The sequence below is a fragment of the Danio aesculapii genome, chromosome 17 (genome assembly GCF_903798145.1).
Source record: "Danio aesculapii chromosome 17, fDanAes4.1, whole genome shotgun sequence".
NCBI lineage: Eukaryota > Metazoa > Chordata > Actinopteri > Cypriniformes > Danionidae > Danio > Danio aesculapii.
In genome coordinates this window covers 40,945,773-41,073,272 of record NC_079451.1, presented here as the reverse complement: position 1 = coordinate 41,073,272, position 127,500 = coordinate 40,945,773, and the positions used below count along the sequence as shown (strand labels likewise).

At 35.5% G+C, this 127,500-nt stretch overlaps 3 protein-coding genes across 4 annotated transcripts in view; 2 read left to right on the top strand and 1 right to left on the bottom strand.

Annotated features, from left to right (window-relative positions):
* Window positions 1-35,997: 35,997 nt before the first annotated feature.
* On the top strand, window positions 35,998-96,167 carry emilin1b (elastin microfibril interfacer 1b). The gene is made up of 8 exons (XM_056476698.1): window positions 35,998-36,525; window positions 84,710-84,832; window positions 90,335-90,489; window positions 91,096-93,246; window positions 93,524-93,640; window positions 93,847-93,864; window positions 94,188-94,322; window positions 94,402-96,167. Exons 1-8 carry the CDS (start codon window positions 36,377-36,379, stop codon window positions 94,728-94,730), a joined length of 3,177 nt encoding a protein of 1,058 aa, XP_056332673.1. The 5' UTR covers window positions 35,998-36,376; the 3' UTR covers window positions 94,731-96,167.
* Window positions 96,168-102,943: 6,776 nt separating this feature from the next.
* Window positions 102,944-117,358, bottom strand: khk (ketohexokinase). Of its 2 annotated transcripts, none has more exons than XM_056477530.1 (8): window positions 117,166-117,358; window positions 116,885-117,001; window positions 115,166-115,300; window positions 112,632-112,704; window positions 112,351-112,497; window positions 111,228-111,316; window positions 110,364-110,521; window positions 102,944-103,265 (listed from the first exon to the last, which is right to left on the bottom strand). In XM_056477530.1, the coding sequence occupies exons 1-8, from the start codon at window positions 117,255-117,257 to the stop codon at window positions 103,177-103,179; spliced, it is 900 nt and encodes a 299-aa protein (XP_056333505.1). In that variant the 5' UTR covers window positions 117,258-117,358; the 3' UTR covers window positions 102,944-103,176. The 2 variants fall into 2 exon arrangements, with proteins under 2 accessions (XP_056333505.1, XP_056333504.1); XM_056477529.1 differs by lacking the exon at window positions 115,166-115,300 and adding an exon at window positions 114,763-114,897 and having other exon boundaries at window positions 117,166-117,355.
* Window positions 117,359-120,686: 3,328 nt separating this feature from the next.
* Window positions 120,687-127,500, top strand: part of ankef1b (ankyrin repeat and EF-hand domain containing 1b) — a 10,094-nt gene continuing 3,280 nt past the window's right edge. Inside the window, exons 1-5 of the mRNA XM_056477473.1 lie at window positions 120,687-121,055; window positions 122,953-123,152; window positions 123,306-123,455; window positions 123,536-123,659; window positions 125,553-126,387. Of these exons, the coding sequence (XP_056333448.1) occupies window positions 120,698-121,055; window positions 122,953-123,152; window positions 123,306-123,455; window positions 123,536-123,659; window positions 125,553-126,387 (1,667 nt within the window). The 5' untranslated portion in view covers window positions 120,687-120,697. The remainder of the gene's footprint in view (window positions 121,056-122,952; window positions 123,153-123,305; window positions 123,456-123,535; window positions 123,660-125,552; window positions 126,388-127,500) is intronic.

Genomic DNA, 127,500 nt, shown 5'->3' with positions numbered 1-127,500 from the left:
TCTATCCATTCATTCCTAATTTACATATTCATCCTTCCATCCATAATTTATATATCTATCCATCAATCTATCCATCCATCCATAGATAATTTATATATCCATCCATCCATCCATCTATATATTGTCCATCCATTTATCCATCTATCCATAATTTATATTTATATATCCATCCATCCTTCCCTCTATCCATCCATCCTACCTTCCCTCCATGCATCCTTCCATGCATCCTTCCTTCCTTCTCTGTTGATAGATTTTATATATGTATTGTTAAAAAAATTAAATGTCAGTATGCTATTATTCTGCTGGATATTTTATTTTATTTAATTTCTATTTTATTTTACAATATAAGCATTTATGTTGTAAAAAGGATTTATGCATAAGGATTACTGTTGTAAATTTGATAGTACACGTCAACACAATGTGTTTTTACACAGAATTATGCTATTGATTTTAGGGTAATTAGTTACAGCATTTTTTCATTTATTTCACCAAAAATGTATATTTTCATATACTTATGTATATCAGCATTTGTATTGTTTTTACATGTTAAGTTAGTAAAAATTCAAGTTTTGTACAGTTTTTTTAATTATAGTAATTTAATAGAGTGAAATACTATTTTTTAAATAACCTTTTTCTGTTGCTGCTTTACAGTTGCTTTACTGTAGTTTTCAGAACATTTTTCACAGTGTAGTAATAAAAAAATCTTAAATGCCATGAGAAATTATTCATTGATTTATTTATTCATGCAGTAATTTATTTATTTATTTATTTGTCACTTTTTCTTTATTTATATATGTGTTTGTGTGCTCCATACAGTACTTATTTTGCAATTTCTTTTCTATTCTTTTCTTTTCCTTAGTTATTTCTTATTTTACCTTTATTTGTATATGTGTTTATGTTCCTACCCTTTACTCGTTCTTATTTTCTATTTTCCCATCTTTTCTTTTCCTTTCTTTACATTTGTTATTTCTTATTTTTGCGAGAAATAAAATCTTGTACACACAATGGCAGCTTGAGTTTGCAACACCCTGAAATCCATAATCTTTACCTTGTCCCCTGTAAAATAAAACATCTCGGGCCGCTCTATATGTTCCAGTTTTGAATGTTATTAATCCCTGTTTTCATTTCTTCTTCCTCATACTGCGCCTCCACAAACTCAGATCGGTATAAGGGCCACCTACTGCACGCAACCGTCTTGAAGTGTGTCACAAAAACAAGCCACGCAGCAAAAAATCCTCCTGGTGAATTAGAGCAGTGTGGTCATGTTGAAGCAGAGCTGCTGAGTTGAAACATGCTTGCGATGTCCAATAAAGCAGCGCTGCCTCCAGAACACCAGCTGTGGTCCTCTGTAATGGCCATATAAAGAAAACCTTTATTAAAACATTCAGAGTATGTGCCGTCAGTCACTCATGTGCTCTTTTATATTCTTCCTAAACTGGGTCACACGATCGTGATGTTATCCGAATAGTGGATATTAGAAGAGCCTGTTTATGGAAATTAAACATTAAATCCCATTGATGAGGTGGATAATATCTGATAGTGTTTGTTTAATTCACCTTTGTTGGGACATCAGCTGATGTAATACGTTCATTATTATAACTCTACATAAGTATTGATATTGTATAGTCTTGGTTTTAGTCACAGACCACCCACAGTCCATACACTACCCATCTGATGCATATTGTTTTTTATTGTGAGTTGAAGTAGTACAGTGGCTGAGAGGGCTCAAATGGGCTGCAAGAAAATGCATGCTAATAGAAAAACACTAATACATTGAGAAAACATCCTCATCAGTTTAACAACACATGCGTAAATAAGTATTTGCCCCCTTACTGATTTCCTCTGTTTTTGCATTTCGTCACACTGTAATGTTTCAGATCATCAAACTATTTTAAATATCAGTCAAAGATAACAAGAAAACATATCTTGTCCAAAAAAAAACATATCATATCAAAACAAAATACAAACTACAGCAGCAACAACTCATTTAAGAGGTCACAAAAGACCCCACAGCAACATCCAAAGAACTGCAGGCCTCACTTGCCTCAAGTGAGTGTTCATGACTCCCCCATAAGAAAGAGACTAGGCATAAATGGTTTACATGGCAGAGTTCTAAGACGAAAAGCCCTGCTAAATTTACAAACATTAAGACTAATCTCAGTTTCAATCTTTAAGACTTTTGGAAAAATAATCTGTGAACTGACAAGACAAAAGTTGAACTTATTGGAAGGTGTATGTTCCATTATGTGTGGCGTAAAAGTAACCGCATTTTATAAAAAGAACATCATACCAATGGTAAAATGTGGTGGTAATAGTAGTGTGATGGTCTGGGACTGTTTAGCTGTATCAGTATCTGGAAGACTGGAAGGCTGTGATAAATGGAGCCATGAGTTCTGCTGTGTACCAAATTCACCTGAAAGAGAATGTCCGGCCATCTTTAGTGACCTTAAGCTGAGGCGAGAACAATGATCCAAAACACACCAGAAAGTCCACTTCTGAATGGCTGAAGAAAAACAAAATGAATACTTTGGAGTGGCCTAGTCAAAGTCCTGACCTGAATCCAATTGAGATGCTGTGACATGACCTCAAATTCTTTTTATGTTTGAAAACCCTCCAATGTGACTGAATTCTGCTGAATTCGGACAACAATTCTGCAAAGATGAGTGGACCAAATTTCCTCCACAGCTCCGTAATAGACTCATTGCAAGTTATCAAAAACACCTGATTACAGTTGTTGCTGCTAAGGGTGGACAACACAGTTATTTGGTTTAGGGGGCAAACACTTTTTCACACAGGGATATGTAGTTTTATATTTTGTTTTAAAAACCTTCATTTCAAAACTGCATGAAGTGTTTACTTGTGTTATCTTTGACTAATATTTCAAAAGTTCACACTTAGCTGATGAGTGATTATAAAGCGTGTTTGGCATGCTGTCCTGGGAAAAAGCCCTGAGCTCAAAAGATCCTCGAGCCCAGGGCTCCCACCCGTTGCAGGGTGAGAGGGGAGTTTGAGCTCAGATAGGTCTCGAAACTCCCCTGGTGTTGTAGCTAATGAACAGATAGGGATTGCTATAAAGAGATAAATACTTACTAGGAGTACGTCTATGGTGCCAATTTGGATTAGTCAGTTAACTCACTCCAACCCACGAGAGCATGGGGAGAACATGTAAACTCCGTACAGAAACGTCAGCTGGCTTGGTAAGGACTAGAACCAGTGACATTCTTGCTGTGAGGCAACAGTGCTAAACACTGGGCCACTGTGCCACCCATCTAGGAAAGGAGGAGGAGTAGAGGTGGAAGGGGGGATTCTTCAAACGAAGATGGCTGTGGTATAGAACTTAGGGTATTTATAGTGGCTTAGCAATCGTCTGATTGGTGAATCGTGAATTGACTAATGCAGGACCAGCTGTGTTTAATAATAAGCACATGATCATCTTGAAATTAGTTTATATGTAAACTTCACTTAAATTAGTTTGATCAAAAAAAGTGTGACAAACAAATAAGAAATCAGTAAAGGGGCAAACACTTTTTTACATCACTGCATGTGTATATATAAATTAATATATGAATAATTTTATTGTATATTAATAATATGTTAAACTGCTATGGTAAATATCTTTTTCGAATGGCTACAGAACCAACCACTTTTGTCTAATGATTTGCCTAACTAACATAATTGCCTAATTACCTACAGTAACGTGTCTAATTATCATAATTAGCCAAGTGAAACCTTTAAATCACCTTTAAGCTCAATACTAGTGTCTTGCAAGTTAAATTATGCACTAGTAAAATATTATGTACTGTCATCATGACAATTGGAAAATCTAATTAGTTATTAAAATTTGTAATTAAATTATATGAGCAATTAAAACTAAGTTAAAATAAATTACATAATAACAGGAATAAAACAACAATTGAGAAAGACATTCAAACTCCTGTCATTGTGTTCCTCATGGTGTTTAATAAATATAGTAATTTTTTATACAGAATAAAAATCATAAGATTGATGCTCCTACGGAAGCAGCTGTTCTCTCTACTGACTCTAAGCCTGTATAAACACACAGGAAATGATGGAGTTTTACTTAGTAGTGAGCAAAATGTTGGATATGTGCCTCCTCAGACAATACAACTCAAATGTGCACCTGAGACGTTGTGTTTTATCCTCTTATACTGTACTCCATAGTGAGTTTCTCCAGAGATCCACTGCTGTACGCCACACGGGGAAGGTCAGCCAACGTTACAAAGTGTATTACCTTCGACTTTAGCATGTGAGCATAAAAAGAGACTCATTCCTCATCCTTCAGAAGCCACTGAATCTGCAGGGCAGAGCGTCGTAGACTGGAAAATAAACATCCAGAGAGCTCAAACTTACAGATATCCTTTCCAGGATTTTTGCCACATTTCTCTTTATTTCTTTGATGTACTGGGGTTTTCACAGCTGAATTTGTGTCGTTTAAGTTCTAAATTATCATACACGTTGTTCGCATAGTAAATAGCATAGTAAACTCAATATTCAGATTTGTATTTGTATATAATTTGGCCCAGTCAACTGAGAAATTAGAGATAAATCACTGAAGTATTTATTCAATTCAATTCACCTTTATTTGTATAGCGCTTATACAATGTAGATTGTGTCAAAGCAGCTTCACATAAAAGGTCACAGTAAATAGGAACAGTGTAGTTCAGTTTGTAGTGTTTAAGTTAAGTTCAGTTTAGCTCAGTTTATTGTGGTTTAATAATCACTACTGAGAGTCCAAATATTGAAGAGCAAATCCAACGATGCGCAGCTCTACAGATCCTGAACCATGCAAGCCAGTGGCGACAGCGGAGAGGGAAAAAAAACTTCACTAAAGGCGGAAGTGAAGAAAAAAAACCTTGAGAGAAACCAGGCTCAGTTGGGCACGACCATTTTAATTTCTCCGCTGGCCAAACGTCTTGTGCAGAGCTGCAGTCTCAGTGGCGGAGGCTGGAAGCTGGCCTCAGCGAAGACTCGTCTGTCTCTGGAGCGTCATAGGAAACAGTCTCATGTTCTCCACTCCTCCATGACCATCGCAGTAGTTGTTCAGGATTCGGCCAGGTCCAGGATATGGAAACCTTGGGATCATCTCGTCGTTGGTCTTGGATTGAATCAGTGACTCTGCATAGTCTGAGGGCCTCGGGAAGAGTATCCCCAGGTGGAAATGGAGAATAAAGAAAATAATTAGCGTAGCTGATGTTCACAGTGTATATCAGCAAGATGCATAACCTGTGTGGAAGCCCCCTAAGTGGTGCACTAAGTGTATGCTTTACTGAACAGATAGGTCTTTAATCTAGTTTTGAATTGGGAGAGTGTGTCTGAGCCTCGGACATTATCAGGAAGGCTGTTCCAGAGTTTAGGAGCTATAAATGAGAAGGCTCGACCTCCTTTACTCGACTTTGCTATTCTAGGTACTACCAGAAGTCCTGAGTTTTGAGATCTTAAAGAGCGAGTTGGATTGTAGCGAGACAGAAGATTGGTTAGATAAGCAGGAGCTAGATTATTTAGAGCTTTATATGTAAGAAGCAATATTTTAAATTCAATACGAAACTTAACAGGCAGCCAGTGTAAGGAGGATAAAATTGGGGTGATGTGATCAAATTTTCTAGACCTGGTTAGAACTCTGGCAGCTGCATTTTGTACTAATTGAAGTTTGTTAATAGAGGATGCTGGGCAGCCAGCAAACAGTGCATTACAGTAGTCCAGCCTAGAAGTCATAAAAGCATGGACTAGCTTTTCTGCATCTGAGATGGATAGCATACTTCGTAACTTAGCGATATTTCTCAGATGAAAGAAAGCAGTTTTTGTGACATGGGAAATATGATTTTTAAAAGTTAAATTGCTGTCTAATATGACACCCAGATCTTTTATAGTAGAACTAACGCTAACTTTGTATCCCTCTAATTGTAGATCGAGTTGTGAGATCTGCTGTGTACAGGATTTAGGCCCAATAAGTAATAATTCTGTTTTGTCTGAGTTTAAGAGAAGATAATTGTTGGTCATCCAGTCTTTAACATCTTTAATACACTCAGTTAGCTTGGACAGATTAGACGTCTCGTCAGGTTTAGTTGAAATATATAATTGAGTATCATCTGCATAGCAGTGAAAGCTGATCCCATGTCTTCTAATAATGTCTCCCAGGGGTAGCATGTATATTGTAAACAGTAAAGGGCCTAAAACTGATCCTTGAGGCACCCCGTATTTTACTGGGCTGATTTGTGAAGGCTGTCCATTTATATTTACAAACTGGTAACGGTCAGATAAGTATGACTTAAACCATATTTAGTACATTAACAGTCAAAAATGTTTTAAAGGTGCTCTAATGCTGAGTTCACACCAGATATGGCACGTGTAAATAAATCACGCTATTCGCGCATAAATAGACACGTGAACATTTTGCGTTTACTCACTTTGCGTGTCAAAATCACTTCACAATAGATGTAGATTCGTGTCATGGCGGGGCTTCTGTCTGTCCGGTGACTCTAGCTTCATTGGTAAATGGCTAACATGGATTTTGACACCAACAACAGGCACTATGTCATAATTACATTGTAAAACCCAAGAAGTTAAGGTAACTTAAACCATTTGAGGAAACCGATTGCAACACATCCTGAGTACTGTGAACTTAATCCATTTGAGTAAATGAAGCAATTTGAGCACAGTAAAACCCAATAAATGAAGAGAACTCAAACCAACTGAGTACTGAAAAACTCAAGTTAAGGCAACTCAAATCATTTGAGGAAACCGATTGCACAAACCATTTGAGTTAAAAAAAACAAATCTACATGAGTACTGTAAACTTGCTCCATTTAAGTTGAAGTAATGAGGTATTTAATTAACTCATTACCTTCAACACTGAGATCAAACCTCTTTTCAAATGAGTAGAATTAAGTTTCAGTCAATTTTGAGTTAACTACATCATTACATTTGATAAAGTTAACTGATAGGTTTTACAGTGTATGCCCCAACAAGCTCCTGATTGGTTAAAGCAGCGCAAATGTTTGCTGTAGTTCAGATTTTCCAATTCGAGCGATTCTGTGATTTGCACGTTAAGCAGGTCAAACGCGCAAATCGGTCAACTCGCGCTGCTTCATTTGCGCGAATCACGTCATTCATGCTGCTGGATGTCTATTCATGTATTTGCATTGACTTAACTTAAATCACTCATCCGCGCCTGGTGTGAATGCACCATTATCCCCACCAAGGCCGCATTTATTTATTTGATAATTCAATTTATTATAGGCTTTTATTTATTTATTTATTTATTTATTTATTTATTATTATTATTATTATTATTATTATTATTATTATTATTATTAACTATATTAGATTTTTAAATTATTTAAAATTTTTTATTATTAAAATGTATTAATGTGATCGCGAAGCAGATTTTTCTAATAAGATGATTGGTAATGGTTATAATATTTTTGTCCTTGATGTCATTTTCCTAATTTTTTGATTTAGGATTTTTGTAATATTTAATTTTTGTAATATTTAAAAAAAGTTTGTGTGTATTTTTTTTTTTTTTTTTGTGGATTTTTTGCTGAACAGAATATTCTAAAGAACAACGTTTATTTGAAATAAAAAGCTTTTGTGAAAATATAAATTATTTGTTGTTATATTTACTTAAGTTTAAGTTAAGTTACATTTTAACCCAAACACTTCCCTAAAAATGTCAAGTAGTTTTCAAATTAATAGTCGTAAATATTCTTCTAAGCATTAAATCGGCATATTGGAATGATGTAGTATGTTGTGTGACACCAGTGACTTTAATAAGGATTCAAAAATCTAATAAATAAATTTGTTTTCCTTCGGCTTAGTCCCTTTACTCATTAGGGGTCACCACAATGGAATGAACCGCCAACTTGTCCAGTTTGTTAAATTTACCTATAGTGCTTGTTTTGGACTGTTAGGGAAACCGGAGCACCCAGAGGAAACCCACGCAAACACGGGGAGAACAATGAAACTCCACACAGAAATGCTTACTGGCTCAGCTGGGACTCAAACCAGAGACCTTCTTACTTTGAGGTGACAATGCTAACCACTGAGCCACTGTGTCACCCCAAAAATTACTATATATAATAAAAAAGTTTACATTTCAACTGATTAAAATATAATAATAATATAATAATATATAATAATAATAATAATAATAATAATATATAATATTTAATAATGATTTAATCATTTTGCTTTATTTTTTATCAAATATATGCAGTCTTGATGAGCATAGGAGCCTTTGTTTTACACCAAACTTGTAACTGAAATAAACTGACTGTAAAGGGAAAATGAAGACCTCCTCCTCCATTTAACGGCTCATTTTAGCCTTTAAGTCCATTGGGAGTAACTTGTTGAAGAATGTGATGAATTTCCATTGCCTCTGCATTGTTAACCTGCCTTCTTCTCCCTTCAGGCCTGTGACTGGCCGCAGGTAAAAGACCTATAAATCAGCTCCATAAATCCTCCTTTTCCACTGATAACTTCTTGCTACATGCCACTGAATGCGACACGCACATATAAGTGCAATCATTTAAGTCCAGTGAAATTCATCTGTGCTGTCAGCAGGCCTAAAACAACAGCAGGTTAACCCTAATATGGGACGGACTTCAAGAAATGTTGAATAATAAGACAGGGTTATATTTTGCATCGGGTCTAGCTTGTCACATTGGATTGATTAACTATATTTGCTTTAGGATTTTGGAACGTGCAGCTGAGGGTCCATTACTCTTCGGTTACACGCTTGACAAAGCAGAAGCAGCAACGTCACTGCAAATTCACAAAAACGAAGCCCGAAAATGGAGACTGCAGCACCAATATCACTATATTTTACATTATTTTTTTAAGGTGACTAGATTTAATTGTTACTTTTGTAGATTTTGGTTTGTTTAGTTTGTTGTGTCTGTCACTGGGGTTGGGAATCTTTAGAAACTTCACGATCTGATTCTGATTCTGGGAGTCCCCAAACGATTTTTGATAATATTTTTTCTTCTGCTTTACAAATACATCTTTCCAACTTTACATTTTGACCAGAATTGCTTTTTTTGTGATTGGAATCTATGTATAACAATACTGTCATCTTAAAAGTTATTTATTTTATTAACGAAGGTACACTCATGGCCACTTTATTAGGTACACCTGTCAACTGCTCATTAACACAAATTTCTAATCAGCCAATCACATGGCAGCAACTCAATGCATTTAGGCATATAGACATGGTCAAGACGATCTTCTGCTGTTCAAACTGAGAATCAGAATGGGGCCGAAAGGTGATTCAAGTGACTTTGAACGTGGCATGGTAGTTGGTGCCAGATGGGCTGGTCTGAGGATTTCAGAAACTGCTGGTATTTTCATGCATAACCATCTCTAGGGTTTACAGAGAATGGTCAGATAAAGAGAAAATATCCAGTGAGCGGCAGTTCTGTGGGTGCAAATGCCTTGTTGACACCAGAGGTCAGAGGAGAATGGCCAGACTGGTTCAAGCTGAGAGAAAGGCAACAGTAACTCAAATAACCACTCGTTACAACCGAGGTATGCAGAAGAGCATCTCTGAATGCTCAACACGTTAAACCTTGAGGCAGATGGGCTACAGCAGCAGAAGACCACACCGGGTGCCACTCCTGTCAGCTAAGAACAGGAAACTGAGGCTACAATTCGCACAGGCTCACCAAGATTGGACAATAGAAGATTGGACAAACGTTGCCTGGTCTGATGAGTCTCATTTTATTTGTAAGGTAGGGCCAAAATTTGGCATCAACAACATGAAAGGATGAATCCATTCTGCCTTCTATCAACGGTTGAGGCTGGTGGTGGTGGTGTAATGGTGTGGGGGATATTTTCTTGGAACACTTTGGGCCCATTAGTACCAATTGAGCATTATGTCAACGCCACAGCCAACCTGAGTATTGTTGCTGACCATGTCCATCCCTTTATGACCACAGTCTACCCATCTTCTGATGGTTACTTTCAGCAGGATAAAGCGACATGACAAAAAAACGTGAATCATCTCAGACTGGTTTCTTGAACATGAAAATGAGTTCATTGTACTAAAATGACCTCCACAGTCACCAGAACTCAACCCAATAGAGCACCTTTGGGATGTGGTGGAATGGGAGATTCCCATCATGGATGTGCAGCCGACAAATCTGCAGCAACTGTGTGATGCTATCATGTCAATATGAACCAAAATTTGTAAGGAATAATTCCAGTACCAGGTTGAATCTTTGCCATGAAGGATTAAGGCAGTTCTGAAGTCAAAATGGGGTCCAACCCTGGTACTAGTATGGTGTACCTAATAAAGTGGGCGGTGAGTGTATACTTAACATGAATAAGCTCTGAATGTAACATTAAAAGGCCAGATTACAAAGAACAATTATATAAATAAAAAAACTGTTCTTATTCCAAAAAGAGGGCAATCAATCAATCAATCAATCAATATATATATATATATATATATATATATATATATATATATATATATATAATTTTTTTTATAAATGTTTTCAAAGCAAAAAAAAAGTTTATATTAAAATTATACTTATTATTAAAAATTATATTAGAATTGATTTTAGTTCAGAGTCACAGAGAACTAGCTTTAAAACATACAGTAGTAGTACACAATACTTCATCACAACACTTTAATCCATGTTTGCAGAACACAAGCTGTGAGTGACATACAATTCCACTGTAGTCAGTGTCCATGCATCACAGTAATGCCACCTTATCTGCAGTGATTCTAAAGCTGGGCGCAAAGTGCGCGAGAAGTGCGGCTTGAATCTTTGTGGTACAGCAGGAATTTAAACAGAAGTTTGTCCATCTTTGTCCAGATTAAATGAGTTCAGCAGCATACACGCGTGCCTGCACTGTTGCGATCTTATTAAATACAGTATCGATTCTTAACTAACTTTTGAGAATTGCTAGAGAATCGTGATGCATTGATGAATAGATTTTTTTTTACTTTCCACCTGCCAGTTCATACAAGCTGAAAAGAAAAAAAATCCATAAACTCTGTATTTATGTTCCATAGTTGACCTGTTTAAATGTCATTACATAACTAGCTGCTACTTCACACTCACCCACATCCAAGCGAACTATGGACTCTTCCAACCTCATTTTTTTAAACGGATAGAAAAGCGGCTAATGATGTTGCCTTTCGTTTCACTGCGTTTTTGTTCATGGCATGCTTTCTGCTGTGTGTTCAGATGTAGCTTCATAGGCTCTCAGGTGTCCTTACACAGAATCCCATAATCGGAAGAGGCTGGATTAATGGATTAGTTTTTTAAATGTCCAAGAAAAAGTGAGCAAAAACTTGCTTATGTGTGGCTATATAATATATATCATGTTAGGGTGGCATGGTGGCTCAGTGGTTAGCACTGTCGCCTCACAGCAAGAAGGCCGCTGATTCGAGTCTCAGCTGGGCCAGTTGGCATTTCTGTGTGGAGTTTGCATGGTCTCCCCATGTTGATGTGGGTTTCCTGCGGGTGCTCCAGTTACCCCACAGTCCAAAGAAATGCGGTATTGTTGAATTGAATAAACTAAATTGGCCGTAGTGTATGAGTGTGTGTGTGTGAATGCGAGAGTGTGTAAATGTCTTCCAGTACTGGGTTGTGGCTGGAAGAGCATCCGCTGTGTAAAACATATGCAGGAATAGTTGGCGATTCATTCCGCTGTGGTGACCCCTGACAAATAAGGGACTAAGCCGAAGGAAATGAATGAATGAATGAATAATGTGAAAACAGCTTCAAATAATCAGCTCATTTGCATTTAAAGAGGTATGGACCGAGCCGTTTTTGACAGGGAAAAAAAGAGTGTTTAATTACCACTATAGACTAATCACTGGGACCCCTAAAGAATCATGTTTATTTGATAGCGCAGCTGTCATATTTGACACACTATAGATTGTGTCAATGCAGCTTAACATGAATTAAGTTTAGTAAATTGAAACTGCTTCAGTCCAATTTTCACAGTTGAATTATTATGTAAATGCCATTGCTGAAAGCCAAAACACTGAACACTGATGATGTGCATATCAACTTGTGTAAAAGGGACATCCGATAAATACTAATTGTACAGTTAGCACGTGGTTTCATTATTATTTCATTATTAATTATTAAATAAGCATGTCTTTGAAAACCCCAGTAGCTTTGTTCTCTTGCACAAAAAAAAGACATGGGTGAGACAAACAATAAAGTTCCATCTGTTAACAAGATTACTGCACAGCACATAGACCTCACCAAGTCTGGCTCTGACATTGAATGAAGTAGAGGATTTAGACTAATTGTTTGCAGTTTAGTAGTAGGTGCTCATGAGGAACACTGAGCACTTCACCCGGTGACTGAGGTCAAGCTGTCCAGGCCTCTGCGGGTCTGATCCCAGAGCCTCAGGCTAAAGACACTTCCCTGTAATTGGAGTAAGGAAGTCTTTGGGGAAATCGCAGGCTGCAGTATAGTGTGTGGCATTAACCTGTATTTGGAAGTCGTAAAATTCTTGGCAACTCAAACTGATGTTGTTAGATTTCATCACAGCCCAAATTGTGTTAGAAACAAAAATAAAAGCATCTGGCATGCTAAAAAGGCACAATTAGACAAAGTTTGAACATGTTAATTTTGTATTTTGCTATATATGCATTTCATTGTTAATATGCTTAAGAAAACTATATTAAATGTTATACGATATAGTATCTATACTATATCTATACTATATCTATATTATATGTTATACAATAGAGTATATTTATATATATATATATGAATTTACAGAAATATATAGTTGCTGTAAATACTGGCTACTTGATGAAACAATTAAACAAAGCATTATAATTACTTCACTAATCATTAAAAACTTGTTAATATGCTTTATTATCATTGTAAATTTAAGTGCAATGAGGATTCATTTTGGAAATTAAAACTAAAGAAATGAAAGACAACTAAAATAAAAGCACAAACATACATACAGTTGTAGTGAGAATTATTAGCCCCCTTTTGAATTTTCTTTTTTCAAACATTTCCTAAATTATGTTTAACAGAGCAAGGAAATTTTCACAGTATGTCTGATAATATTTTCTTTCTTGTTTTATTTCAGCCAAAATGAAAGCAGTTTTTAATTTTTTAAAAAACATTTTAAAGTCAAAATTATTATCCCCTTTAAGCTATATATATTTTCGATTATCTACAGAACAAACCATCATTATACAATAACTTGCCTAATTACCCTAACCTGCCTAGTTACCCTAATTACCTAGTTAAGCCTTTAAATGTCACTTTAAGCTGTATAGAAGTGTCTTGAATAATATCTAGTCAAATATTATTTACTGTCGTCTGTGAAAAAATAAACAGGGGGGCTAATAATTCAGGGGGTTTAATAATTCTGACTTCAACTGTACATGCATAAATAAAGCAGTGTGTTAGCTTAATCATAGAGAGATGTACAGTGTTTGTTATTTTAAAGTGATAGGACAGCCAATAAATAAGCCTTTTAAATTACGTTTTCATTAACATTTTCTTTGTTGATTTATATTTTACTTACTTTACTTTCGTTGGATGCCTTAATTATTGCACATACATAATAAATAAATAAATCATTATTATGCCTAAATAATAATTTTTTTAAAGCATACCTGTCAACATTGAGATGTGTAAATAAGGAATAACCCCCCAATTTTTTTTTCCCCCGAATGACTAAATGTGGTCATCTGGATCGGTTTCATTTGAAACAGTCAGTAATATGTTTTATTATTATTTACAAAGGATAAAATAAATACATTAGAAAAAGCTGCAAATAAATTAGCAAACAGTCTAGCCTATTCAAATGAATAGCTATTATAAATAAGCTTAAACAAATGATCAAATCGCATTAACCTTTTCTTCACTGTGTCACTGATTAAAGAGCAGTGAATGAATCTCTCATTTAGATTTTTCGCTTGATTACATTAAATCACAGAGGTGTCACTTTAAAAATGCACAAATCTATAGTGAAAGCATTCGCTTGCTTTTTTTTTTTAACCTTTTATACTAATTTAAGACTAAATCAGTTGTGTTTAAAAGAAAACTCACCAAGTGAAACACGAAGAAACAGTCTGGCACATGGTCTAAAGGGTCTTAAGTTGAATGCTATTTTATCAGTAGCATAAAAATAAATTGACCTACCTCAAGCAGATCACTAAAATTATAATAAAAATAATTGTGCCGCAGGACACAAATTAACTTCTGCAAGTTTATTTTTAGCTGTAGCTGAAGGCGGATTCACCCTGCATGACTGAACTCTTAAAATTTCTAGTTTATATGATCCTAATGATCTGAGTGATCTGTTAGGTTTATATTCAGTGAGCATATCTGTAATGTATTGAGGTTCTAGGCCATTTAGTGATTTATAGACCAGTAATAATACTTTAAAATCTATTCTGAGTGTAACTGGCAGCCAGTGTAGAGACCTGAGGACAGGTGTGATGTGCTCTGATTTCCTGGTTCTGGTCAGACTCCTGGCCACAGCGTTCTGGATGAGCTGCAACTGTCTGACTGTCTTTTTGGGAAGACCCATGAGGAGGTCGTTACAGTAATCCACCCTGCTGCTGATAAAAGCATGAACAAGTTTCTCTAAGTCTTCACTGGAAACATTCATTCATTCATTTTCTTTTTGGCTTAGTCCCTTTATTAATCCGGAGTCGCCACAACGGAATGAACCGCCAACTTATCCAGCACGTTTTTATGCAGAGGATGCCCTTCCAGCCGCAACCCATCTCTGGGAAATAACCATACACTCACTCACACTCATACACTACAGACAATTTAGCCTTCCCAATTCACCTGTACCGCATGTCTTTGGACTGTGGGGGAAACCGGAGCACCCGGAGGAAACCCACGCAAACGCAGAGAGAACATGCAAACTCCAAACAGAAACGCTAACTGACCAAGTCGAGGCTCGAACCAGTGACCTTCTTGCTGTGAGGCAACAGCACTACCTACTGCGCCACTGCATCGCCCTAACTGGAAACAAAGCATCTAATAAATTAATAAAGCATCTGATAAAAATTAATTTAGTTTAGTCGAAAAACGGTCGCTATAGTTATGAAATGACGTGCTTCTGTTCAGCACGAGCTGCAGTTGAAGGCTGCGCAGAGCATGAGTCACCTGACATTAAGTGAGTGGCGTGTGCAGCCAAAAACATTTGGATACTTAAGCTTAAAGGCTTCTCAACGTTGTGTTTCTGTCGCACGGAACAAAACTGCTGCAACTAAACAAAGTTATGCCACCTGTGCACTAGTTTAAAGTTTCGAGCTTGAACACCAAGGCTAATACCCACACTATAGCAGCGGGCGGTTCACATATCGCGTATTTTCCGTGCGCAAGTTCGTTATTTCCAATTTAAGAATAAATGCCAATATGCGCACGCAAGCTGAGCGATCCAGATGCACCGAGTAGAAAACAGCTCATGCCGTAACGGTGATAGTTGTGCGTGGCTTTCAGTGCAATGTAAACAAAAGATACGTTAGACAAATTATAACAAATTATTAAAATGATTATGTATGAACGCTGATGATAACAGTTCATTTAAATACTTACCTAATATAAAGCTTAAATTAACAATAGACGTGATATCCGTGAAACCATGATTATTCTTCAAACTATATAATACAACCAAAATCTATAATTGTTGCATCCATAATTATGCAGTTCAAAACATAACAAATGAATGTGTCTGAATGTAGAAGCTTAACTATGCAATACACTGCTTTTGTTGTGCTTTGAAATACAACATTTGATTATGTTTGTAAATAAAAGCCACATTGTACAATGCACTGATACAATGTAGTTTCAAAATACAACATACGTTTTAAGGAGCAAAAATACAACATATGGGCTCTTATACTCTATGCTGTTGTGTCATCACTAGGGCCAGACGGAATCTGTGGATGTTTTTAGTTATTTCTGCTGAGAATTTTGGTAAAATCATAACTAAAACCTTAATACGTGAAATAAAAAATTATATCTTTTTAACTTTTATTTAATGTTTAAAATGCAAATCCAATTAGATTCACTTTATTTGGTAAATAAAGCAAGTCTTTCATATAATATATCTACTAAAAGACAGAAAATATAACTGTACAAACTTTATTGTACATAAATCAGATGAACATTTTCATATTATTCAATAATATTACTGTAATTAATAAAAAAAACCTTAATAAATATAGATTTACACACATTAACTCAAGTAAATAAACAGAATTAAAGATGGGCTAAAAATCTGCGGAACTTTTCTCGCAGACTCCGTGTGGGCCTAGTCATCACTCATATTACAAGTCATATCTCTTCGGCCCCTCACTTTGGGATGCTTTTCATGAACTGGCCCCCATGACAAACTAATTGAATAGCCCTGTACTACAGTATATCTAAATGAATTTACGTAAATGTAATACAGTGAGTGCTACCATGATATCTAGTTCACAAAAGTGTACGTTTTATTTAATTTCTTATTAAACTGTCTCATTTAAATGTGACTTGAAGACTTTTCTAATTTTGATATTTTTTCAGACAGCAAAGAAATTAAATATATCAAATAGTACAAGTTTATTTAGCCTATTTGTTCTCTCTTATGTGAATAAACCAGCAATCTCACAAACAAAACTCAAACCAGTTTTATATGGACATATTATGTGGACTGTGTCATCCACCCTAATTTTGTATCACTATAATCTCGCCATACTGTACATCAACAATAACCTCTTTCATATCTATATTTATGTCTCCATTTTAGGAGCTACATCTGAGACAACATTGATGCATGAATGAAACCCATTTTCCTCCGTGATCCACAGTATGTCTTGGCCGCTGCACGTCTGCCTATTGTCTGTAATTTGTGCTCTATAATCAGTTTCCAAGCATTCAGGCTTTTATTTACCTGGGCAGAGCCTGTGTGGAAGTGACACACGCTGGTAAATGTGTGGCCTGATCCTAGAGGCACAGCTATAAAACAATGGTTAGCTTTAATTGCAATGCATGGGTGGGCCTTCATTATACTTTCACAAAGCTGAATTACAGAGGGATCCAGATGCAATGAAAGCAAACGAGAGCATGACTTGCTGTTTGCTAATCTTGTACTATCCGAAAACTAAAAACACAGCCTAAATCGGAACCTTCTGGAGCATTCCCAGCTGCTCTGGAACGTATTTTTGTGTGACGCCGAACTATGTCAGTGGGACTTGTTGACGCTGCTGTTTTGGGATCTTGCATCGTGTTTTGCTCTTGCAGGAATTTAGAAGGAAGAATTGGATCAAAGTGTTGGGATGCAGAAATGTGTAGCTTGTTAATGGAAACTGAATGAACATGTTATCTTTTTTTTTTTAAGTTTATTGAAGTTATATAATGCTGCTTTGTTCGGTTATTTTGAGCATCAATGTTCAAAAAGGCCATTAAAAGCACACTATTTGTTTTTACATTACTTTTTTTTGTATTTGTTTATCATTTTTGTAATATATATTTTACATGATACTGGTGTTATTTCTTGATATTTGTTTGAAGCACTTCGAGTTGCATGTATGCAGGAAAAGTGCTATACAAACAAAAATTTATTATTATTAATATCATCATCATTTATTACTATTACTAAGATTATTATATATATTTTCATCGTCTATTATAATTATTATTATTATTATTAGTAGTAGTAGTAGTAATAAACAATTTTGTGTTTCCCAAATCCATCATTCCAACAAACATTTGTAAACTCTGTCGGCGCCAGTGGTGTAGTGGTTAGGGCATCGACACATGCACTCCGGTGCTCACGGCGACCCGAGTTCGATTCTGCCTCTCGGTCCTATGCTGATCCTTCCCCTTTCTCTGCTCCCCATGCTTTCCTGTCAATACTCTCTACTGTCCTGTTTAATATAGGTGAAAACCCCAAAAAATTATTATTAAAAAAACAAAAAAACATTCGCAAACTCCGTCGCTAACTTGTATGTTTGCAACTACACCTCTAGAGCTGTAATTAGAAACATAGTTTAGGCTGTGTTCTATTCCTTTGCGTGTTTCTACTAAAACTAATATTGTATTTTTTAAATGCGTGTGCGTGTAAAACAATTTGCGCAAAAAAGTTATAGGGATTTTCTCAGAAGAAGTTGCTTCTCCAACCTGTTGTGTCATTATGGACGTTGTACATTCTAACTATTAAAAGTTGGAATTATTATTAACTAATATGGTTAAAAGGATGGACCTGTGACAGAGAAACTATGGTTTTGGGAACTACTCGTTACTACATTGTTCATTTCCTAAACTATGCATCGTACAATCAGGGGCTGACTTGGTGATTTGGGGGCCCTAAGTAATTCCGCGTATGAGGTCCTAGCACTGAAACTCAAAACATTCTCTTTCTTTATTGATATTTTTTTTCTCTGTATATTGTTCTTATTGTAAATAAACTGCATGTTAAAAAATATTTAAATAAATATACATTTAAAAAGTATATGAAAATATTTAACAGAACCTTTTATCTTCTTAATGTAGAATTAATGCTGTACATTCACAAATAAAAAAAGTTCTAACTAACTAATTTGCAACCATTTAAACTAAACTAGCAATTTTTTGTGAATACATTTTGATATAAATATTTAAAAAAAACATTTAAACAAATTTTATTCACGATCATTCACACTAAATGAATTGAATAATTGCTGTTTGTGGATCGGCAGCAGTTAATTTTCACTGGGCAATGGTATGTTATTTGAATAGACCCTAGTACTCTTAACGGTTATAGACAGATTTTACAATATATGATAATAAATTTTTAAAAGAGCTATACAATTAATATATGCTTTTTGGCATTGGTCAGGGCCCCCTATTTCCCAAGGGCCCTAAACGGCTGCTTACCTCGCTTATTGGTTAAGTTTGCCCCTGCGTACTATAGTAGTTCAACCACGACTTACGTCAATGTGTAAAACCATCGTTAGCCCACAGGTTCTATCATTACAAACATAGTTTGTTGATTTGGCATTTCCCAAATCCATCATTCCAACAAACATTCTCAAACTATGTTGCAAACTTGAACAAAATGTTTGAACTACACCTCTAGAGCTGTAATTAGAAGCATAGCTCCTGGTTGTGTTATATTCTCAGTAATCTCCCTTATGCCCTATTCCTTTTGAACGTTCCAACATTTAAACTTGGAATGATTAAAAATAACCTTAAAGTCATCTCTCTTACGTCTTATTTGCTTTAAAAGTATTTTTTCCAGTTCAGTTTTAGAGATCTTTGTATTGACGCTTGCTTTCCATTCGTGGTGCATTTTGAAAACATTTATGCCATTTTGAACGCAGCTGTGGCTTCTGACGAAAGCTATAGGTGACATAATTAAAAGTGAAATCTGTATGTTATTTCTCTAAAGATGTGAAAATAAATTATATAGGATATGTTAATGGTTTTTACTTATAGTAGGCTATTTATTAAGAAATGTATCTTTGCTGTATATGACATGGGCCTATAGGCTAGAAGTGGTTTGAATGTGTCAAAGTTGTAAAAGTAAACTTTTTGTAGTCAGCAAATGAAATTAGAATACATGTTAGCTTTTTGTAAGTTGTTATGTTTTAGAATAGTATATAAAATATTCGGTCACACTTTACATTAAGGTTATTAATGCATTTACTAACATGAACAAACAATGAACAATACATTTACGACAATATTTGTTCATGTTAGTTAACGTTAGTTAATGAAAATACAGTTGTTCATTGTTAGTTCATGTTAACTCACGACGCATTAACTAATGTTAACAAGCATAGACTTGGATGTTAATAAAGCATCAGTAAATGTTCAATTATGATTAATAAATGCTGTACAAGTGTTGTTCATGATTAGTTAATGTTAGAAAATGCATTAACTAATGAACCTTATTGTGAAGTGTTACCGAATATTCTCAATAATAGTTGTAAAGGAAACATAAGCCCTATATGTGCTGTTTACATATGTTTTAAATAATATGAAAAAACGAAGGCACGTTTTTATCAAAACTAATATTGGATTTTTACAAAAAATGCATGTGCGTGTAAAACAAAATTATTTACACAAAAATCTATGGGGATTTTCTCTAAAGAAGTTGTTACTCCACCCTGTTTCATTTCAGCCAAAGAGCATATATTCTCTCTGATGTACTGACTGTGTTTGTGGACTAAACTGAGAAAAAGCAGGAACCCAGAAAGGAGAATCTGCATCATTTTGAACTGTGAGCTTATCTGTTTTCTAAGAAGCTTCAAGGAAGTACGGTCATTTGGTTTCACTTGTCCAAGGGCTTAAAAGCTGGATTGGCATGATTTTGCGCTGATGATCTGTTTTGTATTTTCAGTGTTTTTCTTTTACAGTCCTCTTTTGTGGGTTGTTGCTGTGGTGATTTTGTGGTGTGGCAACCCCACATACACAGGATACAGTTTCCATACACACTTCTGCATATTACACACAGTGATTTCCAAGAATTTTAATATTATTCGCAGGGTGATGGATGATTCAGAAAGGAGAAAAACAACACAGTGTTCATGATATGCTGCAGTTGATGATTATTTTACACACTTGGGAGATGTTGATACATTAATATGGTTGGCTGCTTTCTGGATAGGTTAAATTCATTTTGAGGTCTCTCACTTGAGCCTATATAATATATATTCATCAGCACCTTTGTTATGCAAATATATAATCAGCCAATACATTTAGCTAAGATAATCTATGAGGTCCAAACAGAGCATCAGAATGGAAAGTTGAAAACATATTAACACTTGTGGTGTTCCCAGTGAAAAATGACAGACCTTTTAAAATTCCTACTTGTTATGCCATATTATCATCACATGTTGGATTTAAACTTTTTGCCAAAATTTTATCATAGAATTTTTGACCAATATATGCAGCATTGGCCGCAAAAGCATATATCAAATAAGTCCTCTTTTTGCGACCAATACAGCGTGAATTTGCCTGGCTCACTCCTCAAAAACACCCCAACATGGCTCAATAATGGTTATGTCTGGTGACTGTGCAGGCCCTGGGAGATGTTCAACTTCACTTTCATGTTCAATGTTGGGGTATTACAAAGTAACGCATTACAATATTGAGTTACTCCCCAAATAAGTAACTAATTGCATTACTTAGTTAATTTTTATGGAAAGTAATGCATTACATTACTTTTGAGTTACTTTTGCGTTACTTCTTCTAACCTGCCTGGGGTTTGATCTCTTTCAGAACTTGTTTTTTGACCTTTTTTATAGAGAAGCTGTGTATTTAACAGCCACATACTGTACATAATCTACACCTTCATTTTCCATAAAAAATTAGGAAAATTAAATTTTGAGAACTTTCTGAGCCCATAACTATACATGATGTATATTGGGATTAATGAACGCATGTAATGCGTTTGAGAGGGGTCTGGCTGCAGACTCGGTGCAGTGCAATCTGAGCTGCATCCAGTGGTTTTTAATGGGCTCACCTAACCCCACCCCTAACCCTACCCATCACAGTGACGTCACTCGCTCCATTTGAGTACATTGTGTCTGACATTGCATCGCTGAGTAATGCAATCTCAGCTTGCATCATAAAGACTGCATCCAGATACTATTCATGCGTTTGCTACTTTTTTGTGTCATTAGTTAAGTAAATTCACTGTCCATTGAGTTGACGATTGTAATAAAGCCTGAGTGCTAACATAAAATAATTTATATTAAGGCAAAAACTTAAACCTTTTTTAAACCTTTAAAATGTTTAATAACAAAATGAACAGTAAGATGATGCTAAATCCCCAAATCAAAATAAATCTTTATACAGCTTTATACATTGAATAAATAATTGCTTCACGTGGCCTTAACAAATGTGTAAATCTTTTCCCAAAAGAGAAAAAAATCGTAGTCTCTTCTACATCAGACACTAGCTATTTTTCCATCCACCTGTTTTATGTGCATTTTGGATATGCGCATAAAAAATCGGTTGATGGATACACCAAGATGCGCATACATTTTCAAAATGTATGCGCATCTTGGCGTTTCCATCAACCGATAACTGAGTAGGATAAACTTTTTATTCGATAAGAAAAGATGTGCATAAACTATGATGGAAACACTTTTATTGAACAAATTCCAGTATGCGCATTAAAAAAAAAATTGTGATTTTGTTGTAAGTTTGTTCTGAAATGTTATTTTATTCATTCTGTAACGCCTTAACCATTGCAGTATTAGAGTTATTACCTCCAGGACTGTCAAGAGCGTTTCACACCTTCAAACGCCACCACACGTTCACTGCGTGTCGGCATCGTCTTCTGATGCGCAAGTTGTTTATTAAATAAAGAAAAGATTGCTGCAGCTTCTCCTACCCCAGCAAATTCAGTTTTTACAGTTGATATTTGGTGCCAGTTAATCAGGAAATTAAACAATTTTGTTCTCTTTGACTCGTTGGATGGAAACAGTGCTTTATTTGCACTTAACGACAATCCACTTCTTTTTTTCGATGAGTTAAAATGAACAAGAATCTATTGCAAAAATGTAAGTCTCCGGCATGCCATTGTTTCTGTTTCTGACTGTCTGTAGTGATGATGGGCGATTTCCGAATTAATCGTTTGTTTTAACTGGTTTGCGTCTTCAGTAAGTACTTAATTACTTACTTTTTAACATACTGGATACCCCCTCTGACTTTAAATAAACCAATATTATGAATTATTCAGTTACTTGAACAGTACACTGACTTAACTGCTGTGAAAAAACAGACCTGTTCAATGTTTGAACCACTTGGTAAACATGGTCCTCCTGAATGGTTCGGTAGTCCTTGGCAGTGACGTGCCTGTCTAGCACAAGTATTGGGCCTAGGGAATGCGATGAGATAGCAGCTCAAACAATCACTGATCCACAGCCATACTTTACTCTAGGCATATAAGAGTCTGGGTGGTACACTTCTTTGGGGCTTCTCCACACCTTAACTCTCCCGGATGTGGAAAAAAATCATTTTAAGCAAACTGTGCTATTATGGCCGGTTTCCACTGAGTGGTATGGTACGGGTCGATACAGTTCACCTTTATCAAGCTTGAGTTTCCACTGCCAAAAGGGTACCAATGGTGGGTACCACAGAAAGTTTCAGTCTATGTCATTCTCGCTCAAGGAAATCTCGCTTAAAGTAAAGCTGTACGGGTCGTTCATATATCATATGAGAAGCTCTTATCACAAAACAGATGCTTTATACATATAAATACTTGTGTATAAATGTCCATTACTAACTTTTATATGAACATGATTTGATTATAACTGCAGGTCAATGAGTGCAAAATAGCCTACTGTAACATCTGCAATTATATAAAATAAATAAATAAATGCAACACACATCAACACATACAGCCCCTTAGAGTCTCTGATATGCTACAAATTACAGAAAAACTACACACAGCATATATTTAGTCTTTATTTGGGTTCAAAAACAACATGCAACATATAGTCCAGTCAGTGCAAAACTCTCATCTGTATCTTTAATCTTCACTAGCACATGTAACCTCTGTTAGAGAGTAATTCTGTCATTCCGAGTTCATAATAGTCCAAAAGGTGATGTTAATAGTTAAACATGGCAATTTGTTCATTTTTTAGGTTGCAGAAAGAATCATTTGCTCCTTTGTTTTTTCGGGCTTCTCCATTTGTTTTTTCAGGAGTCACTCTCACGTTTGTCCATTTCTGAAAGAATCGGATGTCAGAAGCACTTTAATAATCAGTTATTATCATCAGCTCAAGAAGTTTGTTATTTCAAATATAGTAGCTCTGCAAGCACACCCGAGCTTTCTGGAGAAAGTGAAACCACTTGCGCTTTTAGACGGTCTCCTAAAACAACAAAAGGACACAGCAAATTTTGTTCTTGGCTTTGTGGCTGTTCATCGAGACAACGACAAAGTTTGTTTGAGCTTGGGTCGACCATTGCTCATTATTATATGTATACATTATTGTAGTGTAATGTCTCGGCTGTCTATTTAAAAATGGCATTTCCTTTGTTTTCATTTTCCTGGCTTGTGAATGCACTAGTGACGTTTTCTGTAAACCAATAGTTTTCGGCTGCGCGTCTAGCTCCGCCTTTTGGTACCCTTTTGTCATGCTAGGTACCTTTTGGAAAGGGTACCCAAAAAGTGGTACTATACGGTTCGCTTTTAGGTACCTTTTGACAGTAGAAATGGCCATAAAAGCGTACTGACCCGTACCGTACCACTCCGAAACAGGCTATTACTCCGCTAATTAAAACATTACACTCTGCTCTTACTGGTAGAATGTGCAATCAATAAAGATTGACCACCAGGCTGGTCAAATTTATCCATGTCCAACCCCTGTATATACAGGTATACTGTATGTCATTTGGCTCAATGAGGCATGCAAGGTCTGCAGTATGAATTGCAAAATCTAGCCTACTGGAAAAACCACCCCCTAACTTCTTTTAAATTATAATTTGCACACTAGCTTTATTGACCCCGACAAAACCCCAAAACCTTGTAATAAGAGCTAGAAGTCTCTCTTGCATTGCTCAATGGTGTGTATTGAGCATTTGATGGTGCCTTGTCTGAATAAAACTCTCAGTTCAGCCTCCCAGTACTGCACCGAGGCCAATGCTCCAACAGTAGCCAGTTATTTTCCTCAAAACTGTGAGGTCTGATTTAAATAGCAGGCCTGAGAATCATATGTGATAGCGATTACTGTACAGCGGGCCCTTCGTCCCCATCTGGGGTTTAGTGTATCAGCCGATGCGGTGGAGAGGAGCAGAGGAACAGCCCACAGCGGTTTAGCGTTGGGGAACCAGAGGCAGTGGTGTAGGGTGCAGGGGACGATGGGAAGGGAGACCCCTAATTACACTGTAAACACAGCTGTTGATGTGAATGTAAGTGTAGGGCAGCGATTGCTTTCCACATGTGCCTGCCCGACTAGCGCAGCTGGTAGTGCTCAGGAATGTTTTGGTCAAGTGTTTTGGTGTGACGCAGTTTGATCGTCACGCCGCTGCACATGCAGTTGGATTAATTCCGGCCAGTTATGGGCATACTTGAGGTTTCTGGGGGTTTTAAGTTAGTGTGGTTGGGAAGTGCGAGCAGCTAGCAGGTTGTTTATAACTTTCATGTAGATTTAAGTAAGAGTTGAGGCCTTGTTGCCAAATGCAATGATACATTTCTGCAATGAACGTTTCCAACTTTCATGTGTTTAATGCTTTTGTGCACTACAAGCTTTTGTTTGTTTGTATAGTCAGGGGTGCCCAAACTTTTCTCTCACGAAGGGTCAAAATCTAAACTTGATGAGGGTGGTGAGCCGAAGATAAATATTCCAAACTGTAAAGTAATTTCCTAATTTATTATTATAATTCATTATGTAATTTATTGTATAATTTAATTAATCAATTCATTCATTTTCTTTTCGGCTTAGCCCCTTTATTAATCAATGGTTACCACAGCGGAATGAACCACCGACTTATCCAGCATATGTTTTACGCAGCGGATGCCTTACAGCTGCAACCCATCACTGGAGAACACCCATACATTCTTATTCACCCAGATACAACACGGACAATTTAGCTTACCCAATTCACCTGTACTGCATGTCTTTGGACTTGTGGGGTAAACTGGAGCACCCAAAGGAAACCCACATGAGCGCGTGGAGAACATGCAAACTCCACACAGAAATGCATATAAAAAAAAAAAAAAAAAAAATATATATATATATATATATATATATATATATATATATATATATATATATATATATATATATATACACATATGTGTGTGTGTCAGCCTGGAAGACAAAACTTTTTATTTTACATCTATATTTTTGACAACAACCAAACATAAACTGTATGGGTCAAAATTATAGATTGATTTTAAAGTAGAATATTGAGTAAGGATCATGTTTCATGAAAATATTTTGTACATTTTTCATAATTTTCTGTAATGTATATTAAAACTCCATTTTTGGTTTGTAAAGTGCAATATAACGAGTTTAATTTGCACATTTTAAAGGAGATTTTTCTCAATATTTACTTTTTTTTTTTAACCCTCAGATTCCAGATTTTCAAAAAGCTTCATCTCAGCTTCAGATTTTTCATATACAAATTAAAATTATATTATAATATTTTATTAAAATAAAAAAATTAGTTATTTTTAATTGTTATAATTTTTAATTATTATACAGTTGAAGTCAATAAGTTATTAGCCCCCCTTTTTTTCTTTCTTTTTTTAAATATTTACCAAATGATGTTTAACAGAGGAAGGGAATTTTCACAGTATGTCTGATAATATTTTTTCTTCTGGAGAAAGTCTTATTTGTTTTATTTCAGCTAGAATAAAAGCAGTTTTAATTTTGAATGAACCATTTTAAGGTCAATATTATTAGCCCCTTTAAGCAATTTTTTTTTCGATCGTCTACAGAACAAACCATCGTTATACAATAACTTCCCTAATTACCCTAACCTGCCTAGTTGACCTAATTAACCAAGTTAAGCCTTTAAATGTCACTTTAAGCTGTATAAAAGTGTCTTGAAAAATATGTAGTCAATTATTATTTACTGTCATCATGGCAAAGATAAAATAAATCAGTTATTAGAAATGAGTTATTAAAACTATGTTTAGAAATGGGTTGAAAAACAGAAATTGGGAGAAAATAAACTGGGGGGCGGGGGGGGGGTAATAATTCAGGGGGTTTAATAATTCTTACTTCAACTGTATATTTAAAAATATTTCTATTTTATAATTATAATATATAATCTTTCATTTGTATTTATTTTATTATTTTAAAAATGGTACACTTAATAATTTATACACAATTTTATCTTATTTTAAAGGCAATATTCTAATAGCATCATAAACATATAAACTTCCATGCAACTCTATAATTTTATTGGGAAAATAAAAAAGCTCAGCAAGTATTATCTCCCCCCTTAAGAAACACGTGTTTCTGGTTAATGATTAGAGTCTTCAACTGCAAGCAGCCGCCACACAGCAGATCTCATTGACCGAGGTTAAGCGTCTGTCTCTTCAGCTGAACCCGTCCTCAATGACACCTCAAAGACCCTCAGCCACAACAGGGCCTTTTTACTACTGAGAGGCCTGGCGAATTACTCTGACAGACCAGCACAAAAGACTGACTGTGGGTCCATGCTGAAACGGATGTTATGCTCGCACACTCAAGACGTCCCAAATGTATTTTGAGCTTCGTTTATTTGTCTAATAAGACTAGATCAATTAGCTTTGCATATCTACTACGGTTTATACCAAACCCAAGCTCATAAAAACATGTGCAAAAGTGATATTGCATTACTTCATGGATGCTAACAGCAGATAAGCATGACGGTGTCAATTTTAAAGGAAGACTCACATGTGATCGAAATCAGTTTTTCTTAGTCAAGCATTATTTTATTAATATATAAAATGTATAATTAGACAAAGCACATAAAGCAGGTTTAACAATAAACATGAGAAAACCAACTGTAATTATGTGTGGTGTGTGATATGTGTGTGTGTGATTGTCAAATGTACATCTCTAAATTGTGCATGTTTAGCAGGGATGGATTGAGGAGAGGAAAGAAGAAATACTTTAATTCCACTCATCTTTATTTCTATAGAGCTTTGTGTCAAAGCAGCTTAACATAGAAGTTCTAGTAAATTAAAATTGTATCAGTTCAGTTTTCAGAGTTGAAGTTCAGTTTAGTTTAGTTCAGTGTGGTTTAATTTCATTGCTGAAGTCCAAACACTGAAGTGTCTTTAATCTAGTTTTAATCTGACAGAGTGTGTCTGCTTCCCGAACTGTGCTAGGAAGGCTGTTCCAGAGTTTAGGTGCCAGATATGAGAAAGATCTACCAACTACAGCTGATTTTGATATTCTGGGAATAATAAATTGTCCAGAATTAATTGAGCATAGTGGACGTGAGGGGCTATAATACACCAGGAGCTCGCTCAAATACTGGGGAGCTAAGCCGTTCAGGGCTTTGTAGGTAGTCAATAAAATGTAAAAATTTATACGATATTTAATAGGGAGCCAATGCAATGATGAAAGAACTGGAGTAATATGATCATATTTCTTTGTTCTAGAAAGCAGTCTAGCACTGCATTTTGAACAAACTGAAGTTTGTTAATTAGGCCAACAGGGCAACCGCCTTACAATAGTCTAACCAAGAGGTCATGAAGGCAAGAATAAGCTTTTCCGCATCAGACATTGATAGGACATGTTAAAGTTTGGCAACATTTTTAAGATGAAAAAATGCAGTTTTACAGATGCTTGAAATCTGGCCTACAAATGACAGGTTGCTATCAAAAATCACCCCCAAATTTTTGACTGAAGATGAGAATTGAACTGAAAATCCATCAAGAGTTAGAAAGCGTTCTAGGTTTTTGTGTGCACGGTTTTTGGGTCCAATAAGCAAGACCTCAGTTTTATCTGAACTTAGTAATAAGAAGTTTTTAGTCATCCAATTTTTAATATCAGCAATACAATCTGTTAATTTTGTAAATTCATACAAATTATCAGGTTAAGAGGAGATAAAAAGTTGTGTATCAACTCCGTGTTTTTAATGATATCGCCTAGCGGTAGCATATATAGTGTGAAAAGTAAGGAACCAAGAACTGAGCCTTGTGATACCCTACAGTGCACTTTTGATCTGTATTATGCCTCTTCATTAACTAAAAAAAATTTATTCACATGTACATATTATAAATACAAACTTATCTTAATAAAAACCATCTTAGATGTGACTAAATATTTGATAGCACTAATAAAAAAAACATGTTTTCTCATAACTTTTTGATCATATAATTATTTCCCTTTTTTACCTTGACCTTCTAATACTGATACTTTTTATTACCACAGTATCTAAAAGAAATTGCTCTGGCAACTCAATATACACTCACTGGCCAATTTATTAGTAGGATTGGGTATCGTTTGGGGGATATTTCGATACCGGTGCTAAATGGATACTTTTAAAACGGTACCGGTGCCTGAACTGATACTTTTAATTCACAAAATTATTGTTTGTGACTCTAGAAAAATCTTTTATTTGACTAAATCTTAAAAAAAACAATTGTTATAGAACAATACAATTTAACTTTAAAGTAAAGATCAATTCATATTTTATATATTTGAATTACATTAATATATTTCCTTTGATCATTTGTTGGTTAGCATGAATTTAAGATTTGCATTATGAAATAATATTAGCTTACTACTAACCTGTGGAAAGGCTGTCTGCAAAATACTGAACTCCTTTTTTCTAGAGTTGGGGCTTGTGTCTATGTTTACGTGGTTATCAGTGATCTAATGATTTGCCTTAATCTGAATAAAACAATAATATGATCAAGGTGTTTTACATGAGTTTACATGAGTTTTGAATGTTCCTTTCATGATCACACTTTAACATATATTACAATATACTTAAAAATATATTCAAAGTCATTTTTTCATCTTTATAACAAGATAATTTAATAACTTAATAAAATAACAAAATAATCATCCTTGTTCATTTATTTGACAAGTAACTTTGTACTTGTGTAGGACAACACATTTATAACATTCGAGTACATGAAGGCACATTGTTGCACCTGTAAACTTTAACAGATAGGCCTACAGTTGAAGTAAATTAATTTTGCCCTCCCATTCATTTAAAATAATGTTTCTGAACATTTTCAATGTTTCCTAAAAAAAATTATTATTCTGGAGTCATAATAAGTCGTATCTCTTGTTGTTTATTTCTTAAATAAAAGCAGTTTTTAATTAAAAAACAATTAAGGTCAGTATTAATAGCGTCCTTAAGAAATATTTACTGTATATTTTTTGAAATTCACAACAAATCAGTTACAAAATAATTTGACTAATTATTTCAACTTTCGTAGTTAACTGATTAAGTCTTTAAATTACACTTTAATCTGAATAAAAGACTATAAAACACTTAAAGAGACTTTGTCTGAATACAACAGTCTTGCAAAATAACTAGTAAAATATTATGCACTGACTGACACCATGAATCTATGCTTTCATGTTGTTGATTCCTAATTCTGACCCTACCATCCGAATGTCAGAGCAGAAAATGAGACTCATCAGACCAGGCAACATTTTTCCAATCATCAATGATCCAATTTTGGTGAGCCTGTGTGAATTGAAGCCTCATTTTCCTGTTTTTAGCTGGCAGGAGTGGCTCCCGGTGCATGAAAATCCCAGTAGATCAGCAGTTTCTGAAATACTCAGACCAGCCCGTCTGGCAAGCACCAACAACCATGCCACGTTCAAAATCACTTAAATCACCTTTGGTCCCCATTCTGATGCTCGGTTTGAACTGCGAAAGATCGTCTTGATCATGTCTACATGCCTAAATACATTGAGCTGCTGTCATGTGATTGGCTGATTAGAAGTTTGCGTTAACTAGCAATTGGACAGGTGTACCTAATTAAGTGGCTGGTGTGTGTTTATGGTCGTTTTATGTTGTATTTCTGTAAGTGCAAATCCCCCTAAAATATTGCTCAAGTAGAGGGGTGAAATCAAGTATTTTACACAGCTCTACTATGGTAAAAGTCTTTTAAGAAAATAATATACCAAATGGCTCAATATTATGAAATAATCAGCCCTCTTTTGTTGTTTTACTACCTCTGGTGTTAATCACAGCTGAAAACTGAAGTATATGGTATGCATAGGCGCAGTTTTGGAGGCAAAAATGTTGGTGGAGGTGCACTTTTTCCAATGAGCCTGAGTAGTAATCAAGCTCCCGGTGTTAAGCTCTTGCCTGAACATGCGAGAGTTTGCTGGAGGGGGGTAAATTAGGCCAGTTGGGGGTCTGTGTGGTGCCTGAGGTCGACTAAGGGCACCGTTACAGGTGGTTGTGGTGGAATGGAGAAAATTACTGAAATGCTTCACATGAATGACAGCCGAAAAGCTCTTGGCCTGTTTCTTTGACACATACTGTACGCTTACAGACATTACAGTTCACTCCTCTGTGTGGGTGTATTGAGTTTCCTCATTTTTAATGCAGTTTTCTATTGTCCTCAAAACCACAAATGTTTGGTTTACATTCCTCTATTCAAGAACAGGAGAGCTGCTTTGCTATTTTCTCCCTCTCTTTCTCTCTCTCTCTCTCTTATTTTTTTCGCCCTAAAGCCGCCCCGGTTTTGGAAAGTGTAACAAATAGTTTTTCACAGCTGTAGGGCTTCAAAGGAGTGGAAAAGATAGATCTTTCAGAGATAAAGCGGTGAGAAACATTCTTTAAACATTCAGCTGAGGTCTGTTTTAAAATAGAGGCCATTAACTTTTTTTATTTAAATAGCATACAGTTGGCTGACATTTACGGCAAATGAGAACTATTTTTGATTCGTCAGTGCAAATCCTCTAATCAGCATAAACATTAGAGATAAGTTTAAAAAAAGGGGGATACAGGGAAAAAATAGAATCATCGTCTGCCTTAAAGCCTAGAGTGAAACTAAGCTCTTGTTAAAATATCATCTATTCATTCATTCATTCATTCATTTTCCTTCGACTTAGTCCCTTATTTATTAAAATATAATCTATTCATTCATTCATTCATTCATTCATTTTCCTTTGGCTTAGTCCCTTATTTATCAACGGTCGCCACAGAGGAATGAATCGCCAACTATTTCGGCATATGTTTAACACAGCAGATGCTCTTCCAGCTGCAACCCAGTACTGGGAAACACCCATACACTCTCGCAATCACACACACAACAGCCAATTTAGTTAAACCAATTCACTTACAGTGCATGTCTTTGGACTGTGGGGGAAACCGGAGCACCCGTATAGGAAACCCAACGCCAACACCGGGAGAACATGCAAACTCCACACAGAAATGCCAACTGGCATTAATAAATACGTTCAATAAATACTACGGCGATGCGGTGGCACAGTAGGTAGTGCTGTCGCCTCACAGCAAGAAGGTCGCTGGTTCGAGCCTCAGCTGGGTCAGTTGGCATTTCTGTGTGGAGTTTGCATGTTCTCCCCATGTTCGCGTGGGTTTCCTCCAGGTGCTTCGGTTTCCCCCACAAGTCCAAAGACATGCACTATAGGTGAATTGGGTAAGCTAAAATTGTCCGTAGTGTATCTGTGTGAATGAGAGTGTATGGGTGTTTCCCAGTGATGGGTTGCAGCTGGAAGGGCATCCACTGTGTGAAACATATGCTGGATAAGTTGGTGGTTCATTCCTCTGTGGCGACCCCAGATTAATTAAGGGACTAAGCCGAAAAAAAAGAATGAATGATTAAATACTACTTTGATTTATAAATGTTTTATTACAATATAGTGAGAGTTAAGGGGATACTATTTAAATTTCATACAAATATTGTAATTGTAAAAATAATCTTAAAATAGTCATTAAAGTTTAATTAAACAAGGAAAATATCTATGAAAATATTTGGAGGCTATTATAAAATAATAATAAAAAAAAAACTATAATGATATTTAAATATATTAATCTTTATATAAAATAATGTAGAACTTTATATGTTTGATAAATGATCAAATAAATTAAATGAATATTTTATTAAAATAAATACATTACCATAAAAAAATAAACAAGTGACCAAAGACTGGATCAAATAACCAAATAAATTTGAAATGGTTAATACCCAGCAGGCACACAACGTTGTTATTATTATAGGTTAGATTTAGGTTGTGAATTCAGGTGACCAAAACTCAATGTCTAGCCAGCGTCTAAGGACAACGTTATTTTGATGTCCAATAATTACGTCAAATGTTGTTGAAATTTGGTTGTTTTAAGGTTGTGTTGGAAAGTGACCAAAATCCAACGTCAAGCCAACATCTTAAACCAACGTCTCATTGACGTCAAATACTGACATTTATTCGTCAGGTATGACAACCAAAATCCAACTTCTGATTGATGTTATAGTTGTAACGTCCACACAATGTCAAGCTGTAACATCATTAGACATTTATTTGATTGATTTTAGGTTAGACGTTGGACATTGACATCGGCCCGATGTCAACCCGATTTTCGTTTCCAAACAAAATGCAACGTCCCGAAGGGTACAACATCAATCTGATGTCATGTTGACGTCCTGTGCCTGCGGGGTAGTAATGTTTATTTTTATTGTCAATTATTATATTTAATTACATTATATTTAATTACTTATAATTACGTAATTATTCTCAAATAAATAAATGATGCAAATGTGCTTAAAATAAATACATATACATCTGATTCAAATATACAAAACAAGCAGATAAAAAAAATACATTTAAAAATAGCATCAAATTAAAAATTATAGCATCAAATTAAATAATAACTATAAAAAATACATTTATAAATTGTTAAATACAGTACATAAAAAGTAATTGTTACTTCATATACAAATTTTTTAACTAATATTTAATTTAATTTTTTATTTAATTTTTTTTTTTTTTTTTTTACAAAAAACAATAGGCTAAAAACACCATTAAATTTTTGGAATATGTGTCCTTTGTAGAGAGGCTCTTCATATTTGTGGTTCCCTATAGAGAAAGTCTGAAAACCCCTGATCTAACCAAACCTCAACAAAACTAAGAATTATGACAAGAACAACTGCGCAGAAAAGCCAAACTCTGAAGTGGCCTCTCAAAAGCACAAAAGCCTCTCTCTTCATGCACCTAAAGTATAACCACAACACAGATCAGATGTGGGACATCAGCCATACTATCGAGAGCCCATGTGGTTTCAATCAGCGCTGCTTTCCATTGTGTGTCACAGAGATTTCATAATCACCACTGACTTCGCATTTCGCACTCGCGGTCCTGTAGGATTTTTAAGCATAAATGGCTGAGATTCTGTCATCGGTGGACTGGAGGAAGGGTTTCCAGAGGAGAGAGAGAAAGGGAGAGAGAGGGATGTTGATTGTTAAATATACTGTTTATTATTTATTATTGTATTAAAATTTATATTTTTTTATTATTAATTTATATATACTACACACACACACACACACACACACACACACACACACACACACACACACACACACACACACACACAGTTGAAGTCAGAATTATTAGCTTCTATTATTATTATTATTATTATTATTAGCTCATTTAAATTTTTTATTATTTTATATTTTTCCCCTAGTTCTGTTTAACAGTTCTGTTTTTTCAACACATTTCTAAACATAAGAGTTAAATAACTAAATTCTTATATATATATAAGAAATCTATCTATCTATCTATCTATCTATCTATCTATCTATCTATCTATCTATCTATCTATCTATCTATCTATCTATCTATCTATCTATCTATCTATCTATCTATCTATCTATCTATCTATCTATCTATCTATCTATCTATCTATCTATCTATATATATATATATATATATATATATATATTTATCTTTGCCATGATGACAGTACATAATATTTTACTAGTTATTTTTCAAGATACTAATATTGAGCTTAAAGTGACATTTTTCACACCTCTAGTTTGAAAAAAGTCAGGAAAGTGGGTGAGTCCAGCTTTGTTTAGGTGGGAGTGTCGAGTGGTGAAAGAGGGAAGGGTTTGAATGAAAAGGGGAGTTTCAGTACGAGCACACGCTGATTTTCACAGAGTCAAAACAAACACAAGGGAGAAAGACAGTGACTACGTTTTCATGGACAGTAATCAAATTATTTGCCAAATTCTTCTTGTCGACCTTAACTGCGCTTCGGCACTTTCACTTTCATTGTTACATTTCATGCATGCCCCCGTGACAAACAAGATATAACTGAGATGCACTCGGTTGGTGCAGCGAATAGTATCAGAAAGCCTGGTGTTTTTAGACTATCCTGTTACAAAATGCGCTGAAAATCCTACCCGACGGTAATAGTTTGATTGAAGTGTTTACATTTACATTCAGAGAGCAGCAATTACAGCGGATCTTTCAGTCCAAAATATTGTAGTGATATTAACCTACTGTAAACTTAGTAGCTAAATCATTTTGATTGACTAAGGTATGTCTTGAAAATTGAAAGAGTACTACTGACGATACTATCTAACTTTGCCTCTGAATAAACATAAACAAACAACACTGATCACACACTTACCTAATCCGTAGAGACAGGACAATCAACACGAACTGGAACCGCGTCTTTTTTTAAAGAAGAGGTGTGGAAAATCTGGAATTCACCATTTTAGATGCGAAAAGCTCTCGGGTAAAAAATTTTCCTTGCAAACATAATTTTTTTGCGTGTTAGCAGACCACTCTAATCCACACAGTAGTTCAGCTGCGCTCTCATAGTGGGGAAATAGAGACAAAATCTTCGTTGTGGCACATTTATAAACGCAACACCGATGACCCATGTCTCCAAACAATTCTTCTTCTTCTTCCACTTGTTTTAATTACGGTTGGCAACACAACGTGGCATCTCTCTGCCGTTTGAACATTGTAACAGGTAAAAAGAGCCTTCGACGCATATATCATGCATATTAATGAAGTTGCGCCTCATTCACTATAGAGCACGCTGCTTGGGTTGAACCAAGTCTTTCTCATGAATAAATGATGAAAACTCAAAGACGTCACGTTGTACTCATCGGTACAGACAGCCAGTCTACACGTTGGTATTTCCACAAGGATCTCATCGATATGATGTAGCGTCAAAATTTATTTTCAAACCGGAAGAACAAATTTGCTCAAACTAACACAAAAACAACCAATTTTCACTTTTTAGTGAAATATATGTATCCTAACAGTGTTTTTAGCAGCGTGGGACACATATATGCCCTGTCAACATCTCAAAAAATGTGTTTTGGAGTTTCGTGACCCTAGTGGTTTAACATAAAACAATTAAGTTGTTCTAAAAAAAACTCAATAATTGTGTTGTTTCAACTCAATTTAAACAGTAGTTTGAACTAGCAACAAAATCATTTTTGAGTGTAGCTAGCTGCACCAAACAACAAAAAAATAAAAATACCAAATTAGATTTATGTTTTGTTGTTTGTTTAATGGACTTGAGGGAGGGTTTCCAGATGGGAGGGAAGAGAGAGAGAGAGAGTGTGTATGCGTGTGTGTTTTGGGGATTCAATAGTGCGCACTGGCTCCCCTCACTCCAAACTCGCTGCATCTCCCTTCCAAGAAAACTCCTCCAGATTTCAAGAAGTCTCCGGATTGCTTTGATTGGATGTACCGACAAAATATTAAAAACCATTTCGGAAGAAGGATAGAGGGAGTTTAGCTTGTTTTATCAGCGCGAAAGGAGGCAAAGCGCCGTTACGTGTCGACTCGAGAGATTTATCCGACACTTCTGGAAAAGCGGCGCTCGGCTCTCGCGTTATGGATCGATAGTACGAAACTCTCTGGGAGTGAGGAGAAAACTCCTGTAGAGCCCGGGAAACGCCGTCTGTGTGGAATAAAGAGAGAGTTGAGGGTTGATAAGTCGTTTTAGACGCCGTTTCAGTGATGGATGGAGCAGTTGTGTTATCGGTGCTGGTGCTGGGTTTGTGCGGAGGTGTCTGGAGCGCCTCGTATCCTCAGCAGTATAACCTGTACACGGGCACACAGACGCAGAATCCGCCCTTAAACGGGGCGAGGGCGGCGAGCAGACACAGGTAATGGCTCTTTCAGTTCATTTACTCACTTTTAAGTGTATTACTGGTCATTTGATGAGGGAAAATTATAGCAGGGACATCTGTGTTTTGCAATGTACCACTGTGGATATAGAAGTACCATAGTGTTGCTTTATCAAAAACTTGGGTCCACTATATGAATGTACTATATATATATAGATAGATAGATAGATAGATAGATAGATAGATAGATAGATAGATAGATAGATAGATAGATAGATAGATAGATAGATAGATAGATAGATAGATAGATAGATAGATAGATAGACTTCGTCACTGGTACTATATTTATAATTTAAATCTGTAAAGTGCATTATGATAGCATAATTCTGGTTCTATCATAGTTTTGATGCATAAATAATGACATATACAGTACAGCTAGATGAGCAGATATGTCATAGCACTATTGTGTTGCTACATGTCATTGGTTCCACCAAAGCATTCATACATAAATTGATAGATGGATGAACATGATGCTATTTCTTTTTGTAAAGTACCATAGTATTACCTTATGATGCCATAGGTTTGGTTCTATCATAGCTCTGATGTATACTGTATAAAGAGAGATATAGAAGGCAAATAGATGAACAGATGTACCATATACTATAGTATAACCTTATGATATAATCATTGGTTCCACCATAGTATTTATGTATTTATACATATATGGAAAGATATTATGCTATTTTAAGTACAATAATATTACCTTATTATACTATCATTTTCTACAATGGATGTTTTTGTAGAGTTCCATAGTATTACATTATTATAGCATAATTATTGTTCTAGCAAAGTTTTGAATCATATATAGAGATATACAGATAGATGAGCAGATGTGCCATAGTACTATAGTTTTACCTTATGATACCATCATTGGTTCCAACAAGGTATTCATACATATATTGATAGATGGATGAACACGGTGCTATTTGTTTTTGTAAAGTACCATAGTATTACTTTATGATACCATAATTCGGGTTCTATCAAAGCTCTGGTGTATATATAGAGATATATATAAGGTAAATAGATGAACGGATGTGTCATATACCATAGTATTACCTAATGATAACATCATTGGTTCCACCATGGTATTTATACATATATGGATGGATAGTATGCTATTTTAAGTACAATAGTATTACCTTATTATATTACCATTTTCTACCATGGATGGATAGATAGATAGAGAGATAGATAGATGGATGGATGGATGGATGGATGGATGGATGGAATATTGATTCATACATGAACTTGGTCATTGGTACTATATTTATATTTTAAATCTGTATTGTAGCTACCTTGTGATATCACAACTTTGTTCCACCACAGTATTGATAGATGGATAGATGATGGATAGTGTATTGTACCTTTTGTAGAGTACCATAGTACTACTTAATGATAGCATAATTTGGTTCTATCAAGGTTCTGGTACATAGAGAGATATACATGATAGATAGATAAGCAGATATGCCATAATAGTAATAAAATGTTACCTTATAGTACCATTATTGGTTTCAACAAATTATTCATATATATATATATATATATATATATATATATATATATATATATATATATATATATATATATATATATATATATATATATATATATATATATATATTAATAGATGGATAGACATGGTGTTATGTTTTTGTAAAGTACCATGGTATTATCTTATGATACCATAATTCTGGTCTTGTCATAGTTTTGATGTGTATATAAAGATAGATATATAAGGTAAATAGATAAACAGAGGTGCCAAATACTATAGTATGATTGGTTACACCATAGTATTTATACATATATGGATGGATATTATGCTATTTTTAAGTACAGTAAAATTATTATACTATCATTTGTTGTCATTTTTCTACCATAGACAGACAGACAGATAGACAGACGAATGGATGGATGGATGGATGGATGGATGGATGGATGGATAGATAGATAGATAGATAGATAGATAGATAGATAGATAGATAGATAGATAGATAGATAGATAGATAGATAGATAGATAGATAGATAGATAGATAGATAGATTATTAATAGTAGTACCTTTTGATACCATAATTGATCAATAGGGCAACAGAGAGATAATAAATATATATTTTGAAGAATTACCTTATAGTACTTTGTTTCCACCATAGAATAGGTAGATATAAAGATAGACAGATTGCATTACACAGAGGGAGTGCCAGCTGACAAACAAACAGACAGAATACTTTATAAGTCCCGTCAGGGAAGTTACAGATGTTATGCAGTTTTTCTATAATCCATTTATTGAGGGGAAACATAACCTGGGGCTGCTTTAAAAAGTAAATGTGCTTTTAAATGTGTGGCACAGATGACTACATGAAAGCCAAAGCCTCTTTTAATCCAACAGTGAAACGACAGGAGGTGCATTACTGTCCATCCAAACCGCTAATTATCACTTACTGAATGCAAGGTTGTGCTTAAGAAGAAGGTTTGTGGGACCCCTGAATTTACAAAGCTTTTCACTGCTCTGGTAGTAATTATACTGAAAGCGCCTACCTTTTCCTTCATCTGTCAATCAGTGGATTTATAAAATACAGTGCTCGCTCTCTGCCACACAATCTGCTCTGACGGTGTTGTTTTGACTGTGATTTTGGGGTGTGATCTGGAGACTCTGTCCTTGCTCTGACGTACAGACTGGGGCTTCCCTCTTCTTTTGACGCAGTGCATTCTTAGACACGCAAACCAGATGCTGATGGTCAGACCTGTCTAAATCCATCTAAACAATGAGACCAGATTAGTCAATCGAAACCAGTTTGTGCTTATGAATAGCTTTCAGATATAACACAACCCCTTTGGTAGTAGTAATAGTAAAGGGTGACGTCTGCGATGGGAAAACCTTCAGTGCCAGCAGTATGAAGTATGTTGAGAAATCGGAGTCAAGTTACTGGGGATTAGCAGCTTGTTTGAACTTTTAGCTACAACAGATGTAAAAAGTATTCTGCGTTTTGTGTATTTATTTTATTGAAAGTGAAAGAGTAGGAGGAAAGGAGGGGAAAGTGTGAGACTGAAATCAAGGGGAGAATTTGTGCTTTTAATGTGGCCAGCTCATCTTTTCTCTTGTGGCTTTTTTCCTTCCTCCAGTCTCCAAAATGAATGGACTGATAGATTTTGACTCGTGTTGCACGCATCAAATGTGCATTTCCAGGGAAAACCGCGAGCCCTAATCAAATTTATCAAGGAATGTGCGCGCCTCAAATTTAGTGGAAATTTTATGCTAAAAGATTCTGAAAGATGAACTTTGCAAGAACTGGATGCACAGCTGCCAAATATGCGAGCACCTCTTTTCTCTAAATTGTAGGCATTTGGGAAGAAAAGCTGCCAGGTTTTTGTGTGTTGGAAAAAATCTCCTGATATGATTTTTTTGAGGCGTGTTTATCTACAAAATCCAGCACTTTAGGAGGATGCAGTTTTGAATGGATGGTTATAACATTCAGAAGATATGATACTGATGTACTCCAGAAAGTAGCTCAGCTGCTAGTTTTCGATTTGGTCTGGAACTTGGATGAGGAGGTCTTGACTAAGGTTTTCAGATGGCCCTATTTTTAACCATTATAGATTTTTTTTTAATCATCCTTGATTTTATCTGTGGTGAAACACATACTTTTTTGTGTACACAAATTAATTATGTAATTATAGAAATATATATTTGTTTATATAAAAATAAGTTGTTTTATATACATAGAAGCTATTTTAAATGCAAGTAAAGTGTCTAATGTTTCAAATAATTTGTTTCATTAATGTTCAATATTAGATATATACAGTGCTCAGCATATATAAGCACACCCATATATAAGTACACCCCTACATCTTTCACCAACTAAAGGAGGCCTTAATTTTAAAAGGGTACTTATTTGGGATTTTCTTATGATTTATTGACAGTACTCCATATTTCAGAAGACTATTTAAAAGTCACATTTTACCAAATGTGTCACATTTTGAGATTAAACTCATATTTTTAATATGAAGCTGTACAATATTATATTTGTGCATATACATTAGATTAGTCAGTACTGAAGCCAAATCTGGAGCTTATCTATCAAAATAATGCACGATAACGGCCCAAAAACTAGTACACACAAATTTATATGCAATACAAAAATATTAAATACAAATTTAAAAAAGAGAAAAAATCAAGAGAAGCAAAACAATTGAAAAATTTGAATTGAATAATTTTTTCAATATTTTGCTGGAATTTAATTGTGTTATCTTTCAATTTCTACATATGTTTGGTGACTAAAATATTATTTTAATAAATATATATTTTTAATAAATCTGTTTTGTTTAAATGCACCAAAATACATTGCCTATATTCACTGATAAATGAATTTAAATATATTTATTTTCAAAATGGGGTGTAGTCAATTATGCTGAACACTGTATTTACTGTAGGTAAAAATGAAACAACAAACCAATTCTGACCTATGCTTAAAATATTTGAAAGAATAAGTGGTCATATTAAATTATTTGTTATTTTAAATTATTGAAAGATTTGGGTAAAATGTATTGGTTTAAAGCACAGTAGCAAAATATTAGAATTTAAATGCAACAATTAATAATATTAAACTATTGTCACACTGGATGATATTTTAGTGGGTGTCCTCTTTAAATCAGGATAAAATGTCATTGTTGTCCACAGGAAAATATGTAAAGCTGCATTTCACTTTTATTTAATAAAAGTGAAATGCAGCTTTACATATGTCATTGCCCTGTCACCACTGGTTTGGGACTTGCAGAGCTGCGCATCGATGGATTTGCTCTTCAGTGTTTGGACTTTCAGCAGTGACAATTATATTGCACTGAACTGAACTTCAACTCTGAAAACTGAACTGGCACAGCTTCAGTTTACTAGAACTTCTATGTTAAGCTGCTTTGACACAATCTACATTGTAAAAGTGCTAAATAAATAAAGATGAATTAATTTATACTTGAAAACCAGTTACTCATTTTTCTTTGTGCATAACTTTCACCAACTAAAGGAGGCTTTAAATACTTTATATATTATTCTAAGATTTATTCACAGTACTGCATATTTAAGAAGGCCATTTAAGCATCAGATCTTACCAAATTTGTCATGTTTTGATATCAAACTCACTTAAATTCAGCAAAATACTGTTTCAGACCTGAACTTTGCACTGTATGTACGGCGCAATAGCAGATGTTAATCGGCTTTGAGTTTAGTCTTATTTTTAACTCATGTTATGCATCTTAACGGTGACCTCACAGCAAGAAGGTCGCTGGTTCGAGTCCAGGATGGACCAGTTGGCATTTCTGTGTGGAGTTTGCATGTTCTCCCTGTGTTCATGTGGGTTGCCTCTGGGTGTTCTGGTTTCCCCCAAAATCCAAAGACATGCAGTATAAGTGAATTTAGTAAACAAAATTGCCCCGAGTGTATGTGTGTGAATTCGAGAGTGTATGGGTGTTTCCCAGTACTTGGTTGCAGCTGGAAGGGCTCTGATAAATAAGGGATTCAGCCGAAGAAAAATGAATGCATCCTTACATTTAAAGCAACACTATGCAAATTTCTATTGAAGCTTCCCCTTGTTGTTGTTAAACAATTGACTGTAGTCACATGTATTTGTTGATTAACCTGACAGAACTGGCATAAGCTGGCACCTTGTTTAGAGACCATGTCCAGCTAGCCTGTGTTACACTACTAAGTGTTCAAAACACATCATTACCTGGCAACCAGTTGTCTCTTTCTGCTCGAGCAATCGAGTGTAACACACTCAGTACAAATGTGTGTTTGGTATCTGATCAGTCTCCCGGTTTTTCTTAGCTACCTCGGACAAACCTCCCCTTTTAGGTTTCTTTGGTGGTCTGCCATGATGTTCATGTTGGTTTAATGGTAGATCATTTCGTCTCAGTTATCTTTTGGTTATCACCTAAGCTAGGAAAACAACATGTTTTTACACAAAAGTTCACACAAAAATAAAATTTCCCTGTTAATTTACTCACCCACAGTTCATCTAAGATGTTCGTGTCTTACCTTTTTTCAGCTTTGATCTAAATTGTTCCATTTTGCTGACTGTCACTGTAAATTCAAATGAGATTGTGCTCTTTTTCAAAAGAGGGTGAAGCTATTGTGTGTCAGCAATTGCCAGATTTAAAAACAAGACTAAGGTCCTATGCTTATGAGGGAGAGATCATTACTAATGGGTTGGGCTTTCTCCATCTGATGACATGTACAAATGGAGAATGTTAATCAAGCTGTTTTTATGAAATGTGATTATAAAAAATAAAATTAATTCATTTTTACCATTAGAAAACGGTTACATTCACAGACTATTGCCACACAACTGTGTTTAATCCCCTATAAAATGAATTTTGCATAATATATCCTCTTTAAAGAAGCTTTTTCGCTGAATCCAGGGCCCTTGGTGTTATATATAATAGCAGTTAATGGTGATGGGTTTTTTAGATAAAAAAACAAACACTTATAAACGAGTCCAAATCAATAGCAGTGGCTCCTGATGATCTAGTTTAGATAACCTAGATGTCCTAATGATGCAGTTAAAAGTTGTTTTATTACTGATGTATTTTTATACACATCATTTTGGGGTTGAACATGTACATAGTGCAGCATTAAGTAGCACATGCATGAATTTCTCACATTTACCTTTTAAGCCTAAAAGTGATGTGGACATTGTTGTGTGACTTTTTTACCTTGGAATTATAAGGTTCTATCTGCGTTCTGAATGATTTTGAGATTGAGCTTCAAAGTTTTTGCATTCCATATAGCAAACAGTATGTGTGCAATAGTTCTCTTTCATTCATTAACATGACAGACTCTAAATGTACTCTACGTGTAAATTATCAAAGTTCTCTTACATTTGCAAATTGGAGTAAATAAACCATGGTAAATGCAGATTGAACCTTCTAATTCTGAAAAGTCATTTTCTGCTTGGACTTATAAGGTTCTATCTGGCGGATCATTCATTGAAGCTTTGTTTTTTAAGAAATACAATTAAAAATATATATAATTTGCTGTTGTAACAATATGTTGATGCTTGAGAAAGTCACAGTTTTGCTTTATATAACATTTATTTAATGTTTTAGGATGAATATTTTTTCTTGTTCAAATTAATGTCCAGTGCAGATGTTAATTTTATCAAATTAATATGTTAATATTTATTAAATTTTATGCTTTGTATGAACTATTAAATTATATGTATTGGATTATTTGCTCTATGAATTAAACTGAGTATTTGTCCTTCAAGGCTTAATATTAAATTTAAAGATTTTAAAAGATAACAGACAATGAGCAAATGAGTTTAATAAACACTGAAAATGTTTCACTGACTATATATATATATATATATATATATATATATATATATATATATATATATATATATATATATATATATATATATATATATATATATATGTATGTATATATATATGTATATATATACACAAATAAAGATATTTTACATTTAATATATTACATTTTTTTAATAACAGTTTCTTTTTTAACAATGCAAAATATAACATTTCATCCCAATGTCAAAAAATGCTTCTAAATCATCGTATCTTTTCAGTTTTAGGTTTCTTCTCAATTTTTTGTGGTGCATTATTTAGTCGACTGTGATTTTGTCTTTCTGGTCTTTCCCGCTGTCAATGGAGCATTCCGGCGAAATTACAAAGAAAGCTGATCCTGATTGGTCCTTGTGCGTGCATTAAAAATGCTGATTGGCCAACAGAAATAACCTTATAGAGCCAAGCTAGAGTTCAACTTTGTAGAGAAACCATTTTTGTTTTTTAAATAAAAAGTTTTAAATTGTAAACAACTTATTAAAAAACATGCCATGATGTAAATAAGTTGTCATTTAATAAGAATATGTGAATAACTCAATTTTGACAAAAATGTCAGATAGAACCTTATAATTCTAAGGTGACGACTTAACTTTTAACAGAGGGAGCACTGTCAAACCGGTTTTAGACTAAAAGTGAAACTTTTATGGTCGTTAATTTGCACAAAAATTGGATGGGAAGCCTTAAACTAAAAACTTTTCTAAATTATACCCTATAGTCTCTCGCATAATCTCTCATCGCCAACTACTGGCCTGCCATGTATAAAACTTTTTTTGCTGTTGTCATTTTCATGTATCTGTATGTATGGGAATTGTTCTTCCTTCTGTGTGCAAAACATTACTAAAAAACACAAAGGAAAATCTTAAAGGGATAGGATATATATACGCATATCCCTTGTAAGAAATAATATATGTGTGTCTCTCTTGAGCATAGACAGATGCCAAAAAAACTGGTTTGGGTTATGCTGTGGTGTCACAGCATTTTAGTAATGAGCTCAACTGATTTGCACATACAGCCATTAAATTGAGCCCTTTTCTGCCAAACCAGAAGTTAAAAGTCCAAGCCTGAATGTTGTGTCCACTGCTATTCAGATAATCAAGCTGGACATGCTTTGATGAATGCCCTGAAGACTGGACACTCATGTTCATGTTTGTCGTCTTTCATATATTTCTTAAAAACGTTTATGCTGACAGACAAACAGACTGTGCTGGCATTCAGCTCTCCAGAGGACGACTATAAATTTGAATGGTGTCAGAATAATAAAAAACGACATAGTCTTGGACTGACTCCATTATATTTGACTTATTAGGAGTAGTTTAGCTCTACTGAGGGTATAAGGTCCAGTGAATGGTAATTCCTTAATAGCAGGGTGGCACGCAATCTGTGCCCACAGAACTTGGCAGAAAATGCCTCGGATTTCTGCAAAATTAGACCAGCCATCATTCATACATTTCTACACCCACTGCATGCTCATTTACAGTTAATATGAAAGCACCTAAATCACCTCTTTGTTCTAAAGTGTAGGCATTTGGTCAATCCTGTGCCAGGTTTTTTCATGATAAAATAAGTTTCCTTATACAATATGATCTTCTTTGCAGTGTGAATCACATGATAGTGATATAAAAACAACAATAAAAAATAGTTAAGCACATTTCATCCCCCGAACTTTGTCATTGTATCTTATTTTGTGTTTAGAATTGCTGTTTAAATTCATTATTTTATTTTAGCATTTGATTGCATTGGGTTTTTGAAAGTAGGAAATGTCATAAAGCAAAATGTCTTAATATAGGCTTTATTTTCCTTGCTTTTGCAATTCATTGTCTTGTATCAACAATAATTTGGTTGGTGTTGATGTGCTTAACTGTAATTTATTATTATCTTTATAATTATGCCTGTTATTTGTTATTTAAAAATATATTATAATTTTAAAGTTTTATTTTTTTTGTCATCCTGGACCACAAACCTAGTCACAAGTGTCCATTGTTTTGTAATTTAGATTTATATATTACCTGAAAGTTGAAAAAAATAAGTTTTCCTATGATTTATCCTTTCTTAGGATAGGACAATATTTGGCCGCGATGTTAAATAGAATTTGAAAGTCTTGCATCCAAGGGTTGAAAAAAGTCTAAATTCTGAGAATATTTTTTTCAGTTGTCTAAATTAAGTGCTTAGCAATGCACATTACTAGTTTTGTAATATTTGCAGTAGGAAATTTACAAATTATCTTAATGGAACACAATCTTTACGTAGCAGTCAAGTGAATTTTGATGTTAAAAAAGAAAAATTAGGGACGAGGAGAGCAGGGAACGAAAGTAACGTGGGTTGAAAGCAACAAAGGGATTTTCTCGAAGACTTGACAACATTTGCTTTCCAGGCTACAACAGCACATTCCGCATGCAATCCTTGGAGCTACCAAATATTATTTGATTTTTGGTACTGTGTCCCACAGTTAGCTCCAAATTTCAGTTTTTGAGTGCAGAAAGTAAATGAATGCAGAGTTTTTTTTTTTTTGTTTATTTTCACTTTTCAAGTGTCACGCCAGTGATCAATCTATAGGTTATTTAGTGCAATAACACATTCTTAAGTTTGCAATGTCTTGAGTTTTTCAGTTTAAAAGTAAATCAGGTTTAATGGCAAGAGTTCCTGTGGGGACAATAGTAACACTGTTATTTATGTCTCACTGCTAATAGCCAAACCTTGTTTTTTCAGTTTGCAGTATTTAGATTCAGATGTTGAATTAAGATGTAAAATGAATGCATATTGCCAATAATAATAAAAAAATATTCGAATTTTCTTTTAACATTTTGCATTGTTGGATTGCTTTTGAAACATTTGATGAAAGTAAAATTTTGAATTAAAGTTTCAAAGTTTAGTATTAAAGTTGCAGTTTAATATTTTTTTTTTCAAAAATAAAGGACAAAATATGTTTGCAGTTAACAATAATAAGTCATAGTCAGATATATTTAAAATAAACAAGATTAAGTCAGTAAATCTAGCAAATATTGTTGTGTCCCACCCGTGTGTTACTTTCGTCCCTACTGACCGGGTCAAAAGTAACAATGTGCAATTTATGTTTAAAGTGAAATTCATTTGAAGTTGTTCTAAATTTGTTCAAAATACCACTCGGTATTGATAGACCACACTTGTGAGTTAGTAATCACAGCAAATATACATTTCTGTCGAAAACAACATCTTTTAAAAACAGGTTTTTATCATCCCCACTCTCCCCTTTGGTAAAAATATACCTGTGCAACATAAGACTGGATTCCAGTGTCTCATATTATTTTATTCAGTTGCATTACTTTGTACTGATGAAGATATTTCGAAGGATATTGCTAAGGCATAATAAAATTGGCCTTTTTCTTCATTAAAATTTTTTTTATTATTTATATTTATATTTTATATTTTATTAACTTGGACATTTCTCGTAAGATTCAGGCAAAATAAGCATACACTGAGTCAGTTCAATGATTCAGTCGCATTATATTATAACTGCTGATATTTGAGCATGTAGTCTACATCAGACAGTCTGTGGGCATCTAAAGATAGTACTGTGGTCAATCAGATCCAGGTTTGCACTTATCAGTTTGTTTTCCTGGCACCTCTGTAAAAGGACAGCTTTCAAAGCTCTCTTGGTATCACTATGCCCATAGGGCTGATTAGATACTGACAAGAGAGCCCTCTTAACTGGATAATGAGAAAGAGGGTTTCGTTTGATCTATTTTGGCAATTTGCAACGAATGGGGGCTGTAAATGAAAGACTGTTTATTAGCTCTTTTATGACTTCAATTAAACATTTGTGCTTTAAAAAAAATCTAATTCAACTTTGCCACCCAATTTTTTTCTTTTAAGCCATCTGCCTTTGCTCTTAGTCAAAATGCAGTTCCATCAAGTACAATATTAAAGTTTATGTGAAATTAAAATGTATGTTTATTTTGCAGGCGCACTTTCTTATTCTTAAAGTAAACAATTAATCAGTGCAAGTTAAGTTTGTTTTGTAGTTTGCTATGTGGGAATGATGTGCAAAAAGAAAGCCCCGCCCCTACTCAATATTCTGAGATTCATCAACATACTAAAATAAAAGTCTCAGCAGCTACCGGTTCACACAGACTTTATAAGTAATGGTTTATTGGCAGTAATGATGCCATGAAGATTGTTTAACCCTATGAGACCCAAATATAGGAAAAAAACTTGCACATTTTTTTATTGAGATATTGTTTAGGAGGCCTTTGTTGTAGGAATTAAAGATTTTTCACATTTTTTTTACATTTTGGTAAAGTTTTTAGGAAAAAGTTGGAACATTGCAACATTGAGCTTAGTTGTGAGCAGAATGTCTGTATTTGTACTCACTTTGTCTGAACAGGTATACAAAGGGTTATTTACTTATTTAGCCCAATATCAGTATATATCATAAGTAATAATCGCTCAACAATCATATTTTTTATGAATAAGCATTTATTAATAAAAATATTTGGTCACATTCAGTGTGGATTGAATGTGTTTACTTGCAGCAATAGTCCCGAAGACAGTCCTTTATATCTGAAAATCACAGGTGACACAGGTGAAGTAGTTGTCTGTGTAGATCTTGTAGTTTTGACCCTTTGGAAATGTGGAGGCGAGCTTCATCACAATATCACCTGACAGCCCAAGTTTGGCTTGTGGTATTCCATCTACACTCCATTGCTACACATCAAAATCACAGAGCATGCCAAAGATTCCAGTTCTCTGCCACAGTTTGAAGCCCCACACATATATTGTTTGTTACTGAATCTACCCTTGAAAGGAATCATCATTTCATCCACAGAGTTGTGCTCTTCAGGTTCCACCTGCAGGCATCTCTCTCTAAATTAATTTAGCCACAGTCTGAGTTTCCAGAGTTCGTCCTTCTTTTTCATCTCTGCCACAATCAAGTTGTTTATAAAGTGTAATGAAGTCAACAGAGATGTTATGGCACACCACATGAGAAACAAGGGTGTACCATGTTCAAAAAAATGGAAAGCTATATATTAGGGCAGCATGATATTGGAAAAATCTGACATTGCTATATTTAGTTATTCTGCGATTTATATGTTGCGATATGAATATAATTTCATCAGATGATTTGAATAGCTCTATATTTCATTCATTTAAATTGACTTGGCTGATAAACTGTTTTATATATAATAAATTACAAACATATATAAATATTCATTCATTCATTCATTCATTTTCTTTTTTAGCTTAGTCCCTTTATTTATCTGGGTTCGCCACAGTGGAATGAACCACCAACTTATCCAGCATATGTTTTTTACGCAGCGGATGCCCTTCCAGCAAAAAAATAAATATGACAGCAAAAATACAAGTTAAATAAACAGTGCTCTATGGTTTTCTAGGGAGTCCAACAGTATTCAAATAAAGCAATGTAACAATTAAACGTAAAGTAACACTGTTATTATTGTATAAATAATGCCATGCAATGATATAAAAATAATATTTAATCTTTTGATCTTTAGTAAATAATATAATCCTGCGATGTGACTAAAGTGGAGACATTGCGATATAACGTTCAGCCCTAGATTATTAATATGTCCTTCACACTAAGAAATAAATATATTTTTAAGAACTTTCAGGAACCAAAAATGATAGCATTGCTTTAAAAACCCTCTTTTGAAAGCTTTATTTCTTTGCCATCTCTAAAGCCATTCAAATCTCAAAATATATCCTCATTTGTGCCTTTTAATTCTGTCACGTCATGTTTGATGCTGTTTCGTCCTTAGTATTTTGTAGCTGTTATTTTGTGCCTTTTGTTCTGGTATGTCAAGAGGGTTTAAGCAAAGCTGCCTGTAAAAGGAAAGTTCCTGGCCCTTGACCCGGGCTTTCTGAAGATGTGGCAGTGGTTGTGAAGCCTGTGGCGGTGCCTGTCAGTCTCGACCTCATTCAGACCTCACGCAGACAGACTGACCTGGCTTATTTACATCAAAAGAGAAACTTCCTCCAGTGGTGTTCAGGACTAGGCTTAGGACTGTTTAAGGTTCTGATGGTATGATAACCTTGGATAAAAATATTACTGTATCACGGTATTGTGATAATTGCTTTAAAATATGTTCTTATTAAATGTCTGAGTAAAAACATCAAATTTTTCCCCATTGAAGACAACATATTTTATTTGGCACAGTAAACATGTTAGCTTAAATATTTCGCCACTGCACTGTTCAGGTCTATAACATGCTTGATTGTTGGTTTATAAGCTATTTGTTTTTAAAATGTTTCCTGAATCGTTGGCTGACCAGTAGCTTTTGCAACCCAGGCTCATTCTGAATACGTACCCCTATATACATTTCTGGAGAGCGACAAATATGTCACAGGAGGTACGTTTTTTGCAGTTTTTGTTTTCTCGAATACTTGTATGCTTTTTGAGATCTCAAATTTCTCTCACGAGTGCTATTCACGCCTGCTCTTCCTGCATAAATCTACCAGAGGCCTCTAGCAACTAACTGACTGAGCAACTGCCAGAACCCCCACCCACCCCTTTCCCTAAACCCAACTGATAGTGTTTTCAAAATCACTGATTGACCAACGCTCACCCACTTCCCTAAACCCAACTGATAGTGTTTTCAAAAGCACCGATTGACCAGCGCTCACCCATTTCCCTAAACCCAACCGATAGTGTTTTTAAAGCACCGATTGACCAGCACTCACCCACTTCCCACCAATTGACCAGCGCTCACCCACTTCCCTAAACCCAACCGATAGTGTTTTCAAAAGCACCGATTGACCAGCGCTCACCCACTTCCCTAATCCCAACCGCTAGTGTTTTCAAAAGCACCGATTGACCAGCACTCACCCACTTCCATAAACCCAACCGACAGTGTTTTCAAAAGCACCGATTGACCAGCGACCACCCACTTCCCTAATCCCAACCGCTAGTGTTTTCAAAAGTACCGATTGACCAGCACTCACCCACTTCCATAAACCCAACCGACAGTGTTTTCAAAAGCACAGATTGACCAGCGACCACCCACTTCCCTAAACCCAACCGATAGTGTTTTCAAAAGCACCGATTGACCAGCGCTCACCCACTTCCCTAATCCCAACCGACAGTGTTTTCAAAAGCACCAATTGACCAGCGACCACCCACTTCCCTAAACCCAACCGATAGTGTTTTCAAAAGCACCGATTGACCAGTGCTCACCCACTTCCCTAAACCCAACCGACAGTGATTTCAAAAGCACCGATGGACCAGCACTCACCTACTTCCCTAATCCCAACCGACAGTGATTTCAAAAGCACCGATTGACCAGCACTCACCCACTTCCCTAATCCCAACCGGCAGTGATTTCAAAAGCACCGATTAACCAGCGCCCACCCACTTCCGTGAACTCAACTGAAAGGGTTTTTAAAAGCACTGATTGACCCACTCCCCCAATTCCCTAAACCCATCCATCAGTGTTTTCAAAAGGACCGATTGACCCACCCACCCATTCCTTAAAACCCAACAAATAGTGTTGAAAAAAGAAAAACCTTCGCGCCGGCCTGATTTGAAAAAAAAATAGATATTTATTTATTTTTACCACGTTTTTAGATTTTACTGCATTGTCACCCTGTTATTTACTTGTTTAGATTACTTTTTGGCTTTGTTTTTGTCTTACCCACTTTCTGGAACCATTCTTCGCCGGATTCAAACCTCGTCGTCATGGTCAACTCCGCTCCACATCACAAGTCCTCCGGACTACGTGGCGAATCACTGGACAAACTGGTAAAAGCTGAAAAGCCATCCCTACGGAGGTAAGCGGTCAGCTGGTGAGCACAAAAAGAAACGGCATCATACCGCCCCATATCATTAATTTTAAAGATGAAATGCAGCCATACGTAGTTTTGGCTACATAAATTGCGATCTCCACAAATGTACAGGCCTGTATATAGGGCTACTTTTTCAGAATGAGCCTGCGTTGCATTTTTGACATGGAGGGTTCTTTTCTACTGGAGATACTGTCGCCTTAAAAACCTGAATACAGTAATTGTAAAAAAAAAAACACTTACATATACCTAAACACAGTTAAACAAAAAATTTAAGCAGTTTCAAAAAACCTTGACTTTTCCAAACCATGGTAAACCTTAAAACCGGTTATCATCTCATGCCTAATCAAGACTCCAAAAAAGCACACACACACACACACACACACACACACACACACACGCACACGCACACACGCACACATGCACACACACACACACACACACACACACACACACACACACACACCTCTGATATGCAAAGAGCTTCCTGTGAACAAGTTTGTGTTTGACAAGGGAAGCAGTTAGTGAATATTAATGGCTGCTCGGACATGCCAAAATGTCTGTCTAAAATGATTGCTTCTGGAAGTCAAGCTCAAATGGGATTGTATCACATCCTCCAGCTTGGCTTCTTGTGAGCGGTTGGATTTGAAGCAACCATTCCAGTTCAGTTCCCTTCAGAAATGAAAACTCCTTTATGAGAAGTTATAAGAAGTTAGCTAGCTTTCCATTAAAGTGATAGTGCATAAACTGATAAATCATGAGCCATCATTTACTCATCCTGACCTTTACTTGTTCCAAAACTATTTGAGTTTATTTCTTCTGTTGAACACAAAGGAAGATATACTGACAAATACTGAAAGAAATCAACCATTGAATCCGTCCGAAATCACCCACTACTCAAGTATTTGTGACATTTGAGTTTGAATTTACTACATGACCATTAGAAAAATGTTTTATATGCAGTATAGTATGAATATAATTGATATGAATGGAACCAGGATGTACTATATCCGCCATTTGTCATTATCACATGACCTACCCCCATCAGTTGTCAGTTCACTCCCATTCATGAATTCTGTCGCGGTGCATCATGGAATAGCGTAGCGCTCATAGAATGGGTACTTCAGAATATCGCTGGAAGTAGTAGGTCATTCGGGTACTTCTTGCATACTGTTTTTTAAATACTATAAATTTTGACATACTACTCAGCTTGCATACTGTTTTTTGAATACTATGAATTCTAACATACTACTTAGCTCAAGCTCGTATACTTTTTTTTCGAATACTATGAATTCTGGCATACTACAAAACTCACATACTGTTTTTCGAATACTATAAATTCTGACATACTACTCAGCTTGCATACTGCTTTTTGAATACACTGTATTCTGACATACTACTCCGCTCATATACTGTTTTTCGAATACTATAAATTCTGACATACTACTCAGCTCGCATACTGTTTTTCAAATACTATGAATGATAACATGAAATATTTGTGTGGAAGTTGTTTACAGTATGTGAGTAAATGGAGAGGAAATGTTTATTTTGGGAACAAACTATACATTTAATATATAAATATCTGGTTTTACAAACATTCCATTGCAAATATTATGTAGGGTAATACATAGATCCACATGGAATCTGCGTGCACACAAATTCTTTTTGATTGTATATGTAAATGTGTACAAATATTTATTGTTTTTATATTCATTTTAGTAATATTACTGAATAATTTGTCCTTTGGCTTATTCCCTGATTTATTAGGCGTCACCACATCGGAATGAACTGCCAACTATTCCAGTAAATCCAACACATGCTATTGAATAATATGTGAAGGTTTATGATTCATGTCCAATGCAATGCAATCTTTTCTTAGTAGATTCATTTAAATTCAATTTATGTTTGTTTATTTATTTAGCGCTTTTTACAGAATGTGTTATTATATATTATTTATATAGCGCTTTTTTTTGTAGATTGTGTCAAAGCAGCTTAACATAGTTCTAGTAAAGTCCAGATTTCAGAGTTGAAGTTCAGTTTAGTTCAGTTCAGTGTGGTTTAATTTTCACTGCTGAAAGTTCAAACACAGAAGAGCAAATCCACCGAAGAGCAGCTCCACAAGTCCCGATACGAGCAAGCCAGTGGCAACAGTGTTGAGGAAAAAACTCTGACCGGTCTGTCTGTCTGTCTGTCTGTCTGTCTGTCTGTCTGTCTGTCTGTCTGTCTTTCTATTTATCTATCTATCGATCTATCTATCGATCTATCTGTCTATCTGAACGCATTAGTCCTCTTTTTGAATTTGCCACTATGCTGATGCAAAGAAGTTTGTAGCTCTGCCCTCTTTTGAAAGATTTAAATCATTTAAATTTAAAGTGACAGTCATCAAAACAGGTGCATTAAAAACTGTTTTAACTTACAGTTTCTTGCCTGCACTAACCCTAAAATACAAAGATATCTCAGAGATTTGATTGTCCAGGGAACATATAAAATCCTAAAAGGCCATGAATATCTTCGAGGAGGCTTCTCTCCTGGCCCTTTCCAAGCCACATCTGTGGTACGTCTGTTCGTAAGGCATGTTTCTTCTTCTTTTTCTTTAGTTCAGATCCAAGCTGAGATGCCGCAGATGTGCTGCTGTGGTCAAACCCCTGCAGAAAGTGCTTTCCTGTAACGGCAGCGAGTTACAGTATAACCACAGGAAAACATTTCTCCCACGAGCTTGTCCTTCCAGCATCGAACATGTGGCTCGTTCGGTAAAAGGAATGACCTGTAGTCTGTTAGTGCACTACTTATAAGGGTAATCACAACAGGACGGCATATCTAAAAATCAGTATGAGAACCTAAATTGGATGTGAACACCAAGAATATGTAAATATTGTGCCGAGCAGATAAGAGTAGGGTTAATGGGACATCTGTTGGTGCTGGTGTTGGATGTTGTGGAGGCTGAGGTCTCGTTGCTTATTCTGGCACCGTGTGTGATTTATTATTTTTTTTCCTAGCCCCGCTGTATTTAAGGCACACATGAAAAAAAAAGCATTTAGTTTCAGATATTTAATTCATTCTGGAAGAATTTGAGTCGCAAAGGGAACTTATAGACATCTGTCTCTTTTTTGTGTACTCCAGATCAAATAAAGCCTGGCTTTTTTCCTTTCCTTCCTGTAGCACATGATTATCAATCATAGCTGCTGAAGTGCATATTTCTTTACAGCTTCTCTCATGCGTTCTTTTATCCCAGCAGCTAATATTTGGAGACAACTAAGCCATTCATAGGTTGATTTCTCTAGGAAGAGGCATTGTCATCATGTGACCTTAAAGCCATATCAGTGTTCTGCAGTGTTTATGAAGATGATACAATCTCCCTGTTGACTTTACTAGAGTGTATGTTTAAAATGTATTATAATTGCATTATAATATAATTAGAATAATCTACACTTTTATTACCACTATTAATAGCCCTATAAACAAGAGACAGTAGATACTGTATGTATGTATGCATGTATGTATATATGATCTATCTATCTATCTATCTATCTATCTATCTATCTATCTATCTATCTATCTATCTATCTATCTGTCTGTCTGTCTGTCTGTCTGTCTGTCTGTCTGTCTGTCTGTCTGTCTGTCTGTCTGTCTGTCTGTCTGTCTGTCTGTCTGTCTGTCTGTCTGTCTGTCTGTCTGTCTGACGTTCCATCCATCTATCCATCCATCCGTACAGTTTTATCATCCATCCATCCATCCATCCATCCATCCATCCATCCATCCATCCATCCATCCATCCATCCATCCATCCATCCATCCATCCATCCATCCATCCATCCATCCATCCATCCATCCATCCATCCATCCATCCATCCATCCATCCATCCAACATTCTATCTATCGTTATATTTATCTATCTAACATTCTGTCTATCGTTATATTTATCTATCTAACATTCTGTCTATCGTTATATTTATCTATCTAACATCCTGTCTATCGTTATATTTATCTATCTAACATCCTGTCTATCGTTATATTTATCTATCTAACATCCTGTCTATCGTTATATTTATCTATCTAACATCCTATCTGTCTGTCTGTCTGTCTGTCTGTCTGTCTGTCTGTCTGTCTATCATTAAATCTATCCATCTATCGTTATATTTATCGTTATATCTATCTATCTATCTATCTGTCCGTCTGTCCATAAGCAGTTTGCTTTAAAGGTGCTATATATAAAAATAGATAATGTTGTTGTTGTTGTTGTTTTTAAGCCTAAGTTTAAGATCTATCACTATGTGCTAGTCTACATCATCTATTAGACATCCAGTACAGTACAATATTTGCACTTCCAAGATAGCATAAGAAACATTTTTAGTCTTTAAAGTTGTATAATCATGCTCTGTGTTCATTTGTGTACAACAGTCTCATCTTAAACTCCTGTGCTGGAACAAACTGCCTCATCATTTGCACAAACAAACGTAACGAGGGCTGTTTCCACATGATACAGCATGACTGCATTATGTTTGTAAACGGAGGTGGAAACCACTGGCAACAACAACATGAATCTAATCCATGCTATGCCTAACAATATCGGCACTGTGCCTGTGGCTGAGTTTTGATATTGCCTGTCAGTATCAGTGTTTTTGTGTGGACACAGTTGGGCTGGATGTGGGAGTAACCCATGCATTCCGGCCAGGTGGATCTTGGACAGTCGGCTAAGCTTGTGTCCTGTCCCGTGGAGAAACAAATAAGCAAGGCTGTAAAAACAGGCGGCCCGTGCAGCCACAGCTGCTCTGACCACTTCCTGTGGAGGAGGTCAAAGGTCATCAGGGTCAGAAAGGTTACTTTCAATATGTATTTCACTAGACATTACAGAATACATTGTTAATGTTGCTAATGTTAAAGTGTTTACTAACATGAACAATCTATAAACCAGACATTTATTGAAGTATTAGTTAATGAAAATAAAGTTGTTCAATGTTCGTTCATATTAACTCACAGTGCGTTAACATTAACAAGTACAAATTGGGATTTTATTATTACTGCATTAGTAAATGTTGAACTATGAGTAATAACTGCTGAACAAGTATTGTTTACTAGTTCATGCTAGTAAATACATTAACATTATCTAATGAAAGCATATTTTAAAGTGAGACCAATACGTTCTTCAAAAAGTATTTTGTAACGTGTTTCATTAGATTATTCAAGTTTAGTAACTTGATATCCACAAAATATTGGACTTTTGGCTTTTAAAATTTTCATTATATTTCTGTAAGTAAAAATGCTGTAATACTCAAGAAGGCACAACACAGGCTCATTGGGAATGTGTGCCCAGGGTTACATATTTGAGAACCATGAAATATGTGTTTAAATTAGTGATGGGATGTTTGGATCTTTTCCACAAATCGTGTCTTTTAAATAGTTTGTTTCAATGAACCACTTTAAAAAAGCCTTTAACATCTTGGTTTACTCACACTGCAGCTTAATTTGTTGTCCAAGTTTGGTTCAGTCTGTACTATGCCTCAGTGTCAGTCAGACCAGGCTATTATGTACTGTTTGTGTTCGGTTCACCACCTGCTGAATCATGCATGCGCAGAATTATCAGTTTACCGGTTCTCAATTTGAGCTCAGTGTACTGTTCTGGTAACAGCTCTTGTCTAGTAATTGGTTTGTTTCGAGTCAGAGAGGGAGTGTCAGGCATGTTAAAAAGTAAGTAATTTGTCTTTACTGGAGACGCGAACTGTTTCAAACTTTTCAGTTCAATTTGGTGAACTAGTTCGACCAGTTCTCTTAGAAGATCCAGTAAAAAGAACGACTTGTTCGGGAGTCTGCCATCACTAGTGTAAAGGAACACTACAGGGCAGTATGGTTCTATTTTGTGCTATCATTGACTGCTTAAAGGTGCAGTAGGTGATCTGCCAAAATTCTAACCAGTTAGCATAATATCTTTAAAACACAGTCTCACCCCTGCTGTCCAAAGCCATGCCTCCTGAAATCACAAACGTGTGCACATTATACAGTAGATGACAGCAGAGTTGAACATTGAGTATTTTTACATGGGCAACAATACTTTAATACAATTTTAAGACGATTAAGAAAAATGATTAAGAGTCTACCATATAAACAGCGTTTTTTTTTTTGTTTTGTTTTTTACGACACACACACACACATCACGAAATGCGGAAGTTTTCTATTCGGTGTGCGGTACCAAATTCCATTAACAACACTCTTTCACCAGTCCTTACTTTATATTCGCGTCAAATACCCTAGTCTGTCATGGGGGCATGAATGAAATGTTCATGAGTGAAAGTGCTGAACTGCAGTTAAAGTTGGAAAATTAAAAGATGAAACACCAAAATTACATGAAACTCTGCAGGAAACGTGAATAGCCTGGTGACGCAACATTCAAAAAGCACTTCACGTAACACCTTAATTATATTATTGTCGAATTCAGATTAATGCAAATAACTAGATTACAGATGTCCATGTCCATGTAAATGTAGTCAGTAGTGCCTTCAAAGTAAGTGAAAGATCGAGAAGGGCATCATGCTGATTTGATTCAGAAGGGCACTTTTTTGTCAGACGGCTCACCGGTTTTACTTTCATTCATTCACCGTCATTCATTTTAAAAAGCACCCGGTCCATTTTATTTGTATATATTTTACTAGAACGCATTAACTCTACAGGTGCCTGATAGTTAGCTGTGGAGCTAACGTTAATCATATTCCCTCTAGTGAATGCATAAAAATCGTCATCATAATTTACTCGAGTGCCCCCCTTAATAGGTGCTGGCGCCCCCCTTCTGGGGGACGCGCCCCACAGTTTGAAAACCCCTGCACTATATCATGTCATTCGACAGTTAGAAAACGTTATAGTACTTTATGAAACTACAATTCCCAATAAGAAACTGTATCATATGTAGCACGTTTTCAGTTGTGTAGCAAGCAAAACTTGTCATAATGTGGAATATGTCATGCTTAGTGGTTGGCCGGCGGCATTATTACGAATTACACTTATTACTAAGTCATACTTACATGCTATTTCAGACCGTTACCATGGTAAACAATATAGGGAGCGAGTCACAGGCTGTCATTGTTCAAAAATGAACCAATGTGAATATAAAACCAAGTTGACCCCAGTAAAGCAGGCTAGGCGGAATAGCGCTATTTACTTATGTTTTGTTGTTAAACTAAATAATCTACATCATCACTGCTGTAAAATGTCACTTATGAAACTGAAAAAAGTCACATCAATCTGTCGCCAGAAGATTTCAGTGGCTGAAAAACACTTCTGTGCATATAAGCCCATGTAACAACACAATCAGCATCAGCTTTACCTGACTGAAATAGTTTTAAAAGATAACACATTACCTGTCTAAAAGAAATACTTCAGCCATGGTGTCATACTTCCTCCAGCATGCAAAACTAACTCCAATATTGATTCAGAATTTTAAAAAGTTTTGATTCAGCATTTGATTTTACTGCGATTGTGTCTTGTTTGCACATGAACACGTGGCACACATGTACGCGCCAATGGCGGATCTGCATGAACAGAGATGCGCAGTTGTACAAATCTACATTTATTGATAAACAGTTTGGGCTACTTATCAGAATTATGGGATGTCAGACTGACACTATTTAATTGAACATTTTTTAGTCTTATGCCTTACCCAGAATATAAAAATACATATAAACACATTTAGATCATTTACTTTAATCAGTACTATTAGAATGTGAAGAGACTTTCAACCAGCACAACGAAACATGTTTCTGAAGACAATCACCTACTGCACCTTTAACTTCATATAGACAACTTTTCTGGCATGACCAGTTAGCTAGGTAGCTTGTCATGTATGGCTTCAGACTTAGGACGCAAAGTTGACCAGGGTTTGAGTCTAGCAAATGTTGGTTTCAGAAACCAGTTAAAAATGTTTTTAAAAACATTACTGTAAAATTATGATAAAAGCCGTTGCCGCTTTTCTATTCTAGCTTGCTTTTGAAAACACTATGTGTTGGGTTTAGAGAAGGGGTGGGTGTAGTTGATAAGCTGACAGTCTTCTCTCTCACAGACCTGCATGAGAAGAATGTTGAGATTGATGTACACAGCGAATATACAGAAATGTACCTTGTAAGAAAAAAGTAACCTATTTGAGATTCTCAGAAATGTACATTTGGGGATGATGGGTACATTGTACATATTTTGTTTATACTGGGAAATGTGAGTATAAGATGATTAAGAAACAAATGCATAAATCATCCTGTTCATCACTTTACACCCCATGCTCAATGCATTAACTTAGCACAAAATAAATTGTGTTATATACAATAACAGAAAAAGTACTAGTGGCTCATTACAGTTTTTATACTGTAATTTACATGACCAACACAAGACAATGTACAACTTCAAACTATAAAAATGACAATAAAAATAAAAATTTTAAATGTTTCAGAACGAAAAGTGGTCAGAGAAGATTAAGTACGCATTATGCTAATCGAAAGCATAAAAAGAATGAAACACAAATACAGAAAATTGTTAATTGTTATATTTTATGATATAGTTTACTGTGTAATTGCATGTATTCTGTAGCTCTCTAATACTGAACTCCAAAGGTCAGACTGGTACACGGCCAAGGCCACACGAAGGGTCATTCTTTGGGGAAGATGTGTGGGTAAAGGCCAGAAAGAAAGAAGCACTGAAAAAAGTAAAGCGTGTGATGATTGAGTCTTTGTGTGGAAGCACAGGAAGTGAAAATGGCCAGGCTATTAAGTGAAACAAGAGGGAGTTTTGATGTCATTGTGTGCTTTTTTGTGGACTTCAATTTCAAACGGATTCCTTCACTGAGAATCATGTTTTCTCGTTCATCTCAGTTGCACATACTGCACACCGTCCCCTTCTTTATTTGTGTAACTCGATAGTGTGTTTCATTATGCTTTTCAATGTCTAGTATGCAGAGGCACGGTACTGATGGATGTGTAATTGCATTGTATAATCTCCAAAACCACAATTATCATTTCTGTGAGGAGTTGTTCAGCCACAAATGAAAGTTCTGTCATCGTTTACTCGCTCTCATGTCATTCCAGACTCATATGACAGAGTCTGTTAAGCTCCAAAAAGGACAAAAACAAGACACTGCCTAAGTAGCTCATGACTTTTTTTACTGTATTATTAGTCTTTGTTAGTTTTGTGTGGAAAAACTTACTGAAATATGAGTTGTTTTTCTTCCCATCTGCTATTTAATCTTAATACAAACACAAATGAGATTTGCGGAGTTACATTGGAGCAGAGGATTATAAGTGGAAAACTCAATCCTATAGGCTCATTGGAAATCCTTGCCTCTGGCGACTTTGACACAAAATAATATTATGTTGCTTTGCGAATGTTATGTGATTGAAATATTCAATGAGTAGTGTATAAAGTAGAACCTTGAATCAGAAAAAGTTGGGACAGTATAGAAAAAAAAGAAAGAAGTGATTTCTAAGATGTTTAGGTAGAGAGGAGACAGGTCGGGACTGCTGGCAGGCCAGTCAAGTAACCGCATCCTCTTACACACATTTGGTGGTAAATTGGTGATCCTCTGCCCATTTCTCAACACTTAAAAGACATTTAGGGTTTAAAGACACCAAGTGATTGAAGTGTTTCAAGTGTAATTTTGTCCCATTCCTCCTGCAAACAAGTCTTAAGGTGGGCAACAGCATGGGGTCTTCGTTGTTGCATTGTGCACTTCAAAATGCACCACACATTCTCTATTGGAGACAGGTTGGGACTGGAGGCAAGCCAGTCAAGTAACTGTGTCTTTGTTGGCAAACTGGCGATCCTCAGCCCATTTTTGGTCCTAAAGGACTAAACCTTTCTTGGATGCTGCTTTCATACCAAATCATAATTGCAATCTGTTGACATAACCTGTTTCAAATCACATCATTATTTAACCAGTTTACTTGATTACTAGCCTTAAATTGCTAGCTTTTTAAAAGAAAATTGTTGCAAGAACCAAAGTTGGAATACGTGTTTATTTTGAAATAAACAATAATAATCAGGAGGAACATTAAATAATTAAATAATGTTTGTTTTATTGTCTGCAGTGAAAGTCAAAGTAAATTTAGAAATCACTACTTTCCTTTCTTTGTTTGTGTCTTCCATACTCTCCCAACTTTTTCTGATTTGGGGTTGTATATTCAATTTTGTTGTATGTACAGTATATTCCTGTGAACTGGTACTAAAACGTTAATCGTGTTTGTGTATAACATATTACACTAAACGCTACCCTAAATCTTTCTAATAGTGTTAAGGTATACAAACAAGAGATCAAATACATTTGCTGATGCTATTTAAGTCTTTTAATTTTTGTTGACTCAAGTTTGACTTGAATTTTTTTTAATACTGCTGAGAAAGTTTAATGCATCAGAAAAACCATACATCTGGTGCTTATTAAGTGATCCAAATGTCAAAATGTATTTGTTTATAAAAATTGCACTTTGGTAAAATTAGTTTGGTAAAATGTTTAATTTGCCAAAATGTAGAGACATTTTTTTCCAGTAAACCTCGGTTGGAAAAACTGCTTCTGTGAGATCTGATCCTTACACATGTGTTATAAGACATGAAGTATAATGCAAAGCTATTTATAGGCACCTTTCATGAGACTCGGCTTTGCCTTCCAAGCAAAAATAACAATAAACAAGACATCACAAATAGCTCACGCCAGTTAAAAGTGCATTAAAATCCAGGCTCAATAATTATCAGGTCATAAAAAGACTTTGTCAGATTAGATTTAGTGCCTACTCGGAGGAATTCAGTTTAACTCTGGCTTTTAGGAAATTACCCAAGACAAAGTGGGACCAAGAAGGTGGAAATTAACCACTTGAGGTCTTTGAAGACAGATAGAGATGAGCATTATCAGTGTAGCAATAAAATAGTTGCAATGAATTTCCTAATATAAGATATTTGAAAAAAAGATAATAAGTAATAATGGACCCAAAACAGAGCCTTAGGGAACACCAGTGTTAACTGCACATATTTTTAATCGTACATTTTAAAGATGTTCACTTTGCTCATATCTTGCTGCTTTTCATCTATTTCTCAGATATTGCTTGTCTTTTTGATTATGATTCTTTGATGATGATTATTTTGATGATTCTTTCGATTTTTTTTTTTTCTTTTTTTTTCTTTTGATAGATTCTTTTGATTCTTTGATGATGACTCTTTGATGATGATTCTTTTAATTATTTGATGATGATTCTTTCAATTCTTGGATAATGATTCTTTTGATTCTTTTATGACTCTTGATTATTTGATTATTGTGTTGATTGTTTCAATTCTTAGATAATGATTCTTTGCTGATTCTTTGAAGATTCGTTTGATTCTTTGATGATGATTCTTTTGATTCTTTGATGATTATTTCGTTTTTTTTTCAATGCTTTGATAATGATTCTTTTGATTATTTGATGATGATTCTTTGATTATTTCGTTGATTTTTTAAAAAATGCTTTGATAATGATTCTTTTGATTATTTGATGATGATTCTTTTAATTCTTTGATTATTCTTTTCATTCTTTGATTCTATTGTGGATGATTCTTTCAATTCTTTGATAGATTCTTTGATGATAATTCTTTTGATTCTTTGATTCTTTTGGTGATGATTCTTTCAATTTCTTTGATAATGATTCTTTAAATTCTTTAATTATTTTGTTGATTCTTTGATTTAGATTCTTTAATGTCTATTTGCCAAAACTGTTGCCACTCTGAGATTTTTTCAAATGTTGAGGACAAACTTTATGGTCGCTTGAAAAAGCCTGTTGGTAGTAGTTTATTTAGATTGAAAAAGTATCAAGTTGGCTAAACTAATGTTTAAGATCTCTGCAGTCAACAATGTAATCACTTTAAAGACTGTAGCAAGCCAGATCCATGTGTCTGTGGCATACCTGTGAACCCTCCCGTTTTTTCCGGGATTCTCCCGTATTTTACAGTTCTATCTTGTAATCATCCCATAAAGGTATTTTAATTTTATTTTAAGGAAGGGTGGAAAATAAACATTAAAAAGCCGAGCTTCCCTATACACAACCCATATTGCCGAACCACTAGGGGCCGCCCCTTGCTCTTAAATGTGAATCTGTTATGTGCTTCGCTTTGGTTTAGGCATGAAAACACTTTGAAATAAATATAAAAACGGCGGGATTCCCTTTCCTTTTCATTACAGGTGCCGTCTCCCCTTCATATGCAATCCTCAAAAGTCATATAGTGGTGCATGACTGTCAGCAGACGCGCTCCATAGTGATAAATAGACGCTGTTTCCCAAACAGATTCTGTACACGCGATTTGAAGCGGAGCGAAAGTCTGGGTTTTGGGTGCGTGTTTAAACAGACATATACACATAATTAATAATAATAATAACATCTAAAGATGTCGATCTTGGTGGATTTTTTTCAAACACAACTAATTTTGTCCTAAATTAGCATAAAAAGCTAGGAAAGTAATCGAATGCTTTCATTATAACATTAGATGTGTGCATTTTTAAAGCGACACCTGTTATTTAATGTAATCAAATAAAAAAATCTAAATAAATAAGATATTAAGTATTAAGTATTTTTTTATTATGGTGAAGTTATTAATTTTGCTGGGTCAGTGGGAGAAAAAGCTATTATTTTGTTTGTATTCATTGAGCAAATTAATAATGAACATTTTTTTATTTTGCAAATAAAAACTTCCAAAATGGAGCCTCAGTCACATGTAAAATCTTTCCAAGATGCAAAAAAAAGGTTGTTTTGATGGAAAGACCCCAAGCATGTGAGGACAATCAGAAGCTGAAGTCATTCCTGCAAGCATGAGGCGACTATAGCTTTGCATGACGCCACCAACTGCATCTCACACACCATGAGAATATGAATTGTCCAGTCTCTGTTAGTAGCCACTAGCCTCTACATGTGTTAATCATTGTAGTTTTGCCCCATGACTCTGTGTAAACATATCAGTTTCAATCCAGGCTGGCGGGAGAGAAAGCCTCATGGTTTCTAAATGGGTGGAGGACATTGTCTTGGCATTAAATCCAGGATTACAGTTCATGTAAGACCCGTTAAGTCCCTGAATTGAGAAATATCTGAGGTGACACGAGTATATAAGACTTTCCATGAAGCAGGCCAGCACTGAAGGTGATCATACAGTATATAGGGCAACATTTATAGAGAGTCTGGAAAGTTTATGCATATTACTTTAAACTAGCGCTTATAAGTATAAAAGATATTAACACTTTTATTGCAGAAGCATGTGCTAAATTCATCCCAAATTATAGTAAAGACATTTTTAATGTTACGAAAGAATTTGATTTCAAATAAATGCTGTCTTTAATAAATTCTCTCAGATTATAAAGGAATATTGAAAAAAATATACTGTAATAATAAGATTAATATCATTTATTCATTTTCTTTTTGGCTTAGTCCCTTTTTTAATCAGGGGTCGCCACTGTGGAATGAACCTCCAACTTATCCAGCATATGTTTTACGCAGCGGATGCCCTTCCAGCTGCAACCCATCACTGGGAAACATCCATACACACTCATTCACACACATACACTAGAGACAATTTAGCTTACCAATTCACCTGTACCACATGTTTTTGGGACTTGTGTGGGAAATCGGAGCACCCGGAGGAAACCCACGCCAACACAGGGAGAACATGCAAACTCTACACAGAAATGCCAACTGACCTAGCCGAGGCTGGAACCAGTGACCTTCTTGCTGTGAGGCGATTGTGCTACCCACTGCGCCACCACATCGCCCCATTTGCGAAATTATAAATATTTAAAATAAGCATACTTACAAATAAACTGCATAGATGCAAACTAAACAACTAAGCCAAAAAGAAAATACAGCACGTCGGTAGCCATTAGCCTGTCATTGAGCAGAGCAAAAACAGTTGACGTTGTCCATCCACATGTTGGCGACAGAGATAATAAGCCCTTAGAGGAGGAAAAACTCAACTTCAAACTACAGCTGATCAAAACATTATAAAAGTGGTGACATTCTAAGTCGCTCTCTCTCTTTTTTATGTTGTAGTGCTGTATTTATACCATAGTAATTGTAGTGTACTGAGTGTCAGATGGGACTTGCATATCAGGAATGTATGTATCTTGTGTTGGCCATCTGTTTGTTTCTAATGTGTCTCCTGTTTTCGTTACTACAGACTAGTAAAAAGAAAGAAAGAAAGATAGAAGAAATGCCTGCATGTGTTAATCATTTTTCATTATCACAAACACAACAGTAATCTAGTAGTAATTGCATTGCTTTGGCTTTTTCGGGGGGTTAATTATTGTAATATTCCGCTTGTATTCCGTTCAGCCTTATAATCTTAAAATGTGAGCAAAATAACCTGTTTTGTCATTAGACATTATGCAAGAGAATCATTCAAATACTAGCTCTAAAGTGACGTTGGTGAAGTAGCAACGGTTTCTGCTGTTCTGATCAGCTGCAGATGTGAATGACGGAAAAAAAGTAGTTCCTCATACAAAAGGATTTTGAGACTCTCCATATTTGATTTTCTTTTGTATGTACACGATTATGTCGTTATATTAATGCAATATCACACTCAGTGCAATATCCTGGACTGCGAATATTGCATAATGTAATATCATATATATATATATATATATATATATATATATATATATATATATATATATATATATATATATATATACACATACACACACACGCACACACACACGCACACACACACGCACACACACACACACACACACACAGTGTTTCCTCTAGGATTTTTTTTCCAGCTGTGGCTGCAGCCTTTTACACAGATCCATCAACTACCAATGGCGTTATTTCAATGACAAATGCACAAAACTTTTTGCACGCCCTCAAATATATGCTGTTTAAGTGCAGATTTTCTTGTGCGCTCTCAAATAAACGCTGCTGAAGTGTGGTTTAGTGCATTTATGTAACATGTATGTCTCCAACATTTATTAGATTTGCTAGGAATATTTATGAATGTCTCTAATAGACCTACGAACGACATTATTGCATCCTGAAGTAAAGTGAAACGGCTATAAACTCCAGCAAGATAAAGTAATTGCAAGCAAAACCATAGACCTTTATCTATAAATAAAGTAAATTATGGAAACTGTGTTCATCTTAACTGTGATCTTAACATGTCGTATTTGCTGGCCTCACGCATCACGCACCTGTCAGTCAGTCAGCACGTCACCTTAAAGGGTTAAACAAATAGCGCACAGCACTACTACTGGGATTACAGAAATGTTCGCACTGTTATAATTATCTTACCTTTTAATACATTTTAGTGCGATTATAACCCGCTATTAAAAAACAACGACTGAATGATTTGAATGAGAAGCTGTAATGTAGCCAGTGGTGTGGTGCCCCACCACGAAAGAATGAATATAGCGGAAACCATGACATATATATGCATGTACATGTACTGTATAATGTTTCTCAGAAAACTGAATATAATAATGAATTTTTTGATAAATGATAAATATAATTATAGTATAGTATTTAAGTAGTACCCAGTTAGGTAACACTATAATAACTACACACTATAAATAATTTATTAGGCATTAGCAAATAGTTAATTCATTATCTGTTAAGCATTAACTCTACATTAATTAGCGTTAGTAAGCAGTTTATAACTGCAACTACAAATGCTGTATTCTTGACTTACAAACATATTTATAATAAGCTTAATACTTGTACTTTAATACTTTGTTAATGATTTATTTTTCATCACTAAATTAAGTACCGCATTATTTACAAACCAGTTGTATTTAAAAGTAGTTGAGGGTTTTTAGGATAATTCAGAATGAGTTAGTAAATGATTAATAAACTATTGAAATCAACATTTATATGTCTTATTATTCAGGCATATATTAAGGGTTACTATGTATGTTTATAAATGCTTTATTAATTCAACTAGTTTTGTGACCTAATCTAGAGTGAGGACTATTTATGCTTTATAAATCCCTTATAAATGACAAATAAAGGCTCAGTTCAATTCTAAACAGTAAAATTGACATTATTCATTCCTTTTTATTTAAAGATACACAAATAAAACTGTATTTCAAATGAAAAATAAAGATTTGCAACCTTATCTAAAATAAAATTACTGTACAGTTCAAACATTGCATCTTATTATATTGTTAAATTATTATATTGTTGTTGTTGTTTTATCCAGTTTTATGTCGTATTTTGACACTCCTGTTATTCAGCAATGTTTAAAGTTTACAGTAAGTTTATTTTTTAGAAAAGATTGCAAAGATTATTGCTCATTTGATTCTGAGCCTTTATTTGTCATTTATAGGGGATTTATAAAGCATAAATAGTCCCCACTTTAGATTAGGTCACAAAATTGCATGAAGTAGAGTTAATAAAGCATTTATTAACATATTAGTTAACTATTAGTTAATGCCTGAATATTAAGATATATAAATGTTGATTTCAATAGTTTATTAATCATTTACTAACCCATTCTGAATGATCCTAAAAACCCTCAACTACTATTAAATACAGCTGGTTTGTAAATAATGCGATACTTAATTTAGTAATGAAAAGTAAATCATTAACTAAGTAGGAAAATACAATTATTAAGCACATTATAAATGTGCTTATAAGTCAAGAATAGATAATTTGTAGCTGCAGTTATAAACTGCTTACCAACGTTTATTAATGTAGAGTTAATGCTTAACAAATAATGAATTCACTAGATGCTAATGCTAAGTAAATGATTCATAGTGTGTAGTTCTTATAAAGTGTTACCAACAGGGATATTGCATTGTAATATTTAACAATATGATTGTATTTTTGATCAAATACAAAAAAAAAAAAAAAAACGTTATGATTTATGAACAAATTTAAAAGGCGAAGACCGAAACAAGATATTCATCTCTACGCATAATGCAATATCCTTATGGCCATACTATACATGTAAGAGCAGAGACAGGTTTTTAATACATTTTAAACGAGTTAAATTAGTTTCTTCCTGATTAAATTGCTCCCTCGATAACAGACCATTTCTGCAGTCCGTCCTGCTCTATTGTTTTAGCTTCGCTGGAGAAAGTCCAGCAAATGATATCATAGGATTCTGGAGCCTGTTTCACACATGTATATTCATATACTCATTTATTTGAGACGCATTTATCAACACGTAAGTGCCACAGGACTTGGTTGAACATGCCAAATGTGCAGTTGGACAAATTTTTATGTCCATACTGTGAATCCCCTGGGTGGTTCGGCTATTGAGAGTGCATGAAGGCTGATATTCTTTGATTGAATGTTTCTCTGAAAGGCTACAATCATTTGATGTAATTTCTGTCCTGGGAGGAGCAATTACTGCCTTCATTGAGAGAATGATTGGAAAAGAACCGTTTTAAGCAGTCCAGAGGAACAAAGAAATGATTGTATCTTTACACCAGATACTCTACATTGGATTAGGTCACTTTTATAACAGATAATTAGAGAATTATGTGTGTGTATATGAGAAATGAGGACAGAAAAAGAGTGAGTGTGTGAGTTCCATATCATATATACCCATTTATATACAGTGGAACAAAATGCTGTGTCTTGCAGGACCATGGTGCTGCATAAATAAACATAATCATAAATATGAAAACAACACTGGATGTAAGAGCTATTTAAATCCGTAGAGGTATTCTAAGCCTGAAAAAAAAGAAGTAGTGAAACATGATTTGTGGTACATTTACGAGTAAACATTGTTTGCCTTATTTAATCCTTGTGAGATGGAGTTTAAATAAAGTACCTGGTGCATATGGAGAGAAGAGTATTTCTACAGGTCAAGCCCACTCACCTGTGTGAAGCACAATTCAGAAATGCCAATGTTTTTTTTCTAGAGATATAGAGTGATTGTAGGAAAGTGTCTGGTGCAAAGCAATTATCAGTTAAAGTGTCACAGACATGAAAGAGTGTCTTTTCTATAGATAGTTTGTGAAGCCCATCAGAGAGGAGAGGGATCTGATTTATATTCAAAGGAAGTTCTTTTGCAGACAAACTATTTATTTCATCAGCTCATGTATTTCCTGCACTGTAAAACCATCGGCTTTATTAAATAAAATGAGTGTAGTAAACTCAAAATTGACTGAAAGTTAATCCTACTCATTTGAAAAGAGTTCTGAACTCAGTGTTGAAGGTAATGAGTTAATTAAATGCCTCAGTTCACAGTTCACAGTACTCATATAGATTCGTTTTTTTAACTCATGGTTTGTAGAAATCGGTTTCCTTAAACGGTTTGAGTTGACTTAACTTATTGGGTTTTACAGTACTCAGTTGGTTTGAGTTCTTTTCATTTATTGGGTTTTACTGTGCTCAAATTTCTTTATTTACTCAAATGGAGTAAGTTCACAGCACTCATAAGTATTAATTTTTTAACTTAAATGGTTTGTTGCAATGGGTTTCCTCAAATGGTTTGAGTTCCCTTAACTTTTTGGGTTTTACAGTGTGGGAGCTGCAATAAATCTATGTCATGGGAATCAAACCCATGAACAGTACAGATTTTGGTCGCCATTTTGAACATACACAAATATGCACATACATTTTAAAAATGTGCATAAACATATGGACTTAAATGAGAAAATTTTTACTCGATAATAAAAGATGCGCATAAACTACGATGAAAACACTCTTAACGACCATAATTCTGTAGATGCGTTAAAAAAGGTCATGTGATTTAGTTATAAGATCATGCGATGATAAAAATGTGGGTGAATAGACAAACCAGCAGGCTGAGCACACTGTAAAATATCTGAAATGTTGTTTTGGTCATTCTAAAACACCTTAGTGTTATTATATTATTAATTACCTCCAGAACTGTCAAGAGTCTCTGCGCTCCATGTGCGCCGCCATGCGTTGATTGTAAGTTGGCATTGTCTTCTAAGGCGCAAGTCATTTATTAAATAAAAAAAAAAATTACGCAGCTTCTCCTACTTTTTTTTTTTTAGATATTTGACGCCAGTTAATCGGGAAGTGACAATTATTGTTCTCTTTAACTCATTGGGTGGAAATGCTGCTTTATTCGCACATCTTTTATGCAATATTCCAGTTTTGCATGTAAATTTAATTCGCATTTCTGTATGGAAACATTGCTAGTGTTTTTGGACATAAAGAAAACACACTACAACCACAACTTTACCATGGAGTATTTATCTAAATGCAGACTATCGTGACGTGTATGTTCCCAAAATATAACTCATAATATGAGGCATTTGAGGGAGTTATAAACAGTGCTAAACATTATTTATCTTTGTCTTCTGTACAATATTAAATTTCAACACTTTTGAGTCTTTCACTGTGCTGCAGTGAGCTTTTGGATCCAACTAGGTGACATAATCATAACATCAGTGTAACATTACCTTCTTACTCTGAAATGTGCTTCTGTTTCATTTATTTTGTCACATTTTTAATCCCAGGCAATTATGCAGGCAGTTTTTTTTAAGCCATGACTTCATTTCAATCTTACTGAACGCTCAATTATGACCATACAAATCTTTTATTTTCGTAAAATAGAAATGATGTCATGGAAAAATGCAAAAACATCCTCGTGACAGGCATTCATTTCACTTTTTGTGTATTGGAATCGGCTCTCATTAGTTCAAAGGCAGGCTACAAACACCGGGATATGTGTTAAGCTGCCAGATGCGCTTTATTTTGTCTGCTTTTGCTGTCTTCTCTCATATTTTCCATTCTTTTTGGAGCTAAAACATGTTGAGAGTCTCTGAAAAGCCATGAGCTGCATGAGTGTTCGATGAAAGCGAGCCCAAATTGAAAATTCTGCATGACAAATGTGCTAAGAATGTGGATCATTCATGGCTGGCCGTAGCAGCATGGAAACACTGCGGTCTGGTTCGCTCCAATCAACAGCTGAAAAACAAATACTAGTGGAATGAAACAGCCTGATAACTTTGCTAAATCTTTAAACCTAGAAAGCTTGCTTAAACTGCTAGCATTACATGCTGTATTGTTAGTCTTGGGAGAAACCATTCTCAGTCAGGGGACCAGTTCTCCTCTAGTAAAACAAATAAATATTGAGTAATGGATTTTAAAAAATGAGATACAAGTCACTGAAGCCTTGTGGTTTTATAATAAAGAATGTTAATGAATTTCACTGGATTTAATTGCGGAAGTTGTACTGGAGATATAAAAGATAGTGACAATAATTTGGCAACACTTTCAATGTATTATCTCTTGAAACAGTATGTTTGGCTGGGACATATTGAAGAGGTTTGCTGCATCCCAATTTGCAAACTATCAGTCCTAAATTGTTTTGGAAAATTAAAGAATTCCATGAGTGAGTATGGGGCTACACAGGGGCGCAGTGGGTAGCACAATCGCCTCACAGCAAGAAGGACGCTGGTTCGAGCCCCGGTTGGGTCAGTTGGCATTTCTGTGTGGAGTTTGTATGTTCTCCCCGTGTTCGTGTGGGTTTCCTCCGGTTTCCCCCAGAAGTCCAAAGACATGCACTACAGGTGAATTGGGTAAGCTAAATTGAGTGTGTGGGTGTTTCCCAGTGATTTAAGATTTAAGAACATTTAAGTTTAAGCTAAATGTAACTAACATGAACTGTTAATGTATAATTGTCATGACTTTACTTGGAGGGGCACATTATCATAAACTCACCCTTAACCACTCATGAACTCCTGTGTTAAAACTGTTGATGTTGACAGAACACATTTTTATTGTTATTCAGTATAAACACTCTAGACGAACGTGCATAAGGAGTTCATGAGTAATTAAGAATGGTTTAATGATGATGTGCCCCTTCAAGTAAAGTCATATAAGTATAATTATACATTAACATATCAGGAGTTCATGATGGTTAAATTAAGCATGAAATAATACATTAATTAACAAACAATCATGTACTAATAAGTAATTAAGGTGGCCATTATTCATACATGAACTTATGAGCTGTTAATATATAATTATGTCATGACTTTACTTGGAGGGGCACATCATCATGAACTCATCCTTAACTACTCATGAACTCCTGTGTTTAAACTGTTGGTGCTGACAGAACACTTTTCTATTGTTATTCAGTGTAAATGCACTAGATGGACATACATAAGGAGATCATGAGTAGTTAAGAATGGGTTAATAATGACCTCCAAGTAAAGCCATGAGACTGTATGATTACACATTAGCAGCTCATGAGTTCATGATGGTTAAATTAAGCATAAACTAATGTAGTAATTCATACATTAATTAACGAACAATCATGTACTAACAAGTAATTAAGGTAGCCATTGTTCATACATGAACTCAAGTTACTCATGGTTGTAGTTAAAGTTAGTTTAGGATTAGCGCATGCGTTAATTCATCATTAGTTCATAAAAGTAATAGTTAATTTACATATCAACACATCATTATTCATGTACTGTTATTGTAAAGTGTTACCAATTTACATGATGCTAGCATCTCCAATGTGGTAGGATGTAGTATATCCCAATGCTTGCATGCTCTTGTTACACACTCAAAAGTATGTACTTTTTTTCACAAAACAAGTAGGTACCTTTAGGGGGTAGTACCTGTATACGCTGATTTTTTTTTTTTAAGGTAACTGGTTGGTAACAATTTATATGGGCTGAATTTGAACAAACAAATTAAATTGAACGTTACTAAATTTAATTTGTTTAAATGCAGCCCAAATAAATTGTTTCCAACCCCTTACCTTAAAAAAGTTAGTAAATCCAATTCATCTTTGGGCGACGCAGTGGCGCAGTAGGAAGTGCTGTCGCCTCACAGCAAGAAGGTCACTGGTTCAAGCCTCGGCTGGGTCAGTTGGCATTTCTGTGTGGAGTTTGCATGTTCTCCCTGCATTTGCGTGGGTTTCCTCTGGGTGCTCCGATTTCCCCCACAGTCCAAAGACATGTTGTACAGGTGAATTGGGTAGGCTAAATTGTCCATAGTAAATGAGTGTGTTTGGATGTTTCCCAGAGATGGGTTGCGGCTGGAAGGGCTGTGGCGACCCTGGATTAATAAAGGGACTAAGCTGACAAGAAAATGAATGAATGAATGAATTCATCTTTTTTTTCAGTGTAGGTGAATTGCACTGTAAAAATCTACACAATTACTTTAGGTTGTCACAATACAAATCGATTTAGTTACAATTAAAACAATTAAGTTGTCCCAAAACCCCCTTAAGAATCGTGTTGTTTCGACTAATTTTAAATAAGTAGTTTGATGAAGAAGCAAAAGTCATTTTTTTGAGTGTGGGATGCCGCAACAGCAAATAAAGGCTGATTTATACTGTGACAAGCGCACACGTATGTCGGGCGCAGTCTCGTGCGGTTTCATAGCCCTCGCTGTACGCTCACCTCTCAAAAAATGTAACTACACGTTGCAACAAGCTCTGTGATTGGTCGGTTTGGTAGTGGTGACGAGCGTGGGTGTTGCTGAGAGCCGTGAGCCTGATGAAGTGTCGAGTCCTGTGAAGAAGCTCTAGATGGAAACTTTTGTTTTGTGTTTACCTTATGATTAAAGTTGTTGCACGTCCGCCGGTTCCCGCCTCTGAATAAGCGAGTTTTAGCTACTTGTACATTTAAGGAAGCGTTCAAAAAAACAAAACCCTATGTAGAAACTCGACACAGAGGAACATAAAAACCTACTGCCATCTAGCGTTTCGGAAGTGTTATTGCAGAGCAACAGAAACAGCTTGCAAAAGTATAAGTGAAGTTTCATAAACTAATTTCGAGAGGAGCACGTGATATGATTGAGCACAACTGGCTGCTCATCTGTAATCAGTAATAATCCAATCAGAGTGATCCAAGCTTACTATAAATGGTTCGTTTTCTCCCTACTGCTCTATCTTTGTTTTGGAAAAATCCTCCCTTCCACCCCATCTCCTCCTTTTCCTCTCTTTTCTAAGGGGGAGCTATCGAGACCTACCTGATCTCGGATCCCCTTATATGCTTATTGACTAGAGCCTTGGGCTCATGTATCTCCGAGCTCAGGGTTCTCTCCCAGGACAACATGACAAACCTGCTATTAATGCTAAGCATATCTAAGTGGGAACTCTTGAAATGCACAGCTATGTGCAAGGCAGGCGCCTTCAACGCAGAAGTATAAATCAGCCTTAATTTGCAGCTGCTATTGGGGGGAGGGGCTTTCTCATTCTGCAACATTTGATTGGACAAAAATCTGTGTAGTTCAACATGAGTCATCAATATTCCTGGTCTGTTTTCCTTGTGTATGTATCTAATGAAAGCTAATTTTGTCAATGTTTAAGAGCAGAAATGGACTATGCTCTTTTATACGTTCTAATTTGTACTTGGTGGTCAAAGCACTGCATTTAATTTCGTAATTCATTATAAACATCCTTTCGTTTGGCCAGCACAGATTATATGATGATGTCAGTACTCTAATGGAGACATCTGTGTTTAATATCGAAGGCCAAATCATGAAATTGTGTTGGCAGTGTGTGCGAGCGTCCCGAGCAGCTGTGGAGGCAGGAAATCCACCATAGGTCACTGATGAACCATGTGCAATCAAAGCAGGAGTCAGGTGGTGTTGGTCAAGAGCCTCCACATGGAAGATGCCTTGGGAAAATTGAGTGCTTTTTCCATGACAAGCCAGTTGTTGGGTAACTTCCCGTTTATTACATAATTATGGAGTCAATACAATTATTTTGTATATATATAATTGCAGCATAAAACAACAAAAAAAGGAAGTACTGAGCAAAAAAATATAAAAATGCAAATGGCTAAGAGGAAATTTAGCAAACAACAAAATAATAACTGCAAAAAAAATATCAAGCAGTACAAAAAAAACCTAAACTATTATATATATATATATATATATATATATATATATATATATATATATATATATATATATATATATATATATATATATATATATATATATATATATATATATATATATATATATATATATATATACATATATATATATATATATATATATATATATATATATACATATATATATATATATATATACATATATATATATATACATATATATATATATATATATATACATATATATATATATATATACATATATATATATATATATATATATATATATATACATATATATATATATATATATATATATATATATAAATACACATATATATATATATATATATATATATATATATATATATATATATATATAAATACATATATATATATATATATAAATACATATATATATATATATATATATATATATATATATATATATAAATACATATATATAAATATAAAAAAAAAAAAATATATATATATATATATATATATATATATATATATATATATATATATATATATATATATATATATATATATATATATATATATATATATATATATTCAATTCACCTTTATTTGTATGGCGCTTTTACAATGTAGATTGTGTCAAAGCAGCTTCACATAAAAGGTCATAGTATATTGGAACAGTGTAGTTCATATATATACAGAATGCGTTCAGCTTGCCAAATTAACATAAATCTTCAATCGCTAACAGTGTGAGTTTTAACAAGTATGCAAAAAGGGTTGTAACTTTCTGCAGCAAGACCATCGTAAAGGGGGTCGCACACCATGCGTGTGCGCATCGTCACCACGCAGTGCTATGGAAACATAGGTTTCTATCAGGGTACGCACACCGGCGCCGCAAGTCGGTGGCTGTCTGCGGTGCCCAGCTATGACTCAGGACACTGTTCATATTTCTGCCGCGCCAAAGAGCGCCATCTGCATGATTTTATTTTAAATAACATGCGTATATGCATGTCCGGTGTGTGTTATTTTAACTGTCATGTGCGTGGCGCAACTGGTGTGGGACCCCCTTAAGGATGGAGTCTGCTTTCGCTTTGTTGATCAGTGACTGCAGGAAAAAGAACATTACACTGGATGTCAACATTATCCACACAAAAGCTAAAAAGCTTTATGAACCTTTTAAAACCGGTTTTGATCTTTGGTTACATTCTATAATGCTGGACTTATTTTTCTATGAAAGTTTGAACTTTGTAAGTGTTTAAACAAGAGGGAAAAGCGTGAAAATGTTATAAAGCGTATAAAGTGTGTAGTGAGGGGTTTTACAGCCTTAAAAAATCTATAATAATTTTAAAACTTATAGCTGACTACTTCGCAAATTTCACCTATCGTGGGTTATTTTAAAAACGTAACTCCTGCGATAAATGAGGGACCACTGTATATACAGTGCTTCCCACACATAGACTTTACTTGGGTGGGCTGCCCAAATATAGTGACACTTTTTTTTTTTTTTTTTACTGTTATTATAATCCTTTTATTTTTTCCAAAATATAGCAATACATTACTTATAGTACATTTTTAGTTTGTTTTTGGATTTGTGACATCACTTACTAAGATGCAATGTAAGGAGTAGAGCATATTTGAATATTTATCACAGAAAATTAATAAGGTGATTGATATTTATGTGTTTGATGCTGAATTATTTTAATGTATTGCTAGTGTTGTTGTATTGAAATAATATTTTTTGAGTTAATATAATAACATTGAATTAGTTTTAAGTTTACTTTCATTTAAAATATTTTCATGTTTAATTATTGTGAATATATGAATATAAACTATTGTTTATTACAATTTACTATATATTAATCATATATTATAAATTATGAATATAGAAATGTAGTCACATTCATATAAAATAACGTGTTTTTTTTTTTTTTTTACATTTTATAAAAATGTATGCAATTTTATTATTGTATTATTAAAAAAAGACAGACAGACAGACAGACAGACAGACAGATAGATAGATAGATAGATAGATAGATAGATAGATTGACTGCCAGATTGACGACATCAACAGAAGTGTGTAGCTTTCAGGCAATCGAGCCTGAAAGCTAAACCTCGTGTGGTTTATTCAGTGTTAAATGCTAATAATGTGAGTTTAAATGCTATTTTACATGACATTTATTGCCATACTACTGAAAGCAGCAGCAGATAGTTCACCTCAGATCTTGAAAATAAAATAAGCAGGTTGAAATTAAACTTTAGAACTGTGATTCAGTGTAAACCAACACATATCAGTGATTCAGCATGAACATTTAATAATGTTAAAGAGGTTTCATATGTATTAATTAGGTTTTATAAACCTTACCATTTCGTTGGAGTGCAGTAAGTGCACTATTTTGTTCTTCTGAATGGCTGTATTTCAATTTCTGTCACTCTGCGTTTAGTGCAAATCTCATCACGTAGCATGTTAGGACACGGGGTTACAATGTAACCTGCTCACCAAATGGTTACGTTCATAATATTTAAATTATTTGCTAATTAATCCACTGGATGTTGCACGGACGCACACTTTCAGAGACTTTCTGAATGAATGAATGAAATATGTGGTTTTCCACAAAGGCAACCCGGGTGTTGAAATATAATTGGCGAAAGTGACAGTGGTGTGTTAAAAGAACCAAAACAAAGTCAGACGTTCCAGCACGTAACGCCCATTTTTAAAGCAGAATATCTTACTCAGCATTGTTTTTCAGATAAACAAGAATGTTCACGAGGCATGTTTCTTAAATATCTGCAAACATATGATGGTATTTTTATGCTTTAGAGGAGTCAAAAACGTACATACAGCACCTTTAATATGTGGTTTTCTTGTTTATCATGATTCAGATGCGTTGGAAATTACACAATTAGGCCTCTTTGAAAAAAAAAAAAAGTCAAGTGAGTTTATTCTTAGCACTAGATCATTCTAGTGTGCGCTGCTTCTAGTCTTTATGGCAACAGTCTGAGGTGTAATTTAAGCTTAATTCATGAGGGCTTAGTGAACAAGCACACAAGACTCACCGCATCTGTGTTACACACAGCAGAGCAGTGTTTGTTGCCCTTACTAGTAGACTAAAACAAAACAGGGGCGAAACTAAAGATGAGATAAGTGATGCGACCAGCCTGATCTCGCTCTCTCAGCGTGAAGCCCAACAGATGTTTGAGTTTTCAGAGTGTGAAGCGCAGAGATTGTAACAACTTGTTTTCAGAGCTTGTTGATGTTGGTGTGAGGGAAACAGCCTGATAAGGGAATCAAGAGACTATTTATTTGCAGATCTTTGCTAGTTTTTAAGGTCAGAGGACCGAAGGACTGTTCAGCCTGAGATGGAATCACTGTAAATCTAACACAGATGCTAGTTTAAGTACACATAAGGGGAAGATGCTCTAAATTTGTAACTATCTTTGGAGAGCTGCATTAAATTATGGTTTTAAAGCTGTACATTGATGTCTCAGTGGTGTTATTTCGTTTTTACATTTTAAATGTTGGGACACCATGCAGAGATACAGATTCTTACCTCTTTCAGAGGTGAACTGTCAAGCGATTCCAGCTGTGTTGTTGAACACATTGCACATTGAGATCCTCTACATTTTCCTGTCTTCTAGTGCACTTATGTATATGACCAGCCTTTTTTGGAGGATTTCAATGAGTTTGTGACAATAGCTACATTTTCATCCACCTATTTTATTTCCACATTAAATCGGTTGATGGAAACGCCAAACGTGCATACATTTTGAAAATGTGCATAAAAACATGCGCATAACTGAGTAGGATAAACTTTTTATTCGATAAGAAAAAATGTGCATAAACTACGATGAAAACACTCTTACCGACCATATTCCTGTATGTGCATTAAAAAAGGTCATGTGATTTTGTTATAAGAGATCATGTGATGATAAAAATGTGTGTGAATGGACAAACCAGCAGGCTGAGCACACTGTAAAACATCTGAAATGTTGTTTTGGACATTCTAAAATGCCTTAACCGTCTCAGTATTAGTGTTATTATATTATTAATGACCTCCAGAATCAAGAGCGTCTGTGCTCCGCGTCTCACGCCTTCAAACACCACCACGCATTTACTGCGTGTCAGGATTGTCTTCTGAGGTACAAGTCATTTATTAAATAAAGAAAAGATTCACGCAGCTTCTCTTATGCGCAGTAAATTCCGTTGATAAGACCGTTGATATTATGATATCAGGAAGTGACAATTTTGTTTGCTTTGACTCGTTGGATTGAAGTGCTGCTTTATTCGCACATCTTTTATGCGATCATTCAGTTTTGTGCATAAAGTGCATTCACATTTTTGGATAAACACATAGCTATTGTAAAGATGCTATAGTCTAGAGACGCTCATTTTGGTTAATTTTGTCAACCAACAACTGACGCTCGTTAACCAAATATTAACAGTTAACTGGTCAGATTGATATTAAATTATTATTAATTTAAAAAATAATTGACATGTCTATTTTGTGTCTGACACATTAAATATTGTATTTTAAAATACTGATTTATTTTAACCTGCGATCATTTTAACAACAGAGCATCTACACGCACCTGCAGTGTTTCCCAACAGCACAGAAATAAAGAATAAACTAAATAAATAGAATAAAATAAACAGGCCTGCCCTTGATAAGTTAAAAATTTAGATTATATAACAAAAACACAGACTGAATCCTTTTTAAAAACTGCATGATCTGAAAAAAATCTCATGATCTGACATAGTGACTTTCGTAACCGACAATAAAAATCGTGTAATCTGACCGGGGCTTTATTAAATCAATCGCTCCACAGAAAATAGGCCTATGCATTTAATTAATTATCCTCTCTAATTCTTAAATTACAAGCCTTTGTCAACATCTGTAATATAAGTCATTACAGATTATGTGTTGAGCATCTGATTTTACCTGATGCTTGTGTGTGTTTTTATTTCCTCTCTGACTCGCGGTTCATGTGCGCGCACTGCGTGTGATAAAAGTCAATGACAAGGCACATATGTTGACTTTTTGTAAATTATAGGCTACTATAGCTTATAACAATTTAGTTTTTTACATATGATTTTGCATAATTATGCAGAAATCAAGAAAATCTTTGGATTTGTTTGATTCGTAGATTACGTTCCAAAAACGCGAGGCGCACCACACTGTCTTTTTTGTTGACAAGAAAAATGAAGCGTGGTGCTTTTTATGTCACTAGGAAAAGCCTTAACGAGCTGTGTATTGTGCGCGAGTGTCGCTGTCAATGTTGATATAATTGTAATATTTAATAATATTGTGATATTCAAGATTTGTAAAGTAATATAGCTCTGGAGAACTTGAGACAGCGACCACTAGTCTCTCCTCTATCTTCAAAAGTCTCCGTAGTCGTCTTGACTACACAAACACAGCTGTCACCCCTGCCTCTGCTTTCATTTGATTGAAGAATGAAAAAGACGCAACTGATGTAGCACGCTTTTTCCGCTCAGGGTTGACTTTTATTTCAACTGCGAGCACAGCAAAAACGCGAGGCGCGCAGGGTGCAAAAAACAGCGCGTAAAGCACTCGCAGCCGTTAGTAAACCATTAAAAAGATGCGCCTCTCAACGCAATAAGCGCATTCGCTGTGATCGGCCCCTTATGCAGCCAAACTTTAAAATATATAAAATAATATTTTTAAAATCTTTTAACTGATACCATCGGTTAAAACGCACCCTTTTGGTTAACGGTTAATCGATTATTTTGAGCATCCCTACGATAGTCTATAAAGCACACATATGGAATGACCAACATCTCTTGCTATTGTTAGAAAAGTCTCTTTCTGACCTGTTGTCTGAGAGTTTCAGCCACTTCGGAATGGCTCAATATCCTACAGATTAATTTTGATCACTGTAAGCTCAAAAAATAATAGGTAATCAAAACCCAACATTGGGTCAAGTATGGACAAACCCAACTGTTTAGTTAAAAAGTGCCATTTAAATTGAAAAATGAATTAAAAAATGACAGTATGTGACCCAGTGATCATTTTTACACTGTGATTCAGAATATATGTAGCTAATGATACATGTTTAAATGAAGACAACATCATAATATTTAAGTAATCAATCCCAAATAAGTTTATTCAAGTGCATAGACTAATTTGTTAGTGAAACCATTTTGTATTTTAAAGATGGGCCATGATTTAACTCAACCTTTAAATGGACCTTTAATTGATAAGGCAAATTGGATCTCCATATATACATCCAATATCCATATTGGATTGCAACATTCAGTTATTAGCAACTGATTTCTCATTCCTGCTACAAGTATGCTACAGTAACGTGATGCTCTGTATGTTAACTGATTTGGATGTTGGTTTTTGGTTACTCATTGGTTAATTGATTATGTTCACCTGTTCCTTGTTTAGGTGGTTCATTCCACTGTGGCGGCTCCTGATGAATCAGGGACTAAGCTGAAGAAAAATGAATGAATAAATGTTTCTTGTTTAGCCATGTCTTTAAGCCCTCAGTTGATTCCTGTTATTTCTTTGCATGGGTAAAACTGTTAAGCGTTGACGTACACATTGCGAATTTTGACTGTCGGAAAATCGTATACCCACACACACACACACATCACAAATGAGTTTATCTGAAAGTTGTTTAGACATAATATACAACACAATTGTTTGATCCAGGTTGTATCCCGAAGAAATTGCATGAAATTCTGTGGCAAAAACATGAACAGAGGAAGACATTGCTTTCAGAGCCACTCTCTGTCTTTCATAGTAATGATACAAGCAGTGAATGTTTGCTACAAATACATGTTATTTCTTACCACCGGGAAACCAGTACGCCTGGTCACCCCATGTGTACTATTACACAGTCTACATAGTAAAAGCACCATGGAAATAATGATGGAAATTGAATTGAAAATTTTTTATTGTGAATTATAAAGCCTAGACCGTGGTAAGCTATCATTTCTGACAGTGTTGGGGAAAGGTACTTTTTAAAGTCATGCATTACAATATCGAGTTACTCCCCAAAAAAGTAGCTAATTGTGTTACTTAGTTACTTTTTATAGTAAGAAATGCGTTACGTTACTTTTGCTTTTTATTACTGGCTGAAGCTTGATCTCTTTCAGAACTTGTTTTATTTCTTAAATTGAGGAGCTCTGCAATTAACAATGCTCTGTATAACCTACACCTTCATTTACCTTTAAAAAAAAACACATCCTAAAATAATATTTTAGGATAGTGTTATCTGAGAACTTCCTCACTCAAGAGCTATACATTTTGTATATACAGATCATTGAGTTGAAAGCAATGTGTTTGCTACTATTGTGCTATTTGTCTTAAGTAAAATTAGTCCCATTGACATTATAATCCCCTTTTACTTTTCTACAATGTGTTCAAAATAATGAACCCATTTTCTCATTGACTGCTTGATTCATTGTGACTACTTTCATTCTAATTTAGCAATTTATTTTTTTAAAGATAGTTAAATAAATGAAAAGTAACTCATGTTACATTTTCATAAAAAGTCATTTTTTGTTTTGATTTTTTTAAAGTAATGCATTATTTTACTCGTTACTTAGAAAAATAATATTATTAAGAAACTCAGGTTACTTTTAATGCATTACCACCAACACTGATTTCTGATGACCCTGTCATGCATGACACATCATACAGTGCTTGGTGTAGTCAGTGAGTTTATCCTCCTGATTGCTCAACTTCAGATAAATCTACAGATCAGCTTGTTCAACCACACACACCTCACAAATTCTAGCTGACATTCAGACTTTATTGAGATGTTTAAAAATGATCGGGGGCTCATAAACTGCTTGCCCTGCAAGTTTCTCTCACATGGTACAAGCCAAGACTATATATGAGCAATTCAAGCTTTCTGGATGTGACATTTGCAGTAAAACCTTGAAACATAAATTCACTTAGAAAGCATATGTTAACATTATATTCAAAACACAAGGGTGCTTAAGGGATCAGCAAAATATCAATATGTAAACATTTTTTATTTTTCAAGTAAGGAAAATAAACATGCCTTATGGATGTGACCAAATAAGTATGGGAGTTTACAGTATACAACATACTTTGAAGAATTTCTGTGTATTAAAATGGCACAACCCAAAAGAAATAATGCCTTGCACGCCTAATGCACACCTTGTTTGTTCAGTGCTGTGCGTGTGTTTGTGCTGTGTACGCTCGTTTCTGTTTTTGTAATATGATTTGTTTCGGGTCTCTGAACTAACCCAAACAACTGTAAGTTCAATATAGTTTAAGAGTTTATCATTGCTTTTTGGGGAAAAAGGAATAGGTTAACAAGTCGTGCGACATACATTTTGCCCGTAGTTATTTGAATTATTCAGAAACACTAGGTAAGTGGTGTTTTGTAAGATTTTTGTAATTTTGTTTATTATTTTAGGGAGTGTACTTTATTAGCGTTGCATTCACTGAAGATTCCGGTTTCCTTTCACATTTTTATTTTTCATTAGTAAGTTTAGAGGGGATCTTATGTTCCAGTTTATGTGTCTTATAGTTTTGTTTAGTTCTTTGCTTTGGCGCTACTCTAGTTCATTTTTCCTCTCTGTAACTTTTACATTCATTATATTTCTGGGATTGCTTCTATTTATTTTCAATGCACTGTACAAAGCTCATACATGTCTCTCCCTTGTTGGCTTTATCATTTTTCCTTATAGAGGAATAAATTAATTAAATGTTAAGATTGTGTGTCCTTGTTTTTTTCCATGCATTTCCTTCAGTAATAATATAATATTCTAAACGTTGCGTTTTCTCTCCCTAGACAACTTATTAAATCGTAACACTAATCAGCAGGATAAGTGCTGCCTCACTATGCAACAAAAATGACTGATTTTATTTTATTTGACGTTTATGAGGGAAAAGCTTCGTTATGTGATGTGAAATTGGCACTTGTAGGACTTTGGTAAATCAAATATTATGGTTTGAAAACATTGACAGATACATTTTTGAGTATTTTTGCTGTATTGTAAAATTCAAGCCTACGCAAAAAAAAAAAAAAAGGGTTTCACTATTTTGGTTGACATTTGTATGGAATTGCTCACCATACAACATACGAGCTTCAACAATTTCAGTGTGATTTCTCCCAATGGGGGAAAAAACGCATACGAGCTCGTACAACAGCAAAACTCAACAATGTACACCTGCCTTTAGATGATTCTTGCCTTCTTTTTTTGTAAATAGTCAATATTCAACATTCAAGCTCATCTGCTCATTCCTTGCCTTCACAATAACAGATACTAAATGTGCATTTCTCTACAGAAACTGGTGTGCATATGTGGTGACCAAGACTGTGAGCTGTGTTGTAGAAGATGGAGTGGAGACTTACGTGAAGCCTGATTACCAGCCATGCTCCTGGGGAGTTCAGTGTGCACGTGTAGTCGTGTAAGTACAGTATGTGCTTTTATCGCCATTGGAATATTTTCCCCCCAAAAGGCCTAGTCTACTTAGTAACTCACATTTACTGGTACATTTGGGTTTAGATTTACTAAATAGAAAGTGTTGTTTGTGTGCCTGTCAGAGTTTCAATCCCAACAGATGTCTTTTTCCAAACAATGAGTAATTTGCTCCATTTTGAGTTACATCATAAAAGGCTAAACACCACTGGAAAATCCGTATTAGCTGTGTTTTGCAATATGGTAGGAACTTTCTAGGAAGGTCCAAAATTATATATAGTTGGTCCAAATTGGTTTATGACATTTTGGGTCAGCAACAAGACAAAAACCTACAGTAAACGTGTTTTTTTTTTGCTGTCTGAGGCCACCACCTAGAAACGAGAGATCTGTGTGGGACTGGATTTTTAATCCCGCTCCCGCCAGGTTTTATTCCGTACCTGACCGCTCCCGCTGTATATTCAGCCTTTGTTAACCCGCTGCCCGCCCCGCCCCGCCCTGTTTTCTACCCAACTGTTCCCGCTAAATTTAGATCTGATTTCCAAAATCTCACGTTTAAATTGGGTACTACCAAAAGAGAGAGAGATAACGGATAAAACTGTAGGTTGTGCAAGGACTGTAAGCTAAATGTCAGTTTTGTTTTAAAGACATGAGTGTTGCCTTAAATAGTGACGTGTGGTAAGATTTGTGGCTAGTGAGGCACTGACTCTTTCAAAGTTAGATTTACAAACATATCCACTCAATATATTTGCCAACTACCGATTGTGTTTCATATATAATATCAGCATTATTTCTATACAAATAAGCAGGTACATACCTGTATCAGGCATGGAAGACTGTAAAATGTATAGCGATTACATATGACTCCCAAAAAGCACCCAGCTGGACACTACAGAGTCCAGACAGCCTATAACAAGCGACACACAGCACCACGGCGGGAGCACTCGCTCTCTATCAGCCGGAAGCACTATATTGTTAGACCGCCCGCTCCATTTCAAATTACACCAGAGTTACTGACCGCTACTGCATTTTATTCAGAAATTTATACCCGTGCTGCAAGAAATCTGGTTGGGTCCTGTGGCTCCTGCGGTACAGCCACGGGAATGCAGACCTCTACTAAAAAATCAACTAAAAAAAAAAATCTACTAAAAAAATGATCAGCTAAAATTATTCATTCAAAATAATGTGCATGAAAATAGGGTTAATGTCTCTGTGGTTCTTCTATTCTCCTTTGAACGATTGCACAATCTGTACAGTAAGTTACAACTTATCCTACATGATAATACATAGATAATAACATTTTATTTATCATGTAACTGTAACTAATTTTTTACTTTCAAGCAGGATTAATGTTTTATTCTTGTCTTACTTAACAGACCTCAATTCTTTTGACAAATATACCGATAAACATTTTTAGATTACTTGGGTTATTAGCATAAACAAAATCTAAACGGTGCTCTTCTCTGTATAAACTTAATAAACTGAAATCTACTTGATTTTTAACAATAATTTGAAGGTTTCTCAAATTATGTAATGCAATCGATGCCAAAATTCTTAAACTGAAAGTAAAATTTCATTAGTAAGGCTGTAATTTTGAACATGTTGACATGCACAGTTTAACTTTGTAGGTTAATAAAACAATATTATGTCTTAGCATAGGTTCATATTGTACACTACCTGACAAAAGTCTTGTCATCGATCCCAGTTGTAAGAGCAACAAATAATAACGTGACTTCTGGTTGATCATTTTGAAAAGTGGCAGAAGGAAGATTTTTCAGATGAATCATTTGTTGAACTGCATCCCAATCATCACAAATACTGCAAAAGACCTACTGGAACCCGCATGGACACAAGATTCTCATAGAAATCAGTCAAGATTGGTGAAGGAAAAATCCTGGTTTGGGGTTAAATTCAGCATGGTGGCATGTGAGAGATCTGCAGAGTGGATGGCAACATCAACAGCCTGAGGTATCAAGACATTTGTGCTGCACTTTACATTACAAACCACTGGAGAGGGCAAATTCTCTAGCAGGATACAGCGCTCCTTCTCATGCTTCAGCCTCCACATCACACTTCCTGAAAGCAAAGAAGGTCAAGGTGCTCCAGGATTGGCCAGCCCAGTCACCAGACTAAACTATATTGAGCATGTCTTTTGGTAAAATAAGCGTAATCTAGAGGCCTTTGCCTTTCATATAAGCCACTTCTGATACCAACTGATCAACTTAGCAGTCAAGTTTTTATTTGTTGTTCCTAAAACTTGGATAGGCGAAAAGACTTTTGTCAGGTAGTGTATAACATTATGATCCTTCATGAATAAACATAATGTTTCTATACAGTATGTATATCCCTACATAACATCCAATAACATACAGTATGCAAGCATGGTCTCAAATACAGCAGTTTTGCTGGCTGTCAGCTCAGTCAAACCGTGTTTGTTTACAAATAAATTTCATATGTTTTGTTTAAACGCTTCTGGCCCTGATTGCTTTCCATATGTCACTGGATCATATAAGCCGAACATGATTTTATGTGAATATACATTACTTTACAGAGAGCTTAAGAGCTACTAGTTAGATACATTCTGCATTAAGAACAAATAGAACAAAAAATTAAGAACACATTAAGGTAGTTACAAACTAGCTAGTAATTACTAAACCACTAGTGTAGAGTTTGCTATTATGTTCCCATGCACATTTTGTCTGATGTAATATGTTAACATAGCAAAATAAATAGAGTCTGCTTTTGCGTGTGGCACCTACACAATATGGGGGACATATAAACATAATAATGATGACTTTAACATGCCACTTTATTGCATTTACTTTACTGTGTGCATCTTTTTATTGATGTAAGCATGCATGTATCTTACTTCAAATCAGCCAGAGCATTTGAGGTAAAAGCAAGTCTGTTTATCTGGCCTTTATTTAGAGCACTTTAAATAAGTGGAACCATTATGTACTACACTGACTAACATGAGTTAGGAAACAGATGTTGAAAGCTACAGTATCACTACAATATAACACATCAAATATGACTGGAAATCATTTTACTAGAGCTTTACTTTAGTCATTAAAGTGTAAGTAATACTAAAAACAATGTGTTTACATACAAAAACCTAATGTCAACAAATGGAGAAGCAAACAGAATGTAGTTTGAGGACGCCAGGATTAGAAAGTTTGTGCAGTTGTGAGGTGGTTTTGAGTTGTTGGCAACATACTGAACTCCAGCTGGAAAAGCTTAATCCAGCTTCTTTAGATTCAACACACACACACACAGAGACCACTATGTATGGAATGAGGTGGCATGCAATTGCAAGCTCTACAACCAGCACACCACAGGAATTAGGCTTAAAACCTACTAAAATACCACCACTTATTTTTGCACACGCTTTGTAGAGTGACCCCTTTTTCTCCTTTTTTTCTCACGGGGGTCATGGAGCAAGCAGAGCATGGAGACAAAAATTTAGTGGCTTAAGAACTGTAACCAAAGTCCTGGGAAAAATACAAAATGCTGAAATTGTTTCCTATTCCACCTTTTTATGGTGCTGATGTACGGGTTCAAGGCTGACCATAATGTTTTTTCTCAGAATATTTGTTTATTTGAATGACACAGTGAACTTGAGACTCTGACTACTGGTCAGAATTACGTCATAAATAAAATGGCGCTGATGAGATGGGCTTACACCACAACTCTCTCTTAGAGATGTTTTCTCTAACCATAAGTATTAAAGTTCAGCATGCAGATTTATAGCTTCTGGATGACAAAACATACAAAAAGATCCCATATTGGAGGAGCACTACTTTCCATATATAACAATGCACACCCAGTTCTTTACTGAAAAAGATGTTTTTACAGCTGGCCATCATACTTTTAATGGCCACTTTATTAGATACACCTTACTAGTACCAGGTTGGACCCCCCTGTTGCCTTTAGAACTGCCTTAATCCTTCGTGGCATAGATTCAACAAGGTACTGGAAATATTCCTCAGAGATGTTGGTTCATACTGACATGATAGCATCACGCAGTTGCTGCAGATGCTGCCCAAAGGTGCTCTATTGGATTTAGATCTGCTGACTGTGGAGGCCAATTGAGTACAGTGAACTCATTGTCATGCTCAAGAAACCAGTCTGAGATTATTCACGCTTTGACATGGCATGTTATCCTGCTGGATAGCCATTAGAAGATGGGTACACTGGTCATAAAGGGATAGACATGGTCAGCAACAATACTCAGGTAGGCTGTGGTGTTGACATGATGTTCAATTGGTACTAATGGACCCAAAGTGTGCCGAGAAAATATTCCCCACACCATTACACCACCACCAACAGCCTGAACCGTTGATACAAGGCAGGATGGATCCATGCTTTCATGTTATTGATGCCAAATTCTGACCCTACCATCCAAATGTTGCAGCAGTAATCAAGACTCATCAGACCAGGCAACGTTTTCCCAATCTTCTATTGTCCAATTTTGGTGAGCCTGTGTGAATTGTAGCCTCAGTTTTCCTGTTCTTAGCTGACAGGAGTGGCACTCGGTGTGGTCTTCTGCTGCTGTAGCCCATCCACCTCAAGCTTCGATGTGTTGTGCATTTAGAGATGCTCTTCTGCATACTCTGGTTGTAACAAGTGGTTATTTGAGTTACTGTTGCCTTTCTATGAGCTCAAACCAGTCTGGCCATTCTCCTCTGACCTCTGGCATTAACAAGGCATTTGTGCCCACAGAACTGCCAATCACTGGATATTTTCTTTTTGTCGGACCATTATCTGTAAACCCTAAAGATTGTCATGCGTGAAAATCCCAGTAGATCAGCAGTTTCTAAAATACTCAGACCAGCCCATCTGGCACCAACAACCATGCCACGTTCAAAGTCACCTAAATCACCTTTCTTCCTCATTCTGATGCTCAGTTTGAACTGCAGCAGATCGTCTTGACCATGTCTACGTGCCTAAATGCATTGAGTTGCTGCAATGTGATTGGCTGATAAGAAATTTACATTAATGAGCAGTTGGACAGATGTACCTTATAACGTGGTCTGTGAGTGTATGTCTGTGCAGCAACTAGCAGAAAATATATGAATGTGAAGATAATAATTTTCAAAACACACATGGTACATAAGCAACACAAGCTGCATTTTTAAGCATGTCTCTTTACTTGTGGATCTGGTAGTCTGGCAGAAAGTAATTTGATGAGTAGAGAGTGTATTGCAACACAACATCCCAGAAGGGATCAGTTTATTTGAAGTGAGAGTTCTGTTTAATGTGGAATATATTAAGTGATATACAGAATGGTGCATTCAAAGGAAACGTGTACAAGGCCTGGATGTTTTTTGTTGTTTTAGATTGTTGTGGCTGTGTTTGTGTTGTTTGTTATAAGCTATGATTTGTATTGTTTGCTTCTTGTTCTGTTCCATATTTCACAATTTAAACTAAACACTTCATGTTAGGAAATACACAAGAAGATTTTCATTCAAAAGATTATTTGTGTGTCTTGCAGTTACAGGACCTACATGAGGCCCAGATACAAGGTTGCTTACAAAATGGTAACAGAAATGGAGTGGAAGTGCTGCCATGGATATAGCGGACAAGACTGTAACAATGGACCAAATGGAGGATCTGATACTCACATCTCAACAAGCAGACCTGGGAATGGTAGGTCAATGCTTTCTCTCATGGTCAACTTTGAATATATTATCTTAGCAACATCTCCATATGTGCAACCAATATATGTCAGTTATATAAGTATGTCTGAGCATATTATATTCCACCATTAATTATCTTTGGATGTCTTTGACGACTGTGTCTACTACTTTCTAACTATGTCTGGCCGAATTTGTGTTATTGCTGCTTGTTCATTATGTACAAGCTTTTTAGATAAAAGTCTGGGCTCTATTTGGGATTTCATAAAGGGTCTTTAGGTTCAAGACCTCAGAATTTAAAAAACAATTGCAACTTAATAGGGTGTGGAAAGTTCTGAGTAGAAGGTATTTTATTGGAGTGGAGGTGATGGGGCAAAGCAGGGGAGAAAGAGGGGGTACGTCTGACAACACTACCGTTTACACTGATCACCTATAACTGTGTGGTCTTGCAGCTTGATCAAATAATTCAGAAGCAGTCACTTAGTCTGTTATTGTTTTCTTTCTTTTTTTTCAAAATTGTGCAGTACAATTTTGCATGAATGTCTTTGCAATATGGGAATATGCAAAATATGCAATTGCGAATGTGTGTTTTATCATAATTTTTTTTATCTTTGCCTAGGGAGAGGTGACAATGACAAGATGAGACAACTGGAGGACAAAATCCAGAGGTTGACCAAAGACCTAAATGACCTGCAGTCAACACTGCGTGGCATGAATGAGAAATTCCAGGAGGAAATGCGCAAACCTGGTATTAATAGTGGCAAAACACCAGCTGATGCAGCTCAGCCTGAAATGAAAGAGACTATCCATAACATTCAGACCAAGCTGGATCAGTTAGACAACCGTACTCAAGCTCATGACAAGACTCTAGTCAGCATAAATAACCACCTTGTGAATGGCAAAGGTGGAGGCAATGAACTAGATGTGAGTGGAGTAGGGGGAAACAAGTTTAACACCTTGAAAGAGGAAATACTCAGAGAGCTTGAACGTCGAGTGACACTTTCTTGTTCCGCCTGTCAGTCTGGAGTGGAAGACCTGAAACGACAACAGCAACAAGATCGGGAGAGGATCTCAGCTTTGGAAAAGCAGATTAGTGCCATGGACCAACGTCACCGCCAGATTCTTGATGGTTTACGCCGAGATCTTAGCCGGTCACAAGGCTGCTGTGACACTGTGACAGACTTCAGAGCACGACTTAATGACATGGACAGAAAGATAAGCTCTACATCAGAAGCATATGACAAGCTTCAGGATCGTCTGAATAGGCAACCAGGAGGAACTGGAGGTGGTGGAAGTATTGGAGGAGGATTAGGTGGACAAGGACAATTTCCTTTAATGCCAGAAGATTTTTTCAGTGACAGTCTAAAAGACCTGGAGAGACGACTCAACAACACTGTTCAGAGGGCAGAGGAAAACTGTGCTTATATGGAAACTAACATACGGGACTCCTTCCAGCAAGAATTCAGAAATATTCGCAATGAATTCAATAATCGTCTTCTTGACCAGGATGAGAGGATTAATGACATAGAACATGATATAGGAAACGTTAAAGAATCTGTATTTGATCTTGATAAGCGTTTATATCGGCTTGAGAATACGACGTCTTTTATAGACAAAAGGTTAAGTGAATGCTCTGGGTGCTCAGTCTCAAGTTCTGGGTCAAGTCCAAGCAGTGGTAGTCCTAGCATTGGTGAAACGGTTAAGTCTTTAGAGTGGAGAGTTGTTGCAAATGAAGATGAGATCAAGAGGTTTGACACACGATTCAAGGATCTCTCTGTGTCCGGTGACTCTCTTGAGGACAGGGTCATCAACCTCAGTCATGATGTTCGCAAGATCAAAGCTCTAACTGGAGACAATGGGGAACACTTCAACAGGATTGTCACAGAGATGGAGAACTGTGAAGTGTGCAGCACAGTGGAGGATGACCTGAAAAAACTCAAGAACATCACAAACCATGCCATGGACAGGTGGCAGAGGGAAATGAACTACATTAAGGGTACATTTGACTCTGGTCAGAAGGGTTGTGTGGATGTGTGCTCTGGTTTGCAGGACGAGATGGATCAGTTGAGAGAGGAGGTACAGAAATGCAGTGGTCAGTGCAAGATCAACCTGAATACTCCTACAGGAACAGGATCAGAAACGGATCACCTGGATGACCCTCAAAAACCGCTGGATGGACATAGTGTTATTAGCAGTAACACCGGAGACCTTAGGTCAATTCAAGGAGAGCTGTCTGAGGTCATCTTAACATTCAGTTCCATCAACGACACACTAAAAGGTCTGGAGCATGTGGTTCAGAAGCATGACAGCGTTATCAATGACCTTGGAAACACTAAAGACAAAATAATATCTGAAATTGACAAGATCCAGCAGGAAATGACCGAACACATAGAAGATAGCAGGGTACGCTTTGACAGTGTCGATCAGGATGTACGGCGCTTTGGGAACAACTTTGTGGTTGAAATGGGTGACTGCAAGAGGAATGGCGACGGACTGGATAAGAGGCTCTCTAAACTCGAAGTGGTTTGTGGTCGACTTGACTCTGTCTCAGACAATCTCCAGAAGATCAAAGAAGGCCTGAACAAACACGTGTCTAGCCTATGGAACTGTGTCAGTGGGCTAAACAACACAGTGATCTCGCACAGTGGGTTCATTGAGATCCTCCAGAACACACATCTGGATGATATCCATGGCAAGATCAAAAGACTCAACTCCTCTATGATCCACATCCTCAAGGAGTTCCAGAACTTAGCAGAGAATGATTTGACAGGTCTGATTATAAGTGCTTAAATTAGAATGTCTAAAGAGCAACACTTTAAACAGTACTTGCATGCAAGAAAATATTCTAAAATTTCTCCACCAGTAACTGTTGTGTACCATTTAAAATTAAACTGAGATTGGATTCCAATTAATTCCAAAATGCATTTCTCACAGTGCACTCTTTAGTTTCCTTTTTCTGTCCTTCCAAATCTCCAAATCCAGTTTTTCCAACTTTGATGGGTATGGATAGAGAACAACTCTTTTAATTGCTTCATCTCTGATTACAGGATTACCTGGACCACCAGGTCCCCAAGGAGAAATTGGGTTCCCTGGTCCTCAGGGGCCACCAGGTAACGATGGACCACCTGGTATTCAGGGCTTACCGGGTCCAAGAGGACCTCCAGGTGAGAAATCCTGTTAATTATTCCTGGCCAAGAAATCCATGCATCAATCAATAGTGGAACTGTTAACCCAGAGATTACAACTTATCTACCAGAAGCTTGGATGTTTACATAAGATCTCATTTTGTGTAATAGATGAACTCGATACAGGACTCAAATCCAACTGTACCACATATTACACTGACTAATTTTGATTTTTCCTATTCTAGGTCTCAGAGGAGAGAGAGGTGTGTATTCAAATTGCCTTTAATTCTTGTAGCAGCCAACTCTCAAACACTCTGCATGTGTGCTAATGTCTGGAATGAATGCAATAATTCAGAGACATACATATAGAGTATCAGTTTGTATGAGAGCCAGTGATATTTCTGCCTTAAGTGTTGCACCATGTGTTCAGTTGTTATTGTCAGTTCTGGGTCAGTAGAAGAGCCAAAGGTCAGCAGCTGATCTGCTGCTGGTTGTTTAAAGCATGACTATATTAGACTGAGAGTTAAAAGGATAATTTTAGAGTTAATCCTTTAAAAAAAGTTAACTGTTGTAATCTTTATTTTAGGTATGGCTGGTGCAGATGCCAATATAAGACGTCTTTCGTTCTCAGCAGCTCTCACAAATCCAATGGTTACAGCTGGAACAATTATTTTTGATAAGACCTTTGTAAATGAAGGAAACTTTTACAATGCACGAACAGGTAATCTTCGCACTTTTGTATGATGTGGAAGGAAATAACAAACAAAAGCATTATACATTTTTGTCTTCTCTTGATCCAGGTATGTTTACTGCACCAGTAGAGGGAAAGTACTTCTTTAGCGCTATTCTGACGGGACACAAAAATGAGAAGATTGAAGCTGTGCTGTCCAGGTCTAACTATGGTGTGGCTCGTGTAGATTCTGCCGGTTACCAACCGGAAGGGTTGGAAAACAAACCAATGGCAGAGGCCAAACCAACACCAGGTTCTTTGGCTGTCTTCAACATCATCCTGCCTCTTCAGATGGGCGACACAGTCTGCATAGACCTCGTGATGGGCAAACTGGCTCATTCAGTGGAGCCTCTAACCATCTTCAGTGGTATGCTTTTATATGAAGATGTACAGATATAGCCTTGAGAGCAAACAGACTCGGTGGACTAGCAAAACGACGGGGCTAGAAAGAGACACGCTAAATAACGTTTATCCACCCAGGATGACAATACACACGCCGCTCGTTGATTTTCCTGTGGTATAATTTCCAAATCTATGGATCTTGTAAGACCTCCAAAGAATTCCTTGAACAGAGAATATAATTTTATATGGAGGAACTGTTGCCCTTGATATGTTATCCTAACCCGCATTTTGGAGAAGTGTTGTAACAAATACTACTGCAGGTTTGTGCTGCCGTTGATGACGATGTTCTTATTGAGATATTTCCATGTTATAGGAATCACAGACATGAGTTATGAATAATCTCTCATGCACCGAAGATGACCATGAGGTCTGTTTGACTTCCCATGTATGCCACTGCACGGTAAAATACTCTTCTGCCAAAGAGCTTGACTCACAGTCAGGGTTATAGGTTAGGCTGATGGGTGTGGAATTTGGGAGATTTGGTGAAAGGAATTCATGTTTTTGCTGTGAATGTTTAAATCCTGTGCTTCTTTTTCTATGTTGACTCAAGGCAAACGTGCCTTCATTTCAATTTTTTCTATTTCTCTGTATTACAAGTGCCAAGTTTTTGAGGAATAACATCCTGCTCTTGCCAAAGATGCTTTTACTGTGGTTGGTGGTTGATGACTTCAGGAAACATTCAATATGTTTTCCAAACTGACAATCAGTGAGGTATATCATTGCTTTCTGTGCAAACTTTCCAAGTGCCACTGGAAAATGGCAATGAAATCTCCATTTCTAAGGCACACCGTTTCCTCAGTAGCATCTAACCAACAAGAAATCTTTGAGCATGCATTGTTCTGCATTTGTGATGCCGCTGACAACAACCTCAGTTCTACTGGAGTGGAGGACCATTGCATTTTCATATTTCCAGCTCACAGCCTGAGTGCTCAATGGAGATTACTATCAAACAGAGCCTGTCCTTAATGTGGTTCAACAAAGTGCCTTTGAAGAATAACAATGCTGAGGATTCAGAGGGTGTCCTTCGTCAACCGATTCTGTCTGTGTGGTCTAGCTCGAATGTTTACTGTAAGACATCCCAAAGAATTTTGAACTTACGTGGCTTTTGCTTTTTCTTGTTTGAAACATGCTTGTGCAATTTCACAGCATGCTGACAGAAAATATCTGCATATTAGTATGAATTTCCAGAGTTCATATGGATAAGAATGTTGAAGATTAAGGCTGCTATCTTTTATGTGCTATGTTTCATTTATTTTTAGGTATAAAGAAATTCTGCAGCTCATAAAACGGACGCTACGGCAGCAACATCAACATCTGTGTTCATGTAAAATAGACCAGATCTAAGATTTTATAGTTCCCTCTCATGGTTTAACCTGTTACCTTGAATGTGTACGTTGGCAACACGTGTGTTTCAAATAAAGATATTTAATTTTACACATTTGAGTCTCTGCTGAGCCTAGATTTACAAGGTTCTGTCATGTGTTTTGGATTACTAGAACAGACTACTGTTCATTGTTTCAGACACAATGAAGAGCGCACTGGTACACAGTAACCGTGATTGTGTTGAATAGAATTCCAGGCAGTGAGTGATAGCACAGGTTTTGCCACTGTCTGTGACTCTTTTTTTTTTTTCTAGTCATCATGGAAAAAGAAGTTGCTGGATCATTTGTCAAAGCCAAATGTGATTGAAAACACGTTCTCAAATAGAAAAGTACCCACTGTTTCTGTTTTTAAGAACTTATTTTTAGAGGCATGTGCACAGAAATGGTGTGATTAAGGAGAGGAGTGCACAATGCATTTCATTTTCCATGTCGCAAGCCAGAGAAGTCGTTTGGAGATTGGCTTGTGATTTAATGGAAAGAAAAACATCTCTGGGTGTCCATCCATAGTCATACTGGGATGTAGTTTATGGTGAATAATGCCTTCTGTTTGTCTAGACAAAGTGTTGGCTAGTGTTGACTGCCCTCTCGCTGATACAGTATGTGCCAACATGGGGAGTTTACTTATTTTTCCATTTCATAATATTGTATTTCTTTATTGCTTTCAGTACTTTAACATCCCTATATCCCATCTGTAGGATAAGCCAAACATATGCTTTCCTTTTTCTATTAATGTCAACATAAAATGGCATTCAACACTCATTTTACTTCTGTATTGAGGTGTACTGTAATTTAAAGTGAAACAGAAAATTCAACAAGTAAATGTGGGATGGAACGTGAGCTGCATCCCAAATGGCACACTATACACTATGCACTTATGCCAATATAGGTTCGTTCTAAAAACGTAGCCCTATATACATTTCTGTAAATCGTGAATTATGTACCCAGATGTACATATGGCTGCATTTCGTTTTTAAAAAACGAACGCTACAGGGTGGTTTGACGCCGTTCATTTTCGCATTTACCTGCTGACCGCTTACCTCCGTATGGATGGCTTTCACGCTGTTACGTTTCTCTAGTAGGTTGGTATGTACGTCGGTGGACTTGAGATGCAGAGAGGAGTTGACCACGACGACGGGGTTCGAGTCCGGTGAAGAACATTTCAAGAAAGTGGGTAAGACATAAACAAAATCCCAAAAATAACATAAACAAGTAAATAAAAGGGTGAGATTGTGGTAAAATCTGAAAACATGGTAAAAATCAGATGAGGGCTTTTCTTTTTCTGGATTGGTTGGGTTTAGGAAAGGAGGGTGGGTCAGTCAATCGGTTAGTCATTCAGTCAGTCGACAGCGACCTTTGGGGGATTTACGCAAGAACAGCAGGCGCAAATGGCACTCAGAAATTTAAGATTTCAAAAAGCCTACACAGCGGCCTCTGGTGGATTCGCGAAAACAGAAACTGCAAAAAAAAAAAGTAGCTCCTGGGATGTATTTGGCGCTCTCCAGAAATGTACATAGGGGTACATTTTCAGAATGAGCCAGGGTTGACTTTTGCAATTTGTACTTATGTACTTTCACATTCAACAGCATAGAATATGTATGTAGTGTCATCTCAAATGGAACATTGTTTTGTTTACTAAGCTGAAATTCAAACCGTTTCTCAGATGACGTTTGACACTTGCCAAATCAGCAAAATAAATGACCAAACTACCAAATAATACCCAGGAGGCAGTATAATCACTCTCGTAGGAGCATTTTGCTTTCACAATCCACAATAAATAAAGTAATCCAACATCAGTGTCACAATCGCCTCACAGCAAGAAGGTCACTGGTTCGAGCCCCTGGCTGGGTCAATTGGCGTTTCTGTGTGGAGTTTGCATGTTCTCCCCTTGTACAGGTACATCAGTACCTGAAAGCTCCGCCCCTTCTGCTACATGGGCAAAGCAGCAGCTGTTGAGTGTGTGAAGTGTCCAACATTCCATGCTTCATTTTAATGGTTATATAAGTGCATCATTCAGCACTTATTCTTTTTAGAATCTCAGTGTGAATGCACTATTTACACTAATTATACTACAAAATGGCATAGAATATACATAAGTATGAGATTTGGGATGCATCTATGGTTTTCTTTAACAGAAATGGACTAAATCAGATGGCATGGGCTGAATGGGTGGATTCAGGAGAAATGATATTGTGTACATTATACGGAGGCTTTTTAAGTGTATGTTCAAAAATAATACCTTTTGAATGTATTTGGAAAATTGACTCTAAACATTACATTACAGTATGAATGCACAATTTGTAAAAATTTGAAAAAGATGACATTATACTTATATACATTATATATTATGTTATATACACTACCGGTCAAAAGTTTGGGGTCAATTTTTTTTAATTATAATTATTAATTTTATTTAATAATTTAAATAAAATTATTCTGTTCATCAATAAATAAATGCAGCCTTGGTGAGCAGGAGAAGCTTATTTTAAAACATTTAAAAATCCTACTGACCCCAAACTTTTGACCGGTAGTGTATGTCTGCACAATGTCACTGTTTCACTTGAAAACAGCTTAACATCATCACATTTTAGGAGTTTTAAAACAGATGCAATACTTTCCACAGCTAATATATAGCCTGTAATAATGTATTGCAGTTTAGTTTTGGGTTGTTTTACTTTTGTTCTCATATTTATGTTTGGGGCCAGGCTGAAAATTAAATTTAAGTCTCATGACATAATAACTTATATGACATGAATTATTTAATGGGAATAATGTTTATGAAAAGATCTTTTGCTTGTGGGATTCAATGACTGGTTTACAGAGCATAAACAAATCATTGTTTACAACTTTTTATGCATTTTTTGCATTGACAGTGCCATTTTTGGCAGCCTGAATATGCAATTTCTAATGTTATGAAACCATTTTAGTATTTTGACAGATCTATGTAATTGAGTATCATTTTGCGAACAATGTCATCTGCACACAATGCAAAGTATAAACTTATCTATTTTAAGTACACCGTCATGTAAAAAAAAGTATGTTTAGAGGTCACCTATTTTAATTGCCCCTTTTTCAAGATTTAATACAAGTATTTTGTGTCTCCAGAATGTATCTGTAGTTTCAGCTCAAAACACCCATCAGATTATTTATTATACCTTTCTGAATGATGGTATTTTCTACTTTAAATGCCATGTAGCTGTTTTTGTTGCCTGTGCCTTTAATGCTAGTTCTCCCCACCCACCGATCCCACGCTTGCCAGAGTGTGCCTCAATCTCTACCTCGGCTGTGTCAGATAAGCAGCACAGTGACAGACATGAAGGAAGCAGATCTCACAGAACGTTTGTGAGAAATACTACTGTAAGAACTTTATTAATGATTATTTGATGTATTTGTTGTGAAGTTAATTCAAGCCTTTCCATGAGTCACACACAATGTTGTTAAAAAGTTCACAAGCACACAGCGATTAACTTTGCACTGTTTTTGCTTGGCAAATGTGACAGGATACACATTACTATCCACTACTTCATGGATATCCGTTATGTAAATGTACAAAATAAACCTGATTTAACGTCCACAAACCGGGATTGAAACGTGTTCTTTTATAATTATACTGACATGCAGCTGTGGATATAAGGATGGACAAATCGCAGTAGTTCATTACAACATCAACGTTTTAAACTTGTAAAACTGATTCTTGATCACATTCACGAGCTGAACAGATATTTTAATCCCAGTTGCTTTGTGCACGTCCTGTCTTGTTGTTATCATACTTGCCAACACTCCCATTTTTCCGTGGAGTCTCCCGTACTTCAGACCCATCTCCCGTATTGTTCTGTCTCCCGTAAAACTCCCGGAATTTCAGCCACCCCCCCCCCCCCCCCCCACCTCCCTCGCGCAGCTTTTGGGTACAATTCCGCTATGTTTTTGGTTTGGTCCCCATGCGTTGCGTACCAAGCCCAACGCGCAACCATCTTCACCCCCCCCCCCCCAATTCTTCACTTCGCGCGCACCCCTGGATAAAATGTCCCGGATTTTTAGATCAGTATGTTGGCAAGTATGGTTAATATGATTATACGCGTTATTAAGGAGACATGTTAATACACAGCTGTCAATCGATTTGGTGGGCGGGGGGAAACCGCACTCCTCATGTTGCGGTGAGCCTCAAAGAGGGAGGGATTTGGATCATATTTAAACATCAGGAAATTTTTAAAAAGAGACTTATTGTCTTTATATAACCCCAATATGACTGTGGACACACTATACCTACACACAGTTCTGTCCAAACAGCTTACAAAAGATGATTTTCATAATAGGTGCCCTTAAAAGCTGAAAAAGGAAGAGCTACTCCAACAATCATTTAAAATAATTTACACAAGACTATATCAGTGATTTCTGATAAGATTTCTAAGCATATAATAAAATATTTCCCTAGTATCTCCACAAAAATTAAAGTATGAAAGAAGTTTAATTTGTGTGTTTTTCTCGTAACTTTCAACCATGCTCTATCAGACAGACAGGGTGTCATTACTGCACATTTGGGTGTGGTAAAAGAATCCGCGTAGTGCTGGCCAGCTGTGTCTAAATGGGATTGGGTGGGAAAATGTCACGTATCCTGTTTGTCTTTAATCTTTGTGCACTTACATTCAGCTGTCTTCCTCCTTCTCTTTCTCTCTGCATACAGTGCAAACACACAGGCCTGAGCTCCCCACCGCTGCAGAGACGCAACCGCTGCCAACCCTTCAGTATCAATCAGAGAACAATATCCCTCAACCTCTCCTCATAACTCCTATCAAAGCACTGCTGGATGTTAAGTTAACATATTTGCTCTTCAATGCAGCTTTAGGAACATTTATAACAAACTGATTATTGTGTATTACCAGTATAAACAATTTTTCTGGATCAAAGTAGTTAATTTTTTTTCTGATTTAAAGGGGTAGTTCACTCAAAAAAGAAAATGATGTCATCATTTACTCATCCTTCACTTGTTTTGAAGAATGTTGTAAATAGGTAGCCATTGACCTCCAGTTTTCGTTCAACAGAAACAAAGAACTCATAAACATTCTGGAACCACTTGAGGGTGTAAAATATATTTTGGGGGGGTCAACTATCCTTTTATCTACACTGTAAAAAAAAAAAATACACTTTTGTTCACCAAAGCTTCATTTGCATTGTTATATCATTCATTCAGTCATATTCTTTTCAGATTAGTCCCTTTATTAATCTGGGGTCACCACAGCGGAATGATAAACAGCATATGTTTTACATAGTGAACACCTTTCCAGCTGCAACCCATCACTGAGAAACACTATACAATCTCATTCATTCACACACATTCACTACGGACAATTTAGCTTACCCAATTCACCTATAGCGCATGTCTTTGGACTATAGGGGAAACCGGAGCACCCGGAGGAAACCCACGCCAACCCGGAGAGAACATGCAAACTCCACACAGAAATGCCAACTGACCCAGCCGAGGCTCGAACCATCGATCTTCTTGCTGTGATACAATCGTGCTACCCACTGCGCCGCCAAGACGTCCCATTGTTATATCAAATATATATCAATTTGTTATATCAAAAAGAGTAAAATAGTCAAATATTATTTGTATATTACTTATTATAATCTATTTAATACATCCTTACATACATTAAAAAAATAAAACTAACCCGAATACAGATGGTACAATTGTAGTTTTTGTTAAGTCACATTATTATTTACCTTTTTATTTGTCAGTATGTTTTTTATTTCATTGTATGTGCTTAAGTTGATACTATCTATACTTTTTAAAATATAATTGTTTTAGTCTTTTTTTTACTGTAATAAATTAAATTATTAAAAAAAAAAAAATACTAACCCCAAACTTTGTAAAGGTTATGCATCATATAAAGTATCATAATTTCCTTTGAAGAACCATGTAATGCTAAAGGTTCATGACTGCTGAAAATAAATGAAACTAAAAAGGTATTAACTAAAAGTTACAAACTAATAAAATTTAACAGCATCACTGTTTGTGAAGTTTAATTATAAACTAATTTCGAGAGGATCACGTGCTTTTGATTGTCCATGGCTGGTCCCGCATTAGCTAACACATGATTCACCAATCAGACAATTCTTAACTCACTATAAATAACCAAGTTTCTTACCTCAGAGTCTTCCTTTTGAAGAATCCTCCCTCCCACCCCTACTCCCCCTCCTTTCTAGATTGGGCGACACGGCAGCCCAGTGATTGGCACTATTGCCTCACAGCAAGAATGTCACTGGTTAAAGTCCCTACTAAACCAGTTGAAATTTCTGTGCGGAGTTTGCTTGTTCCCCCCTTGCTCGCGTAGATGTTTCCCCCAAGTTCCCTGGTTTCCTCCAAAAACACATTCTAAATTGGCATCATAGTCAAGCTCTAAAGGCCGGCTCACACTTTACGATTTTTATTTTTTAGTTTTTTATAATCCTGAACGATTTGTAGCATGTCAGTCTGCACGAACATAGCTCCCACGTCACACTGTAAGACCTCAGCTTTCATAATGTCAGACTGAACGACAATGAAGACGCGCCAAACACGAAAGAAAATTCCCCCGGAGTTTGACATCATTCACCCGTGACACTTTCACTATCCCACTTTCTGAAATGATTCCTCACAGCAAACGTAAAAAAAATAAATCATAGTTATTCCAAACAGTCCATTTTGCTTGGCATGAACAGCTTCAGTCATCCAAATGTTGTTTTCTTTCTAATTATTAACTTATTAATTTCTACTCATTATTATTACATTTTTCTTACATTATAATATCATTAATATTTTGTGTCAATGCAGAGTGAAGAGTTGTAAACAAGTCTCCTTCAATTAATTTAATCTAAATTATGCAGAGTAACATTAGTACAATATACCTTCATTATTTAAACATATCCTTTGTATTTAAATTATCATTATTATGTGAAACAACACTATTTAGCACTGCCACCATGCCTTGACAATGACTAGTGACTTATTACAACTCTAGTTAAGTTTATCGGCACGCTATATGTATGTCTCCACTAGATTCCAGCTGTGCGCCACTTCGGCATGTTCAGTGTAAAATTCCATCATATCCGTGGACGCCACATTTTTTCCCCGCAATCTGGCAGCCAAATGTGAGAGCATCCTGTAGGCTGCCTCCTGCAGAAAGAGAATGAAACAGATTTACAATCAGTTTACATGGACGTCAGTACATTATTCTGAATTAGACAATATTATGAACGAGGTGTTTACATCAGTTGCTTTTAGAATATTTCTTTCATGTTCCCGTTTTACATGTTAACCACCTTTTTCATACACCCCATGATGCTTTGCGTGAATTATGAAGGTAACTTATGTTAAACTGTAAATAATCAGTGAAATGTAATTAAAAACTGAATGCAATGAGGTGTTATTATTCTCCTCACTGTACATCCTTCCAATGTCAAAATGCAACTTATTAGAATAAATGAATTATTTTCAGTAGGCCATGAATAACCTTGAAAACTCACAATGAGCATTTACGCCATATTATTGACATATTGAATATTAATGTGCTCAGTGTTGGGGAGGTTACTTTGGAAATGTAATAGATTACAGATTACAAATTACCCTATTTAAAATGTAATGAGTAGTGTACCTTTACAATTACTTTATGAAAGTGAAGTAACTAATAACATCTGATTACTTTTTGATTACTTTTAAATTTCTAATGTATATTTTTTAACTAAATCATTTTCAAGCATTTATACCAAGCAGGTGTGACCTTACAGTAGCTCTGTTTAATGTTCGAATTACAAAAACTTTCATCACTTAAGTTAAGATTATATTAATTGAAGTTTAAAGTACAGCCACCACAAAACCAGACCTTATAACAGTTTTTTTTACTGTTGTTACAAAATCAAAAATTTAGTTAGTTGTGTATAGTGATTTTCTGTTTGCAATAAAAATACATCTAAGCTATTTTTGCAATTTTCATTTTTAAATCAAACCAGCTTAAATACAAGTCAATCATATCTTAGAGATCAGTAAAACTGCCACTGAAACATATGAGGCTTAATTGTTCAGTTCAGTTATTTACTGCAATTAATATGCTGTACCAAACAGAAACACATTATAGTATATAACAGCATAAACTAAAAATCCAATAAAACCAGGTGTTACACATTTAAAATACTACAGTAATTTATAGTAAAGGGAAATATTTAGGAATTATATTATTATATTATAGTTACATTATATTGTATTGTATATTTACAACTCTTCATTAATAAATTACACTACATAATATAGTATTATTAGTAACTATCATGAATTAATAATAATTACCATAGTATACTTAAGCCTTTACTACAGTAAACTATATATATATATATATATATATATATATATATATATATAGACCTCCTCTTCCTCAGTCATTTTTGCCTCAAGCAAATTTCTTGTATTAGCCTAATTGGTTGGCGACGTCACTGACCAAAGCGAGAGGTGGCAGTAACATATCAAAAACTTGTTGTCGACCACTGAAAAACAGGTAGAAGAAGAAATCGTCATTCTCGCAGTCTTATGGCTTTATTTTCATCGGCTAGACACCGGCCTCACAGCTCTGTGAATGTCTGTGCCGTCATTTATTGATTCGCGATCGGTAAATATAGCTTGTGTGGACGCTACTACTTGACTTGACTAAAATAATAGCTTCGCTACTGAAAAACGATTTGATTTAGAAAGTAGCGACGCTACTGAGAAATGTAGTTATAGCAGAATAGCACCGCTTTAATAAATGGCCTTAGCAGAAGTTATAGTGCATTTCAAAAACAGGCAAAACAACAGCCTTAGCAGAAGTTATAGTGCATTTCAAAAACAGGCAAAACAACAGATTAATATTATTTAACATATCCCAGATTTTTAAAGAACATTTTTAGATATAACCTCATTTGTAATCTTTAACATTTTCATAAGTAACTAATTTAATTACACATTTTTTCTCAGTAACTGTAACAATTTACAGTTACAATTATTTTATAATTAAGTTACGAAACGCAGTTTCATGTAACTAGTTACTACCCAACGCTGAATGTACTGTAGGCAATACAAAGAAAAATACAAATACAGTGAACTGAAAAAAGCTTCACCACAGATTTAATGGTGATACTAATGTCATTTTAAAACACCTACGACCCTATCATACACCCGGCACAATAAGGCACAAGACATGTATGGTGTGATTTGTTGCTATTTTCAGACCAGCGCAACCCTATTTTTCACGGTTTGCACCACGTTGGTTAAATAGCAAATCCCTTTATGCCATTTTGTGGACTCATGGGTGTGCTAGTCTAAAATGGAGGTGTGTTAAGACGCAATGTTGGCGCATAGATATTTTAAGGAACTGAAATAGACTGTGCCATTGACCAACTAAAAGCTGGTCTAAAGTCCAACGCAGAGCGCGTTAGTTATGCGCCTATGCAGGTCTAAACGCTTATACTTTGCTTTATATACCCAGGATGTACAACAATACACAAATATCTTTACATATGAAGTGCTTTTTTTCAGTTTATTCATGACTGCATGTTTATTTGCGTTTGTATAATGTTATTATTATTAGCAGTATTATTTGCTATATGCATATTTATATTTGTTTTAATAAACCTGTCTGGTTTTGAAGACGTATGCATCAGCATATAGGGCATAAGAATGGGACGTGTGTTTGAATGTAACTCAATTTTTGACCACACTTGTTTATTTTTGTTTATTTATTCATTTGCAAGAAATTAGAACTAAATTTACAAATAGTTTTAAAACAAAAATTTGCGCTTAACAAACTAAATTAAATACATAGGCTAATGGATGTCTTCAGTGGAGTGCGTACAACACTGTTTCCTTACTCCACGAAAGTAAAGGAGTAAAGTAAAGAGCAAAAGTAAAGTAAAGAGGGCGAATGGATGAGGCTCATTCTTTATCCTCGCACAGATAATGCTTAGCTGTTTTCTCGCTAGTAATGCATTCAGTTTTTCCTAAAAGTTTTTACTTACAAAATCCGCCATGTAAATAGCAAATGTGCCATGGCGTGATGCAACTAACTCTTAATAGGAATAGGAGATAATACTTTGATTGGTTTAATGCATGCTATGCTCAAAACACACCCATAACTCATTAAGAGAATAAGCACAACCCTGTTAAGGGCGTCACACACCGGATGCGGCGCGCACATATGAAGAGAGATTAGACTCAATAATAATTCACGCAAAAGACACGATGTACACATGCGTAGCCAAATTTAAGTACGTGAAATATTTATTTATACTTACAAAAACAATTCACATGCACAAAATAAAAATACATTTTCATAAAATACGTTTCACAAATGCAAAACACCATTTGCAAATGGTGAGTGTACAAAAAGTTTTGAATGTTTAAAATTCACGAGTTCATCCTGAATGAGAATGTGCAAATCCTCTCTCACGTACGACTCATTCTGAATACGAGTGTGTGCATTTTTGAGACTTTCCTGTCAGCACACACCTCCCACGTGAGTCACTCGTGCCCTGTAGCCAATAAGATGCGAGCTTACTGTTCAACCAATCACAACTCCCTGAGAACGCGGGAATGACCTAAGCGCTTCATTGTGCGCACCATTTGCGCAGTCTGACTTAATTAACGGAGATGATCCTCTAAGAAGAAGAATACTCCTCTATTTAGCATGGCAGGTGAAGAGCGGGATGCGCGGGTAAGTGGTTACTTGATTTCTATAGTGGTTTATGTATGCAAAGATTAAGTATCAAACGTTTGTTAAAGCAATGGCTGCTGTTTATAATGGAAACTTTATAACGTAAATTAGGATCATCTCCGTTAATTAAGTCAGACTGCGCAAATGGTGCGCACAGTGAAGGCCTTCGGTCATTCCCGCGTTCTCAGGGAGTTGTGATTGGTTGAACAGTAAGCTCGCATCTAATTGGCTACAGGGCACGAGTGACTCACGTGGGAGGTGTGTGCTGACAGGAAAGTCTCAAAAATGCACACACTCGTATTCAGGGTGAGTCGTACGTGATAGAGGATTTGCACATTCTCATTCAGGATGAACTCGTGAATTTTAAACATTCAAAACTTTTTGTACACTCATATATTTGCAAATGGTGTTTTGCATTTGTGAAACGTATTTTATGAAAATGTATTTTTATTTTGTGCATGTGAATTGTTTTTGTAAGTATAAATAAATATTTTACGTACGTGAATTTGGCTACGCATGTGTACATCGTGTCTTTTGCGTGAATTATTATTGAGTCTAATCTCTCTCCATACGCACATGACAGTTTAAAGTATAGCACACCAGATGCGCACATTAGCACTCTATTTAAAATGAAACTAATCAGATGGCGCTCTATGGCACGGCAGAAATATGAACAGAGTCTTGAGTCGTGACTGGCCACCGCAGACAGCAGCTGTCTTGCAGCGCCGGTGTTTGTACTTTGATAGAAATCCATGTTTAGAATTCTGAAATGCATGTCGCTGCTTTAGACCATGCGCCGCAGGAGAAACTGTCCTTAAAATAGCAAAAGTGGATTCACTTAATGCTTTTGCACCATGTGCTTTAGACTTTGCACCTAGATCATTAAAATAGAGCCCCTAGTGTAACTGTAATGTTATTTTCATGATAAATGCTAAATAAAACATCTCATTCCGTTTTTACTGAGTTTATGAATTTTTTGCAACACAACCTTATTGAATGAAGTGTTTTATTTCATTTACTTAAAATGGACCTTGCCTAATTACCCCAAGTACAACCCATAATTTAAAACACAGTAGCCTATCATAGAAAAAGGTGGATAGTAGTGCAAAGATTGATTATTATCACACATTATAAATAAATGCCATCTAATGTTAACTCCAGAATTTCATGTACTGTATCACTGCACAGTATATATTTGTTAAGGTGCCATTTACAGTTTTGGGTGTTCATTCATTTTTTTCTGGCTTAGTCCCTTTATTAATCAAGGGTCGCCACAGGGGAATGAACCGCCAACTTACCAGCATATGCTTTACACAGAGGATGCCCTTCCAGCTGCAACCCATCACTGGGAAACATCCATACACACTAATTCACACACATACACTATGGACAATTTAGCATACCCAATTCACCTAAAGCGCATGTCTTTGGACTTGTGAGGAAAACCGAAGCACCTGGAGGAAACCCACGCGAACACGTGGAGAACATGCAAACTCCACACAGAAATGCAGCCGAGGCTCGAACCAGCGACCTTCTTGCTGTGAGGCGATTGTGCTACCCACTGCGCCCCCAATTTTGGGTGTTTTATTTGTAATTTTACAAAATCTGATGTAAAATTAGGTGCATTTAATTATCTGGCATTCTACAAGTACAAACAGACAGTGTAGGACACAATTTCTTGATTTTAGTTTGTGGCTAAACATTTGACACTGCGCACATGAAAAAAACACCATAGTATTTTATTATTTAAGTGTATACTATGATGTATATATTCTAGCATGTACAACACTTTGTTAATGAATGCTATGGCATACTATAGTATTAACTAAAGTGAACTGATAAACTGTAATAAATACTTTAGTATATATACTTTAGGTTTTACTACAGTAAACTGTGGTATTGTGGTACTTATAAGTTCTGGGCAATTTATGTCACTATAGTTGCTGTATTACCATGGCAAGCATAGAATTACCATAACAAATTAATTCAAGTATTGTACTATAGTATGATTTTGGGGGGAAAAAATGAAAAGGTAAAACAGATGTAATAATTTTCCATAAAATACTGTATTTTTTAATGTGGGAACCTGCAGTATTAGTGAACTGATTAACTGTAATTACCACTGTGGTAATTTATTTTGAGAGTCCGCATGTTGAATTTAAGTTACATTGCATCTACATGCCAACAAATTCTCATTAGATTATATGTAGACTGTTGGGGTTTGGGTTAGTGTTAGTTGACATGTACTTGCAAAGTTTCTTATAGTCAGTTAAAATTCTGTTGAAGGAGCAGTATTAACAGAAATCAAGCAGACAGTCTACTAATACTCAAATAGACCATTAAAATAAAGTGTTACCAATACGGTAGTATATTTTAGGTTTTACTACAGTAAACTGTAGTGAATTGTAGTATTTATAGAGGATAGGGCGATTTATGTCACGATAGTTGTTGAATTACCATGGCATCTATAAAATAACCACAACAGATTAATTTAAGTGATTTACTATAGTATGCTTTAAAAAAATATATAAAAAGGTAAAACAGTTCTAGCAATTTCCTATAAATTACAATATTCTTTAATATAGGTACCTGTAGCATAAACAAAAGTAAACTGATAAACTGTAATAAAGACTGTAGTATATTTAGGTTTTACTACAGTAAACTGTGGTGAATTGTTGTACTAATTCAGTATATGGTGATTTATGTCACTATAGTTGTTGTATTACCACAGCATCTATAGAACAACTACAACAGATTAATTTAAGTGATTTACTATAGTATGGTTTAAAAACGAACAATTATAAAGGTAAAACAGTTGTTTTAATTGATTATAAATTACAGTATTTTTTCATGTGGGTATTGCTTATGTATTCTATTGCAAAAAATCAAAGAATATTGAATCCTAAGCTGTGGTAATAATGTGTCTAAAATGTACAGGTCTATTTTGCACTTCAATAATGTGACTAAAATAGGAATACCCAACAACTTAAATCGATTTTTGTTTACTTTTAAGTGTAAAAGTAAATAAAGGTAATCAAAAATCTCAATTTACATAGCATTCTTAATCAGAATATTGTCTTAACTGAGTTAATATCAGTTACTGTGTTTATTTACATGCTCTTATTTAACCCAAATGCCCCTCATAGCGATTTAGGAAACACATTAACCAGCTTTCTGTCAGCTTACTGATTTGAACGCATCCTTACTGCTAATTAAAGCACATTCAGAAAAAGTAAATAAGCTGCAGAATAAAAAATAAAACTGCAAACTTTGACACTTTCTTGACCTAAACTAAAATAAAAATGTCTTGCATTTGTCTTGCAACATGACAATTTTCCAAATGATTACATTACACCAAATAAACTGATTTACTAGTCCTGTGAACGCTCTTTACTTGCATTGGAGGGTTATTGTTTTGCTTAATAAACAGTTTTTTTGTTTGTTTGGTTTTTGTTTTGTGAGGACACGGTGTGCATGTAAATGTGCTCAATAACCCATTACGTCTCTGTGTTTCAGAATCAGACTTGCATCCTTACCCTTTGAAAGTGAATAGAGCACAGAAGCATTGAAGGTATCGCCTGCTCCAAGTGTGTCCACAAGCTTCTCTGGTGGAAATGCATCTGAATGAATGATCACACCGTCAGGACCCATGGCATCAGCTCCCTTTTCCGCCCAGGCACAAATGAGGGTGGCACTGGATACACATTCAAACTTATATAAGCAGGTAATATTTGAAAAGTACACATTCTTAAAAGCATACAGTAGTTCCAAAAATGAAAATGTCATCAGCATTTACTTCAAAAGGTTCAAAACCTTTATGAATGTCTTTATTTTTCTGGCGTACACAAAGAAGATATTTTGAAGAATGTTGGAAACTGGTGACGTCCATAGTAAGAAAAACAAATAATATGGATTCCAACAGTTTCTTCTTTTGTGTTGAACACAAGAAGGAAATCAAACAGGTTTGTGACAATAGAGTAAATGATGACAGAATTTCTATTTTTGAGTGATCTTTCCCTTTAAGTGGTGATTTTGATGTATAATCAAGTCTATCAAATTTTTGTAGCACTAGTGAAATAAACGTTTGAAGATATTTTAAAACTGTTGGAAACCATTGACATCCATAGTATTTGTTTTTGCCTACAATGGAAGTCGATGGATTCCAGCAGTTTACAAAATATCTTCAAACGTTCATTTCACCAATGTTACAAAAATTCTACTGACTTGATTGGGAAAGTTCACGCAAATTAAATAACACGGAAGAAGGAAATGAAACATAAATGATTACAGAATTTCTATTTTTGAGTAAATTTCCCTTTAAGTGGTGTTTCCGACGCCTAATCAAGTCAGCAGAATTTGTGTAATACTAGGGACATCTAGTGGTCGCTAGACAGACTCACCCCTTCTTCAGTCGACCACTGAAACCCTTCAGTGCTGCAGCGGCTGAGTCGAAACCAAAGTGTTGGGCCACATCCTTACTAACAAAGACCTGGGTGAAAGCAGATACAGATACTCGGGTTATGTGGTATCTAAACATGTATTGGCTGGCCTGTAAATAATAGAATATATTCAGACTTATACAGAATTTAAAAAGCAAAAGATACAAAAACAATGCCCATTAAAGTCTTAAGCTCCTTACATGTTCATTTATTAAATATTGTCTCTACAATATATTTATTAGATATTTTAATTTCAGCTCCCATTAACAGTGCAGTATTGGAAGCTCAACTTATTTGAATATTTGTGCATTGAAAGATGAACAAAATGACAGTTTAATGGGGGTAGATTTATTTTCACACAAAAAAATATATATACTTATTTAATAATTTAATTCATTATATAGTTTTAATAACTAATTTCTAATACACCCATCCCCCCCACCCCCCCACACACACACCCACACACACACCCACACACCCAGTCTAAAGATATACCCTATAGGTGAATTGGATGAACTACATTGGCCGTAGTGTATGAGTGTGAGTTTCCCAGTTGTGGATTGCAGCTGGAAGGGCATCTGCTGCGGAAAACATATCCCGGAATAGTTGGCGGTTCATTAAGCTGTGGCGACCCCTGATAAATAAGGGACTAAGCCGAAGGAAAATTAATGAATTAATAATATCTCATTTCTTTTGTCATTGCCATGATGACAGTACATAATATTTTTACTAGTAATTTACAAGATGCTAATATCCAGCTTAAAGTCTAATTTAAAGGCTTTACTAAGGTTAATTAGACAAGTCATTGGGCAACAATGGATTATAAACACAAACAGTGCTTCATAACCTCAACACAATCCTCCAGAAATCCTTTAATATGCTGCTTAGATAATCAATAATTTTTAATAATGTTGATTTTATTTTTTTATTAATGTGTAAACTGGCCAAATCCACCCATTCAAAATTTACAATTAACATTTGACTATTATTCAATCAATAAATCCAAAGTTAATAAGCCACAAAACAAAACTAAGTAATTAATTAAAATCAAAATAATGCTTTTTATTCACATGTTTAATCGTACCAAATCACCCAGAGGGAAAAGCTGATAGAGCGGCTCTCTGGTCTTCTCGATTTCCACAGAGATGGTGATTCTGTTCTTCTCGTCTTGTTTTTTGTTGTACTCTCTCACCCTGTCAATCATCTTCACTTGTTCGTCAGCATTACGGCCCTGACAACACATTCATAAAATGATCAGCTCTGGCTCTCCACTTGTGGAATAAAATAAAGATCAGAAAGAACTAAATGATGTTTCAGTGTGTTTTAATATGTAGCAAACGAAAGTTATTTGGCAGACCCGCTCACCTCCCAGTGGACCCACTTGTATTGGCTCAGATCAACCTTTGAAAAATCTTCTACAGAAACATCTGGCAAGTTTCTGATTAAACAGAGAGAATAGCTGATGAACGTGCTTTTTTTGTATTTTAGACTACAACAGTCAGTGTGGTCATCAGTATATGAGAAGTTCCAGATAGGTCATAATCACGCTCTATTATTTTGACATGATTTTTCTGTAATCATATAATTCGAAACTATTTACAGTCACAAAGTGAATCAGTGCAAGATCTGCAGTGGAAAAACCTTAGATTACTGCTTTAGAGCGGATGCCTGTCAGTTTGTATACAGAAAAGCATTCGATAACAGTCATCAGTGCGAACAAATAGTCAGCTTTGGGCTGTTATTATAAGATAACAGTGATTATAAACCAATGTGTGCTCCTCATCATAGAGAAGGAGAAGATTTGGAAGTTTTCAAAACAGGTATTAGTGATGAGAAATATTATTTAAGGCAGAAATAAAAATAAGTGCTGTTTTTTTATGTTAGTTTGCTACAGACAAAGCAAATAAAAGTAAATGATACTGTGCAGTCCACTAGTCCACAAAATAAACCTCAGCAGAGAGTTTTGTATCATTCTGCATGAGGTTTATTTTGGGATAATGAGCATCTAACTGGATCATCCCACTTATTACACGGCTGCTTGACAAATAAATAGAAGCAATTACAATTATATATTGATTTGAGATGAAATAGTATTATTATGTGGTACTGTAATAAATGCAGTTGCCAGTAATTGCTCGGTTGTGCTGTTTAGTGGTCATTAAACTGAAATATTTGGACATGGAATGTGGAGAGTGAATATTCAGTTTAGTATTTAAGGCAGCCATGGAATAGAGTGAATTAGTGCCCATCAGCTAGAAGTTCCAGAAGTATTTTTCCAATTCATTTTATCCAATGGGGATATTAAAAAGGTTTTTGTGAATGTTTTACAAGCAACGAACCAAACCAAACAGCTACAAGCTGAATCACAACATTACAAGCGTTCATTTGAAGTAAAAACGTATGTGAAAAAATAAAGATACATGAATAAGGTTTTAATGAGAAAAAAAAATTACAATCCAAACCACTGCTTAATATAAAATACAGATATGAACTACATATGTAAGAGAATAATTTGATGAAAATTATTACGATATATATGCACAATTAATATTTTTCAGATTTTACAGTGATCGGCCCGAATATCCATTATTTAACAGTTTCAGTATTTAATTTATTTCATTTATTTTATGTTGTATAAATTGCATTATGAATTCAAAATTCAACTACTACTTTATTGCAATTTTAGTAGTTTGAAACAGTATAAAAAGCATAAGAAATAATATAGAGAGAGTATTAAGTCTGTAAAATAACAATAAAAAATACTGGCAGTTTATTACCAGGTTTTTGTACTGTAGTTTACAACACAACTCAACCAATATATCACTTCAAAAACTATTAAAAATGTCAATAAAAGTCATCAGAAGTTGTTGGAGAAAAAGATCAAGGTCCCATAATGCAATTTAAAAGCTTAAATAAATGAAAATAAAAACAGTGAATCACAAATTATGAATAACTGCTAATTTATGGATTTTTTTTCTGTGTAGTATTTCTTAACAAATTCTGCTATTTAACATGATTATATTAAAAACTGCTCAATTATTGTGAACATAGCATTTAATAAAAGCATATGCAATTGATTAACAACCTCAGACTGTTTCAAAAGCAGGTCTGCCTTTAAAACTGTATCAGTTATTCTTAAAAAAACAGTTTCCTCATGGAAAAGAAATGAATGGAGATTTTACTTCTGGAACCTGCAGGTTGCACTCTGCAAGTGAGCTAGTAAGCTTTGACATTGTGTGCTGTTGTGTGTTGTTTAAACAAATGAATAAAATAATTTAGCAAATTAAATTAACTGTTAATAATTTCCCACAAAAAAAAAATCATAAGCACTCAAATAAATGCATGCAATGTCAAATTGTCGTGATTTGTTATATCAGCAGCGATATCAAGACTAAATGAATGTCAATTATGACATTCATAGATTATGATTATTATAATTCACGGATCTGACTTTGATTATATTATGATTATTGTGACTTTTAGATGTTGCTCTTACGTGTCTGAGAGCACGACAGTGCGAGAGCCATTGGCAGGACACACCACACAACAGGCACACGGGGTCTCACCCCACTTCTGCCAAGCCACACCAGAAATGTCCACCCCGCGCCGTGCAAAATCCCCCGTGATGAAACTAGTACAGCAAACAGAAAGGCACTGCAGTGACCCATATGCACTACTGAGTGATTTGGGCAGGAAACGTTTATCAGGCTCACAAAGCGTGCCGCATTGAACTTCGAACCATGCACCTTCAGTGCACTCTTAGAAATGTAAAAAGCATCACCACATAGAGAGTTAGCAATTTGTTTTTTACATTTTGATGCGATCAGGAATATGTCAGCTGGAATAGTTGTTCCTGTGAGGAAAGAGCTTTGTACTTACACATGAACACACACACAAACCTGTTCATATGTAGAATTGTACGGCTTCCTGTGGTCACACTGCTGATTACTACAGAGGCTGGAAAGGAGCATTCAGCATGCTCCAGAAGAAGAGAGATGTCAATCTTGTACATTTGAAAGTCATTCAAGATGAAGCTAGAAGAACACATTAGCAAGGAAATGTATGCATACAGAACTTAAGTGTACAGCTAATGTGCGATCTAAAAAAAAAAGTGTGATCTTCGGAAAGTTGTGGGAGGAACTGAAAAGTATGGAAGCTTGTTTCAGCCACAGGTTTTTCTTGCAGTTCTAAAATAAAAATAATTTTAAATAGCCTTAATTGCAAGACATAAACTTCAAAGTCTGTCTATGTGTCAGCAATTTGAAAAAAGTCATTGTGATTTTGTATGTGACCGTTCTTACATTCCCCCTCACGATTCTGCATATTTACCTCACAATTTTGGCTTTTACATGCATATAAAGTTCTCATTTAATATGTTATTTAGTCTTTGTTTACTGGCAAAACAAATTTCATTGTGCGGTGTAGGGCTGCACGATATTGAAAAAATCTGACATTGCAATATTTTATTTTGCTGCGATTTATATTGCGATATGAATACAGTTTCACCAGATGACTTGAATAGCTCTATTTGAAAAAACAAATTAACTTTGAAATTGCTAGAATAAATAAATAAGAGCAAATATAAAAGTGAAATAAGTAGTGGGATATTCAGGTAGAGTAATACAATAAACTACGATGTTTTCATGATATTTTAACCCCAATAATGATAGATCACAATATCAGCAATATATCACAAGAAAATCCATAATATATCATGATATTTGTGAATGAGGAGGGAAAGATGCATTAAAAATTCACAAGATGTGTTTGTTTTATTAACAGCACATACATTTATTATTAGATATATGTTCGATCCCCCATTATGAGAATTGCCACCTCATGCATATAGCTATTTTGTCCTGCCCCTATTAATGAATAATCAAATGTAAAGTAAAATGTAAACACTGCACATTCTTCATTGCTGATCAACAATAATATCCCAAATCCACATTGCAGATGCTGTGATGTGACTACTGCGAATGCACACATTGCAATCTCGATGCTGAAACGATATACTGTGCAGCTCTAGTATGGTGTAAACCGTTTTAAGCCTTAAGTTAAGTGAAAATGCATTGCACATACCAGTATCTGTGTGCATATGTGTATATTCAGGGTTATCAACCACATATTGATATTTTTAAACTCTTCTGAAAAAAAATTGGCATTATGTTGTCTAAAATCAATATGAAGTTTTACTCAAACACATAAATATATAATTTTTATACTGTATTGTTAAATTGTATGTTATGTTGTATGTTATTCTTCCAGTTTATATTGTAATCTGTATCAAATATGTGACTTATTATTCTGAAAATTGTCACACTTTACAATAGATTCCATTAGTTAATGTTAATCTATTTACTAAGAATGAGCAATACTTATTAATCATAGTTCAACATTTACTAATCCATCTATAAAATCCAAAGTGGTGCTAGTCAACATTAGTTAATGCACTGTGAGTTAACAACTAACAATGAGTGATTTGTATTTTCATTAATTAATGTTAACCAAGATACTGTACTAAATGCAGTGTTCATGTTAGTAAATACATTAACAAATACATAAACAGTTACCCTGAAAATGTCGTTGTACAACAATAGATAAAAAAAAACACTTACTCAGCGACTGGTCCAGGAGCCAAAGACCCCATAAATGCACAAGGGGCCCCGAGAAGAGACAAAACAGTGCACGTGTTTGATGCGTTTCCTCCTCTCTGCCATCTCTGAGACACGCATCTAACATGATCAACAATTGGGTTATTTTATGACACCGGTGATGCAACAGTAACTGCAGGGTATATCAAGTCTATATGGTTGGTTAAGCTTTTGGATTGGTAACGCAAAACGTGCACTAATATAGTAATACTGTACAAGTTGTTGGATGTATCCGAATTTCCTACCTGGTATCAGTATCTTCTTCCGGGTATTTATCCACAACATTTATGATATCCAGACACACCAAACCAATGCAGAGGATCTTTTTCTCTTCCATATTCTCCCTGCAGAAAGAAATCCTGAACTACGGACCTGGGAGGAGAGGTCATAACGTCACACTATTCCGAAGATTTTTCTTTCTGAGTGAATGGGAGAGGTAAACACGGACACGAAGTGTGACGGCTTTTACCGAGTGTGTCCGAAAGTACCAGCGCGAACTGAGCGAAAGACACGATGATTTCCGAAGTTTACCGAGTGTCAACGTGAGTTCTTACCGTTGCATTTTTTTTGTGTGTGTGCTGTAATGCCTGTAGTTGTTTACAAACGTATTTTATGCCACGTGACGGACATCCAGATTATTTGTTTATTCATCGTTATCTTTTATAAATATACAAGTACTAGTTGTATTTTAGGCAATGGCCTGCGTGCTGGTAGTTGACAAGAGATTCGGTAAGCATATTAACGTTAACGTTACTTGCTGACTATAAACATATATATTTATGTTGAGTACCCGTGTTTGTTTAATATTTAATGTATAATATTCGACATATTTATGTATATAGAGGCAGTTTCATAATAACATTTTGACCAATTCGCAGTCAAATGGAAGTTGTAGCATCTGATTTAAATGATAACAAACGAACAACATGTTGAGCCTACGTTTTAAAAAGTTATATCCAGTCTTTAAGATTAAATATTATTTAAATACTTTTTATATTTTATGTGTGCTACATATGTTCTGGGGCAGAAATAGGGATTTGAGGGGCCCTAAGCAATTCCTATGAGGCGCCGTGTAGGATTTAAATCAAACTTTGCTTATCAACACACACATAAACACGTGCATATACACCTATAAATTACTCGCATATACACCTATACTTTTAGATGTTTAAAACAACATATATGAAACTTGTGTATATACATATAAACTTGACACACGCATACACTCACACACACACACGCACATACATATAAACTCCATTTATGCAAACACTACGACACACGCGCACATACATATATACTCCATCCATGCAAACACACCCACATTAACACACGCACATACATATATATATTCCATCCATGCATACACACCCACACTAACACACGCACATACATATAAACTCCATCTATGCAAACACACCCACACACACGCGCACATACATATAAACTGCATTTATGCAAACACACCCATATATATATAATGACTTGTGTATATACATATATGCAAGTGATTTCATATGTGAGTGCGCATGAATTTTTCACTTTAAACGGAAGGTATTTCAGTATAACAGGAAGTTATCTCAGTTCATAAAAAAGAAGTCATTTCAGTGTAAAAGTCACAGCCAAAACGAAATATATCATTATTTATAATTATAAGCATGTATCAGGTAATTTCATTAGCTGTGTTGTAGTGAAATCTATCCTATCTTCAAGCTTATGAAATATAAATGATGTGATTAATGGAGGTATTAGGTCTTTTGATTATTGAAAACATGACATGACTGCTCCAGCAAAATGTTTATTAAAATCCTAAAATAAATGAAAGCAGTAGGTTTAATCAATACACGGTCACACATGAAGTATATAATATTATTTATTATTAGAATAAATACATTGTTGTCTAATATGATTTTCTGTATCGTGTCGCAATCCTTAATGGGTTATTTTGGGTCCACACTTCAGTCCAGAAGGTGGCAGGAATGCACATTGTTGGTTTGCCAGCTGCCATTAATCAGAAAATAAGACGAAGTAAGCTATTTTGCCACGTTTCTCCATTTGAATGACCATGATGAACAGTGATAGCGCTAACGTTACAGACGCAACTAACATTTCGCCGACTATAATAAGATCCATATCTAATTCAGTGGAGTCAAATGTGTCCCCTTCAGCTGAACTGCAAACAGAATCTGAATTGCGCAATTTGTTTCGCCATCAAGGCCCGCAGTTCAAGACTGCGGTCACGCCATCTGCGGTTCGGAGAGAGACGGTCACGCTATCTGTGCTTTAAATTGTAGTGCGCGTCTACTCTGTGTTTTGCGGTAGACTAAAGACGCGTGTGTTTAATGCGCTGCAGTTTTATAATCTTGTTTCACTTTTATTCGCCTGACTATATCATCCTCATTGCAATTAGCACAAGTAAATAAAGCACCGAAAAACGTCACGGCTATCAAGATCACTCTGAAATTCATGTTGATTTGCATGAGAAAAAAAATTACTTAATGCCTTCCGTTCACACTGAAAAGTTAACGCACATCCACATATAAATCACCTGCAAATATGCACAACTTTGTATACATTTGTGTATCTTATTTTGGATGTTTGCTCGACTGTTTAACAGGTGTTTATGCATGCTGGGAGTTGTATGTGTGTGGGTGTGTTTGCATAGATGGAGTATTTATGAATGTGCGTGTGTTAATGTGGGTGTGTTTGCATAGATGGAGTATATATGGATGTGCGTGTGTTAATGTGGGTGTGTTTGCATAGATGGAGTATATATGTATGTGCGCGTGTGTGTGGGTGTGTTTGCATAGATGGAGTTTATATGTATGTGCGTGTGTTAATGTGGGTGTGTTTGCATAGATGGAGTATATATGGATGTGCATGTGTTAATGTGGGTGTGTATGCGTGGATGGAGTATATATGTATGTGCGTGTGTTAATGTGGGTGTGTTTGCATGGATGGAGTATATATGTATGTGCGCGTGTGTGTGAGTGTATGCGTGTGTCAAGTTTATATGTATATAAACAAGTTTCATATATGTTGTTTTGAACATCTAAAAGTATAGGTGTATATGCGAGTAATTTATAGGTGTATATGCACGTGTTTATGTGTGTGTTGATAAGCAAAGTTTGATTTAAATCCTACACGGCGCCTCATAAATTCCAGCCATGGGGCCCAGCAGTCCTAATATGCACCCTTTATTCTATCTATCTATCTATCTATCTATCTATCTATCTATCTATCTATCTATCTATCTATCTATCTATCTATCTATCTATCTATCTATCTATCTATCTGTCTATCTGTCTGTCTGTCTGTCTGTCTTGTTTCTAGATTTTTATCTTAATATAATCTCTACATTTTTAATTAATTGATTCTTAAAATTACTAAAAAACTGAATGAAACCTGATTTTATTGCTGAACTGATTCATGATTAGGGGATCGGGACAGATTTACATGGATGTAAAAATTACATATTGTCATTTGTTAGACTCTCACCATAGAAAATATGATAGAAAACTACAGTATGTTAAATATTATTTATAAAAAAACTTATAGGTTTCATTTGGGGGCTTCTGATTACCTGGGGCCCTAAATAGCTGTTTACCTTGACTGTTGGTTAAATCCGCCACTATATGTTTATCTCTCATCAAGGCACAACAAGTTTTGGAAACTCTAGAAAAAAAAAAAAAGTAATGTACAACTGATTTGATTTTCTGTATTAACATTAATGGTATTAATTATTTCTGAAAACAGACCTCGAATGAAGAAACAGAGATGAATTCAGAAAGTGTGGTGGCAAACAGTAACGTGGAGATTTTCCAGATCTACAAACTCCTGCAACATGTACGGGAGAAGAACAAACCACAGATAAAAAAGATGGTCTGCGCAGGTGTATTCAACCTGATAAACCTGACTGAACCCAAACATGGACTCGGTGTCCTGTATCAGGCAACTGTGGATAGAGATGAAGAGCTGGTACAGTTTCTTCTGTCTCTGAGAGCCCATCCTGACATACAGGACAAGAAGGGCTGCACACCGCTCATGCTGGCTGCACAGTTGGGCTACTACAATATTGTGCATATTTTGATCAAAGGTTATGCAAATGTGAATTGCACAGATAAAGAGGGCAAAGGTGAGAACATATATATAGAACTATATGGTACACTATAATTATAGAATTTACACAAACAGGTTAACCTCATAAAGCTTTAAAGCTAGTAAAGGGTGACAAAAAATTGACAGAATTAAAATTTTCGTCCCTTTATTACATTAGATTAAAAAAATCTTGATTATGTGCTCACTTCAACCAACATGTTAATTTCTTTCTTCAGCTTCAGTCAGAAAGAAGGTTTTTGAGGAAAACATTCGCAAAGTTTTCTCCATATATTGAACATATAGTGCCAAATTGCAGTTTCAGTGCAGCTTTAAATGATTTTACAGGATCCCAGGCAAGTAATACTTGCATAGTAAAACGATTGGTTGTTTTTATTATATATACTTTAACCACAAAAGCTTACATTCCAGTGCTACAATTTGTTTAATTATAACTTATTTGTCAGCTGGGATTGTGAAGCTGCGTTGAAAATAAGCACAATGCATTGTTTCAGCATCAACATCGGAATGTGCACATCTGCGTTAGTCACACCTGCAACAGTCACATCGCAGGATCTTTAATGTCAAGTAGGAGCTACAGTTTGGAATTCTTGTTATTTTTTAGGTTAGTTGCAAAGTTTAACCATTTAACCAAAGCTTATATTTTGCAGAAACGTCTCAAGTGATTTTAGAGCATTCAGGCGCAAGAAACATTAACATTTGTAGTTTTATCAAAGATTAATTGCATTTCACTTTCATTTAATTTCCAGAAAAATATAAAGTTCTATTCTTTTCTCATTTGTATCTTTTGTTAAATCTAGTTTAAAATTAATAGTTTAGTTATAAATTATGCAGATGCACTCCCCTATAAAATCACCCCATCCATTTTCAAGTAATGAGTTCTTTACAAATAGTTATTCAATCTATCTGATGAAATATATTTCATATTGCAATTTATGTCACAGTAAAACAAAACATTACAATGTCCTTTTTATTTACATTTTTTGCAATATTGTGTAGCCTTAATTGAAACTGCAATTTGGGTGTTCATAAAACTCCAAGTGGAGAAAAAATTATGAAATATTTGCCTAAAAAATGATAACAAAATTGTTAATGTGGACTTGAACTAATCCGTTATTGTGTTAAAAATAAAAAAAACATTGACCCCCCTAATAATGCTTTATCCCCCCTGAAGGACATCAAAAAATATGTATGGGGAGGGAGGGTCATCCCTTTATAGTAAGAAATAGCTTAATTCAATGTTATCTTTATTAAATATTAATAATCAAATAATATAAATATACATTTCACCCCCCATAACAGTTCAAGAGTTCCCACTTAAATATGCTTAGCGTTTATAGCAGGTTTGGCATGCTGTCCTGAGAGAGAACCCTGAGCTCGGAGATACTTGAGCCAAAGGCTCCCGCCTGGTCAATAAGTATATAAGGGGATCCGAGATCAAGTAGGTCTTGAGAGCTCCCCCTTAGAAAAGGGGAGGAAAGGGAGGAGATGGGGTGGAAGGGGGGGATTCTTCCAAAACGAAGATAGAGCAGTAAGGAGAAAGCGATCCATTTATAGTAAGCTTCGATCACTCTGATTGAGTTAATAACGATTACAGATGAGAAGCCAGTCGTGCTCCTCTCGAAATTAGTGAAACTTCACTTCATACCACTGTGATGCATTTTGCATGTAGCCTGAAAAAAGAAAATTACACAGAATTTGTATAGTTTGATCTACAGTAACCTTTAAAATAGTCACTAAATATCCCTCAAAACACTGAAAACATATACATTTCATTAATAAGTTAGATGGGGGGAGGGGGGTTTGTTATTTGTTGAGGTTATATCCTCTGATTTTTATTTTATTAGTATAAGCTTAAAGGATATTTAGGGCATGTGTTTAGAATATATACTAAACTTCTATTGTTTGATTTGCAGGGGTGCTGTTTTACTGTCTCTCTCCATCCAAAGAACACGCTCTCTGCCTACAGATGGCGCTCACCAGCAATGCAAATTTCAACAACGTTTCTAATTCAGGGAAGCCACTTCTTGTGTTCGCCTGTGAAAATGCAAAGGACTGTGAAGACCTGTGCTTAAACATTCTGGAGAAAGGAGCTGATCCCAATGCAGTTGATCAGGTTTCAAATATGAGCTCCCTCATATTTTATAAAAAAAGCAATAATTATACAAGAGTCTCTTTGACAAAGACACAATATTACAGTATTTTAATAGACAAATGTGAAAATCAATGAAATGGAATCATTATAATTAGTCATGTTGGGTCTCTATAGGTGACACGATGCTCTGCGCTCATGGAGGCATCTAAAGCTGGTGCGGTAAAGCTTGTAAGAGCCATTTCACAAAAAGGAGGGAATCCTAACTTAGTGGATGAAGAAGGACGGTGTGCTGCCCACTTTGCTGCAGAAGGAGGTTTTCTTGAGGTTATTTCATGGCAATATTAAGAGCACGAAATATGGCATTGTTTCACTTCGGAGAGTATTACTGTTTTTGTTTTATATAGGTTTTACAGGTGCTGTCAGCATACTCGGCTGACTTTTGTATATGCACAACAAAGGGTAGCACACCACTGCACTTTGCTGCTGCCGGTGGGTTCAGTGAGTGCTGTAGATTCCTGGCTCAGAGAGGTATGATCTAAAGGTTTTCTATTATTTCCAAAGAATAAGAGCCAGTCATTAAAGTACCCATGAAATCAAAACCAACCATATTGATTTTGTTAGCTATTTTGCTAACTTGATGGTGAACAATTCATCTGTGCATGTCGTTAAGAAAAAAATAGCTTTCTCTTGTAGTCTAAAATAAAATTTGATGAATTCTTAAATTAAAATTTAATTCTTAGATTACGTCTGTCTGGGGTATTGGGCATGTCGTACACATTTAACCACGCCTCTCCAACTGTCAGTTTTAACAGCGTTATGACAACAAACAGAAATGGTGAGAAGCAGGGGCCGTTTACTAAATAATTTTGTGTTGCACCATCAAACTTAGTTTAAATGTAATGCTTTGTATTCAACTAAATACAACAGCAGCCCCCCATGTATAATGATAGAAAAGAGATGAGAGCAAGATTAGTTTACACTGAGGAGCTCACGATATGATAATGACAAATGATCTCCCTCTACTCCCAGCCTCATTTTCCTCTCAAATCTCGCATTTGTTTCAGTTCATGAAAGAAGAGTTTGTTTTTGTTTCAAGGAGTATTTTGTGTTAACTGTATCTATTAATGAAAACGAGAATTTCCCCATGACTGAGTTTTTCTTCCTGCTCTTTTGTCTTTTAAATAGGATATAAAAAAATCAAGTGTAATGATTTGATAATTCATGTGTATTTTGCGTGCATTCACGGCTCGTGGTGTAGGTGTGTGTGTCATCTGTTATTAGTGACTGTCTGTAATTTAATGTGTTATACAAATGTGATTTATAATTTCATTTTCATAGGACAGTTATATATAGATGCATTAGTTGCAGAATTTTAAAGCAGTTTAACGATTTAAATACTTTTTGGATATTATGGACATAATATATTATGACTATTATGTGATTCAGTGCAACTACGCATGACTTTACAAAGAGCTTACGACCTTCTAATTATGGTTTGCCTTAAGAGCATGTGGTGCAACGGAAGTGAGAACAAATTTAGTTACAAACTAGCTAGTAGTTACTAAGCCCCTAGTGTGGACTTTACGTTCTAGGTTGAATGAACTTTCCTTAAACCCTTTTCCTGATCTTTCGGAACGAAATGACTTCTTTACTGCATCCAATCAGCTCACAGTGGAAAAAACAAGCCATGCCCACTGTTTTCCCATTTAACATTCCATTTCTCTAGGAACTGCATCACAATATGAAAAATAAAAAATGGTCGCAGCTTCCAGTTCATGCGGAATCCAGAAGTTTTACATTATGACTAGTTATGCAAGATAAATTGATAACTGATGAATGCTAATTTTTGACCTTATCTTTGTCACCCCAATAAGAAAAGAAGTGTTTTTGCTTGAGGAAAGGAAAAAATATCAGGAGTGTGCGAGTTTTTCAACATAAAAAAATGCAGCAGAATTGCAATGTGTAAATGATTTTAGGAGTAAAAAACATTATATATTTGTAATCAAATTCTAAATATAAAGAGTTATCAGTACTGGCCAAAGTTTAATTTCAGTGCCTCCCTATTTATGTCATATGTCAAAGTCAAATTTATAAGTCCTCATGCTCAATTTTTATTTTCCAAGTGATGGTTGACAGAGCAAGTACATTTTCATAGAATTTCCTATAATATTCTCTAACTTACAGTCTTATGTCTTTAAGTTTGGCTGGAATAAAATCAGTTATATTAGTTATAAAGCAGTTAAATTAGTTATTAGAAATTATTTATTAACACTATTATTTAAAAAAATTGAAAAAAAAAAATCCACTAAACAACACATACAAAATATTTTTTAAAGAACTAAAATTTCACAGGCTAATAATTTTGACTTTAGCTGTTTATTACATCAAATATTATTTTTTGTTTGTCTATATCTACAATAGGATGTAATCCCAAACTGAAGAATCTGGAAGGTCAACTTCCAAGCCAAGTCGCCAAAAGCAACGGCCACAAAGCTGCATTGAAGGAGCTTAAGAAAGCAGAAAAAAGACATGTGAAGTTTTCTGCACCTGATGCCATAAACCCCAATGAACCCTGGGCCATCATGCTTCACGACTGGTCCTGTGAACATGAGGCAGCCTTGCGCAGATCCTTTGAATCTGCTGTAGAGCTGGATAAACCTGTTCAAACAGTTTCTCTGGAGACATTTGTGTCTTTGCTGTCCACGAATCAAGCACCAGTGAGTAATGAGAACTTGCAGAGGGTAATCAAGCAGCATGACAAAAGCCACGAAGGTGTCATCAATCTAAATGAGTTTTTCAAAGGCCTCAAATACCTCCAAAAGCCCTTTGTCATCTCATCTTATGCTCCAAAGCCGGCTAAAAAAGGAAAGGGCCCCAAAGAAAAAAAGAAGAAAGATAAATGTAACTCATTATTGCCCATATGCACGATGCCACCTGAGCTGGTCTTGAAAAGAGAAGACAGTGGGCTACCTTACTACATGATCGAGATCTGCCAGATGTTTACTCACATCAAACCCTTCAACCAAGACCAACCTTCAATCCACCACATTGAGAATGATTCGGCATGGTATATTGAGCCTGCAAAGATCTATAGCAACGTCAATTACTGTGTGAGGAGTGGAGATCTAGAATCTCTAAGACTGGCGTTTGCTCAACATGTGCCTGTTGATATCAAAGATCAGTTCTATAAGACTCCACTTTTGACAGCATGCAGCTGTGGAAACTACCAAGTCGCTGAATTCCTCATTTCACTGGGGTAAGTTGACTAGTTACTACATACTACTAGGGATGCAAGGATTAACCGATTTCACTATTAACCGCGATTTAATTTGTCACGGTTAATTAATTTTAAAGGCTTCTCAACACTGAGTTTCTGCACGTAACAAAACTGCTGCAACTAAACAAAGTGTTGCCAACTGTGTGCTAGTTTAAAATTCTGAGCTTGTACACCGAGGCTAATACGCACACACACTGGATTAACTATGGCTAAGGCTATTAAGGGCTGTTCACATATTGCATCTTTTGCGTGCACAAGTTCGTTATTTCCAATGAAGGCGCGCGCATATTGGGTGCAACGCACTTGTGCTTTCCAGGCACACCTAGTTGAAAATATGCCGCAAGTCTCAGCGAGTCACGTAACAAGAACTGACTGATCAGCTTCATACTTTGTACAGAATATACACATTACTACTCAAAACAAATAAAAAAAAACTCAGCTGGGCTTGACGCAGCCAGAGAAACATTTCCCAATGAGTGAAAATTACAGCAGCGTTGATATGGAGGGTTTTTCTCCGTGCCTTCTGGCTGCCTCGTTTCTATTGGGCACACGCAGACATTTGTCCCATCGCGCTTCATTCACAACACCTCAAAACAAGTTTTTAAGTTGATGCCCATGCAGCAGGACATTCTAAATAGATAAATGTATATAAATCAGTGCTTAATTTCAGCAGGATCTTGCCGGATCTTGTTCAAGGAAATATCAGATATTTGTATTTTTCTTTCCGGTGTCATGAAAAATCGGGTTCCCCCTGACAATTGGGTCCGCCTAGGATCCTATTGATTCACTGGATATCATATATATATATATATATATATATATATATATATATATATATATATATATATATATATATATATATATATATATATATATATATATATATATATATAAATGCAGTGAAATCTCGTTTAAATTTATGCCATTTAAAAGAATGTTATAATTACATAAAACTATTTTAAATTGTGTATTTCGTATCCTGATGTACAACTAAAGACATGTGTAAAGTTTTTATTTTAGATAGCCTGCGACGTGCTACCAGTTCTTATTTAAATATATAATGTTACATATAAATACATAAAAACATCAAAA

What these genes read in the sequence shown, in the direction of transcription:
- khk (XM_056477530.1), bottom strand. Translation starts at nt 117,257, where the DNA reads ATGGAAGAGAAAAAGATCCTCTGCATTGGTTTGGTGTGTCTGGATATC. An exon ending in ACAATTCTACATATGAACAG is followed by an intron (nt 112,705 to 115,165) that starts GTTTGTGTGTGT and finishes CTGTTTAATCAG; the next exon opens with AAACTTGCCAGATGTTTCTG. An exon ending in TTTTCCCTCTGGGTGATTTG is followed by an intron (nt 111,317 to 112,350) that starts GTACGATTAAAC and finishes GCTTTCACCCAG; the next exon opens with GTCTTTGTTAGTAAGGATGT.
- emilin1b (XM_056476698.1), top strand. Translation starts at nt 36,377, where the DNA reads ATGGATGGAGCAGTTGTGTTATCGGTGCTGGTGCTGGGTTTGTGCGGA. An exon ending in CAGTGTGCACGTGTAGTCGT is followed by an intron (nt 84,833 to 90,334) that starts GTAAGTACAGTA and finishes TGTGTCTTGCAG; the next exon opens with TTACAGGACCTACATGAGGC. An exon ending in AGCAGAGAATGATTTGACAG is followed by an intron (nt 93,247 to 93,523) that starts GTCTGATTATAA and finishes CTCTGATTACAG; the next exon opens with GATTACCTGGACCACCAGGT.